The sequence below is a fragment of the Syngnathus floridae genome, chromosome 1 (genome assembly GCF_059516105.1).
Source record: "Syngnathus floridae isolate MCC-2025c chromosome 1, RoL_Sflo_1.0, whole genome shotgun sequence".
In the NCBI taxonomy this organism is placed as follows: domain Eukaryota; kingdom Metazoa; phylum Chordata; class Actinopteri; order Syngnathiformes; family Syngnathidae; genus Syngnathus; species Syngnathus floridae.
In genome coordinates, this window is record NC_142413.1 from 20,867,443 (window position 1) to 20,989,338 (window position 121,896).

Below are 121,896 nucleotides of genomic sequence, written 5' to 3' on the forward strand. Positions count from 1 at the left end.
ATCCATTTGCCGCCAATCCAATCAGTCATTCTCATTCCATCTCAATGTATCGCACTTAAATTTCGCATGATATATACCATACTTTCCGGACTATAAGTCACTTCGGAGTACAAGTCGCACCAGCCATGAAATGCATAATAAAGAAGAAGAAAACATTTACAAGTCGCATTTTTTGGAGGACTTTTATTTGACAAAATCCAACACCAAGAACAGACATGAATATGCAACAACAGGCTAAATGATACGGTATGCTAACGTTACATAAACAAACGAGGGACTGAGAACGTGCCTGATGTGACATATTAACAGTTATTGAAATAACTATTACATAAATAATGTCGGAAAACCCAGTGAGACTGTGAAGCATCCACACAAAAGGATACCACTGATGGCCAACAGAAAATGTGTGATCAAAACCAAGAAACAAGAAAATGACTGATACAATTATTTAAATTTCCAATATTTTTTTACAAGCAGATGTAGGATACAACACACTTCTTAGACAGCCTATTATAATACACATGAGCACAATTCAAGCAGAATGTATGAAATGACAAAACATTTACTACATTTTAGTTTTATTTGTTACTGTTGAACAGTTGAATGTTTCTTAAAACATTGCATGTTATTACAAGTGGGGCCTAGAATAAAGTAATTTCATCTTACTATATGAAAAATTAACCAGAAGCATCCATGTCACAACAAAGGAATAAATATAGCATTTGATGTGCAGCTAAGCCTCTTCTTGTTTGGGTTTTGACAATTTACAAGAATTGTCTTTATTTTCCTGTTTTATATTCAAAATTAACTGTGAGGTTGCTGCAGGGGAAATTCTTGATCTGTGAAACATGTGACAAGTCACAAATGTATTCTTTTGGTTCAGCTTTGTAAATATGACGGGTAAATGTGTTTACAGTACCCAAATACACAAACAAAATTCTATACATAAACCAGTAATAAAAGAACACATACAAAGGACCCTTTGCTGATCACATGAAAACGTATAGTCAAAGCTAGATGCAGAGAAGGGCCGGACTAGGCAGGAAATTGATTGACCGATCCAAGCAATTTGTTCTCCATCTTCAAAGTGTCCCACACGCCCGCATACCTGCACTTAGGGCTAAGGATCTGTGATTACATCTCTAAATGCACAGCTTGGACATGCCATTAAAGATTGCTCACAAAAAGGCTATATGATAGAAAATGTAAAAGGTTCTTAAATACATAAAAGTCTCATCTTGTCATATGCGTTTGTGAGTGAGTGCGTTAGGAACATTACCCGACATTTTTTTTCTTTTAGCATGCAACTAATAATCAGCAACTACTATTCATACTTCTAAATCCTACTAGAACAAACTTTGCTCGTTACACTTTGACGACAGGCCTTTAAATTTAACCATGAACAGAAAGTAAACAACGTCTACCTGTTAGTAGCTTAATAATTATTTGGCGGCAAATATAACCTTAGGCAAATGAGCAACGCCACAAGTCAATAGGTAAAGAATGAGATAGTGTAGTGAATGCAATCATATCGCACGCTAGGCGGTATTTTGTTTCAGAGTGGGGGTAAAAATCCTGAAACCATCATTTATGAAGTCCATCCATCACAACACCCACTCACCAATCCACCCATCCGTCCTAATTCCCACCCAATGCTGACACTCACCCACCAAGTGCTCAAGCCTAACACCCACCCAATCATTTAGGCATCCGCAACCATTAATCATGCTATCTATAAACCATCCACCCATAGCCCGAATGATTGCCTCGCAGTTACTATACCATCAACCCACCCATTTTTTCACTCATCCTTGATCTTAATGCATAGTGCATCTTAAGTGGTTTGGGGGTATATCATAACTTAGATCCTGGTCAACTGATACGTCACCTTCAACCATTCATTCTGAATGATTATCCTGCGATTGTTTATACCACCCGACTGGTTGCAGAAGGGGAAAAAAGGGCGGGCATTTTGCCGACTAAACAGTTGCCTACCCGGTCACCCACCTGCCATGCTCCTCACACAACAGACAGCAAAACCACTGCTGGCGACAAGGCAACATGGGTGATCGTGGTAGAAGCCTTACACTTGCCTCAAATATTAAGCTATGAAAATCATAGGTACACCCCTCCCCAACCTACATGTGATCCTTTTCATAATTGCAAGCATTCATCTATGTAGTGATACTCAAAGACAAAATTGTAGAAATCTGTGTACTCCCAAGCCGGCAGGAGGATTCTCCCTATCTGCTGTCACATTTGTTGAAAAAAGGTACTCTTGGTGCTTGATCAATCAGTAATATCCAATACCTTGTTCCAGCTTGTGGATATCTCATGATGTATGTCATTTCCATCAAAGTGAGATGTGAATTCACTTGGGAGGAATGTTGACGAATAAACGCTAGTTTCATCGCTATGGTCCATTGGTATCCATTGGCATACTGGTGGTACTTTCCTGGCAATGCATCCAACCATTATCCACTGTCCATTCATCTACAAATATACTTACAGGGTATCCCCAAAGTCCTCAAATACCTCTATTTGGTTTCAGATGGACATGAGGACGTCAGTATTTGACAGCTTAGGGTTTTTTTTCCCCATACGTCATTCCCTTACCTATGGCTGGCCAATTGAGGAACATTGCAATATTGCCCTCTGGCAAGACGATTTTCTGTCTCTGATTGCAGTTTAGTGCTAGTTAGAGAAATCTATGGCCATCTCACTGCTTTAACGCCTAGCAGACTTCAGGTTCTTCAAAGGCTTCACGCAAAAGATTATGATGATCAAGAATGTGAATTCAGTGATGGCACTGAACTGAAGGTTGGACTTGTCAGCCAACATTCAAACAAATGGCGAGTAAGAAATACTTTTTGTACTTGTTGCACACTTCCTCATTCATTTTAAAAGCCTCACCTGAATGTCAACTGTTTAATTTTGTTGACATATTTGCACCTGTAAAGTTAAGACCCTCAGGCATCCGACTCAGCCTTGATGAGTGGGGCTGGGCAATATGAAACGATTGGTATTCATTGTTGTCTGTTGAAAACAATGAATTATTTATGCTCCGCTCAAAGCAGCTGCACAAAGCATAAAAATGATCACCACATTCCCCCTTCATAGTGACCGTACGGAATACGATGCCAGACAATTTCACCTGCTCTTACGACGGAAATTCGTGAACAAAGTGGACTGCAGAGAGCACATGTGAAACTCCATTATGCTGTTTGCATGTACATCAACGTTACATCTGGTGAGCAGCAGGACTACTTTAATTAGTGGAAGCAATTATTTGTGAAACTAATTTGGGTACAAATTCACAGAAACATCATTAGCGAAAGCGAGTAGAGCGCTCTCTGAGCTCTCATCAGGCAGCTTGAATTCGAGGTGAGAGGCCCTGATGAACATTTGATTGCCCTCTGGTTTCTTTCTTTCCATTTAGAACAAAAAAAGAAAAACCTAAACGGCCGATTCCAAAGAAAACAGTTGATTGCATGATCGTTCACGCTAGCCAGTCCGATACAGCGAAGTGATGCAACAAAGAACACTCTTATGTTGTTCATTTAGGGGCATTGTCCATCTTTGCTACAACACTAACACAATATTACAATGTATATCTATCTGTATGTCTGTCTGTCTGTCTGATTTTTACCTATGATATTACAAAGGTTTAATGTGATTGTTTTGTTATGGAATTGCAATTCACCTTTCATCTGAAGCCCCTGGCGCGCAATTGGTAGTATACTAGTGAGCCGTGATTGGTGAATTGTGACCTAAGACCTGGCAACTGTGATGTCAGTTTTAGTTGACAAGTGGCAAAATGGCCGCCTCCTGAGATGGATTTTGCCTGTTTAATTCATATTCCACAAACTTTAATCAGAATACTGTATTTCGACGAGTTGGGCGGCAAAGAAAATTTGGGGGTTGACTTCCCCTTTAAGTATTTGTGAGCCCTCCAAGTAATACATAAACAGAAAGTTATACACACAATAATTGCCAAAGTAATTGCGTTTTTTTTTTTTAATCGCTGCGTGCAACAAATTCAAATTAAAGCTGATTCAAGAGACTGAATGCAGTGATTGCCTGCAGAGAACGTTCAAACACGTCTATGCTATTAATGGAACAACATGATTTTCTTTTATCACAGATCCAAGCATCAGGTACTCAATGTTCTTTGTCGTTCTGCAGAACTTTCTGGAATAAGATGTCATGCAATAGCTGGGATGTAAGGAGGTTCAGTATTCCCCTAAAAATAAACGCTGCCTTGCTTATTTCTCATAAAAGAGTTGCTGACATTATTTTCTCACCACAGTATAATAGTCATATAATTAAAATAATATAATACATTTTGTAGTAAATGCCAAAGCATGCTTCTCTGGAGGTCAGGAAGATTTTAATTAGTTGCAAATTAAAAACAAATGAACTCACATCACCTTTGGACATTCATCGTAAGTAGTAACATTTTCAAAACCCTGATTACGATACGATCGAACTCTCAAAGTTGAACACTCCCAAAGTTGTATAATTTAGAGTTCAACCTTGGAAAATGTGCCTCAAAAGTCAAACCAATATTCCTCCAGACAATCAATTGAGGCTTTATTGACAGTAAATTATGTCCTTTTCTTATTTATTTATTTATTTTTTAAATCCACATGTTGTTTTTCTTGATGGTTCATTCCCACAATTTAAAGTACCCCCACCAAGGACATGATGTTCTCAAATCACATGTATTTCAACGATCATCCCGGATTTTGTTATTTCAAACATGAACTGGTCACATCTGGGACATTTACCTTGCATTGTGATGCAGCTCGTGCCAGCTGTGCAGCCAACTTTCTCAGGGTTGTTGATTCCTTGAGCGGATGGAAGCGCAAATGCACCTGCTGCCCGTCACGCATCAAACATGTCACCAGGGACTCATTAGCTAAACAAATGTGTGCCATCACCTCGCTGTCAGACGACGAGAGTGCCAGCCTCACTGAACAAGAGGAATTATAAACAGACCAGCAGGTCCCTACAAACAGCCCTTTTTTACATAGATAGTATAAGGTGGTCAGATGATCCCTCTGCAGTTCTCTTCAAAAAGGTGTACCATAAGCAAGTGAAAATATTTGACTGATTAACCAAGGTTGAACTTCTTGGATGCAATTACCCAGTTGTGGCCTCAGGTGTTAGAAAGATAAACCTATACTCTACAGACAAAAAAAACAAAAAAAAAAACAGCTAGGGCACAAATTGAAAGGCACGGGGAAAAATATTGCACAGAGGAAATTAGGTTTGGGATTCTGGTCATGGTAAAATTTAGAGATCAGTGTTAGGATTAAAGATAGAATGACAATTTTGGGGGTTTGAATGAGCCCTGATGGGTTTGAGTTTGGGTTAGTGGTTAGGATTGCAGCTTTCAAGACAGGCTTTGGTGTTCAGGGGTTTGCAAAAAAAAAAAAAAAAAAAAAAAATTTCAAAAGCCTAAATACTATAAATGACAGCAGAAATTGTGTGAAATGCCATCGAAGTCCAAGATCCATTATAAGCAATCCAAAGGATGAAATAGAAAGCAAACGTTTCATTAAAAACAATTCAGTGTTTGTCGTGAGAACATTTGAACTTGTTGACGAAAGCACATTAAAGTATAACGTCAGAGCAAAATGTAGTCATAATTAATAAAGTGCACAGAGTTCCCAAACTGCACTTAGTCAAGTCACACATGGATGGAATCATCATCAGTTCTTTTCCCTGTTGCCTTTCATTGAACCGGACGAGGTGCTCCATCACTGATGATAAGAATGCAGGCTGAGGACCAAGCAGATGCTGTGGTGAGAGGTATAGATTGCTTCTGGTAAAGTTTGCAAAGACTAATCCGTGGCAGTGGAATTCGTGCGGCTGCCGCTGCGTTTGTCACACCAATGGTCATGCCATTTCGCCTGGCCAAGATGAATGGCGTCACATATATCACAGTGGAGTATCTCCCACCATTAAAACCTTAATGTGAGCTGACTTTCATTTTTAATCCTGCCAAGTCACTTGAAGTGAATGAGGCCTTTCCTTGCTGGGTTTGCAAGGCAGCTCTTCACAGAACTACCGTGTTTTCCGGACTATAAGGCGCACCGGACTATAAGGCGCACCTTCAATAAATGGCCCATTTTAAAACTTTGTCCATATATAAGGCGCACCAGACTATAAGGTGCACCATTAATGCATTAATTTTCCGAGACAGTCCTGTATAGAGGCCGACCATTCGCACCGACATTCCACGAACCATTACCATTGTGAATGAACTTGTAAATATGTAACTATATCCTTTGCAGATAGGTTGATATTACAAATGAGAATCTGCACTACCAGAAAAGTTAAAGATTAGAATAATAACAAATTAACAATTTTATGAAAGTTGAATGATTTTTTTATTAGATGTATTAAGTTTGTTTTATTGTTGTTATTGTTGTATGAATAAGAAGGATGATATTGGTGTTTGCGACTGCAGTAAACAGGCCAGGTTGCATCATGTCAGATTTTTAATCCAAATCAAATCATTCTCCATTTTATCTTTTTTATTTCAACTTCAGATGCAACAAATCACTTTATAATCACAAAATAATGATCCATAGTCTTTTTGATTCATGATTCATAGTCTTCAGCGGGCCACTTATGATTGATTTTATGACACAATGCTTCGGGCCAGTTTAAATTTGGATTTGGTCCATATATAAGGCGCACTGGACGATAAGGCGCACTGTTGGCTTTTGAGAAGGTTTGAGGTTTTTAGGTGCGCCTTATAGTCCGGAAAATACGGTACATGTAGTCTAGGTCAGGGGTCACCAACCTTTCTTAAACCGAGAGCTACTAATTAAGGCAAAGGGCTACCAGTTTGACACACTTCTGAAATAGCCAATTTGATCAATTTGGCTTTCACTATGTTATTGTTGTCATTTCCAGTTCACATGTAAGTGTAATGTTTTACAAAAATATCAAAAATACAGTCAAACCTTGGTTTTTGACCACAATCCGTTCCATAAGGCGGTTCGAGAAGCGAATCGGTCGAATTCCGAATCTATTTTTTCCATTACAAATAATGGAAAAATGTTTGATCCGTTTTAAGACAAAAAAACCCTGCCTTTTTAAGCATTTTTTTATTTGGGCATATTTGTCCGATCTGCAGCGCACCGCCGAACGCGCAAACGTAGCGCGTCGCCCACCGTGCATCTGCACCGCGCTGGTCGCATTATTGTGACAGAGCCGTCGCTAAAATTTTGAAAATATTTTTAAAGTCCTGATGTACTTTCCAAAATGTAAGTGGACCTCAGTGTGCAGGGAGCTTAATTTGGTCCGATCGCGCAACCGCAGCGCGCCGGGCGCTCACTGTTGCATTGCTTTAAGAGCGTCTTTGTGTTTTAGGATGGCTTTACTGCTCCCACTTGCTTTCTTTGGAGGCATGATTAGAGGTTAATACAATCCTCAAAGTAACGAAAATACAATAACAACGGAGTCCGTCGGCATCCGGGCCGCGTGGTCGGGTTTTTTCGGGTCCTCCCGGCTCATCTCGCGAGTTCAACCTCCGAATTTTGTTCGACAACCGAAGCAAAAGAATCTCGAATTTTTTCTTCGAATTCCGATTTGTTCGAGACCGAGGTTTGACTGTAAAATAAATAGATGCAGCTCACTGACAAGCGCCGCTATTTGAGCTAATTTTAGAACAGTCCTGCGGGCGACTCATGCGGTCCTCACGGGCGACCTGGTGCCCACGGGCACCGTGTTGGTGACCCCTGGTCTAGGTAGAACACATTTACATTTTAGAGAAAGCCAGTTTAAACCGTGCCTACATAAGGATGGGAATAGAAAATCAGGACTGGTTCTCAGTCATTGGATTCCTGGGAATGTTTTGCTTGCCGGACAATTCCACTCATCAGTTCCTCTAATTTCACGTAGTATCAATGATGAAGTCATATGCAATTAGTGTATTTTGGTTGTGAAGTTTTCCAAGATGGTGCTATCATACAAAATTCTATGATTTGTGTGGTATAATGTTAGCTCTGTTGCTAATGTAGCATTGCAATACCAGTCATTTTTTATTATCTTCCTTGAGAAACAATTGCCAATAATTACATTGAATTTTAAGAAAAATACTATACCAGGATTCTGTTTGCTATGGGGATATGAAATGATCTTTACCAGGTAATGAAATTTGTGATGATCTGGCACAGCACTATGCTGCAACATCTTTGTATTATTAAGTATTGGTTACTTTTATATCCCACCTATTAGAACGATTCCCATTACGTTTTCTGTGAATTGGACCTTTCGGCATTGAACTCCTCAGTGAGTCACACAACATTGCAAAATCTAGTGTAATATTATTGTATTACTTTATGAATAAATTTTTTTCAATCAATTATATTTGTATTTTCCGAATATTTTTTCTGATCTATTTTATTTGTTGTATTTTTCTGGTTTTGTCCAATTTTTTCAAGATCAAATATTTTATAATTTTATAAAATAATCTAATACCTATCTGATATGTATTCCCATTTGTGTAATATTTGCCATATTTTTTTATCATTAATATGATAATTTTGCTCACTGCTATCAATATGATCTCTCATTGTAGCCTCACTTACGTTTTAACAGACTGAGTAACAGCTTCTTTCCTCAAGCCATCAGACTCATGAACACACTGAGGAAAACCACTTGAACATTCCAAAGTCACCATGCCACTTGGCACTTTACTCTTGCACCTTATATACAGATTTACACTTTTTCACTTTACTTCTATGACCACTGATTGTACTTCTGCTGCTGTGTATGTATGTGTGTGTGTGTGTGTGGGGGGGGGGGGGGGTGTTATGTCTGTGTTATGTCAATACTCTTATTACACACCGTGTGTGTGTGTGTGTGCGTGTGTGTGAATGTGAGAGAGAGTATTTTATTGTAGAGTATTGCACATGTTTTATCAGCATGTTAGTGTTTGAATGACTGCAATGTGTAAGTGTGCATTGTCTGTGTTTATGTTGTGAATGAATATGTCAGAGAAAGAATTGTAAATTCAGTATGAGTAAGTTAGCTGTGTGTGTGTGTGTGTGTGTTGTGTGTGTTGTGTGTATGTGTGTGTGAGAAAGAAAGAGATTTATGTCAATGTCTTATTTAAATGTTTTTAGTTAAACTGCACATTGGAGACTGGTCAAACGCAATTTCAAACTTCTGTGGTAACCCTGTTACATAGGATTTTTGACAATAAAGTAAACTTGAACTTGAACTTGAACTTGAACTTGAACTTGAACATGACATTAGAGATACTCCTCATAAACATAATTTTATCTACACAATATTTCTCTTATTTCTTAACATGTTAGGAAAGACCAGAAAGAATGATAACATCCTCCACATATGGAGCATTTCTTCAAAAGACCATTCAAGGATTCCCTGTGAAGCATCAATGTGAGCGCACATGCATACAGTCAGGCTGATTTATGTCCCCCTTTATCTCTCCACATTTATATGCTTTACACATGTGTTGTATCAGGCTCTAGCGACTAGAGTCTAGTCCTTGGACGTAATGTGTGTGTATTAGCAGGCATGATAAAAATCTGGACTGAGTGCTTACACTGTGTACTGGCGGGATGAATGACTGCTGCTGTTTGTCGTGTGGGCGACTTCTAGAACGAGCAAAAAAAAACGCATCTGCCAATTTAGCACAAGTGCGATATGCACAGCCCCATATGGCATCATTGTTTTCCCTCCTCTGGCTCGTTCCAATATGAACGGAGGTGTGAACAGGTGTGTGCGAGGATGCGTGTTCACTCGAAATGTCAGCGGCATTGTGTGCTTTGAAAGAAAGCAGATGTGTGGATTTCTCCTGCATTTTATTCTCATGCCAACGTTGCTTGTGTAAATCTGATTTTTGTACAGGCAACCTGTACATGGGAGATCAATAAAACATAAGTACCTCGTGGACACCATTATGCCAAAGGAATTAAAAAAGTAAAAAGTCATGATATATTGAGGGGAAAAATGTTGCAATGTTAAGGCAATAAGATGGTATTTTATTCAAGAAAAAGAAGTCTTAATCTTTACAGAAAAGGCACAGGCAGAGGCTAAGTGCAAGGCTTTACAGCCTGCCGCACCTCCGACAGTGCAAGTGGGGCAGCTGCAAGTTGGTCAGCTGTGGGCCACCCTCTTTTGATGATGTGCTGCGCCATTAATTTCGGAGCATCCTACGGTGGTAGAGCAACGGGATCCCCTTGCAGCTACCCCGAGGATCCATCTCATTTCCCTTATAGTTCCTCATTACTTGTAGCCAGAAGCTTGCCTGCTGCCCCCACCTTGCTTGCCAACTTTGGACATGCCCACCTGTGTGAGTTTCCACAAAGCCCTGGCCTTTCTATTTGGTTGCCAGCCCAGAGAAATGATCCCTCCGGTTGACAGGTTTAACTTTTACGATTATCTGCCGACGGTTTTCCAAATAGATCAGGGAGGGAATTCAATATATCTCACACCTAAACACCTTTCTTTCAGAGGCATCTGAGAATTGGTGATTGAATTCTTTTATTTTAATGTTTTTGATTGGATTAATGAAATAATTTTACACATTGGTGATTGAATTCTTTTATTTTAATGTTTTTGATTGAGTTGATGAAATAATTTTCAACATTGGAAATAATAGAATTAATCTGTTCCATGGTCAAATTGCCAGCATCTTCAATTGGTTACATAACTGTATAGCAAATGTTTTGTGTAACTTTAATACTTTAATACTTATCACGTGTGTAAAAAAAAAAAAAAAAAAGCTTTGGAACTACATTTACAAAACGGTTTATGATGGGGACAGCATTGATTGATTAATTAGATGACCGTTATTTCCTGGTAGAAAAACAGAGTCCTAGAACAAACTGAGTTTGACCTCAAAAGTTACACACCTATCCCAAAATAGAGCCATGATAACTTCAACTTTATCTGAAGCCTCCAAGCTTTGGGTTTCCTCTGTGGTAATTAAGTTTAAGACGTCACATCATTGTCATTGTACTGCCGTGCCCAGCGCAAAAATGAAGCACTCACCACAAGTGAAAGAGCCACAAATGACCTGTTTTTTTTACCCTTTGGCTTGCCCTCCCCCCGTCACTCTCCCCAATTATAAAGGTTGGCCCACCGAGCAAGAACATGACTCGTCTTCAACTGTCGCTCCAGTTTAATTATGTCTTAGTCCCTTAGGCCACACACAGGACATAGTCCAATTAGTCAACAGAGGGCGATGACATCATAAGTCTTACCATCTTTTTGAAAAAAAAAAAAAAAAGTCTAAAGCTCAGCCGTCTGCGTTGAATGAAAAAACTGGTCATGTGATGGAGATTATATGGAAGATGGAAGCATTGAGGCTGATGAGGGAAAGGTGAAAGATGTGAAGTTAAACAAACATCTTAGATTTTTATTTCCTTAATGTTGCTACTTCCTCTTGCTTGCTTGCCTTTTGTGTTGCCGCTCACCACGCTACGCCCACGCTTGACAGTCTGTTATTATCATGCCAATGCATGTCATATGTTTCACAGCCTACGTGAAATGTTAATGCTTTCAACACCCAATCGTTTTCTACTCACTTGTCGTGTAGTGGATGTGTGTGCCTGTGCGGGAGTGCAGTTGTGTGGCCATTGTGTGCTCTCCGAACATTTGGCATTTAATCCAAAGAGCAGATTGTTTGACTTTTGAGGCTTTCTAATGTTTGAGTGTGTATACTAATTGGTTTGCACCACGTTTGTGTGTGAGTGTGTGTGTGTGTATATGTATATATATATATATACATATACACACATATATATAAACACACACACACACACACACACACACACACACACACACACACACACAAATTTACCTAGACTTTGCTTACGCCTACTCCTACTCCTCATCCATGTGATGCAAAAGTTTGATGTCTTCATATTGATTGAACTAGATCGACAGTCAGTTTTTTAATCGGCGTGACCCCCCTTGGAGGTATTTGCCAATGAGAATTCCTCTTTGGGGTGTTATTACAAAGGCCAACATTAATATTCATGCTATGGGGTGAAGCCTCCAGAGATACATAGACTAGCCTCTAGGATTTAATTTCATTTGCACAATGTCTCTGTGTACCAAACAACTTCTTTCTCTCTGCCCTCAGAGAAAATAAGCAACAACAAGTTTTACGGAGAATAAAACACCGTTGTCACACATTGGCATTCCTGATAGATTTTATTGTGCATGAGCCATCTTGGCAAATAGCAACCTACTCAATAATATCTCTTTTAATTAACTAAGAGCACAGCTTTCTATTGCATAACTAAGAGACTAAGAGATTCTAAATGACTAAGAATTGATTTTTATCTTTCACTAACAACTTTGTGATGACCAGATGTTCATTGTCAGCAATTCAAATAACACTGTCGGCAGCCTTTGCTCCTCACTTTGTGACTTTGATTTCTGTGCAAGTCCTACTTTCTAGAGCCATCAAGAGATGTCAATCATTGTAGCAGTGTCATTGAATTTCCAAATAGTTTTTCAAGTAGACTAATTTAAAATGAAAAACCCATTTCACAACAGTAGTAACTATGACCTTGATAATTGACTAATTGATCATTAGGAATTTCTTCAATCCTGTCTAGTCTGTTTCTAGCAGTACCTTCTCAGTCCACATAATATATATATATAATATATATCTATATATATATATATATATATATATATATATATATATAATATATATATATAATATATATCTATATATCTATATATATATATATATATATATATATATATATATAGATATATAGATATATATAGATATATATATATCTATATATATATATATAAAACTTTTTCCTCACCCCCCGTGGGTGGTCTCTTTTTCCCTTCAAGCTCGGGTCCTCTACCAGAAGCCTGGGAGCTTGAGGGTTCTACGCAGTATCTTTGCTGTTCCTAGTACTGCACTTTTCTGGACTGAGATGTCAGATGTTTTTCCTGGGATCTGTTTCAGCCACTCCTCCAGTTTGGGGGTTACTGCCCCTAGTGCTCCAATGACCACAGGTACCACTGAAGTCTTAACTCTCCAGGTCTTCTCCAGCTCTTCTCTGAGCCCTTGATATTTCTCAAGTTTCTCATGTTCCTTTTTCCTAATGTTACCATCATTTGGGATGGCTATGTCAACCACAACGGCTTTCCTCTGCTCTTTGTCCACCACCACAATGTCCGGTTGGTTCGCCATTACCATTCTGTCTGTCTGGATCTGGAAGTCCCAGAGGATCTTGGCTTGGTCATTCTCTACCACCTTTGGAGGTGCTTCCCACTTGGATCTTGGGACTTCCAGTCCATACTCTGCACAGATGTTCCTGTACACTATTCCAGCTACTTGGTTATGGCGCTTCATGTATGCTTTACCTGCCAGCATCTTACACCCTGCAGTTATGTGCTGGATTGTCTCAGGACCTTCTTTGCACAATCTACACCTGGGGTCTTGTCTGGTGTGGTAGATTTGGACCTCTATTGCTCTGGTGCTCAAGGCCTGTTCTTGTGCAGCCAGGATCAGTGCCTCTGTGCTGTCCTTCAGACCAGCTCTTTCTAGCCATTGGTAGGATTTCTGGATATCAGCTACTTCAGCTATGTTTCGGTGGTACATCCCATGTAGGGGCTTGTCCTCCCATGATGGTCCCTCCAGCACCTCATCTTCCTTTGATGCCCATTGTCTGAGACATTCACTGAGCACGTGATCCGTTGGGGCCTTATCCCTGATGTACTTATGGATCTTGGATGTTTCATCTTGGATAGTGGCTCTCACGCTCGCTAGTCCTCGGCCTCCTTCTTTACGGCTAGTGTACAGTCTCAGGGTGCTGGACTTGGGATGGAACCCTCCATGCATGGTTAGGAGCTTCCGTGTCTTGATATCTGTGGTCTGTATATCTTCCTTTGGCCACCGTATGATTCCTGCAGGGTATCTGATTACTGGTAGGGCGTAGCTGTTAATGGCTAGGGACTTGTTCTTGCCATTGAGCTGACTTCTTAGGACTTGCCTTACTCGATGGAGGTATTTGGCTGTGGCTGCTTTCCTTGTTTCCTCGTCAAGGTTGCCATTTGCCTGTGGAATTCCAAGGTATTTGTAGCTGTCCTCAATGTCTGCTATTGTTCCTTCTGGGAGTGAGATCCCCTCTGTGTGGATTACCTTTCCTCTTTTAGTCACCATGCGGCCAAATTTCTCAAGTCCGAATGACATTCCGATGTCAGAGCTGTAGATCCTGGTAGTGTGGATCAGGGAGTCAATGTCCCGCTCGTTCTTAGCGTACAGCTTTATGTCATCCATGTAGAGGAGGTGGCTGATGGTGGCCCCATTCCTGAGTTGGTATCCATAGCTCGTCTTGTTGATTATTTGGCTGAGGGGGTTCAGTCCTATACAGAACAGCATTGGGGACAGAGCGTCTCCTTGGTATATACCACATTTGATGGTCACGTGTGCAAGTGGCTTGCCATTTGCTTCAAGTGTGGTTTTCCACTGTTTCATCGAGTTGGCGATGAAGGTTCTCAGAGTCCCATTGATGTTGTACAGCCTCAAGCATTCAGTGATCCAAGTATGTGGCATTGAGTCATATGCTTTCTTGTAATCAATCCAGGCAGTGCTCAGGTTGGTACGTCTAGTTCTGCAGTCTTGGGTGACTGTTCTATCCACCAGGAGTTGATGTTTTGCTCCTCTGGTATTTTTACCAATCCCTTTCTGAGCAGTGCTCATGTATTGATCCATGTGCCTGCTGATCTTATCTGATATTATGCCCGACATCAGCTTCCATGTTGTGGAGAGGCAGGTGATTGGCCGCTAGTTGGATGGGACTGTACCCTTTGATGGATCCTTCTGGATCAGGATCGTACGCCCTTGGGTTAGCCATTCAGGGTGAGTCCCATCCCTTAGCAGCTGGTTCATTTGTGCTGCCAGGCGCTCATGGAGAGTTGTAAGTTTCTTGAGCCAGTAGCTGTGGATCATGTCAGGGCCTGGTGCTGTCCAGTTTTTCATTCCTGAGACTCTTCTCTGGATGTCTGCCACTGTGATGGTTACTGGGTTCTGTTCAGGGAGCTTGCTGTGGTCCTTTCTCAGAGCCACCAGCCACTGTGCATCCTTCTTATGTGATGCCTCCCGCTCCCATATATCCTTCCAGTACTGTTCAGTTTCCAGCCTTGGTGGGTCTGCTCTGCTATTATTCCCCTGCCACTGAGCGTACACGACTTACAAACGGAAGACCCGGGTTCGATTCCCGGCAGGGGCACAATATGAGCAATGAGCGATTACCTTACCAACAGTCAGTGTGGGTCCTTAGGCAAGACCCTTTACGATACCGCCTACCTCAGAAATAATGAGAGTACAAGAAACGAAAGACATGCCGGCTCAGACGTCGCCCGGACAAACAAGGTCTGCGTCAGGTGCTGGGGAACCAGAGCACCCTGATGAAAAATGGGCTACTGGAACAAGACACAAATGGGCGAGATGCGAGAATATATATATATATATATATATATATATATATATATATATATATATATATATATATATATATATATATATATATATATATTAAGATAAAATCCAATCCCTGTTCTCTCGTCTCTCTGCTGTCCCCTCTCAAACCTCGCTCTGTCCAAGTGCATTTGTAATACCTATCCATCACCATACAAATGACCACTGTGGGAAAATATCAAACTCCCCTGTTGCATGGGCAAACTGCTCGGGAATTAAAGGCACACTGGATATATACTCCATACTGCCAAAAGATGTTAAAAAATAAATTTAGTTGATTGTATGAAAACAACTGAAGCAAAATATCACCGACGACTTGTATGAAACTAATAGAGGCATTGTTGATCCAGTTTCGAGAAGACATGACATCAGGTACAGGAAGTTTTGCTACGACCATGCAGACCTCCTCCACGAGTCAAAACAGAAGTTCAGAACAATCAGAGCGCAATGCCTGTTAAAAATTTGATTTTTAAGTGGTTAATATTGGTTAATGATGTATCAATATTAGCAAATACTCAGGTAAGCCTAATTTTAGCACATTACACTTCATGCATGGACATGAGAAGACAAGCCCAAATCCAAATAAAAAACAAATCAAAGTCCAAATCAAAGGCCAAGACACATGGTCTTTTTTTAATGTGAAAAGGCCCTACACTTTGTTCTTGCTGCTCTTACAATGTGTGGTCTTCTTAAGATCGTGAAGGACCACACATATAAGCATAACCACTAAGAATCTCAAGTGTCCTCCTCCAAAACAGAAGCCTCCTCCAAACTAGAGGTGCCACAGGGCATGCAAGTGTTGGAAAATAGAAGAAACGCAAACAGTAGAAAAATACAAGCAAATGATTAGCTTATCAGATGACTGTAAAGCCCGTCAAGGTTCTGAAAAGGTTGCATACAGTTACAAACCATTTTTTTGAAAAGTGGTCATGCCGCAACAACTAAAGTCTTTCCAAAATTAAATCATGGCAAAAAAAAATATTTTTACCAGGAAGTTCATGCATAGGGGCATTTCACCTTTTTCAACATGTTTTTTAAACTAAAAAATCTCGACTATATAACTTGACACCGGTATTTATTTTACAACTGGAGATAACTCTATTTGGTTAGGGTGGCATGATAATTTCTCTAGAATTTTTTTTGTAGAAATCAAGGAAATAATTTTGAAAGATTTTCTTTATACAAATAGTGAAGGGGTACATGTTTTTAGTTTTAAAAACACTTATTTTAAGCAGGGCTGTGGATTAGGACTCGGGGACTCGGTCGGACTCGGTCATTTTTGCCGGACTCGGACTCGGTGCTGATTTTGAGTCCACCGAGTCCGACAATAAAAAAAATACGTTCAATTTTATTTTCATCATGCTGCTGAGAATGCGCGTAGGAATACTGTCCACAGCCCTGCTTACGATCAATGCGGCCACGTTGAGTTGCACTTAGGCTAATGTTTACATTATGTACCAATGTCAAGGACGATTATGTCACCCAGCTTATATCATTGATGTGTTTCGATAGTTGTGGGGTCGTCACTAATTATTTGTGTTTGGATAAATGTCTGAGCTATAATGGTGTAATTAATGATTAAAAAATATTATCTTACATGTCCTGTGTTTCAGAATGGTTATTTAATTGGGCGAGAGTGTGTGTTTTCAAGCGTTTTGCCTCATGCCAATGGCACTCAGGGCTAAGGGTGGGCTTCAATGACTACTTTTGTAAAGCCACGCATTTAATACCATGTCAAATAATATATTAGAGTGTAGGTTATGTTCCAATGTATCCACTTCTATCGGTTAAATTGTCAACCGTACATTTATGACTACGCCATGAGTGATCTACGTCTAGCACAACTCCGGTAGGGCAGGGAAAATGTTATCGATCCGACGTCCGATTGGAACGTCGCCTCACTTTTACGTCCGCGCTCTCAGCAAGGGATCCTATATAAGTCGAACCAGCCAGTGTGAAAGCAGTTGCGTTCGTTCTGCAAATATAATTAGCTATTTTGTCCCTCGGATAATCATGGCATCCAGAAAGAGTCATGTGTTAGCCTTGAATAAAGACTAAGCAGTCACATGAATTAACAGAAAAAATGGACAGCCGGACATGGACTCGGTGGTCAAGAGGCCGGACTCGGACTCGGTGCAAAAATCCGACCGAGTCCCCAGCCCTGATTTTAAGACATTGTTTGGGGCTTTAAGTATAGCTTTGTTTCATTATTTTATGAAATCGTTTTCTTTCTCTGTTCTACTGACATTATTTTGCTGAAATAAATATCTTCCTCATCTCATCATTTTGCTTGTCTTTTTGTTTGCTCAGTCTTTGAAGTCCAAGTCCGATTTAATGCCAACATTCAAGTCTTCAATGAAACTAATATTGGCAGGACAAGAAAAACACAACAGAGCCAAGATTCAAACTCCCAAACCTCATGTGACTTTGGCAGATGTGTGAAGGCGGTTACCACTCAGTAACGGTGAGAATATGAGTGTGACTGGTTCTCTGTCTGTATGTGTGCTCATTGATTTACTGGCAGCAAGTCCAGGGTGCAATCCGCCTTGGCCCAAAGTCAGCTGGGATAAACTCCAGCTCCCTGCAGACCTAAACAGAATAAGCAGTGTATAAATTGGATGGATGGATGGATGGATGGATGGATTTCATACATTTTCTGTGTAAATATTTTCCTGGTAGCTTAGCTCATTAATTCATGTCAATTCAGTACAGCATTTGTCAACTATCCCATCTGACTTTGATCAAAAGACAGACTACACCCCGGATCGGTCATCAGTCAATGACGGGCACATATAGCGGTAGATAAACATTCACACTCACAATCACGCATTCACCAAGTGGGTGCTAAACCTACACTGCGTGTCATTGCGAATAATCCTCATTTCAAGTTATTTCACATATAACGCAGAATAACCTGCTCCTCATTCAAAATGCACCTTATCTTATATGTTGCTCACAAATGTGACATGAAATCTATGCAAATATCAGTGTTATTGAAATTGACTCTGCAGCTGAAGCAGATAAGTTGGTGCATAATAGCAATGGTTCCGCCATGTGAGCCTGAAAGGTCCCATTCAAATGCAGCAGCTACAAATGCCGTTTCACGCTGAACAGAAGCAAGCAAATCTGAAAAGAGGCTTTCGCGAATAAACACGGGAGAGATGACATGGAGACAATAAGAAGTTATTGGCCAAACTGGGATGTACTTTAGCTGCTGCACCTGCTGCATCCCATTTTTAGTGCCTCATCCAGGATGTGATTAGGGACGACGGGGGGCTCCATCAATCATGTGAACTCCCCTGAGGCTGCCGGGCTGATTCTGCAGCCACACTGTGGTTCCTATCCCACAATCCGTCACATGAACTCAGCTCCACAAGTCTTTATGGTAGCTACTCTATCGCCTTACTATACAAACTTCCAGAATCCCACTGAGCATCAAGAGGCCATAAAATCCATTCATGGGTCAAGCTGCTGCTGACATAAAACTGCATTGGTTATATTTTAAGTGACATTTTAATTTGAATTATAACACGAGTGTGAAAATATGGTAAACCTGAGGACAACAGGTATTATGCATACTAGTGAATATCAATGGCAACAAAAATTGATGAGAACCATTAAAATGGAAATTTAAATTAATACAACATAGGGATGAGTCCGGCTGTCTTGTACAGAATGCTCAATACAACTAATTAAATATCATTTACATTACATTACAACAAGTTAGAAGTCACCCAGCTTCACAGAATGGCTCATGTTTGGTTTTAGTAGCTTTTCTCCATCTCCCGGCTTTTGTACTCTGCAGTAAAAAGCAACTGGAGATACTTTCTGTTTTGAAGTTCATGCTTCCAAATCCCTCCAGGAGAGGACCAAAGTCTTCGGCCCCCTCTCAAGAATGTGAGTGCTGACATGCTTCCATCCGTCAGAGTAAGTGGTGGCTTGAGTGGCCTCAGGAGCCACTGTGCATTGAATTAAGGTCCATCATTGGTCGTGACAGTCATTTACCTCCACAGTGCTCTAAGATCAATGGGCAAAACTTTGGTGGATTACGCTCCAGAGAGAGGGACCGTACGGGGTTGAGTGACAGAAATAGCACACAAGGGAGAAATGGATGGACATATGCTTTGTTTTGTGCTCACTGTGCCTTTTAGGGCATTTCGGCTTATGTCAAAGAAATTTGAAGCTAGGGAGACATAACAAGAACCCTGTCTGGAAGGGTGAACGTCTGGACGATTATCGGAGAAGAACTCAGTTCGTCAGGCATTGGTCAATAAAATCATCCACTGTCATTAGTTGGTTACTGAAGGGGATACCAGCAACATTCCAGAGTAGGGAAATCAGTGGAATTACTCTGAATCATTTAAATAAGTCATACTAAAATACCACATGTACGAAAAAAAAGTACATATTCTACTTTTTGTGTATCAGCAAAAAGGAGCTCGCAAGTTGAAGAGAAGCTTTGCCTGAAGGCAGGCCCTAATTATTTTGAGTTGAAGCAGAATATCTTACCACTAAAAAGCCTTATTAAAAAGCAGAACTGTAATCAGATGATGTCCCTTAGGATTATATTTCCATATCGCGGTTCTGCGTGTAAATGCGTTTTTTGGCGTGGGATTTGCGTTTTGTTTAGGAAGCAAACCTGTCAACAACAAAATAAGAATTGTCATTTTGGAACAAGCGGGACTTTTAGCAACGTTGGCATTTGTTCGACTGTTTATGATTTTTGTAATTCATTTTTGCATCTGAAAGAACACCAGTCACACCCACAGAAACAATTTGCTAAATCGTTGTGTGTGTAGCCAGTAGTATTACATAATTCTGACATGCCGAGCAGCATTTCTAGTGCATGCAGCATTTGGGTTTGCCGAGTGAGAGTAAAGTTTAAAAGAAAAGAAAATTATTATGGAAAAAGGCAGCGAAACATCAAGAACAGAGGAGAACGTACTAAGTGGTGTAGCTTCTTCAATTATATGGATGATGCACACGACATTGTGGAGCCATCACACGTCGTTAGTGAAGTCCTCCTACCAGATGATCTGAGGTGTCATGAACAAACTTTCTTGATCGCTTTTGTTCTGCTGAATCCCCACTGGAGTATATGCTGTTAGCGATGCAACTCTTACCAATGCCTCCAAAACAATTGAATTCAACCTCATTGTTCCAACCCAGCACAAGTAAATCTAGGCAGCCTGATTAACCACCTCTATTCATCAGGGTGTCACCGATTTTCAATAATTTATTACCAAAAGTAGCATAAACAATAATTACACACATCTAGAAACCACACCACTGTTTATTGAATGATGATTTGCATGAACAATATGTAGATGGTTTTCTTCCAATATATCGGTTGTCAGGAAAACAACAATTTTGGTATCGTTGGGGAAATGCAATGGTAAATAACACACCACTCTTAATTCCTAGTATTTTATCACTTCTTTTCCAAGAGTTGCTGACATGTTTGGAGGAAACATGTACTAGATGTGGTTCACTGATTTGGAGTCAGGAGGAAAAAAAACTGCTACCATTGAGACGTCTCAACATCCAGGACACTGGGTGCTGGTGCAGGGTGATGGTGGTGGTGGGTGGGGGGCAGTTCTAGAAGGAATGGGGACATTTGAGGTTGTGTAACATAAACACACAGAACTATAATAAATTAAGAAACATTGTGGACATGATGGAGATTTTTTTGGTGAATACACATTCCGTGCTAGATGAATCCGGCCCTTTGGGGCAGTTTGGCATTGAATGAAGAACATCACTTAAATATGCTTCAGCGAACAAGAGTGTCTTTTCTCCCTGTGGTAACTACTTCAGACTAGGAGCTTCATTTATTCCGGAATTACTCAAACACGGAAAAACCTCAGGGCAGCTCGCTTGTTTTCCATTTACCCCGAGAGGGTATTTCTGGGAATCCAATATTGGAGTGTTTGCCCTTGTTTGCTGTAAACACCCATGCTGTGAAAGACTCCTTGTGCCAATCTTTTCATAAACATTTACATATCTTCGAGCCCATGAAGGATTCACTGTATGTCCTAAAAAAAAAGAGGGAGGAAAGAAAGTAGAGGTTCTGTGCCGTAGCACATCACAGAGAGAAAAGTGTTGAACGTCTTTATTTTCTCAGCCTTCTTGGGTAATGGAGCATGCTCGGCTTTGCCGAGGAAGCGCTGGTGTAATATTTCAAAAAGAGCTTTCATGTGTGAGATCAGTATAGACGGCTACTTCTCTTCACACAAATGCACTTTCAACTAAGAAAAGTTCAGTTTAACGTTCCTCGACACTACGGTGTGTAAGCAAAGCGCCTCCAATGGCAGTGAGGGGCATAATACCAAACAATTATCACCCAACAAGTTAAATATTCTGTCAAAAGTTCATTATGTGGAAAAAAAAGAAATTTAAATAAAATTGAAAAATGTTATTAGTGATACTTTACACATGCAAAAAACTGCTGTAACAAGACTACAATTAAAAAGGATAATGCATTACAAGAATGAGCTCATTTTTTTCCCATAGAGGTGCAATGTTAGGCTTTATTTATTTAATATTTTAGGAATTTCTTTATATATAATACAAAACGTGTAATATGTTGAATTTTTTTGGGATAAACTATGTGATATGATGAGAGGAAAATCAGATCTCTATCAACAATTATTCATGACAAAATTACACCTAGATTTTTACAATTCATGAATTGTAATAATAGTAGTATTTTTATGGTGAGCAATAATGTATGCATACTTACAGAACTTTTTGTCTTAAAATTTGTTTTGTTTTATGAAAGACACCTAATAGTACAAGAATAAAGTATATTTTACAAGAAATCTGTAATATTATGAATAATGTTTTAATGTTTTGTTTGCTTCACAAAATGAATTGAATTTTTTGAGAACAAAAAAATAGTATATACTATATATATGAGAAAATCATTTTATTTTTACTCCAAATGTTTATAATATTTTGAGAAGAAAGTCTGCCATTCTCTAGAGAAATTCTGTAACGAGGTGAAAATCGTAAATATATCTTTTAATGAAAAAGAAATGTTCTAAATATGTTTTATAACCATATTCAACTGTCTTTTTTGCACAAAAAAGAAGGCGACTATATAGTAAAGCAACATTTCACATTACGTATTATTTATACACAAAAAAAAATTCATTTGTTGAGGATAGGTTTTTAAAACATCAAAACTGTAACACCACGAGAGTAAAACTATACAATTTTATTTCTTATTTATCAACGTTTATAATGGCGCATTCAGTGTGATTTTTGTCCCTTCAGAGCCACCATACATATATAGGCGACCCTAAAAGTTTTTGATAAGTGATTGGAATGATGCAGCTGTACTATTGCACTTTTCTCCAGCGGCCGGACAAACGGCATTAGAATTGATGGCCATATTCCTCCCGGCGTGGCGAGAAGCCATTCGATCTTTCACAAGTAAAAAAAAAAAAAGAAAAAAAAAAAGAAAAAGCATTTCGCCAGCAAATGAGAGGGCTGATCAGCAGCGGCCATAGATTCCAATTCATCATCAGTGGGCAAAGCAAGCAAGTCAGCCAGAATGCATTTGAGTGAGGAATACACGGATCCTGGCCTAACGCGAATATTTAGCCCCCCTCCAGTCAACTCGACTTGATTGATCTCTGAGTGAGTAATGAGTGAGAGAAGTGAAATGTTAATAGCTTTTTTTTTAAAAGCTTGTCAACCGTTTGACATCTGCATAGTTTGATTGTGCTGATGAAACTTGCTTGGTTAGTAGCAAGTATGGACATTTTAAACCCACTGGCCATTTATGCTAGTCTTGCTATGTTTTTTGAATTTATGGCTATATTTATTAACCATTTTAGCTGGGCGATGAAACTTTCCAAGGGTGTGGAGTTGGTTCAGCGTTTGTAATTTCCAACTTCCAACAGAATTTTTAGTTTACTCATACTGTTTACGTTAAATTTGAAATCACTGTATGTGCATGGGAAATTGGGAATACTATCTAGCCGGCCCTCAAGTGTTAAATCCAAAGTATTAAGTAGCCAATGAAGCCTTGGCCAGAAATGATGGGCATCTTTGAAACCTGAAACACTCATTTGAAACCATGACTCTTTAGGCACCACAGCTGTCTTTGTGACACAGTGGGGTACCACCCCTGACTTCATAGCGGCTTTGGGATCTAAACTGTGCTGGGACTTTCACTAACCTGAACTTTCTATTATTGTAATCAACTAGGTAACCACCTGTAAAAATGGGAACACTGCTTGGAAGCCAAACTGTCCTTTTAAAACCTCTTTCGAAACTGACTTCAAAATGATTTAAAACTCAAGGTCACACATTTGATTGTTGGGTGATTTTTCTTGATGTCCGTTCCCCATTCTGTGTCTGATTGTTACCAAACACTACGGTGGAAAAATATGGGGAAATGCAAACATCCAAATAATATACAACAGAAAAACAACATAGCAATATGCCATTTTCATGAGATAAAATATTTAATATTATATAGTTGTATTCTTCTGTTAGATTATTGCTGACAATGTTAAAAAGGTTTACTTTTTGAGTGACCAATTGCTCATTTTTCTTACTTTTACATACATTTACAATGTAAACTGCATACAACGTATTGCTACTTTATTAAACTTCATTATACAAGTCCACAAGTTCCTTTCAAACCATCCAATAGTTTACTTGTTACCTAGTAGCATGAATTCTAGTCGCACATTTTGTGCAGAGGGATCAGCAACGTTTTATTATGATGATGTGACTCTCATGATACTGTTTGCACATGCTCAGATTTCCTAATACCTAAAATAAAAATAAAAAAACATCGGCCACCCCCTCTGCCTTTGATGCACCCATTAGTGCTATTAGCTTGAAAAACATCGCTCACACTTTCTGCAATTACAGTAGGCCAGCCCAAAGGTCGTTTTGCTGCCATGCTGCGTCATACTGGAATCAATTAACGGCACCGGTGTATGCGTATGTGTAATTTTTTGTCTTCGAGTAACGCTTGGTTTCATCCTAAGCCTCAGGCAGCAAACATTTTAGCCAATTAGTCGAAACAGTTTTAGCAGTCTCAATCAATCAAAAAATACTGAGAATACTGTGTACTCTATTACGTTATTACTGAGGTAGTTAAAAAAACTCCTCTGGTGGATGAGATCCGGCCAGAGTTTTTAAAGGCTCTGGATGTTGTGGGGCTGTCATGGCTGACATGCCTCTACAGCATTGCGTGGATATCGGGGACGGTGCCTCTGGATTGGCAGACTGAGATGGCGGTTCCCCTCTTTAAGAAGGGGGAGCGGAGAGTGTGTTCCAACTATAGGGGAATCACACTCCTCAGCCTCCCTAGTAAGGTCTATTCAGGGGTGCTGGAGAGGAGGGTCCGTCGGGAGGTCAAACCTCGGATTCAGGAGGAGCAGTGTGGCTTTCGTCCTGGCCGTGGAACAGTGGACCAGCTCTACACCCTCGGCAGGATCCTCGAGTGGGCATGGGAGTTCGCTCAACCAGTCCACATGTGTTTTGTGGACTTGGAGAAGGCGTTCGACCGTATCTATCGGGAAGATCTGTGGAGGGTGCTTCGGGAGTATGGGGTGCCGAGCCAACTGATAAGGGCAGTTCGGTCCCTGTATCACCGATGCCAGAGTTTGGTCCACATTTCCGGCAGTAAGTCGGATTCGTTCCCAGTGAGGGTTGGACTCTGCCGAGGCTGCCCTTTGTCACCGATTCTGTTCATAACTTTTATGGACAGAATTTCTAGGTGCAGCCGAGGCGTTGAGGGTGTCCGGTTTGGGGACCTCAGCATTGCGTCTCTGCTTTTTGCAGACGACGTGGTGCTGTTGGCTTCTTCAAGCCGTGATCTCCAGCTCTCACTGGAGCGGTTCGAGCCGAGCGTGAAGTGGTCGGGATGAGGAACAGCACCTCCAAATCCGAGGCCATCGTCCTCGGTCGGAAAAGGGTGGACTGCCCTCTCCGGATCGGGGATGAGATCCTGCCCCAAGTGGAGGAGTTCAAGTATCTTGGGGTCTTGTTCACGAGCGAGATCGACAAGCGGATCGGTGCAGCGTCGGCAGTAATGCGGACTCTGTAGCGGTCCGTCGTGGTGAAGAGAGAGCTGAGCCAAAAGGCAAAGCTCTCAATTTACCGGTCGATCTACGCTCCTACCCTCACCTATGGTCATGAGCTAAGGGTCGTGACCGAAAGAACAAGATCCCGGATACAAGCAGCCAAAATGAGTTTCGTCCGCAGGTATCCGGGCTCTCCCTTGGAGATAAGGTGAGTACCTCGTTCATCCGGGAGGGACTCGGTGTAGAGCCGCTGCTCTTCCACGTTGAGAGGAGCCAGATGAGATGGCTCAGGCATCTCATCAGGATGCCTCCTGGACGCCTCCCTGGGGAGGTGTTCCAGGCATGTCCCACCGGTAGGAGACCTCGTGGACGACCCAGGACGCGCTGGAGAGACTATGTCTCTCGGCTGGCCTGGGAATGCCTTGGGATCCCCCGGGGTGAGCTGGATGAAGTGGCTGGGGAGAGGGAAGTCTGGGAGTCCCTCCTAAAGCAGCTGCCCCGGTGACCCGACCCCTGATACGCAGAAGAGGATGGATGGATGGATGGATGGATGTTATTAGAATTAAGTCATTGATTTATGGGAGAAAAAAATTAAACCGTATGGGTATTTATTTGAACTGGGTATTTTTAAATAATACAAAAAGACAAATAATTATAGAATAAATAAATAATACAGAAAACAAATAAAAATGAAAAAAGATATTTTGGCTCCGGCTCTTGTATTGGCTCTCGCTAGATGATGTACTTTGTTAATGGAGCTACCAAAAGGATGCAGAAAAGGAAGTAAGAGAACCTTACACAGAGGCAAAACAAAGAGTCTTCTCAGTGATGCATATTATTTTGGCGAATCGCATCGATATTCCCATTGTAATTCATTTGGATACCCCCATATGGTGTGTGACGTAGTTGACGATTCTTATTCCCTACTTGTGATCAACAAGCGGGTCCAGATGTCCGATTAACTCGCATTCTCATTAAGCGAGTTGCAGGACACATTGGGTAAACACGGTCGAGGCCGTAGCCTGTTAATGGCCACCGGTTCTCTCCGTGTTGCCACACCGCCATTAATTATCCGCTCGTCTAGCGGGTACGATTAGATGGGACAATGCGACACAGCACAGCACAGCGCAGCGCAACAAGTGGCAGGCCAGCACAGCCCATCTGCAGACCATTGAATTTGTGAGGCATTAATCACCAATACTACAAGAGTAAGCCCCTCCTGTTGATCAGCATGAGTCATATGCTCCAATTTTAGTGCACCAGTTACTCACAGAAGCAAATACCCAGCAAATGTATTTATTTGAGAAACCTACTATTAATTTGGATGATATGCAAAAACGGTATGTTCTATCACTTTGCTGTACATTTAGAAAAAAAAGTGCAACTGTACGTCTAGTGATCGCTTATTATATTATCAGTCTTGTCGCACCTTAGCCAGAGGCCAGAGCCATTTTCTGAGCCATCTTTCTGCTACGGATACCCAAAGGAGACAAATCACCTGCTCACAAATTTGCTGGATGAATGAATTTGTAACAAATGCAATGCACTTATTTCGTCACTTGAGGGAATACTAACAATCGCTAGTGATGAGATTTTGCTTGCACCTCTGCCGAAGAAATTAGAGGCTTAGCTGCGGCACCGTATTGCACGTGCTTCAAAATGCACGTGCTTCGAACTTTGTTGTATTCCATTAGTTCACCACTAGATTGTATTTGAAAAATCGAACATTTCAACACACTGTGCCTCTACAACAAAATATAATGACAGACACAAGGCAACACATTACTGAGTTGACTCAGTTTGACTGGCTTTTACCACAGTAACCTTTTGACACTTGAAGACTTGAGACCCTCTTATGACTTGCAAAGATGTAAATTACTACCAATGTTGATACTCACAGTCAGTACAATGTACCGGAATAAACAAGGAAGGATTATTTATATCAAACATAACTCATTTAAGCAGCCCTATGTACGTAGTAGATGTCCACTCTTCCACTTTTCCACTCTTCAATGCAACATTAGACTTTACAGATTAATCCATTGGGACCGTAAAAAGGAAATGAGGAGCTTTTATTCACTGACTGCTATTGTTTACGCTACACCTTCGTAGAATATAACAATAAAAACAAAACACTCTCAAATGCTCTAATATAGTACATGCGTGATTTAAAAAGTAAAATTAGTATTACACGGGTTTATTTAAAAAGCACAACAATTGGAATAGCCACTGCCAGTGAAAAATATGCTGACAACCATATAATCAAGTCAGGATCAAGAATACATGCCTTTGGGTATTGCTTTATATTGACTGTCCATATTTTCAAATATCTACATAGCCATATAGGTGCTATTCGTTAACTTGTCTATGACCCTGCTCACTCAGTGTTAGCATTAAACCAAAACTATAGCATAGGGTCAACTAAGCTAGTTTGTGTCTTCACATGTATGCCATTCATATGCAGACCCGACAATGAGGGGGTGACCATTTTTGCAAACAAGTCATAAAGATGCCCGCATTATTGTGTCCAAGTTGAATATTATGTTATTGGGTCTTAAAGAAGGACAGAAAAATACTTTTAAGATCAACAGGTATGAACTGGCTATTATGGAAAAGACACAGTGTTTAAAGCAGAAAATAGGTCTCACGCTCTCTCCTTTCAAAACGCACAAGGCGTTTAGGCTTTCATAAATCAACCCAGCAACAGTGGACATCTTGGCCTGGCCTTCAGGAAGCAAATTTCTCATTCAAGTTGTTGAGCAAATGTGGCACATCCGCAACACGCACAGCAGTTATACACATTGTGCTGATTTATGGCCATGATGTAGTGGACACAGCCAAATAAAATATGTAGCAATGGACATGGGGCATTTATCTCAGAGCTGTCAAAAAGCAATCTGGACCTCAAGGACAGGCAGAAATTATAAAAAAAGGGCAGTAGGGGAACAAAGAAATGCTTTGGTAGATTCCACCATTGTTCTCGCTGCCAAACATCGGTCTGGTCCCGTACGGAGGACATACTTTAAAATGCAAATGAGCTAATCACAGTAAAGACTTGTGAGACTTAAGGAACGGCATTCGCAGGACACTTGTAGGCAAACAACTATTTACAGTCCCAAACACACTTATGGACATTTTAGAGTCTTCAATCTGGAGTACCAGCAAAAAAGTTCCTCCAACTGAGACTGTCCTGTGCCAGTCTGTCCTCTTCCTTCCAGCTACAGCCCAACTTCTGGACACGAATCATTTTGCTGCCTCATGAAAATGACATCTATCGTGAGCAAACAAAAAAAGCACAAGATAAGTTCTTCCCCCACTTTCTGTTAAGAGTTCAACCTTGGTGGAGTTCACTTCTTGTTTGCCATCACTTTGGTTGCAACAGGCTGTAGTTTGACTTTGGCACGAGACTGTGTCAGGCTGCAACATGTCCAATCCATCTGTAGTCCATTACTCCATTCAGCCTATTGCTTCATTTAAACACTTGCTAATTTTTGTGGGGGGAAAAAAATACTGGAGGCTTGTCATTCTGGGATGGGAGCCACGGGCATCCATGTCGTTATGGCAGCGCCGCAGTCCAGAGTGCAGACTAACACGCTGCTGGCACATTTCAGCCAAGCATATGGACTCTCGACGGGAACTCAGTAAAACAGACTGCTGCGATTGCCCCCTGTGCACATGCAAAACAATTAATCCTTATTTTTCCACGTGGTGCTGAATGTTACTTGGATGCCCATCAGCAGCACAGTGAGGTAATGCAAAGATGGGAACACTGAAGCTAAACTCATCGCTTTGGCTTGTTTGGTTGTTGTTCCTGTTAACCCCTGTGAGGGAGAACATTACCAAATATATAATACCATGTACCATATAAAAATGATTTGAGAATCAAACATGTTTACATTAAATTTACTGACCACTTTCCAGCAGTTTTTTTTGAGTAAACTATGCATTTTCAAAAATGATCATCCGTCCACATTAGATTTAATTCATTGTTGCCCATCTGTCTGACATACACGGTTCCAATTGGACATGATGTCCACCTGTTTTTTTCACCCTCTTTTTTTCTTGTTATTCCTTCAAAAGATTATCAAGTTCTGCGGCCATCCTTTGCATGCTTTGGATGGGGTCTAACTTCCCAACCACTAGGATAGTTGGTTCCATGGGGGATCATAAAGACAAAAATTTGCCTCAAAGTGAACAACATCAATCAATGTCTGCAGTACAGCTTTAAGTTAAAAAAAAAATCTTTGAGTATCAGAAACATTTCTTCTTGTCATTCTTTACTATGTACCATATTTTCCGGACTATAAATCGCTCCGGAGTACAAGTCGCACCAGCAATAAACAAACTGAGAACATGCCTGGTATGTTAACATAACATATTAAGAGTTATTCAGATAACTATAGCATAAATAACATGCTAACAAGTTTACCAAACCATCCGTGTCACTCCAAATCACTAAATCCAATGAAATCTTCATCCTCGGTATCACTCCGCCAACAACAGAAGGTCGAAGATGCGGGCACTTCGTCTTCTACGTGGCTTAGTTCAGACTCATCGTCAGTTGCAGTTCCAATTATTACACAGGCCAAGAGCCCCCTCTTGAGAATTGAACCTTGTGAAAAAGATCAATTCTGTTGAAAATAAATCCAATAAAAGTAATTTAGAACACAGAATGCCTGTTTCATGGGCCATCAATTAAAGTGCGTCAACGTTTCTTTTGATTATTCTAATCTATTCACGTCACTTGCCACAAATTAATATGCCCTTGCACACACAGCATCGAACTAAACCGTTTGGTTAGTGCCAAGGGCTGACTTGTGCCAAGGCTACTATCTAGGTCAAAATTAACCAAATTAAGCTGGTGTGGGGAGGTGTACACAAATTGCCCCTGTTCTCAAGAACAAAGAGAGAAACTCAATTGACCTTTGTATAAAAAAAAAAAAAAAAAAAAAGTGGCAGGATGTATAGTACATACCCAGAGCATTTATGTGGACCAAAGTTGTGTAAATGACAAAAGATTTCAATCAATGCGAGAACATGCACAGGCAGAAAAATGTACAGCTTCTAGTCATCGATGCTGCAACATTGCATTACCCCAAGCTTGAGGGGGCCCAGAGAAATGGTTGATTTTGGCCCATAGCAATAAAGCAACAATGACACTCTTTTGGACACATGTCAACAATACAATGCAATAAAATACAATACAACTTTATTTACATGGTGCATTTCACTGCAGCTGTAACAATGTGCATTACATATAACATAAAATAATGATACAACTACACAGACAGTGAAATCAGTAAGTTGACACACAAATTAATATACAGAAAGTCAGTCTTATGTTAGGTCAAAAGCCAAAGAATAAAAATATGATCATTAAAAATGGAGCAAAGGGAAGTCATTCCAAGGTGATGGATCCACAATTCTAGTAATTTGCTATTTTATATTGGTCGCGCCTTGCCTTACAGGAGGCTGACATGTTTTGTTGCCATCTTTCTGCTACGGTTACCTGAAGGAGACAAACTTAGCCAACACAATCTTGCAACGCACAATGACTACAGCGTGTGTAATTACAATGCACCGACAAGGTCACTTGAGGGAAAACTAGAAGTGATTTGTGATGACATTTTACTTGCACCCTTGGTGAAGCAACTGGCTTGCGAAAGTGCCTAGTAAGGTGCCTTCTGTTAATTCACCCCTAGATGGCAAATGCATTTTACACACTGTACCTTTAATAAAGAAAAATACCACACATCCTGAAGAATAACGACTTAAACGGTTTAATAAAGTTTGAATGTTACACACAAACAAAAAATGTACTATTCCTATGTCATTTGTTTTATCAGAATGTAAAAATGTTGGTGGAAAGAGGTGACCTTTTAGCATTGCCAACACTGGCATGCGACAATTAGCCACAATCAGCAGCCACTTGTAATGCTGTGTTGACAGTACTGCTGAGGTGCCAAGCAAAGGGAGAGTACACAACAGTTGGCATCACTTGACACTTGCGAAAATGGGGCATTCAGAGAGGCTGCTGCTGACAGGGAGATAATCCTCCGTTGGACCAGTGGGAGAGAGTCAAGAGCCGTGAGGTCAGTTGGAGGGCTGTTGAAAACAACAGTAGCTAGGCTAACTATGGCACCAGACAGTTATCAGGGTGACGTTGCCATGTTTTTTTTTCTTTTAAACACACACACATATGGTGAAATAAAAGAACAATGTAGATCGACAACACACTGGAGATAAACAAGCAGTGGTAAACGGTCATGCAGCAGAAGAACACATTTTTGGAGGGAGGAAGAAAACCTTTTTTAGCGAGAAGGAAGCCTACTGCTTTATTCGTGTGGTGAATGACGTGTGACTATGATGTGTTTTATTTATAATTGGTTTTATTTATTTTTTCAATGTAACAAGCGGAAATGATCTCTGTTATAGCTTTAAGCACTATAGTGGGAGTGCTTTGACGTCTTTCTCATCCACCATCTAGCAGTGCGTGTGAATGTGTCTCACAAAGCCTGCATTTAAATGCTATGCTTTTAAACACTATTGTGGATTCCAGCAAGCTCTGAAAACCCATAAGATGGAGCGTGTGATCTGTGGGAGACCCGCAGCTAAGCAATTCAAAGACCGAGGGAGTTGGGCTGACAAAGGCGGAGGTCTCCTCATACAGCAGACGGGACGGAATCAATGGAGGGTGCCACCGACAGCAAACCCCCAACGGGAAGGCGTTGGTTGGCAAGAGGAGCCTCGAGCGCAAGATGAGGAGAAGGAGGGATGGGAATGTTGATGAGATTTCTACACAGAGTTGGGACTCGCATGAGTGTGCCAGGTGAATAAATGAGGCCTGACTTAAACCGTGGCAGCTGATAGCTTCCTATAGATGATGGAACTACAGAGCTGCAGTTGCGTCTTATACGACGTATATAATGTGTGACAGGAAGTTTTTTTTTCATGATTTTTTTTAAAGCAATCGTTTTTTATTCGCTTTAGAGTATACATTGGTACCTTGTCTTACAACCACACCAGATTGACTATTTTGTGTATTGTTTTATTTCTTGTGAACTGCATTTCCCTTGTGCAATTATTAGAAATAACTAGTATATATCGTAGTGTTAATTACTTTCATACAAAAAACGCAACACTAACTGACCAAATGGCTTCGGCTTTCACAGTGGCAAGCCTTGGGTCCAACGCATAAATAATGAGGAAAAAAACAAACATGGTCACGGGTTGTTTCCAGCAACAGCAGCAGCAGCCTACAAATGCTTTTAATAGCTGACCACTTTAATCACCATTATCGTGGCAGCTTCTGAGCAATAACGGCACAACATGTCCAAATGGTTAAAGGTGGCTTTCTTCAAAACTCCATCTTCCATAATGATAAAAATAATAGCATTATAATGTCATTTTTTGCCTTCCTGGACCTGATTTTTGAATGCAACATGTCGGAATATTCAAAGACTTGACATCAACTGATTTCAAACAACAGCTGCTATCCTGCTCTCATTCCACACTGCAAAAACATAGCACTTGAGTGAGTAATAATGACACAATATGATTACCCACCAGAAGAACCAGAAAAGCAGATTTTTTTTAAAACAAGCCTTCCAATAACCTCTCCCTCCTAACAGAAGCATCCATGTAGTCATTTGGGGGGCATGATGAAAACAAACTCGTAAGGCTCCAATTTTGAAATTTTGAATATCAGCCAAAAAGTGCAAATTTGAATACCATATTTTCCGCACTATGAGGCGCACCGGATTATAAGGCGCACCTTCAATGAATTGCCCATTTTAAAACTTTGTCCATATATAAGATATATACATTTGGCCCGCGGGCCGGACTTTGGACACACCTGCTGTAGTGGCTCAATATTGGTCAAGGTATAAGGCGCACCTGATTATAAGACGCACTGCTGGCTTTTGAGAAAATTTGAGGTTTTTAGGTCCGCCTTATAGTGCGGAAAATACGGTACATTCTACATATTCCTGAGCTCACATCTTTAAAAAAAATCCTCTCGAGGATGTTTATCTAACAAATGAGTCATTTTACTGTAATGGATACAAACTTTAATCAACATTTAGCACGGTTTACCATTTTGACAGCTTTAATACGGACATCTTTGTGATAAAAACACTCGTGTTGCACTTCATCTCTACTGCAACCTCCTCATTTGGTACTGACAGCAGTGCTATAAAACGAGTTTACGCCGTGTTACAGACTTTCAATGTCAAAAAGATTCAAGAATTTTTAAAAAAGAAAAGAAAAAAGATAACTCGACCCATCCAATTCTGGTATTTCTTATTTTTACTGAACTTCACCATAAGCAATAATAAAACTGATCGGTAAGATGCAATATCTTGGCAGATAAAGAACAAGCTCTGACAGTAGGAAACAGATTACATGGCAAAGCAAAGATGTATTAGGAGAGCTTAATGGAATAGAGATGAGTAGATGAGGGGGGGGGGACTTATATAAATTAACCTTCAGTGGATTCCCGGAGGCCTGTGGGAATGACAGCAGGAGGAATTGTCCCTGTGTCGCCAATGTAATGAATACTAATGACGTGTTGGTGGCCCTCAGTGCACTTTGTTCTTCTTTACCTGTGTGTGTAAACATCATGTGGTGTGGAAAGACAGGACCAGAGCAGGAGACGATGGGGAATAAAAGGAACTTTCGTGTAAACTACTTGGTAATAGTGGCAACGGAAGACTGGATGCCATCAAATCCAGCAGATGTCACTGTGCTGTCATTGTTAGTTATTTTTTATAATTAGTTGTGTCATGTTGTTTTAGGAATTATTTGCTCAGTTTGCGACTATGTTAGGCCCGCTGCCCCAAGTTGCTAAAGGAATTTTTTTTTTTTTTGAGACGACAAGCATTGGTGGGCCACGAATTCTGCTTCGTAACAAGTGTCGCTTAAACATGCAAAGCAAATCTCATGTTTTATAAGGAAAGGGTCTGTCGACTTTCATCGTCCTTTCCCTGTTGTGTGGGCAGCCATGTAGCCAAGTAAAGAGCATAGCCGTTTAAAAAAATGTGATTGTGTGCTAAGAATTCTGCACACCAGGGTCGCAAGAAAAAAAATTTCAGCATTTTGGTTGGTCGACAGCTGCAGTCACAAGACATTTTTTCCTTACAAGGAATTGCTTCCTGCGTTTGTTATAGTAATAATATCCAGCATGTTGTTGTAGTAGAAAACACAATTGTGTATTCAGGGCGTTGTGCCAAGACTTTCTTCATCTTCAGTTTTGTAACAAATACACATCAGTATCAGTGTCATGCCAGTAGTTTCATTTATTCACATTCAACAAAATTGCAATGGTGTTTCAGTCCAACCAATGTTATCAAACAGGCCAAGAAAACAAGGGCAACAACAGCATCTGCACTGCGAGTGGTTTCACTTCTCTGAGCCCATTTTCACAGAAAGCTATCGGTGTGATAAGTCGTCTCAAGCAGCACAGAAGATTTGCTGCTGTTTTTATGTTTGCACACAAAAGTGCATGTGGCCCAGTGCGATAGGAGCACAACAAAGCAACTGTAGGTGCGTGATGTGCCGTGTGTGTGGGGGAGAGGGGTGGGTTCTTTTCTAGCCTTACCACATGCCCACAACATTGCATTGACAACCGGCACAGACGAGAACCTCAATTTTTCTCCATTCAAATCTCTGTGGAAACAGACCAAGTGAACAACAGCATCTGGGCCGTCTGTCAACACATACCTGTCAACATGGGTTACTGTGTCGCCATGGAAACCTGACTCTTATTCTGCCCATTTTGTAAGCTTCAAGCGCACACTGTGCAACACAACAAACTACGGCCATAAATCCCTTGCTGCAAAAGTGAGAATTTTATGGCTTACAATCTACGCTCAAGAAAAGTAGGAAAATCGGAATGTGAAATTGCTTGAAGTCTTGGAACCTGTGGTAGGTAATTCCCAATCACAGTGCTACGGCATAGTCGTGTGCCAGCAAAAATCATAAGGTGTACAAAATTAATTTGTTACAAGAAATACAATGCTCAAAATATCACAGTTTATCACTTAGTTTGCAAGTTAAAATTAGAAGTTTACGGCTCCTCAAAACACATTAAATAGCATATCTGAAAGTCACAGATTTTTCTTGATAATCAAATCACGGAGATGGCCCTCAACGTAAAGTATGTAATAAATGGCAAGCTCGGTGCTTCTGTACTTATGCCACACCAGCTAGCCACACTAGCAACGTGCATCGGCTAATCATTGCCACCATGAAGGTGAATAAGCAACACTTCTGCATGAATGGCTTGCGTTACTACTATGCTCATGGAGCAAACTAAATTCTGAGTCAACGTACCACTCAGTCAAAGCTGAGCAAAAAAAAATAAATATCTCACCACTGACGAATGACTCAACACTCCAATCATTGAGAATCTCCAGTGCCATGTCCCAAGCCAAGATAAATGGGAGGCTTTATGTACGTCAAGAACGGGATCCGATTTAAACCTGAGCCATAAATAAGAGTGACATGTTTTGTTGTGGTGAAGCCTTAAAAGATAGTATTTCTGAAACAACCCATTTAATGATGTCCTAAGACTTTTGCTCAGTTCTGCAGCTAAATATAAAAGCGGTGTTGAGGAAGCCCTGTGGCGCTTCAGCTGCTGATGGTCTTCTGTCATTAAACATCATTAAGTCACTCAGTTGCCAGCTTAAAAGTGGAGCCAAGCGTCTGCCTCGGCCACTGTGTCCATTCCATTGCTTAACCACTGGTGACTTCAGGGTACTTTGACTGCGTTCTTCGAATACTGGCTAATGTCAGTAGTGACAACAGACTAATTTCTCAAGTTATCATTACAGGCTTAGTCAGACAAACCTGAGTGCTGGCCACCATTGTGTGGAAAGTGATCAGTCAGCAGACAGACAGCGCCTCTGACCGTGTGATTGAGAGCCCTTTATCACTAATATCTTTTGCCACAAGCCTGACTGTCGTCAGCTATGTTGGATGTCTTTGTTCAGCGTCCAGGAAGCAAATCATTCGTGTGATGACAGTGACGTCACACATGCCACGTTTCAACCTTATGACATAAGTCTCAAAGATAAAGTACAGTGAAAATAAACATTCTGGGAATTACTTTAAAATAGATGAATGGTTGTTTGACTGTCTGTGTCTTTCAGTTCAGTCCAGACTAGAGTAGTCCACCTTTTCTAAATTCAAACAAATTTTATTTGTAGATCCTCTTTCATACATAAAAATGCAACACCGAGTACTTCACCAATAAACAAAAATATTGTAATAATAATGAAATAAAACTAAACACAGCAGTACACATCAGTGTAACCTTCCCTTGTGTCTCCAGTTTTCTCGCCTCCAGGCGGTAGTCACTGATGTAGTGTGAGCTACTGTTTATCAAACACATACAAATTCCTTCATAAAAAAAACAAGACAATAGGTGAGTAAAATATGGTCCAGACTAACATTTTAATTATTCACTGAGTCCATATTTTGCCTGGAGCTAATGTCAGTGAGTCAATGATTCCTCATCAAACAAATATGTTATGAGAACAACGCTGATGGAAGAAATGAAAGTTGGTCTCTGAGTAATGAAATCCTATTTTTAAGATTTACAAATGTTTGAGAAGTATAACGGTCAAATACAACCTTGTACTGTCTCGTGGTGTCATGTTATCTATAAAGAGATACTAGAAAACGAATGGTGGGATCAAATCTGTGTTGACATCTCTTCATAACATCTCTGAAACACATCATTTTTGATGAATGATCTTCTCATGTTTGTAGCAATAGAATTTGATTTAACTGCAGTGTGTATTTATGAGACTGAATTGAGTCGGCAAGGAGACTGGTTTATGTCATACGTTCAAAAACCAAAGTCTGAACGCATCCATTCTTTTGTGCAGATGTTTTGGCATATACGCATAATAACAGAATGCAAACAGTTCTACAGGGAAATTATGTTTGGAAAATAAATGTGTTATCTTTGATGTCTTCCAGTGAACCCTTAATGCGCTTCCAAGGGATGAATGCATCATTTACATAATCATGCAAAAGCAAAATTGACTCAAATGGACTGCAAATGTGTGCCGCAAGCCTGCTGTTTACATGACTTTAACAAGAACCAATGAGCAAGTGTACATGTTTACACACATCATTTAGCGGAAAACAAAATGGTCTAGATGAGAACACACTAATGCTGTGGCCGGGAACCCATGTGGCACGAGAACACGTCAATCGGTGCAATCACACGAGAGAGAAAAAGATAACAAGGATTTTGGTGTTTACTTCGCAGCATATAAACAACTGAGGAGAGTGCCAAGTATAACGCTTCAATGTCCGATAAAATGAGCATATTATTCTGGTAAAATATCTTTAAAGATAGATTCTTAGATTGATACTTAATGTTCCTACTACTAAAAACAAAAATGCATCTTAACTGGCATGTATTGCGTTTTGTGTTATTCGGGCTACAGTGCTTCTGTTATGTGTGTAGATATGGAGAGAGACGACTTGGACGATTTTGCCACCGGTCCAAGAGCTAGTTAACGGGATAGTGAGCTAGCAAGCTAGCTCGCGGCCTCCCTCACAAGTGAGTCGGCTAACGATGTGGTCATGAATTGGACCAGTGGTTTCCAACTTATTTTGTCTAGTGTACATCTTTTTGTCATACCAAAAGTCATTGATTCTCCAAAACAAAAACGTAACATGAGGGATTATCATGTAAAATCATTTGATTTCATCTCCTTAATATTAGCATTTATTTCTCAGTCATCATCTTTTTAACTCACATTAACCCGAAAACATGTTGCCTTCAAAATAAAGATCTAATATAAAATGTCAAAATTAAAAATAACACGCCCTTCTTATATATAACATAAATCAAAATTTTCTGGTATTACTATAGACCTAATATGTTGCTACTTTTGTTATGTGAATTTTGATAACATTGCTTTTATAATTTATTGCTTTAAATTATGAGGACTGGTGTAAGCTATACCTGGTCATATTTGCTGTTATGTTTAATGTGATGATTATGTGCCCAATAAAGGATAATAAAAAATACAGTATGTACTGAGGGCCACAAATAATTGGGCCCCCATAAATTTCATATGTTCCCCTTAAGAACAACTTTTGATGTAAGGCGGAACGTTAAGCCTTCATGCTGCCCACTTTTTTTTTACATGGTGAAAATAAGTCCGAAATTGGTCCCTTGGAACGATAAACTTTCATTTTGAATCATATATACTTTTTCATTTTTCTTGCAGAAGAGCTGTCAATTTACAAGGCTGTGTGTAAAAGCTTCCCTTCACTTATCTCGCTGCCTTTCCGAGAATTTTCTTCCTTCTTGTTGCCGGTGTCAGCAGGTTCACGTTTAGGTTTTATGCAGAGGAAAAAATCCAGGATAGTGGTTGGCATGTCTTCCTCATGGTACAGAGGTTTCAATCTCAGGTCCGTCCTTGCATGTTCTTTCTGTGCATTTCAGTTTTTTTGTCACATTCCAAAATGTGCATGTTATGCACATAACCTTTTCCCCAAATGCCATCAAAAACAAAATATCTTGCTCTCCAATATCCACTGTAAGGATAAACATTGAAATACGTCAGCATATATATATTGCTAGAGTATATTTAATATAATGTGAAGTAACCATATAATGCAGTTTAAATATCCCCCTTCAATCTCATAAAAAAAACCTAAATGATTCGATTAAAATGTATTACATGGAAAACGTTGAATTGTTCCAAAACGCATGCATGAATGAATGAATGAATGAATGAATGAATGAATGAATTCAATTGCATAATTAATCAATGTACTTAACAAATGAACTGTATGGGATAAAAAAATAAAAAAGTTTGAGCAACTTATTTATTCAGTGATTCTTTCATTCACCACTGCAGGGAGCATGAGTGATATTACACAACACTTTGAAAACTATGGCTTTAAATTATCCATTGATGTAAACGTGTTTGTAAATGGTTGTTTGTCCAGACACACCCTGCGATTTACCAGCAACCGGTCTAGGATGTACCCTTCAAGCTGAGATAGGCTCCAGCTCACCCATGATCATAATGAGGACAAGCACGAATGGAAATGGATGGATGGGAAAAATGCACAGTAACGAGTGCCTCCACGTAAGATCTTGTGCTTGTGGGTGGGGTAAGTAAAACATAGTTTCCAAGGGTTGTTCCCGATTGAATTTTTGGTCGCACCAAGTTTGGATCACGTGTCATTTCATATCCCGCAGCTCTTTGGGGCGTCTTCCTTGTGTACAAAAACCTCTGGCTTCCATCCCAAAAACTTTGATTTCTGTTCCCGCCGAGAATGTTGACGGCGATCAGCTGCTCGACTGACAGCAGCGAGCTCAATGGAACGACAGAAGGTGACGCCTTTGTCGAGCGTCGAAAAAGATAATTCCCCGAGATGGATGTTGACAGCTGCAAGCGTCCCAGGAAAGGAAAAAAACTTAAAAAGTTACGTAGGCGAGTTTGATGACATTGCAGACAGTTTTTTTCGGGGGTCTGATGTTAACTCTCATTAGTATTCACACGTTCTTTCTGCGAGTGTTTTGAAGCATGATGTTGTCGAAAAAGTAAAGTGACACAGTGAAAAAAAATGCAAGAGGAGGCGAAGGTAAACATGGTGGGGATGACAGCATACGCATAATTGCTTGAAAACAGCTAAACCGAATGTTTCTTTTCTTGTTTTTAATTGCTCTTTGGTTTGTTAATTCTCAAATTATTGTCATATTTATTCCCTATATGTGCAATTAAGTTCCACAGCTGCCATTGTGTTTATTCATATCAGGTGGTGCGCTGCAATTTGGGTAATCACTTGGCGTGAAATTACTCACGTTTCCTCCTCCTGAGAGGCAACGCTTATCTGAAAAGTAATTTGTTAGTTGGATGAATGTATCTTCTCATCTTCATATTACAGTAACATTTCCATAGACCCTTCGCAAACTGGCTTTGACGCCTCTATGGTATGGGCCATGGGTAATTTACATGCAAACCTTTTGGATAAGTTGTGGATAGGAATAAAAGTCCTAAAAAGACATCTTTTTACCATAATTGTTGTTTCATCAGTGTCATCTTATCAATATCCCAATTTGGGACGGATAAAATTGCCACACCGCCATCTTATTGGAAATTACTGTCATTTTTTTCATCCCATTTCTATAGTTAAACGGGACTTATAAGAAGTACATATTTTAAAACAACTGGACAAATATATCATGCAAAACCATAATAGCAGTTTTATTATCTACCATAGTATAAATGAAAAAGAAAAATCTTTGTCCTCTATACCTCCTGTCTTTGTACTAAAATTGTCAGTCTAGCCTAGTAGCCATTTGAAGCAAAAAAAACTGCATCGCAGCCATTTTTACTAGACGATGGATTCAATCTCCTCCCGACTCAGATGGATTTATCAAAAATAGATCATGCTTCAAACACGAGAACAGCTGACAGAAGACATGACAAATTGGTGAAATACAATGCCCAGAAAAGCTCCATTTGTCCTTGTCTAATGGTCGATGAGGGAAGAGGCTCATCTAAATGAAATCACCTATTGAAAATTCCTTGTAAACACATTATGGGCCAGGTCTGGTGTCAAATAAGGAGACGAGACTTGGCTGCAATATGGAGGATGTGCATTGCGCACGCATCCATAAATGCATGAAGTCAATCAGGCATCAAAATGATGTCTGCTCGCTGCTTTCTTTGCATTCTGATGATCTTTAGTTAGAGAATAGATAGCGTATAACTCAAGACAAAACACAAATAAACATGACTAATGATATAAAATGAAACAGGAAATGATCCAAATAGACTTAGCAAAATAATGATCGTAGAGGTAAGACCTTGTTAATGGGTTTGTGACGTTTGCTAGCTGAAGCTGTAGGCAATGGCGCTGTGATGTCATTTTCAGCAAGTAGCAGTACGAGGCAAAATCTCCAACTCCTGAGATGGCTACAAAGGGGTGGATTTTTCTTCTTAATTCATATTTAACAAACACAGTATTAATCAGAGTACAATTTTAAGACTATTGGGGAACATAGAACAAAGCCCTTTTTTGACTTCCTCTTTTAATGCCAGGTCATTATAAACCTTTTCTGTTTTGTTATTTTTAATTTAAACTTGATTAAATTTTTTGCCCAAGTTTCAGCTTTTTCATTACTTTTCTCTGCGGGGGATTCATTCCCCAGCACACTAACGGTGTTATGAAAAACAATGCAGCGGGAGCACAATTAGTTAATTAGCTGCCCTCTGCAGGTTTCCTGCAGCGCATTAGCTGTGACCTAACACTGAGCGTTTAGCGTCTCCATGTGCGCCTCTGCCAACATTTTAAAATGCAGAGCAATTAGCGTCAGGCCAACAGATGAGAAGGAGAAACAACACGTCTGGACTCCAGGAGCCATCTTCTGTTTACGGCTCATAATGCAATTACCTCGAAAAGTAATTAGAAAGTACACGGGCCGTGATTAAATCTCGGCTCATTACGGGCTTATTTTTACCTGGCACACAAGGCTTCGGGGTATCGTACCTTAATCGGTAGACATGAGACAAATCAACTGCAGGGTATGATTGAATCCTTGGATGTTTGCTATGAAATATTCCTCATGTCACGTTTTACCCTGGGCGACCTTCAAACACAGTATTAGGCTAATCCCAAAATTACTGTTTCTAAACTGGAAGATTACATTTTTTGTGATCGGACAGATTTACCGTACATATACAATGTAAACGTCAGTGTAATGAAGTCATGATATATTGTCTTGTTTTTGGAGTTGTTCAGAGTTTTGAGTCTCATGTACAAATTTCACTGCCAACATGCGAAAACAACATATACTGTTTCTTCACAGGAATTAAAGTTCCTAGTCACGAAAAATAGTGAGAGAGTTTAGAAAAGTAAACTTTGGTAAACTAGCTCCACTTTGCCATATTGTTAGAGCACGAGGTACATGTCAGCGGGCACACTCTTTGAGTTATGAAGCCTTAAAAGCATTAAACATTTGCCAGCTGTATCATTAAATCCACAAGGCATTAAAAAAATAGAAGCTTCTATTCCTTGATGTGAACAACCGTAAATGCTTTGCTTGTGAACGCAATAACCCTAAAGTTGTAAATGCATGCTATTTTTTTTTTTTTTTTTTTGTCTCGTGATAATAAGTGAAACTGGAAACATTTGCATTTTGATTTACGGTTTACTAGTTCTTGGTATTAGCTGTGATTGAGTCACAGCATTTAACTGCTTGTCTAATCACTGTCCAGGTGTTTCACAAGAGAGGTACGCCATCAAAATTTTGAAGAAAAACTTTCATTTCTAACTTGCAGAAGACTGCCCTATAGTATAGTGACCTTTCAAGACTCGAAAGTGTACATTAAAGGCTCCACAAAGAAAAAGGCTTGGTGAGGTCCAGTTACATTTAAGCCTGTCCGAGTGTGTAAAAGATGAACATTTCTTGAGACGGCAATTGGAATGTGTCGCGGCAAGAAAGGGCACCGTCTCTCACCCACTATTTTTCTCCAGTGTCCATAAAAAGCAACTAATTCACGGTTTAGGAAATGCTGACATTCACTGTAACAAGGGCTTTTCTTTTCAATGGGGAAAAACCCTTTAAGGTACAAATTCAAGGGCGGAAGACTATAACAGTTCATTCCAGTCTGCCAGATGAGTTTTTAGTCGTTTCCTACGGAGGCGTGGGGTTGCCAATGTGGAGTAAATATATTTTGACTGGCAAATATGTTCAAACGAACTTGCCAGTAGATTCAAATTTATTTAGATATGTAGTATTTAAATATATTCCAACGTACTGGCAAATATGTTCAAACATTCCAGCGTTCAAATATACTCACACATAAATTGAAACGTACTCACACATATGTTTGAACAAACTTGGAGCTCAATGCTACAAACATAGCATCTTTCCCATAATGCAACTGGCTATTTACTTCTGCATGCACCTGCATAATGGGGAACAACTGCAGGATGAAATTCATGCACTCCAGTTACATATAAATTATAATATTACAAATAAACATTTTCACTTTTTGAACATAATTTTGAACATAATGGTATAATATAGGCCAAATGCTTGCAACAAAATATGTTTTTTTTTATTCACGCGTGCACATGTCAATACCTTGTGGCATTATAGGAACAATGGAAGAAATAAAACTCTTAAGTTGGAGGACCAGTGTATAGTAGAATTGACTGAATTGACCATCTGTTTACTGATACCTGTTTGTGGTTGTGTAACACCACTGTATAAGACAAATACCACTTCTGCTCCAGTTGCAACAGAGCATAATCCAATGGAGCATCATTCTCATGGTGGAGTAATGATTACACATAATTAGTGAACGTGTGCACGCCTGTCCTTGTTACTTGCTATGTTGCAAGAGTCGCCTCTCAAAGATAAATAGGTGCATTTAATGTGTGACTCCAGTGAACGTCTGCGGTTGCTTCCTCTCCCAGGACGAATGATTGGATACCGGCTCATTAGCAAGCATGTGGACTTGAGTCTCGTTAAGGAGCCCAAATGGATAGATTTATCTAATTACATTTGACATGTCATTAAGTACACATAATGCAGGAGTAAGCATGTGCGCTTCGACAGATGCAAGCAGTCATTGAGCCATAATCTCAAGATTTAAATCTTGCCTATAAAACCGGAAATAATGTACGTACCCTCCATTGTGGGGGTTACATTCCAGACCATCTCTCAATAAGTGAAATCTCAGATATAGAAATACTTTATTTACAGTACAAAAATATTGGCATGTTTTCCTCGCATTGATAGCTCTTAATTACTTCCAACACATTTTTAGCACAATGTTAAAAACATAGTATATGAAGATGGCGAGAGCAATGTGTAATATAAATATTGTGCAAGAGTTGTGTGTTTACAGGAAACAAATCCCAGTTTTCCAAACCAAATGATCATGTCATAATATATATCAATATTACTGCCCAAAGAGATACATTACAAAAGGAACCACCACTTTCTGTAGGATTAAAAAGCAGGATTACAGCAAATGATATTCAATAGTTTTCAACAAAAATTCACAATTTTGTCCTTCTTGCAATTTTACACCATCTCAGACTAAATAAGTGTCCAGCAATCTAGTAGTCAAAAATAACATTACAGAAACGCGCAAAAAAGTACAAAATAAAACGCACTTGGAGGACTTGACGGAGTCAGATTTACTCCACCTTGTTTTCTTCATCCAACAACCAGCTTGCTACTTGCTCATGCGTATCAGCTGCTATGGAAATATTAGTATTCAACATGCAAATTGAATTCATGCATGTGCCAGTTTCTTTGCGTTACACATCAAAGCTCATACTGGCATATGCATAATAAACTCTGAATGCATTTGTCTTGGGCTTTCTTCTCTAAAGAAAGTGGTCTTTAAATGCAGCACTCCCAAGCATCATCAAGCCTCTATTTACCATCCAGCTTTGAGCGTTTAGGCGTGAGCCGATCCGATGTGTGAATTGCATTGAAATCAGTTGAAGGCTGCGGAATGAGGAAAGAGGCACAGGGGATGCAGGTGATTTATGCCGTCATTAATATTTACATGTTGTATGCGTATTGTATATCTGCCATGCACTGCTTCATTATTTAACAGCCACGGTCTTTAGTGCGTCCAACTCCAAAGTCATTGATGCTTCAGTGATGCAGCGAGCAAGCCTGTCCTCATGCATATACCTTAAGAATGGATGTACCGTAATTTCCGGACTATAAGTCACGTTTTTTTTCATAGTTTGGGTGGGGGGGCGACTTATACTCAGGAGCGACTTATATGTTTTTTTTCACAAATTTTTACTTGATCATTAAGACATCACTTACAAGTATAGTTGACCACTTCCCATGTTATCTTTAGTATAGTTGATCACTTCACATGCTTTTATATCTTTATCTTGAACATATTCAAAACATAAAAAATAGAGAAAACATCAAATAAAGCAATTAACACTTTAAAGCACCATATCCAAGTCCACTGTCTGCTGTATGTACACTTGCTCCATTTTTGCTCCTCTTATATTTATTATTATTATTTATTATTATTTGTTTATTTATCATTTATTCAACACTCTTATTTATTCATTGTTTGTGCCTTCTTGGGTTTTTTTTTGTGTTGCTTGTATGCATATGTGTACTATCTCACCGAGGGATAGTGGAAACGTAATTTCAATCTCTTTGTGTGTCTTAGTATATAAAAAAAAAAAAAATCGACGATAAAGCAGACTTTGACTTTGATAAAACAACCAAAAAAAATTACATTTTCAGACGAAACTGGATGAGGGCGCTCTAAATTTCACTGTTGGCCGTGACTCATCAACTGGGTGGGCTTAAGAAAAATGGCACCAAAAAGAAACTCATATTTTGCAGGTTACAAACTTCAAGTTGTAAAATATGCAGCTGAAAACAGTAATCGAGCAGCGGAAAGAAAGTTTGGAGAACCGTGATGTACCAATGGATTACTATTTCAAGTGATGTCAGTAGCGCGGCGCGGCGGTTGTTTACATACAAACGTGCCCACATAAGGACTACCGGCATCATTAGCGGTGATCATTTCTAAGTGACACGGAGGACAAAGAGTTTGAAGGAATTAAGGATTTGGAGTGACATAGAAGGTTTGAAAAACTATTATGGCTTTTACGCACGCTCGGTCCTACTCTACTGAGTCGGGGGCCGGCGCTCGGCCGAGTGGCTGTCCGCAAACGGTGCGCGGGGCTCGGACATGGCCATTACGCACGCCCGGTCTATCTGGAAGTCCACGCCGCCACACGCTTGGAAGTTTGTTTTGTTTAATAAAGAGCCGTTTACCAAACCCACGTCTATCCTTGTACTTTGTTAACGCTACAATATAGTTATATACTAGATCTGTGGAATAAAGACGAGGCTGACGTCAGGGCGCACGCGCGGCGATGTTGACAAAGGACGAGGAATTTGATCGATGGATTTAATGGAATTAAAGTGCACGGATGGTTTGATAATATTATTGGCTTGTATTGTAGTTATTTGAAATATAGTTTATCTATCGTTATATGAGCCTGTGGAATATTTTAAAGTGCAAGCGCCCTCAGCAGTGCGCACCCATTGTTGACAAAGAACGATCGATGGATTTAATGAATTGGAGTGACACCGATGGTTTTATAAACATGTTATTCATGTAATAGTTGTCCTTAATCACTCTATATGTTACGTCAGGCCCGTTCTCAGCTCTTTGTTTGAGTTTGTCACGTTAGCATACCTATCGTTTAGCCTGTTGTTGCTATTTAATGAATTGGAGTGACACCGATGGTTTTATAAACATGTTATTCATGTAATAGTTGTCCTTAATCACTCTATATGTTACGTCAGGCCCGTTCTCAGCTCTTTGTGTTTGTCACGTTAGCATACCTATCGTTTAGCCTGTTGTTGCTATTTAATGAATTGGAGTGACACCGATGGTTTTATAAACATGTTATTCATGTAATAGTTGTCCTTAATCACTCTATGTTACGTCAGGCCCGTTCTCAGCTCTTTGTTTGAGTTCGTCACGTTAGCATACCTATCGTTTAGCCTGGTGTTGTTATCGTTTAGCCTGTTGTTGCTCGTTCATGACTGTTTTTGGTGTGGGATTTTGTCGAATAAATTGCCCCCAAAATGCGACTTATACTCCGGAGCGACTTATATATGTTTTTTTTTTCACTTTTTGGGGCATTTTATGGCTGGTGCGACTCATACTCCGGAGCGACTTATAGTCCGGAAAATACGGTATTTCCTCAAATAAAGGCCTCTAATTCTAATAGATGTCGTTTCTCAATTAACTGCTAGTTGTGTCTTTCGCTTGGGAATTTGCATTTACACAAGTGATTTTAATTTCTCCCGTTTCACTGTAACATACAAGAAACTTAAATTATTAATCGGAAAAACATGTTTGTACAAATGCCTTTTCCCAAAGTCAATCAAAATGCCGTGTGTGTAGGTGTATGTCCATGTTGGTGTTCTAGAGCCATTCAATTTATTTGCTCTACACTATCAATCTACATTGATTGTTGATGTTTCACTGCATTTCTCTATAATGTTTTTTTTCTCGTGTTTAATTGTAATACACAAGTGTAATATTTTTGTTCCTTTCAAAATATACACAGCCTCCGTTCGGGGCCATACATGTGAACTAAAAACATTTGAGGTTCCCATATGAAAACGAGAGGCCACCTTCTTATCAGAGAACTCTGCAGCCATGTCTGATTTAAGCTTCACCCCAGCTAGCATGAAAGATTCAAACGATATTTGGATCAGATCAGGATTCTCTTTGATCCAGGTCAGTATGGAGCTACGAGACCAGAGCTTTTTTTTTTTCTCTCCTGCAAGGCTGAGATGGAAGCAGACATTCTCTTCTCTAACCTGTTTTCTTTTCTTCACAATATTGCCAACTGTTCAACTTAAACTTGCTCCCTGCGCCTGTGAATGAAAATTCCAAAGAAAGAAAACCTCCCCCATGTTCACAGTTAGGCTGCACTTTTTGTGCCATACTTGCACTGGGCATGAAAGAAAATCATCTTACATTTACACCTATGGACAATTTAGAGCCTATAGTGAACCGAGCATGCACATTTTTGGAAGGTAGGAAAGAAAACTTGTACATGTACTGAGAGAACATGCAAACTTCAGAACTTTGAAGCACATGTGCTAACCACTATTTTACAGTGCTCCCCGACTCACAAATCATTCACCACAAGATGACAAGGAATAGAGTTTACAATATTCCTTCTGTGCTGCCATGAGAAATCTCTCCCCTTACTCGCCAAAACATCACGATTAAGTTGGAAATGTCCATCCATCTATTTCCTGCACCACGTATTCTGTAAGTGTCAGGAGAAGCCGACTCTGTGTAAAAGATGGACGATGCTATGGATTGGTTGTCAATTAGTCATAAAAAGCAAAGTCAAGGAATTGTATCACAACGCCATGAGTTAAAAATCAAAAAAGTACAATTGAAATCAAACCCGTTCACCAATTCATTCATTTTCTATTGCCCTTGTCCTCATTTGAGTTCTCAAATGAGTCAGAGTACATCCCAGTTGACTTTTGGCTAGAGACAAAATGTCTGCCAAACCAAATGTTGTGGGTTCCATACTGAGCCCCTGGGACTGTGCCCAAGTGTCATTGAGCAAGTTACTGAACATCTAGTTGTTAGGGTGGCACTGAGAAAGCACTTGAAGTGCCCTAAAGTGCTCTACAAGTCAAATATAATCATCATAATTTCTGGACTATAAACCACACCAGCTAAAATTAGGGGAAAATCCTGTTTTGTTCATTATCATATTATCCATCTTACAAAAACAAATCCTCTAACAATATGATATATCAATGAAAAATCCGTAGATAAGCCACACCGGACTATAAACTGCAGGGTTAAAAGCTTGTGCAAAACGTAGCATCTTATAGTCCAGAAATTACAGTACTTGAAGCTTATAGAATAATAGTGTCAGAAAAGGATGTAACATTCGGGGAAAAAATAGACATGTTTTACAGGAACGTTTTGCGGTAAAATGATGTTGAGTTATATGGCTCACCTTGAGCAAAACCAGCTACTGCTTTGTTCATTCTGAAGTTGGACAAAAAAAAAAGGACAAAGCAATGTTTTGCAAAAGGGATCTTACACACTTAAACACTGCCACAGCATTCATTTTGGGTTTTATGAGAAACCGTTTCCCCTTTCTTCTAAGGTGGAGCTGGCTTGTTCTCATTTGGGTCGCAGGCGAGCCTATCTCAGCTGACTTTGGGCACATATAAAAAACATTCACAACAACGGTGTACTTGGGAGGATATAGTGAAAGCCATCTTTCGACCTAAAAAAGATATCAAGAAAGATATTAAAAGTCAATTTAGCATTTCCAACATCTTTGCTATTGCAAGCGATTGCACATTTCACCTTCGTAAACAGCAGCGGTATCTGTTTTTTGCAATCTTAAGACAATCCTCATTAACTATTGTCGCGATACCTGCTGTTGCAGCAATTCATAGGCGGCACTGGTTAGCACGTCCGCCTCACAGTTAGGAGGGTGCGGGTTCGATTCCACCTCCGGCCCTCCCTGTGTGGAGTTTGCATGTTCTCCCCGGGCCCGTGTGGGTTTTCTCCGGGCACTCCGGTTTCCTCCCACATTCCAAAAACATGCTTGGTAGGCCGATTGAAGACTCCAAATTGTCCGTGAGTGCGAATGGTTGTCTGTCTCTGTGTGCCCTGCGATTGGCTGGCAACTGGTTCAGGGTGTCCCCCGCCTACTGCCCGATGACGGCTGGGATAGGCTGCAGCACGCCCGCGACCCCCGTGGGGACTAAGCGGTTCAGAAAATGGATGAATGGATGATGAAATCATAACAAAATGTAAGTAAAACACATCGTGGCTCAGATGTTGTTTATTAATTGTATTAATTGAATTACTTAAATAAATGAGTGGTTTTTTTTTTATAATGTACATTTTTGACACTCAACTGAGTTTCCACTGTGGAGTGTTGACACAGTCTGGAAAATCACATAAAATTAAAAAGCAGGTGCAAACACGGACTTAAATAGAAGGCTTTTTATGTTTTCTGTTAGCTCAGGCTTGAAAGTGAAAATCTTTTCGACCATCTATTACTCCTATTTGACCTTCTGCTGTCAAACATCACTCCACTCGTCATTTTGCGAAACATTCTCCTCTGAATTGCCTAGATGTTTTCCCAAACCATCTTCAGGCACATTTAATGACTTGCAGCTTCAGCCTCCCCCTGGCTGGCACATGAGGGCTTTTAACAAGATCCTGGCTTTTCGCGCTTTCTTCATTCTGCCATGCCTGCACCCCTTTTCTTTGCTTCCCCCTGTAATTTTGCATGTATTCAAAGAGAAAAGTGCACTGATGCCTGAGATGGAAAATAGTTAAATAAAGTCTCCTTTGCCTTTTTATTTAATAGAAAGTCTTCACACTGGCAGCCCCTGTTAGGATTCTTTTCATAGAGTTCCTCCTCCAACTATGAACTGACTTAATGAACAGGTATGTTCTTTTCGGTTCAAATTGTGCTCTGTCCATTTCTTTGCTCATTCAGTTCACTTGAGCTTGGTTATTAACTGAAATGAGTTGGGCAACTAATACTATTTGAAGATTCCGGATTTGTTTGTACCTTCTAATAATTGTTATCAAGATCAGCGGTTCATAATCATGCGGCCACACAGACAAAACAAAAAGATTTTGGTGTTGTATATTGTTTTTGTGTGTGTGTGTGTGTGTGTGTGTGTGTGTTTGTGTGTATGTGTGTGCGTGCGTGCGTATCTGTTTCTCTCTCAAGCTGCTGCACCGCCCCTGAAGTAACCTTTGAAAATCTTTAATCCCTCACGTGTGACCATTGGCTTTTGAGGAAAGTTTAATGATATTTATTATTTAATTTTATTGTCTAACAGAAGTGTTAGTCATTGACTTGTTGTTGGTTTAAAAACGAGACTTTTGTTGTGGCACATTAAGGAGGGCCTGATGTCCGCCGGGCTTGAATGTCAATTCATATCTAACAACAAATTGAAAACCAACAAAATCACCTCGGGCTCCCTGCAATTTAATTACAGACGGCATTGAGAGTTATCGATCAGTCACAGCGATGAAAGGAGATTATAAATACTCATCATCAGTTAGCATACTCAGAAGGCTCGCTAAATCTGTCCTGATTGATTCCAAAGATGGACCAACACAGATGAGCTTTAGATTGTTTGGGGAACTGTGATTTTTTTGGTATTAAATTGATTTTCTGGATGTTCCTCAAGGGAAAATGTGGGTCATATAGAGTAGAAAACGTACATTCTATACCTTTCAATATCAACCATTGGCATGCCACCGGAAAGCCTTTTGGCCCTGACCTTGGCAAAGATTATTCAAAGGTTTTGTGTTTTAATATTATTCACAACCTTCTTGGAAGTATCCCAGAAAGACTTAATAAATATGACATTTATCTGTAAAGGTTATGAGGAAAAAGGCTATCAGAAAATATTGGTTCTGGAGATACTGCCCCACTGTGGGCATTCTTATCAGCATTGTGATGTTCTGGCGCAAATTACTTACTCCAAATGCCTCCAAAGAGGCAGGAACAGCATGTTCATTTACCCAATGAGACTATTTATAAATATTTCATGTATCTTGTGTAGTATATTCTTTTACATGAGGTATGTTTTCTTTTCCGTGAACATCATCCTTAGACCTTTGTTTTGTTTTTTTCCTTGTCAGTATTTAGTATTTGTCTTTTGTTTTGCCTGATTGTTTTCTATTACACCTTTTCACATTTCTATATTTTAAACCGTAATAATGTTAAAGATTGGGGGAAAAAAATCTGGACAGCAAGAGCAGCTTTCGAATACCTACATCCCTCATCATGATTTCAGAAAGACAGTTTCCCTGCAATTGACTGGCAATCAGCCCGCGGTGCACCTTACCTTTCACCCAAAGTCATCTCAGTTAAGCTCCAGGTACCCATTTCACCTTTAGGAGGCCAAATACTCTGGAAAATGGATGGATAGATACAGCCAAGATCTTGTTTCCTTTTTATGGTGCGCCCATAATGTCTGTGACCCCACCCCATTGTCTGGTCCTGCCATTATTTTATTTTCCACCTTCAAACTTCGACCTCGCCACCTTGTGCTGCACGTGTCACAACACTGTCTCCTTGCCACGGCGCAGTTGGCTTTAAGAGAGATGAGCGAGATCAACGGGGATTTCTATCTGCCCTTGAGCTTGATCGATCTCTCGCCCTAGTACATTTTATTGTTGTTGAGCAGCCCGCCGCCATCCGCCCGTAGCCTGTAAATCGGACTTGTGCCAATTTATTTGCATTTTCTCAAGTACAACTCAAATCTCTCATAGCCTCAAAGCCTCCAGTCATTGACATTGTCTGAGCGTTACGATCAGGTAATGGTTATCCATAAAGCCATTATCTTAAGCCTCACGGACACATTCCAACGCAGATGTTTGAAATTATATGTGGATGGATTTCAAAGACTCTTGCGTTCATTTGATCTATCTGTCCTTGCCATACTTTATGCACTGAGCTGGCCAAATAAGTTCGTAGTCCAGAAAAAGTCACTTTGTTAGCAGCCTTTCAATATTGCCATGCAACAGTGAAATTGAAAGTGAATATTCACTTACTAAGCAAATGGCAGTCACAGGACAATATCGACAAACAGCAATTTCCGCTCACATTAACATCTATGGTCACTTATTAGTGAAACTAAAATGTGTGTTGAGGGCGGAAGGACACAGAATCAGTTCAGAAGATCAGCGCACGATTCAAATTTGTAACTCTGACACATGCGCTAACCAGCTTAACCTGTTGTGCACCAACGTGCCATTTATAGACTTAGACTTAGACTTAGACTTAGACTCAACTTTATTAATCCCTTGGGATTGCTCCTTCAGGGAAATTCTGTGTCCAGTAGCAGTAAATACAAAATATACAAAAAAAACTATATACGAGATAAAAATATACAGAAACATGCAGAAATATACACAGTGCAAAAATTAGCAAATGAAATGTAAAAGAGGCAAAAACATAAATTAGGTAAGAAGATTGAGGGAGGTAAAAACACTACACAGTAGTTGCCATGTATTTATCTGCAAATATTTAGTGAGTATTGTATCTAAAAGATGACAAACGTATTTCTGACCACTTTCTTGATGGGGAAAGGACCTCTAAGAATAATTAGGCTACAGCTTTGGGCTGAATTTTGTCCCTTATTCCATCACTCAGTCTTTCTTCTACTGTCAGTGTTGCTGTCAGTCACGGCTGCAGTGAACCATGATGCAGCAACAGACGGAGCAACTATTAAGGCAATAGCAGTGACTTTAATTCTTGTAGTTTATTGGCTGAATCAGCCGACCGCAGCTGACATACATACCTCATGACCGTGCTTCTTGTGTATCTGTGTCGCGACAATGAATGATGGAAATGATAGACTGGGATAGATTCACCGCTACCCTCTGATGGACCGGACGGGGGTTACAGCCCGTTGTTATCTTCATCTTTGTCTTCAGCGTGGAAAAAGGTAGTGCGTCAGGCCTCTCCATCAAGTCTGGTGACACTATGTGACGGTGTGTGACACTCCCGTCTCCACCCATATACTTCCAACGTCACCACATTCACCACTGTCAGCTTCCTTAAGTGCCACTCACGTTTTTTGTCCAACCTTGTGCAGCTGCTATAAATTGCGCAATCTTTCCTGTAACTATAACTAGATCTACAGATATACCCACCCATCCTTACCATTCCATCAGAATTGTTGCACCCCTGTGCCCCTGTACAGAATGATGGAAAAAAATAAAAACCACAAAGACTTATTTTATGTAGTTTATGGAGAAGAACAAACAATACAAATCACAAAATGTTTTGTTTTTTAATGGACAGTGATGCTACTAGCAATTACAATGTCAAACAAGAAACAACTGCGGTGAATGGCATTATAGAATTAACCATCGCCAAATATACAAAAAAATATATATATATTTTTTTTCTAACATACCCGCCTAAAAAAAACATGGCAAACTTCCTCAAAGAAGCCTTGAACAATAGCTTACTCTGTCATTACTGGCATAAAATGAGCGGGATAATGATTTAATGGTCTCCATGGAAGAGACGCAATCTCTTTAATTGGTTAATGGACCATACTTTAGCCAGTAGTTTGGAAGAGAGGGGGAGAGGGTGATCCATTTAGTTTCCTCCCTACATGTTGCCAAATTGATTCAAGTGACTCTGAAAGAAATCTTTTGTCATCTTTGTCGTGGTTTGCATCACCATGGCCCCCAAATTTCATCACTAGCCTACTCGTGGAGACACACCGTAAGTTAAGAAAAAAGACCTGGTAGCAAGATGCTGTTGATTTGGAGCTATAGTTTGCAGTGAACTGTAAAAAGTAAAATACATTATATATAATGGTGGTTAGATTATATTCAATAATCTCTAATCAAGGCAAATATTCTTGTTCTTTGTCCTCTTTTCATTTATTTTCTGAGGTTTTTGTTCCCCAGTTTTAGTAGTGTTGAAAAACAAATGTCTGATCAAAGTTTGAGATTGGGCGACGCCATTTTCATTCCCCCAAAAATATTTGTCGTCATGAAAGGCACTCTAAATGCAGAGAGATAATTCGATGAGATTCTGCGACCTGTGGCAATCCGATATCGCCACAATCTGGGACCGATAGAGTGATGTTTATCGGAGACTACAGGCCTCTTTGGGAAGTCAATTCTTCTGACCCTTTATCCCATCTTTCCTGAATCTTTGCGAAAAATGTCACGAGATGAAAAGTTTCTTTCAATTAGAGGATAAATTGATTGCCACTCCCTTTTTGTCTAAACAAGGTATCGCACGATAGCAAGTATTACTAGTTAAAGTGGTGAAATAACTATTTTCCAAAGATTGACTATAAACAAGTGCCTTTTCCCACTTCATCAGTAATCTTTGTCACTGGCCTGTTGCTTTAAATGTTATCAAGAATTATATGTATAACGTGCTCACGAAGGTTGATCAAGTATTTCTTCTCACAAAAGGCTGAAATTATTGAGGTACCATTGCTGAGCATTTTTATAATTCCAACAACTTTCCTCCAATTACTTCTGTGTCATCTCACTTGACTAGGAAAATTAAGAAAAGTGTCAGATTCAGAAGAGGCCCTGTCTCCAGAACGATGTTGGAGAAATGTGACTGGCCTGTGGACAATTTGGATCTCGACCAAACTTTGCAATTCCCAGTTTGGCTAGGCTAACATCTGACGGCAGCTCTTGTGCGACTGGGTTCATTGTGATGACATAATTTCTTGACCCCCCCCTCCATGTTCAATTAATGGCTGAAAATTTCTATACCAACTCTGGCTCCACACACAACATTCCACACAACAAAAATGATTGCTATAAACCACAGATATTGGTGCTTTAGTCGACTAAGTCTATAATGATGACTTCAATTATATAGTCTATCAAAAAGAGTTCATATACTAGCAAGAGCAGAATAATCTGCTTGGCATCGACAGTGAACATTTGGCACATTTTACACATACTTGGTTGAGCTGCTCATCCCTCAAATAGATTTTAAATGGGGCATCATTTAAGAGGCACATAAACAGGCTTTCCAGTGATATAAAATATACTGCCAAAGGTGTGTAAAAAACAGAGATGGTCACAAGAGCCCGGCACATCCTCCTCACACACTGCTGTGGGACGGCGTCCCACTCATTATCGTTATGGTCCACTAGCATAAATTCCTTCCATATAGGTGGTATAGTAACACATCACATATATTTACGATTATCTACAAAAATGTAGATGCCACCCCACAACAGAATTGCATGTTTGTACAAAACCAAAACATAATAAGTTTGTCCAACCAAATCCATCAGTCAATCAGTTTATATTTTCTGCTTGTTAAATGGTGTTGGGTCATTCCACACTCTTGCAACATATTCTCTAAGTTGCACTCCGAAGGGCCGTGACCTCCAAAGTCAAAATAAGTCGCCCGGGGGCCTCGAACGACACTTTCTTTGAGACGTCAGTCAGCATCATCGCCTCCGTTTTGACAGTAAAAGATGGGAAATACTCAGCCCGTTTTACTCCTATTTATCTCTGTGGATGGATAAAATGGTTTTATTTGATGTCTCTGCCTCCTTTTGATGCCTACCAATTGATGGGGTTCTCCCCAAATTATAAATTATGAGACGTTTTACTAGATTTATGTTGAATTGCAATACATGAATAAGAAGAAACCCGCCCTTAAAGACCACCAAGTGCTGACTGTACACTTGAATTTAGTGTTGTTGGCACCCTGTCATGGCACCCTTTCATTGCAGATAATAATACTGATGGTAATCTGTGTTTGACACAAATGTGGTCATATATACCGTAATTGCCGGACTATAAGCCGCGACTTTTTTCCAAAATTTTGGACCCTGCGGCTTATAGTCAGGTGCGGCTTATATAAGATTTTTTTCGTGATTTTTGTGATGACTTGATCACTTTTACTCTTAACACTATTATATACAGTAAAAGCTACAAAACAAACTGACAAATAACTCGTTTTCAAATCAGACGAGTAAAAACTGGTCAAATATTTCTAAAAAAAGCTATTATTAAAAGTGAAGACAATTTGCAATTCTAGTAATGACACACGAATTTGATGCACAATTTGTCTTCGCGGGCCACATAGAATGATGTGGTGGGCCGTATCTGGCCCCCGGGCCTTGAGTTTGACACCTGTGCTCTAAACCCTTTCTCTTACTCTGCCATATCACTCAGAGATTACACAAAGCAGTGGCGCTGTTTGGACAATCTGCATTGTAATTGTACTAAGTTCATCTTGTTTTTCCTTTTTTTAATCACTTCACTGGTTTCTTTTAAATCAAACAAGTTATTTGATAATAACTTGTTTGATATAAAAGAAACCAGTGAAGTAATCTGCATTGTATTAAAACCCAATCAATCAGCATTTAAATTCAATTCTTCTGACATTTTGCTCACCAAAAACAGGTTGTAATGAATGTGAACTTTTAATGCATTTTATTCAGAAGGTTACTTTGAACCTTAAACGGCGGCGCGGCGTACTTATGGATTTTTACGGCCTCCGGCCTCCAGGAGGCGCTCTAGCAAGAAGCAAGAACGAGACAGGCGAAGAAGAGATAATGCGCCGAAGAAGACGTGCTAGTTTTTGTTTACATTTCGCGCATCACGCGATCAAGACGGACATTACTGAAAGGAAGCCTTTATACACAAACCGTCATCATGGGGGACAAAATAAATGCATATGATGCAGCTTTTAAGCCAAAGGCAGTCGATGTAGATGACATTATCTTGTGTCTACTCTGGAGCGTACTTATGGATTTTTACGGCCTCCGCTCTCCAGGGGGCGCTCTAGCAGGAAGCAAGAGCGAGACAGACGAAGAAGAGATAATGCGCCGAAGAAGACGTGATCGTCTCGCGCATCACGCACACACCCACGTTAACACAAAGACAGGAAGCTTTTATACATAAACCGTCATTATGGGGGATAAAATAAATGAATATGATGCCGCTTTTAAGTTCAACTTATTTATTCAAAGCTAACATTGTGAGCTAACTAAACTTGGTACAGCGCTGTTTACCTTTGTGTTTTTGATGTAGTGTTTCACACATCCCCGGTCAAACTGCAAGTGCATGGCTCTTGCGTGAAACTACTCCTGGCAATGTCACCAAAGTGCTTGGTTGGGTGTTGCCAGTGGCCGGACTCCAGTCATCACTTGCAAGTGGCTCTGAATCTTTGGCTAATCTTGTTGATTATGTCATTGAAATTTAAAGATTATTATCGAGAGACGTGCAGGCACTCCAGTGGTCCAACTACTGTATTTATATACAAACAGCAGAGTCCATTTTCCATATGTCCTCTGTAATACTTAAATCCTCAAAACTTTCAGAGGCTATCTCTCTCCCTCCCTCTCTTTCTAAATGATTGTGCTGGCAATCGCATAAAAATCCCTTTACAGCCTCACACTCAAGTGGTAGACTTGAATTCTATCTTTTTTCTTCTTCTTCTTCGCAGTGGCATTGCAGCATACAGATTCAAGAGCATGAACCTGTGATATTGGGTCTCCGTCTGACGCAAAGTGTTCTCGACCGAAGGTCAAGGTTTCATAAAACGAACAATCGCTGGCTCTAGGCAATTTTAATTGAATATGTTTTCGACTTGGCCTAATATGAGAAGTTGAGAAAATGTTCAAAGCACATTTTGGATCAGGGAAAGTTAACAACCCCAGCGAATGTCATTTAAATTTAGGTTGGGAGTTATTTTTCAAGGGAGAAGATCTCCTATGTGGATAGCACTTTCAATAGGATGTAGTACTTATGGGTGGAGGAGTCTTCAATCACAGTCTGTGTTTGATTTCTGTGTTGATTTGGAATCTGCGGTTTTCAACAATTCGTCGAAAAACAGGTTTTCGGCTGTTCACTGGCCCTCCCATCAATGGCATTTTTTTAAATTTCATTGGGGAAAGATGATCATCTTTAAGGTGATAGTTAATTCTTATCCACAAATTCAACTCGTATTTCAAGGCTCTGTGGTAATTGTGAATCTGAAGGTTTTATTGCGGGGTGGGGCTTTATAAACACGTCTGAGGTTTTATCTTATTTAGAATTGGTGGCCAACTGAAATGCACTCACAATCTATATAAGGTCCACGGGCCTTAGGTTGCCCACCACTGCTTTAGTTCACTGACTGCGTGAGAAAGTCGAGCTTCTGAATCTTACTGTGATGGTCTGATTTGGAAGACAAGAGCAACAAAAAAGCTAAATTGTCCTAAATGCAGTGTACTTTCCATTTGATTGTTTTACTTTGATGGATGCACTCTGGGTTGTCGGCCTAAGCCTCCATGTGAACATGACGTTTAAGAGTCAGCAAATGCATCGTACACCGGCAATTCATCATCATTGTTGAAGCTCAAAACAAAATGTACTCTCAGAGTGAGACATCAATAAGCTTCCATGAAGCAATTGCCTCCTCTTAGAAATACACAGAAAAACGAATGGAACGATGGGTGTGGAAGGTGGTCTCCATTGCAGACAATTTGTCAAGCTGTTTTGGTACGAGGTCTTATACTAAATATTAAGACAAAATGAAGAACCTGTGTTTGATTTTCTATTTCATGCAACTGGCCCTTAAAATCTGCTCAAAAATCTGAATAGATGTTTTTTAACAGTAAAAGTATACAGTAAAGACATTTGAGAACCCGCATTTGAAATGGTGACTAGAATTCTGATCTTTTCACAATGTTCCCTCTCTTGTGGTTGGTTCACTTGAGCAGTGCAGGTTTGGGATTGGAAACTATCAAGCCTTGGGTTTATGACTGAAGACCATACATCAGTAATCAATGAGTCTTAGCACCCGTCATTTGGTACACTCGAGGAAGCGTCATTCCTGCTTTGTGTGCGCCATACACACTTTGATTCAGTCTTCTCAGGGCAACGTCACGCTGCTCATTTAACGACCGCTGGAGCTGTAATCGGCCGAGTTGAAAACTCAACGCTTTGAAGATGGCGCTGACTCTTCAAAAGACCACTACAGAGACGAATTAGATAAAGCTGTCTGAGGGGCCGCGCACCTGCAGCTCTCAACATGGAGCCTCTTCATTCATTTGTCAAGTCCTGGAAATGGAGGAGGAGGCACAAGACGTTCCCTCTATTTTACTAGCATTAACGGTCCACAAAGAAGCCTCACAGATGCATGGAACAATGAGTCGGCATTTTCTAACGGCACTCCGTTGTGAGAATACACAGTGAATATAGAAAGTCTACACAGCCCTGTTCCAATACCAGGTTAAGTTGAGACCACAATAAATAATTTCAAAACTTATCCTACCAGTAATGTGATCAATTCCCTCAATTGGAAATAATTAAATTATTTTCGAGAGGGGAGTTGAAAACTGAGATAATGTTGTTGCACAAGTGTTTACCGCTATTCCCTCTGGAGAATGTTTTTTGAAAGTCAAACAATTTAAAAGTCAACCATTAATCAAGGTGATGAAGTTCTCTCAGCCAGCCACGTTATCTTCATTGCAGGAGAGCAACAGCAAGGCCAGAGGCAGTGGCAAACATCATAACTGTGGAAAAATCCACAAAAATAATCAAACAAGTTGCCGACAGTCCCACTACACAGATGTTTACAGGCTCTTCACTGTCTTCTCACAAGTTCACCCCTCAGTTACTCCATTTGTAAGCTGTTTCGTATTCATAACGCAAGGCCGACGTAGGCGGTGTCTCCAGACTCCCCTTTTTTTCTTTGTGCTTCTTCTTCTTCTCTTGCTGCAAGATGCATTATTAGAGGAAACTTACCAGGATGCAGCAGCACTTGCTCATCAAAACACCCAGCCGAGAATGAGCACATCACAATCACTTGTTCCCCCGGTGAAACACACTGCCTCCGGTGTGTGTGTGTGTGTGTATGCGTGCATGTCTGTGTGTCTTATCCGAGCCAGCGGGTGAAAATAAACACCAAGCCACATCAATTTTCACTGAGAAAACCTCTGTTGTCTATTCGTATATGTTTGGATTCAGGCGGAAAGCGTGTAGCACCGACTTAGTCATCCCTGCCTTTGGACTTGGTGTCAATGTCAGAACCACATTGGGAGATTTCTCGACAATTGCCTCTCAAAAGGACCACAGGTATAATTTACCTTTTCACACACTGGTCAATCACAGTGCATCGCAGAACATATGTGATTACGCCCAGCTCTATCTATCCATCCATCCATCCATCCATCCATCCATCCATCCATCCATCCATCCATCCATCCATCCATCCATCCATCCATCCATCCATCCATCCATCCATCCATCCATCCATCCATCCATCCATCCATCCATCCATCCATCCATCCACCCACCCATCCATCAGTTTCCTACAGCGCTTTTCTCATGGGCGACCTCGAGCGTATCCCAGCTGAGAGGCTGCACAATGGACAAGTAACCATCCAAAGACAAAGAATCAATCACAATCATAATCCAACACACATTATTGTTATAAGCCATACTCCAGGGTAACTTGGTTAACATGACTAACAACAACACATGACAGTAACAATGAACTTAGAATATTATTTCTTATTCAGCTCTACTCTGGATCTTAAGGTTAAATTTTGAACACTGGTCAAGCTCAAACTGTCATCTGAGATGGCTTTTTTGTCATTAAATATATTTTAACGCTGATTTAAAAACATATCTTTACTTTTTCTTTTAGCACATGCATATATGTAGGTACTTTTATGTTTTGTGTGCTAGCACAATACAGATTTTACGGGTTGTAATTTATAGTTATGATGTTTTACGAAAAAAATTCCACCACTTGCTGAACCTAAACCTCAAGTTACTATTTACAAAATCATGTTCTCCTTCCCACTGTCCAGAGAGTGATATTTATTACCAAAGTGTGACTCCTATTTCCTGAGTCATATAAAGTCCTTGAAAGCCCTCTTGAGGATTATTATATAACTAGTGAGTCATCTCAACACTTTAGCTGTATTTGATAAGAATGTTAAATATTCCATATTTGCCTTTTTGACCACTTTATTAGTCATATCGTCGTAATGAAAAGTGTCAGTCGTGTCACTTTCTACTTGATCTGTTTTGCAGCCTCCTTGGCTGATGCAGACAGCGGTGCTCTATATATGTGAGTCTGGCTCTTGTTGTTGCTGTAAACCGTTAAAATGTTTTGTAGTTTTGATAAAAAAAAACTTTACTTACCTGCTGCCCTCTATCCAGCAAGTTCATTTGGCTGACATCTTTTGGAATCAAGTCTGCACAAGCAGTGAAATGGTGCAGCCAATTGTAGGAAATGGGAATGGGATGCATTACAACCAACTGTGACAGATAAAGCATTTTATGTGTGTTTGTGGTTAGATTCAAACAGTGACGACCCGAAGGAAATTGAAATTTAGCTCACGGTAAGTCGGCCCCTGATGGATGCACCCTCTAAATTACCTTACAAGAAAAGGGGTGAGGGTACCTTTGTAGTAAATCCTGATGGCTTCAGTACACCATGTCTATTTTATATTGACCAATGAGTTGTGTGTTAGTCCCGTAGAAAAAAGGGGAAAAGTAAAAAAAAATAAAAGAATGTAAAAATTTCCAGTATGCCCGATAAATTCAGCCACTTGAGCCCTAACAATGTAATTCGGACTGGTGTAAAATAACAGTGGGTGTTGTTACTTCAAAAATGATGTGAAACTTTACACGCTAAATGATATTCAATGTTTTATATCAACATTTAGTACGTCTCTACACAAGAATTATGTTTAAACCATACTATACATGGGAGTCATCTAAAGGTTGAAGGCAAGTGATTTTTGCTCTCTTCCATTTCTTGAACCCAAAAGCAAACCCAAATAAATGGATACATGCTATTAGTGTAGCTAAAAACCTTGCAGAATCCATTCTAAGTCAGTAATAGAAACTAACTGAATTTGGAGTTCTAAAAATTTTACACTGAAAATGTTTGCTGCTATGCACAATAGGAATTTAACACATGAAAAAGTGTTGCTTGTATAAAAAGCAAACCGATTGTCCATTTGTTACGTTGTCATATTTAAGCTTAACAGCCTTGCTATGGGTCCTAAGAAATAAGTTTCAAAAAATTGCTTCTTAAAATTCGAAAGTTATTCCTCAAATGAAGCCTTTTATTGGCAAAACTGCTCCTAAAAGAAAGTAAGTTATGTTGAGCCTCACTCAAGGCTGTTTAAGGTAGTACAACTCTCGATTATCACACAAGAGAACGCACTGCACTCTCTCTTTATGTTCCACGTCTCCTCTCGGCTAAAGCGAAGCATATGTTATATATAAGAAGATAAAATATACAGATCTAATTATTTCAGCCCCTGTGGTTTCACCGTAAACAACAGCCATCAAAGCCGTTGGGCCATGAAATATTAACAAACGTGTGTTTATGTGCTTCAGGGATGCGCACTTGATTGACAGGCCGCATCCAATCGTCACTGACCTGCTTTTCCACTTTGCACACTCATTAGAGGACTTTGAAAAGCTGGCCCTTGACTGGTGAAAGCGCAAGCAGTCGACAAAGTCAGCAGCTATGATTGATTGCACTGTGTTTGACTGTGTTGTGCTGATGTGGGCGTTGACTTGACTCATTTTGCTGATGTGCGCACGCACGCGTACACGCACACACACAAGCACATAGAACGCTGAAAATGCAGCGGCGTCACTCGCAGTCAACTTTTGCAATCAATGCATTTTATTGTGCAGCCAGCCATGTGCCTTCTGATCGAGGGCGCGCTTGTTTGTGGGGAATGTTGGACTTTTCTCTCCATACAAAAAGATGTTTTTTTTGTGGAGGGGCATCATCAAAACTTACTTTCTACTCAAATATTTTAGTATATTCAGCGTCATGTGATTTACTCTATTGCTCCTAAGACTTGTATATTTATTATATTGTACAATTATGTACAATTATTATATTGCTAATTCACTAAACATGTATGCGTCTTCAATTCCATATTTTATATTCATATTCAATTTGAATATCTTGAGTAGTAAATTCAGAGTGCGCCTACAGAAAGCAGCGTTTGGAGGTTCATTTTATAAGGTACACCTTTGGGCATGATCGATAAGTTAGGAAAAAAAGGATTGGTACACAGTTACAATGTTTGTACATTATTTTTGTCATATGTAATGCTCTCTGGCATTCTGTCAATATATTATTTTTTAATGTGCCTGTATTATTTTAAAGTGTGTTTCAAGGGTTTTTAAATGTGCCACGAATTTCATTTATTGCTGGGGTTGTACCTATGTCTGTATTACACTTCCTGAAAGTGGTCAAGGCATGCACATCAGACCACGGATGGCTACAGGATGTTTTTCTATCCTGGGGCTACAGGCTTGGTTTGACTGATAAACAATTTCTATTTGGATTAACTTAGCCCCGGTGTAGCGCCATTCCTGCAACTCAAGAAGCAGCAAAATGTCCATTGAATTGAAGGAAGAAATATGTTGTTTACATTCTGTTTCATTGTGTTGTGAATGTGTGCTATAACCAAAAGGAAATGTTTGAAATGCAGGAATTGAGAGTCACAAACGCAGTCATGAAACAAATTCAACTTTTTTAATTTTCTCAAGGCACCACTTTACATTTATATGGTATCAAAGTCATAATTGCCATCTTGGGGAGCCCAATGACTTTGACATTCCTGTATTTTATGAACATTAGATTCCTTCCAACACAGGTGGCAAATTGTTTTCACAGTGGGAACTTTTGAAAAACTTTCGGGCGTCAAACTGCATATCTCCTTCCCTAATCATACCCAGACGTTTAACCCCCTCCGGCTGTGCTTTTAGGGCAAGCTTTACTATTGAATGTTTAGTCATTGTGAATCAAAGAGCCCATAGCGCAGCTCTGCCGCTCTATCAGCTGAAAGGTTTACAAGCCACAGGGGCTTAAAATGGCTGCATTTCCCCTAGGCATCAAGCACGCCCCTCTCCCCCACCACCCGAGGGAGCGTTTAGCTGAGGCAAAGGCCAATCAGGAAAGTTCAGGAGATCCATAACGACACAGTTCCAAAATCAATTTTCCCAGCTCAGGACTCTAACGGAATCAACTTCCCACAAGCAAATTTGCTTTGACACACAATCAAAGGCATCCATTAAAAAAACAACACATGATTAATAGACACATAATTAAAGAGGCAGCTCAATAAAATGCTCATTCTGAGAAACAATGAAGACTGAGGCTTTTTTTTTTCTTTACAATAATGAATTCAACTTCGCTGGCTGCTGGCTATAATGGAACAAAAAGAATGTCAGTGGGCGCAGGGCAATTGCCTGCAGGGCGGTCACTGTACTGTGAAGCAAAGGTAGCACAAAAGTCCAAAGGAGAAGGGCTGGTAACTTCCACAATACAATGCAGGCATTATTTAAGTGCCGCAGGGCCAACGCTGACTTGAAATTAAACTGAGTGAATCATTCAGTCAGTGAGCATTCAGAGCTGCAAAGGTTTCTGTAGGTTCATTAGAAAGCTGGACTTGAACCTTGCCTTCATGTAAACAGGAGACTACTGTTTACACTCACAACAGTGTGTGTTTGTGTGTGTGCGTGTGTGTGTGTGTGTGTGTGTGTGTGTGTGCGCGTGTGTGTTTTCCTGTGCATCAACATGTGGCCTGTAAACACAAGACCTCTGCATTCATTTGATATCTCTGCAAACTTTCCTGTTGTGTGCGTGTGTGACCAGATACACTAAATGGTGTTTAGGGACCACTGGTCTAAAAAGCACACAACCATCTTTCAAATATGACTTTTACCCTTTTGCCGACAATGACCGCAATCTGTAAAAATGTGATTTTGCATGTGCAATCTAGGAACTTGGTAAAAAAAAAAAAATTCGTAATAAATCACTCTTCCACGAATCAATCTGTTTGAGTGAACATTTAGCGGCTGCTATTTGTGATCTTGGTATTAATCAGGCCCTTGTTATGTAAGAAATAATGGAAATAAAAATAACCCTTTTGACGAGACATACAAAAAATTATGTTTTAATTGGCACTTTCATGTAGAAACAAGAATGTTCAACTTGTTTTTCATTGCAGAGCTGCAATGCATGCTTGTTATTGTGGTTGTACAGTTCTTAAAGCCATCTCACAAAGTTCTGTGGAGTTCAGCACACTAGTTGGGATTTTAGAAAAACTTGGCAAAGTCCGAGGCCCTTTCTTTGAAAACAATTGCCGTGATTCTAATTGTCTTAATGATGTTTTGCTTGATCGTTGTCTGAATTACAAAGCCAGTATGACCTCATGGAAGAACACAGTGCCACAAGTTAAATGCGCCTTTTGGGAGGTCCAAACACAATCAAATGAGATGACTGTCAGACTTTGACCTACTTACAACACGCCCTTGAATCTACAGCGATAAAGTCAGGTAACTCCCTTAAAGTTCACAAAGCCAATGTGGCGTTATAAGTAAATCCATGAGCGGAAACAAGCATGATGAAATGGAAAGCAAAAATCTGACACATCAAATGGATTCTGATAAATTACTTTTCGAGGTCGGTTCGCCAGCGTAATGTTGGAAAACGTTTAGTCTCAGATGCCTGGGCTGGTTGTGCCTCTCATTCTCAACGTCACTACATGTTTCTGATGTAACTTATGCAAGTTGCTCTGCTTTATTTGCCCAATTTTGGACTACATAATCTAGATCGAGGTTAGTTGGGCTGTGAAGGAAATGTTGCATGCTTGAATAATATCAATATCTTCATTATGCAAAGACGTGAATGAGGAATCTTTGAACTTGATGAAATGAAGAAAACAAATTATTCACTGCATCAGCATGTTGGGAAAGTTCATAAAGATGAGGGAGAAGGAAAAGTGGGGAACAATGTTGCTTCTTTGTACTTTACAACATTAAAGCAGGGATTATATTGTCACACTTATGGGCAGTGCTTCATCACCAAGCCGCTGAATTGTCCTTGACAATTAGTGTGCCTCAGTGGATCAACACAGAGCGGAACTGTACGCCATTTTGAGACGCATCTTGTTTTGTTGGAGGGAAAGGGACGGTCAGAGGGAGGCTGGAAACGAAAGGAATAAGACCAGGAGGCAGGCTGAGATTTTATTTAGCCTGGAGACATCCCTTTGAGGTTAAAACCCTCCTATTCAACAAAGTCCCAGGGAAGAGGCAACAACAAACACAAAATACAGTTAGATATCAAACACAGAATCAGAAGATAAGAAAGAAAACATAGAAGGCTGCAACAAAGTTAATAAATGAAGCCAGCGTACGAACAAGCAGGTGCTACTTGCTTGACCTTTGGATTGATCAGAGCGAATAAGCTTTTGAGGGACAATATGATGAGCGTGTATGTTGAGCTAACAAGCAAACAATAAAACATTTGAACTTTTTAGGTACTGTGATAAAGATGCCGGCTTTCTTTCTCTTCATAATCTTTCTCTTTCTTTGTCCTCATTATGGATCTTTGCAAGCAACCTTGCTACCCCAAAGGTGCATGTTTAATTGTGCATAAAAAGCCTCTTTTTTTTTTTTACGATCGTTGCTGTACCTAAAAAAATCATAATTACTTTTAGTGCTTAATAATCTTTTCCAGCCATCCATTAATTTCCTTTTGTGTTCAGCAGAGAACACCCTAAACTGTTTACGTACAATCACAGGCACACATTCACATTCACACATATGAACAATTAAGAATAACCCAATCTAACCTAATCATAAATTATGTGGTAAATGCTTTTTTTAAACTTTGATTAACATTCCCTTTGATGCTAACGTGATGACTCCACAATGTTATATTATTCACTGTTTCTATCCTGGGCACCTTTCTGCTGTCTTGACAGCTCCTCCTTGCCTTCTCACCAATTATATTTCATCTTTGTGGCAGAAAAATAGCTTTAGTTCACACGTTCACTGGCTCAGAGTACAACTTGTACCTCTTTTTACACACCACCAACTGACCGTCTGATTGCGAGCACATTAGTCACAGTTAAAATATCACACGTCAAATTCACCGTAATGACTGCAGAACTGCGGTCACTCCGGCTTCTGTAGGAGTTCTGGGCCCAAATGATGATGATTCTGATGATGATGACGTATGATTGATTTAATCTTTGGGGCGGCTGCTTGAGTTTCATTCCTGCTTCCCAATGTGAAGTTGCATGTTCGCCCACAAACCGACAGCATGACTAAGTCTGAGCTGGCATCTACCAGGTTTTGCTCCAAAGAAACAAAAGAGAGTGGGATGCTTGCTGAGCCAATATATCCGTGTAAAATAGTTGTTAGGAAACTGTTTCTGGGCCTGGACCCAAATGGGACAATTCAGGCTCGGTCGGCCTCATCCAAATGAGGGATCTCACAAGATAATGCAGATGGCTCTTATTCAACTGCATAATTGATGTGATTACATTTGTCTATATCATCAAACAGTTTTAGTCATTTTCCTTTGTATTTGACAGTAATCCCGCAGATTAGTGCTGCTGTGCAGAGCAATGTGGAAACAGCATCTTGAGTACTAGCTGCATATATTAAGGATATTAATTTATTAAATGTACAGTCAAGCCTGAAGGGGTATGAATAATTTTGGTCTTGACTGTATTCAGTTCCTCTCAAGGCGCAGTGTGCATTTTAACTAATGGGTATGTACATATACTGTTCCTTATTTATTACTTTGAATCCCAACATGTTGCAGTAATCTTATGTTTTTTCTCTTTGAGAGTATATTACAACTCAAATCCCTCCTCGATGTTTTTTGTTCTTACACAGGATGAAAAAGTAATTTTTTAATTTTTTTTTCTTGTTCACTTATAAAACTTTTATGTGGTTTAAGGATTAGGAGGTGCATTTTTCTGAGAAATGCCTTCATCCAGTTAACCAATAACCTACAATACAAACATATCGATGTAATGCCGAAGGTTGCCGAGGTTAATCGAAAGCCTTCTAGTGTGTTTGGAATTAATGCAAAAGCTTTGGTCTTCTACAGCAGGATAAAAAATAATCTCTGGCGTGTTCCTCTGCTCCTTTCGTGACCACTTTGTTCTTCAGCGTCTTGCAGAATGATGAGGGCGAATTTTGGGTGGGTGCAGAGTTTTCCTACCACACTGTCAGGATTGCATAGGTCAGGAAATGCAAGAGGCCAAGCTGCTGGGCCTGAAGGGAGGTGTCGCACAAACAACATGTAAATCAAAAAGATGTAACTCATAAGGGTGGCGCAAGCTCATCTGTAAAGACTCACACTGCTGGCAAAAAAACAAATTGCAGAGGTGCCCTTTATTTGAATTATTTGATGTACCCCTGAGTTACAATTTGTGCTGTCTGAGTACCCCAGCTAGAGAACCACAAGTATGCCAATGAAGGTGCATTCACAAGGTGATTGTTCAAGCACAATAGCATTTTTTTTTCTCCAAACATTGGATGTGTTTGAAATTTTTATGTTAGGCAATGTGCTCAGAGCTACCGTACAGCTGCTTACGTTCACATGGGGTGAATGTGGGAGGACAGATGAGTAACAATGATTCCTCCCCCTCTATTGACCTCACTTCATCTTTTCGCTAAGTCGATGAGCAGCATCAGCGATGTTCTCGTCGCTACTCTCAGTGCTGTCATGTTGTGTTGTTTTGTGTATTTTAAGCCTACTCTGTGTACCCCTGTGCGTCAGCACCCCCACACACTAATTATTAAGCGTAAATTCATTTGGTTCTCTTCATAAGAATATGACTGGAAAAAAAAAAATGTTGACTGACAACTGGTTCCACACATTCTGTTAACAATAGATTAGAATACGCGCTGTGCTCACTGTAGTGGCCGCCTTAGAGTACATGTAGATGTTGGTCGGTGCGTGCACATCATTTTGAAGCGCCGTTCAAGATGAATGGTGGGGGCGGGGAGGTCCACTGAGGTTCACACAGCCGTATTTCCTAATTCCCAAGTCACAACACTATAAGAAACACTTCTGACAAGTATTCTTATCACTTAAGAGCATGTGGAGTTATTACCCATTCTAACCCATCAATCCATCCATCCATCTTCCCCTTATCCGGGGTCGGGTTGCGGGGGCAGCAGCTTTAGGAGGGACTCCCAGACTTCCCTCTCCCCAGCCACTTCATCCAGCTCATCCCGGGGGATCCCAAGGCGTTCCCAGGCCAGCTGAGAGACATAGTCTCTCCAGCGCGTCCTGGGTCGTCCCCGGGGTCTCCTACCGGTGGGACATGCCCGGAACACCTCCCCAAGGAGGCGTCCAGGAGGCATCCTGATAAGATGCCCGAGCCACCTCATCTGGCTCCTCTCAACGTGGAGGAGTAGCGACTCTACTCCGAGTCTCTCCCGGATGACCGAGCTTCTCACCCTATCTCTAAGGGAGAGCCCGGACATCCTGCGGAGAAAACTCATTTCGGCCGCTTGTATCCGGGATCTCGTTCTTTCGGTCATGACCCATAGCTCGTGACCATAGGTGAGGGTAGGAGCGTAAATCGACCGGTAAATTGAGAGCTTTGCCTTTTGGCTCAGCTCTCTCTTCACCACAACGGACCGGTACAGGGTCCGCATTACTGCCGACGCTGCATCGATCCGCCTGTCGATCTCGCGCTCCATCCTCCCCTCACTCGTGAACAAGACTCCAAGATACTTGAACTCCTCCACTTGGGGCAGGATCTCATCCCCGATCCGGAGAGGGCAGTCCACCCTTTTCCGATCGAGGACCATGGACTCGGATTTAGAGGTGCTGACCCTCATCCCGACCGCTTCACACTTGGCTGCGAACCGTTCCAGCGAGAGCTGGAGATCACGGCCTGAAAAAGCCAACAGCACCACGTCATCTGCAAAAAGCAGAGACGCGATGCTGAGGTCCCCAAACCGGACCCCCTCAACGCCTCGGCTGCGCCTAGAAATTCTGTCCATAAAAATTATGAACAGAATCGGTGACAAAGAGCATCCTTGGCGGAGTCCAACCCTCAATGGGAACGAATCCGACTTACTGCCGGAAATGCGGACCAGACTCTGGCATCGGTGATACAGGGACCGACCCGCCCTTATCAGTTGGCTCAGCACCCCGTACTCCCGAAGCACCCTCCACAGAACCTCCCGAGGGACACGGTCGAACGCCTTCTCCAAGTCCACAAAACACATGTGGACTGGTTGGGCGAACTCCCATGCACCCTCAAAGATCCTGCCGAGGGTGTAGAGCTGGTCCACTGTTCCACGGCCAGGATAAAGCCACACTGCTCCTCCTGAATCCGAGGTTCGACCTCCCAACGGACCCTCCTCTCCAGCACCCCTGAATAGACCTTACCGGGGAGGCTGAGGAGTGTGATTCCCCTGTTATTGGAACACACCCTCCGGTCCCCTTTCTGCCAATCCAGAGGCACTGTCCCCGATGTCCATGCAATGTTGTAGAGGCGTGTCAGCCATGACAGCCCCACAACATCCAGAGCCTTTAAGAACTCCGGGCGGATCTCATCCACCCCCCGGGGCCTTGCCACCGAGGAGATTTTTAACTACCTCAGTGACTTCGACCCCAGAGATTGGAGAATCCGCCTCAGAGTCTCCAGGCCCTGCTTCCTCAATGGAAGGCGTGTAGGTGGAATTGAGAAGGTCTTCGAGGTAGTCTCCCCACCGACTCACGACGTCCCGAGTCGAGGTCAGCAGCACGCCATCCCCACTGTAAATAGTGTTGACGTTGCACTGCTTCCCCCTCCTGAGACGCCGGATGGTGGACCAGAATTTTCTCGAAGCCGTCCGGAAGTCATTCTCCATGGCCTCACCAAACTCCTCCCACGCCCGGGTTTTTGCCTCAGCAACCGCCAAAGCCGCGTTCCGCTTGGCCATCCGGTACTTGTCAGCTGCCTCTGGAGTCCCGCAGGCCAAAACGGCCCGATAGGACTCCTTCTTCAGCTTGACGGCATCCCTCACCGCCGGTGTCCACCAGCGGGTTCTGGGATTGCCGCCACGACAGGCACCAATGACCTTACGGCCACAGTTTCGGTCGGCCGCCTCAACAATGGAGGCGCGGAACATGGTCCACTCAGACTCAATGTCCCCCGCCTCCCCCGGGACGTGGGAAAAGCTCTGCCGGAGGAGGGAGTTGAAGATCTTCCTGTCAGGAGATTCTGCCAGACGTTCCCAGCAGACCCTCACAGAGCGTTTGGGTCTGCCAGGTCGGATCGGCATCTTCCCCCACCATTGGAGCCAACCCACCACCAGGTGGTGATCAGTTGACAGCTCCGCCCCTCTCTTCACCCGAGTGTCCAAGACATGCGGCCGCAAATCTGATGACATGACTACAAAGTCGATCATCGAACTGCGGCCTAGGGTGTCCTGGTGCCAAGTGCACACATGGACACCCTTATGTTTGAACATGGTGTTCATTATTGAGAATCCGTGTCGAGCACAGAAGTCCAATAATAGAACACCGCTCGGGTTCAGATCGGGGGGGGGCGTTCCTCCCAATCACGCCCTTCCAGGTCTCACTGTCATTGCCCACGTGAGCATTGAAGTCACCCAGTAGAACGATGGAGTCCCCAGAAGGAGCGCTCTCCAGCACTTCCTTCAGGGACCCCAAGAAGGGTGGGTACTCTGAGCTGCCGTTTGGTGCATCGACACAAACAACAGTCAGGACCCGTCCCCCTACCCGAAGGCGGAGGGAGGTTACCCTCTCGTTCACCGGGGTGAACCCCAATGTGCAGGCGCCCAGCCGGGGGGCAATAAGTATACCCACACCTGCTCGACGCCTCTCACCGTGGGCAACTCCAGAGTGGAAGAGAGTCCAGCCCCTCTCGAGAGGGCTTGTACCGGAACCCAAACTCTGTGTGGAGGCTAGTCCGACTTTATCTAGTCGGAATTTTTCTGCCTCGCACACCAGCTCGGGCTCCTTTCCAGCCAGAGAGGTGACATCCCATGTCCCAAGAGCCAGCTTCTGCAGCCGGGGATCAGACCGCCAAGGTCCCTGCCTTTGGCCGCCGCCCAGCTCACACTGCACTCAACCCCTTTGGCCCCTCCCACAGGTGGTGAGCCCATGGGAAGGGGGACCCACGTTTCCTTTCCGGGCTGTGCCCGGCCGGACCCCATGGGCGAAGGCCCGGCTACCAGACGCTCGCCTTCGAGCCCCGCCTCCAGGCCTGGCTCCAGAGGGGGGCCCCGGTGACCCGCGTCCGGGCGAGGGAAAACGATGTCCATTTCTTTTACTCATCCTAAGGGGCTTCTGTGAGCCGTGCTTTGTCTGGCCCCTCACCTAGGACCCGTTTGCCATGGGTGACCCTACCAGGGGCATGAAGCCCCCGACAACATGGCTCCTAGGATCATAGGGGCACGCAAACCCCTCCACCACGATAAGGTGATGACTCACGGAGGGGCCCATTCTAACCACAGAGTTAAAAATGATGTGAAATACCAGAATAAGTGCTTAGGTTTTTACAAAACCCATTCTACAGAAAAGTGGTTGTAACTGTCACAGCAGAGAGCAACAACCAATTATGATCAGAAAATTAACAGAAAGACAATCGTAACCAGCCATGCTAAGCTATCTAGAGAAACATCAGAATAAGTTGTACAATACTCATTTGACAGAATCGTGTTTGTAACAGCATCACAGCAGAGAGGAGCCATGTGAGTTTTGTTCTGTCCACCTGAGAAGTGGCTACAATAATTACCGTATTTTCCGGACTATAAGGCGCACCGGACTATCAGGCGCACTTTCAATGAATGGCCCATTTTAAAACTTTGTCCTTATATAAGGCGCACCGGACTATAAGGCGCACCATTAATCATGTCAGCATCATGTCAGATTTTTAATCCAAATCAAATCTTTCTCAATTTTATCTTTTTTATTTCAACTTGACACGCAACAAATTACTTTATAATCACAAAATAATGATCCATAGTCTTTTTGATTCATGATTCATAGTCTTCAGCAGGCCACTTATGATTGATTTCATGACACAATGCTTCGGGCCAGTTTAAATTTAGGAATTTGGTCCATATATAAGGCGCATCGGCTTTTGAGAAAATTTTAGGTTTTTAGTGCGCCTTATAGTCCAGAAAATACGGTATGGCAATGCAATTTGCCCTTTCCATTTGCAAAAAAAAAAAAATTAAAAAGAGATTTTATTTTAAGGCCCTAATGGAGCATCAAAATCAGATCACATTCTACTTGGGAGGTTTCACTGTAGGCACTACAGGTCAGAGCTACAAACTGATTGCTTCTGAACGATACCTGCCACTTCCAAAAGCTGACATTCACTAAGTCACTTTCTCCTTTATGTTCCTTTGTTGTTTACGGTTAAGGAAATGGGATGATGCTAATGTATTTCACACTGTAGTGACTCAGCAGCCGCTATGAGAGTGGACCAAAAAGCATTTCTGTTGTGGGTTGCAAAAGCGACAGAATAAACAAGGACGTGTTGGCGCATCTTTTCAGCTGAAATAAGAAGTAAATTATGGATAGTAAACTGTAGCAGACTCCGGCCGAAGAATGCTGCAAAGTACACTATTCCACCATCGGATCTAATTATGCTGCAGCTAATGAGGGCAAAGATTATGAAACAGCTCTGTTCCAAGAGGCTTGCTGGTGTGTGTGTGTGCGTGTGTGTTTCTCCGCAATGTGGGCCTCATGAGAACAATAAACTGATCTTTGAGAGGTGTGACATTGACAAGTCATTACGAACTCTCCTTCAAACAAATCCAACTCCTCCTCAGTTTGACTTTAAGACAATTAGATGAATATTTCATAGTAGGCCGGGATCTTTTATCCCTTTTAAGTGAGATTCAGACTGTACTTTGCCTTGGAAATGACAAGACAGCAAATGGGCTAAGTGCTGCAAAGTATTCTCAATTGGAAGCATTAAGCCTTAGCCACCTTTGATTTACAGCTTGGCTCTCGGTCTAAGTTCAACTTTGATTTGATCTGAATAGCAGAATATGGCTTTCTCTCTCTGGTGTTTGCACAAGTCAACACTTTTTATGTGAAACGTATCCAAATCTTCTTAGTTCTTATATGATTAGGAAACAAATTCCAGAGAATTATAATCCTTTTTTAAAGCCAGAATACAAGTAACAATGTTATGAGAACATGGATGCACTATCACAAAAAAGCAAATGATACTTCTATGGAAATAAAGTCAAAATGTGATCATATGAATAAACAACAACAAAAGTAAATTAAATGATAATAAATGAATGAATCATAAAAATAGTGTCAAAACTTTACAAGGCCAACGTCAGAATTTCTTGAGAATAAAGTAATAATGTTATAGGAGAAGTTTTAAATACAATGCAAGTAATATTCATTTAAAAAAAAAAACTAATGAAAAGAAAATGTGCTAGTCTGTGAGTCGAAAGGTTATGCGATCAATTAAAGTAAAAAGGCTCATGGCAATTAAGTAACTTGAAAATTTTGAGCTTTTCTTAAGAATATTGCAATAACATCCCAAGACAAATGATTTGTTTTTATAAAAAGATGGGTTGTTTTCAGCAACTGTCCAAATTTGAACCCAAATTGGGTTGTTTTTCACCCAGCCTCTAGGGGGCATTTCTGGAGATTGCTCACTGTATTAACTAACGTGATCATCCTGTGGGGCGGAGGCGAGGGAGGCTAGAAACGGAGAAGCGAGGGGACGGTCAGGTGGCAGCTGTGTCTGCTCTCGACGATCATCTGGCAGAGCAGCTGGTGCTTCTCCAATTTAGCGAGCCCTCCCTTCCTTGGTCTCGCCGCCTCGCCAGCCCAAATTAGCCGACATCTTTATTAATGTCTCATTAGAGCTGAGTCAGCCACTTTCGCCCTGAGCAACATTTAACACAAATACAAATTTGTTTTCGTCTAGGCATCCATCTATCAGTCTCCTTGCTGACTAACTATATTCATTTTCTGTCAATTCAATGCTTCATTGCCTCTAATTTTGTGCATTTATCTGGGAAAATGAGCCACAGTAAACTGAATTATCTCTAATAAATGATGTCATTCATTATACAGTAGGACTTCAACTTACAAGTGACTTGACGTACAATCTTGAGTTGTACTTTAGAAAGCCTGTATGATAGAAATGAAATTCACAACAAACAGCATTTTGCAAGAACAATACTTTCTGATAAGAGGCCAATCACTTGCTTCATGTTGTTTATCGACACTGCCGTTTCGAGTTTACTTTAAAATGAATTGAGAATGCTATGCTATGTATTTTATCACATTAAAAAGACAGCAATCGTAATGCTAATACATAATATATAGTGTAAACAATGAGACAGCAAATGGAGTTAGCATCAAAATCATGGTAAATTAATCTAAACAACACATGCAGATATAGTATAGACCAAATAAGCAAATATTCTTTGTATGAGTACACGTTAGGTTAAGCTGTGTTTCAAATCTATATGTATTCTGTGTGCATGTAGTTTAATGTCCCCATGGGGACCATGACGAGCACCAGAGTGAGCAACAACATGCTAAATAAAAAAGCAGAAAGAAAGGATATCCGGTGCTAAACCAAAAAAAAAAAAAAAACCCCTGAGTAAAGTTACTTAGAAAATAGGGGAAAACCCCCCCACTAAAGAAATAATACAAATAAAATCAATACTGATAAACATTTTATTATTTTTAGCAATATTTTCACAGCTATACTTATTACATTTATTACATTTATGATCCATACTTAGAAAATAGGGAACCCCCCACACTAAATTAAGAAATAATACAAATAAAATCAATACTAATAGACGTTATTATTGTTAGTAATATTTTCACAGCGATACTTATTACATTTATTACATTTATGATCCATCTTCAGATAGGCAGACGGGTGTGTCATTATCAGCCATCAGTAAATTGATTGGATGAAAGAATATTTTTTTGGAACGCTCGTATTTTTTGAACATCGATACCTAAAGGCATAGGTTAGGACGTCAATCCGAGATGATAGCTAAATTCCAACTCAGCATCCGTGCTCCAAGGCTAACCTACATGAGCAGTCCATGAGTCTGGACCGTATAGCTTGGTGAGTGATGCTCAATCACACGTTCACCTTTTCCAACCTTTGAATCCGCCCACTGGCAATATGCTGGACACGGGCGAGGATCACCACGCATGGCAACATGAATTTATACATGCATTCATAAAACATGCAGAGACACGCAGTCAAATGTTATGTGAAGCTTTAACACCTGATCTCTTTAAGACTACCTGTAAATCCCTGGTGAATTCACTGTCTGCTCGCCATCACTAGGGGAAGAAAGCTGAAAAGCTCTCAGGTTTTGCTGTTTCCTGGATTCCATATCTTATCATAATGGCATTTTGCAAGGAAAACACACGTGCAGAATTGTTGCTGAAGTGGAGGAATGACAGATAATGAGATTATACCTAAATTGATCCCCAATTTAGGCAATAGTTAATCATCCACCTTTAATCAAATTGGGTTTCTCATATGTTGTATTATGACTTTTTCTCTTTTTACACGGACTGATGATGGATGGACAGACGAGTGACAGAAGCACTTTTAAACCTAATAGTCTCTTGCTGTTGACTAGGTGTGCCTAATCCAGTACACCATAGACCTGCCTGTGTACTGTAAAAAAAAAAAAAAAAAGATCACCTCAAAATATTCAATATAGCGAGGAGCGAAAGGCGGACGGTAATGCAGCTGCGCTACAATGTACTCCAAATTCGACCTCATTGGAGGGTACTTCAAGCTAGCACTGTATTTCAGAAAGAACAGGCAGTAGCTCATATGCAGTCATCACCTGACCCCTCCCCCAAAAAATGGCCTCATATGTCATTGTGTGTGATTGAATACAGCACTGAAGACGGTTGCGGGTGTCAGTGCTGTGTTATTATTTGAAAATAGAGTGGCGGTTTCTCGGATCACCGAGAGTCACAAGCCCTCTCTGCGATGATGGGATGTCTTGTTGGCCACCCTACCTCCGTCAAATGTGATTACTTCCATCTATCACTTTTAGTGTCTTCCTTTTGTGTGTGCCCTTGCAACCTTACAAGTGTGCTCTCATTATCTCGGACACACAGACGCTCTCATTTTTCGCTCGGTCCGGGATTTATTCGTCAAGGATCCTGCGTCTGAGACCAGTTCAACACTCTTCATGCATTTTCTTATCTAAAAAAAGAGAAATGTAAATCTGCGTATGACTCTATTGTCCACTAATTTCTATTGTACACATTGACATCATGAAATAAATAAAGCAAGCAGGTCTGATTTCTCAGAAAAAGATTAATCTAAAATTTAAATAATTATTTAGGGTGATTTGAATCGTAATCTACCCTGATTATAATATTATTCTTTCCAAATTTTCCTAATAACATAAAGCCTGCAGTTTGGGAAAAGTTGCCTGGCTCAAACATACCAAGAATGCGTTGTAATATAACTCAGATGGATTCTCGGCGCAATCACTTGCTACTGCTCTACGGGGTGACATTCCTTAAAGCATGATAACGGATATCTGTCCAGTAAATGATCTAGCTTCAGCTGTGAAATATGTCAATGAAATGGCAGGAGAAAGTTCAACTACCATTAGTTAAAGATGATTAACTTTGCAACGTACCGCATTTTCCACACTATAAAGCGCACTGGATTATAAGGTGCACCTTCAATGATTGGCCCATTTTAAAACTTTGTCCATATATAAGGCGCACCGGATTATAAGGCGCATAGAATAAATAACTCAACGTTGTTCAAACGTTAATGCAATCACAATATAGTAACACTCCAAATAGAAAAACGTTGTCCATATATAAAGTGCACCGGATTATAAAGCGCATAGAATAAATAACTCAACTTTGCTCAAACGTTAATGCAATCACAATATAGTAACACTCGAAATAGTTTAAACAATAACGCTATATCAATAACTCAACGTTGCTCAAACGTTAATATCACACAACACACAAAATAAACACATAAAGCTTACTTTAATATGTTAGTCCTCATCCACGAATCCATATTGGTCCATATATAAGGCGCACCGGATTATAAAGCGCACTGTTGGTTTTTGAGAAAATTGGAGGTTTTTAGGTGCGCCTTATGGTTTGGAAAATACGGTAACTGTACAGACATGCTTGTTACAATTAATTTAGTAAAACAGTGCTTCTGTATTTTTTTTTGTTATTTAGTGTAATGTATATTTTTTACAATTATTATTATTTTTGTTACAAATAATTTAATAACAAACAGAGCTTCATTATTCTAAACTCTATATATAATTTCATGAATTTGGGTAACATCATCTCTACCCGTGCAGCTGTTGATTGGGAATTTAATTATCACTTTTCTCCCTTTTAGAAAAAGGTGTCTCATTAACAGCAGGGGATTCTCATCTAGGTCCTCCTGCAATCACTATTAACTACAATGTCTGTCTTCTTGAGCATTCATTACAAACACTGATGTAAACTTATTGCTCCCTCTTGGACAACAAGGGCGTTTTTGATGGGCTCTGCTCATGGAAATAGATGTCTTCGTTCCGGGTGATAATGGCATTGACTGGCTGCTTTGGATTGTTATTAGAGGCATTATTGGATGGAGGCCGCAAGGTAGCAGAGAATGAGAGGGAGGGCAATGTTTGTTTGGGAGGAATTTGCCATCACACACGAGGGCAGCATCACCAATAAGGCCCTTTTGTTTTGCTCACAACCACACGCCAGCAAAATGCTAAAATGTTTTGGGATGAACACAAAGGCTCTCAGCAAGTATTGTAGAGTTAACCGTTTGGACAGTATATTGGACGTCATGGGAAACAAAAGATGAAGTTGATCTGGGGGAACAAAATGTACAGTCAATGTTTAGATGGAGTGTAGAGTTGGACTTGAGCTAACAAGTTTCATGTTTTTCAGTGATCAAGATCGTATTCAGAGTTAATCTTATCAAATCAATTTTCCCGACTTTAAATTTATTTGCTCCTGAAAATAACATGAATGATTGTGCAAAATCATTCTACAAGTTTCACTTTCATTTGCCATTATAAAATTCAAGTGAATGTAAATACAAATGATGTAAAAGCACTTTTCGGTATCCACTTTTTAATACCAAGTGATAATGTAAATGATAAGGATGAGAGCTGCATGTGCAAGTGATGACATGCACATTAATGGCGTGAAACAGCCAACGGAGATTAACAGATAAGAGTGAGTATCATTCGTGTGTGGGTGTAAAGAAGTTATTCTAGATTGAAGGCACTTCATGATCTTGGGTCTTAGCAAAGTTTCTCTCAGACTTATATGCTAGAACGACAGAAAAGCACCATTTAAGCTTTTAAAAAAAAACAAAAAAAACGGCTTTCAGGCTGCTGTTGCTATAGTGATTCCTTTGGTAACTCCTGACCAGAGAAAGCTGTTTCTTCTTCTTAGAATATGTGATCAGTGGAATAGCTAACCTGATAAGACATTTTTTGGTAACTTTAATTTATCAATATGGGTAGTTTTTAAACCATTGTTCAAAATCTTAACCCAACATGCTGGGCCAAATAGTATGAATGGATGGATGGACGGATGGGAATGGACAGACGGATGGATGGGATGTTGGGTGGATGATGGACGGATGGACAGATGGATAGATGATAGATAGATGGATAGACAGACGGACAGATGGAGGGATGAATGGATGGACGACTGAATGGATGGAGATTTTATTCATTCATCCACAGAAACGTTACACCCTAAATTGGTCACTGTTTGATCCCAAGGCTTACAGGCAGGTCAGTGATGGTGACCAGTCCATCATGTAGTCTACATTTTGCCCACGGGCATCTGGGATTGGCTCCCCCCACAACTGTGAACATTTTTTTAAAACGAAGAAGATGAAGTCCAATAAAAAAAATATAGAGAAGTGCATGAGATGAATGGATCAAGCCAAGATTGACGTTAGCCACAAAGAGAGTTTGGCCTGACATATTGAAGAGATGACTGCAGTGTTTACCGAGGTCACCCCATCTATTCAGACATTCTTAGGCATTACAAAACAAGACCTGTCTTAAACACATACACATGCACTTGGACGCAAGCACACCACGTTTCGTTGCCGCCCTCGTTCCTTGAATGCAAATTAGACTTTCAGGGAATATTAAAGATTACTTGAGGGATTAGGGGATGCTCTCTTCTCGCTGACATGTCAGCGTGTCAGCCTATCACGACACACATGACCTACAACTATTGTTCAGTGCTTTTGGTTGGGACTAACTCATCCTATTCTCCCTATTTATGAAACGGTATGACCCAGTGCTCATCTCCCAACCCAAATAATTGTGGGTCCAATAATTTGCCTTGGTGATGCAAAATATGCTGTTGGTGGGCACATTTCTTAAGAAGAAAAAAATATAGTGGTGGAAGAAGAAGACAATTTCAGCACTCCAATGGGCATCTTGAAATGTGTTTATTCCCCTTTAAGAGTTCCTGTCTAGCCACTATTTAGCCTTAGGTCTCTGAGTTTGCGACCACGACTATTTTAATAACATTTACATGATGTGAATGGACACTGTTGCAGGATGAACCAAGTAATTCCAATGAAATCATACGATCAATGGAATAAGAATTATTTTAACCCTTTCAGTGCATCCCAAAAGTATTTGCAAAGCTACATTTTTCACATTTTGTCATGTAACTAAGTGTACACCCTTATACCAAAATAAATGAAAAAAAGATCCTCCAAATTCTACATTAGTGATTTTTTTTTTTTTTTAATTTGAACGTCATGCTCCACATACCATTTGCTTGATTAGATGGGTGAGTCTGGACTTCATTTTGAATTTTGTCAAGCCCACATTGTAATGAACAGACACGCCTACATTCCATTTCATGGTCCGGTCCATTTCTGGTTCTTTGGTTATTACCACACACCCAAACATCAACCAATGCCAAAAACAATGGTGGTATGTTCGGGAATTGGCCTTTAGCTCCCTCAGTGTAGCTGACAGCTAGCCATTTATATCACAGATGAGTACATGCCCCGTTTTACATCTTTAAAGTACTGTAGTTAATCCCTGAACTACATCTGTCAACCATAGTAGTGACAAACACGCAGGCGGTTTAAAAATAACCAAAACCATCAACTATGCAAGAATAAATCAAAATGAAAAACATCAAGTATTTTTTTTAACCGTATGTTTTTTTTTTTCTTGTCTCTGTGGGATATTTGTTTGAAATTTTCGACTTATTTTTTCTCTCTCTCTTGTGTATTTCCACCCACACTTGTTGTAGCCTTTGAGAAAATACCTGCAGGATTACAAACATGCAATACACAGGTCATGCAAACAAATCCATTTGGACATTTCATTGCCAGTGTAAGTTTCACTAGCCATTTATCCTTTGTGTCCATTTTGCAATTTCCACAGAAAACACATTAGTCATTATAGTGGAAATGTAACACACATAATAATGGGTGTGACTTGGCAAAGTTCCATCTTTTATTTTGCTCACTTTGTTCCAACTAACTTTTTTTTTTTTACCGTGAGGCAGCTCCTGTTTGTTAAACAATGGGAGGGAGAGCAAACATCATGTCAGTCAGAAGAACTTCCAATAAAGGCCACCGACCAATAAATTCAACAATTGAATTACAATTGTTAACAAACTGTCCTCCTCATCATATCGTTCACATTCTGACATCATGAGACTAAGATGACAACTCACTTTTAGGGAATCAGCAGGGGAGTGCCCACTGCCCACTGGGCTAGCGTGTCATGGTGTCATCGGTAGGTTGAAACAGATCCCGTGAGACCAGAAGAGCCACAGAAAGGCAAGAATGTACTTGGATAAAGGTTACGCAAAAAGTCCTGAAACCGTGAACATTTAGAAGCTCAATATTCCTGTTTATGAGTAGTATAAGAAGCAAAAAAAATAAGACAGATTTATGAGCCAACCAAGTCGGCCCCACGCCCCCCTAAAAAAAACATCCACTGCTATAAGAAGAATCCCGACTGAGACAAAAGTGAAATAAAAGCACAGAAAGGTTGACTAACATGGAGAGAGACACAAGGAAGATAAAGTCATGAGGAGGGCAAACGTCGATTAAGATGGAGTAAGTTATCAGTGACACAATGTTGCTCGACTAAGCGCCACAGGGATGCATATCTGCGATATCGCGCCCCTTCATCTGGATTTCAACGAAGACATTTGTTTCCAGCCAGGTTGACGGTGGGAAGCTGAGGCAGGTGATAATGACTTGTTCTGGGGAGGTGGACCGCGGGAAGATGGATAGCATTGGGGAAGTGGAATGGGAGGTGTTACACCATGCAGTAATGGAAGAAGATCCTCTGGAAAATCTTGACCTTGTGAAGCCTGATACGTTTGTGTCTGCATTTGAAGTTCAACTGTTACTAATGAGGCAAAACGGCACTATTTGAGAACTGTGTTTTGCGGTTATAGGAGAGACCCAGAGAGTTCATCAGTGTATAATGAAACAAAAGTGCCTGACAGACAGTTGCACTGCTGCATCCTGATGGTTTGAACAGCAGTTTTGCCTTTTGAGACAGATTTTTCCAGACTGTTTTGTTTGAAGTCAAAATGTTACCACTTTTTGCAAGTTTGACCTGGGAAGTTTCAATCTTCACACACTGGCTGTGATGTTATTTTTCCTCCCCTCTTTTCTATTTATTTCCCCCTCTCTCAACACCACCTCGGTGATAAAAATTGGAAGTGTGAGGTGTGAGCATGTCAGGAGGATTGTCTTCAGGATGAAGATCATTTGCAGGTGGCAGCAACAGCAAGACAGCGAGAGGCTTTAAAGCTGCCCTTTTCAAACTAGCGTGGAGGTATTTCACTGCAGCAGGAGGGAGAGAAACGCCATCAAAATAATTGCATTTCAAGGTTGAAATTTAGTGCAGCAATTCATTTGATCAGTTGGAAAGGCTTTCTCGCATAACATTTTGGCACATTTGGTGCTTTTCCACTGTAAGTGAAGCCTCTAGGCCTTAATGGAGGCAGCAACGGCATAAAGATCCACCCCATTGTGACATTGTAGGGGCAACATTATGGCCAGGAATTTTCAAAGCAATAATGGAAACAACCACAATAAAGGGTTCCTCATTTAAACTACACAAGGAAAAAAAACACCAAGTGACGGAATAATCTTGGAAATTAAAACATGTACAACAGTACCTTCAATTAAGAAATTTCAAATTTCATGAAAACAAAGAGTTGATTGCAATATTTGGCAGGTGCTTGCCAAAAAGACTGGGGAAAACAAAATGATGAACACACAGCCGGGGACAAAAGAACATGACAGGACCATTGGCCAAATAAAAGTTGAGAAACTGCTGTATGTTGATTATTATGTCTACGTAACACTGACAGCTGTCCAACTAAGTGTCAAAATATTGGATTATTATCTCAGTATGGCCCCCCCGACAGCAAAATGACACAACAATAAAATTCACAAATAAAGCAATAACCTCTCTGACAGTCTCAATCAAAACTGAATTATCTTTAACTTACAACCCTCCTGGCCACTGTGAATCTCACGCACCCTTGCAGTTTGTGCAACATGAGGATGACTTGAAATAAAACGTTTTATCTCCATCCGGCAGATTCGTTCTGCAGATACCTTAAATCTCTCTGAGAAAATCGCGGCTGTATGTTCACACTTCACAAAGCTCATTTAAAACAGCAGGCACTGCAATAAAACCCCTTTGCATTATTTAGAGTGTGTGCGTGTGTGTTTGTGTGTGTCTGTGTGTCTGTGTGTGTGTGTGCGTGCGTGCGTGCGTGCGTGCGTGCGTGCGTGCGTGCGTGCGTGTGTGTGTGTGAGAGAGAGAAATAGATGGAGACAGAGAGAGAGAGAGCGAGGGGGAGAGAGAGAGAGAGAGAGAGAGAGAGAGAGAGAGAGAGAGAGAGAGAGAGAGAGAGAGAGAGAGAGAGAGAGAGAGCGAGAGAGAGTGAGAGAGAAGGAGAAATTGAATCTAGTTGAGCTCTATATATTGTAGGATTTTTCTGTTCACACATTTACAGCCATATATAGACGATAGACTGTATACACCAAATACGCCAGGGGTGTCAAATTTATTTTTGTCGTAGGCCGCATTGTAGTCAGTTTCCTGCAGAGGGCCATTATGACTGTCATCGACTTATATAGACTATAGGCTACACAACAAACTGATGAATGAACAAGCTTTGAAATCAGAGACTAGTAAAAATTGTTCAAGTATTTCAAAAAGATGAATAGTAATAAAAACTGCTAGCAATATCTCTATTTTTTAAAAGTGAAGACAATTTGTAATTTTAGTCTTGACACGATGTTGAGGCACAATTTGCCTTTGCGGGCCGCATAAAATGATGTGGTGGGCCGTATCTGCCCCACCAGGCCTTGGGTTTGACACCTATGGTATATACAGTGAAAACTCGGGTGACGAATTCAAAAGTCACAGATACAACAGGATGTTATTGTATGGTTATGAGCTTTATGTCACTTTGGCCACATAGTCCATGTTTTTGGGATGTGGTAGGAAACCGGAGGACCCTGAGAAAACCCACGTAGGCACGGGGAGAACATGCAAACTCCACACATGGAAGGCCGGAGGCAAAATCGAACCCACACCCTCCGAACTGTTAGGGGGAAGTGCTAACCGGTGTCCCACCATGCCGCCCCTGAACAGAAATACCCAGAAAAAAATAAACGTGTTGCATTCAAACATGTCTGACTAGTACAATTTATCCAAAAAGGTGTTGTAATCAATTAAATGTAATGCACTAGTACCCACCTCTGTTCAAAACATCTTTGTGTTTGTTTCCCTCGCATTTGGGATTTGCTATATTTATCCTGATACAAAACAATATTTTCAAACAAACTTTTCCCCCAAGCTTTCTTCTACAGCATGAATAACTTTCATCAACTTTTACAGAAATACTACAAAAAAAAAAACAACGTCCCGTGTCTCCTTCCTTGTTTGCAAACGCATCATAACTCATTAGCACAGTTTCGAAACAATCAGGACCGAAACAAGAATAATTGGCAAATAAGATGTTTTAATTTTCAAGCTGGAGAAAGACGAGCAGTAAATCAATGGGCTAACTTTCTCGTCTTTCACCTGTACAAGCACTAACGTCTACACTTGCTGTGGTAAAAGGGTGCTCTGGGAGAATATAAAGGACATGATCAGCATGTCATGTGAGCTGAAAGGATGGGGGATGAGTTGATCGCTTTAACCTTGACTGATGGAACAAAGTGTGTGCGTTCACACGTCTTCAATCACACCGCAAATCTTGGACTAATATATACATCCACCTATCCAAGATCAGTGTTGGGCAGGCCATTTTTCGGTTTCAAATAAGGATTACAGTCAAGATAATAATCTACAGAGTACATTATCAAATAGTCAAAAGCATACAGTATGTTTTAAGAGAATATTTTTAAACAATATGTTTTTCTTTATTGTTCTTTTTTTTCAGTGCTGTGCGCATCAACATTTTATGATGCTGACAGTTTCAGTCTGGAAGGAATTATTTGAAATTCACTGTTCTTGCTCATGTTATGTGTAAGTCTTATGGGCTAGTGGGTAGTAGTGACTTGGGAAAGGGCAGAATGATGGAAAATATATTTCACCCTCTTTCCTCCCACCGTGAGTCAATTTGAAGTCTTTGTGACGTCAGGACTGTCCTTTCATTGCCGCGCCTTTGGCTCATCTTTCCTTAAAAGCACTAATGGCTATCCCCAGGTATTTGTTTGGCCTCTACCACACAAAAGAAAAAAAACAGGAAGGGAACCGCCTATACACCCCGGAGACAACGTCTGATGACCTCAATGAATGTTGATGCAAGGATACCATGGGACACCACCCCTCCTCCTCGCACTTAGTTTGTTGAGCAGCCAGACAAGGTCAAACGCAAACCCCTAACCGCAGAACCCTAACCGCTAACCCTTAACCCTAGTTTGTAACCCTCACTTTAATTTGAAACCCTACTTCGAAACCCTAACCCTAGATTGAAACCGTAACCCGAGTTTTAAACCTTATTATGAATCCCAAACCTTAGTTTAAAACCCTACTTCGAAACCCTACCCCCAGTTTGAAAAGATGACTTTACTTTGAAGCCCTACTAGGACCCTTATCCAATAAACCTAACGCACTGGTTTCAAGTATACCACAGTCAATGCGGTGTTGATGGCTCTGCACAGGGCTCTATGAGGTGGTCTGTCTAATTTTAGAACTGGGCCACTGTGAGATGATGCAACTTTGTCTAGTTTTTGACTCAAATGGGGGGCAACTCGCTGGACAAGTGGTTAGCCACAATACAATTGTGAGGTTACGTTTTGAACCTCAGCTCACTCATTTTTGGCTTCACACGCCACAAACAGGTTTTAAATTGCCCATCCGTGTGAAGGTTTGAATGTATTCAATACATCAATCTTGGAGAGACAGGCTTTTCATACGACTGCAAATCCTGTGTACAGTAATGGCTCCGTAATTAAATTGGAATATTAATGTACGCAACACTACTGACAATGATTGATGACTACTGGCATGCTTTTAGACTGTGTTTAAATGCCACTGCGAAGGGACTTTGGGGAAGGGTGATGTGATAGGTGTGTGTATGTGTGCTTGTGAAAGTCGCTTTGACTGTGGATAAACAAACACTACCACCTTAGGGGGTCCAGACCCAAAATACCTTGATTCAATATCCGTTGCCATGATAGATCATCACTCATGCACATAGCATGGAATGGATTCCAGAATCTTAATGCATGTGGTCGATGTGCGTGCCTTTATGGGATTTAGGGCATTATTTTCAACTCTTCTATCCTTTCATACCTCTGCATTCCCTCCTGTCACCTCAAGGAATGTTTGGATGTTGTTCGGACCAATAGCATAAAGTACAACAATTTTGGAATTGTAACGATTAACGATGTTCAGCAGAAAGGTGTGAAATTAGGGAGATGTGCAATTTTTCTACAAATCAAGCCAAATGAGCCAGTAGCAGTATGTTAACAAAGTTAACAAATGCCCAAAAGCTTTCATTCCCATAAATCCAAGTGTCGTGAGAATGCTGCTTAATCCAAACCAAAATAAGAAAAATCCATCAAATTTGTCATTCCACTAAAGCAGAACACGTCCAAACAAAAATGCCACAAAAAGGAATGGGTATATTGTTTACTGAAATGATGATAAATGAATCACAATTTACTCACAGATTTAATTTGTGTAAAATTTGGGACTGTTAAGTTAAACACAAAGCTTATATATTGTATGAATGGCAGCATGTGGCTATAACTGTCACCTTTTGCCATATAGTGGAGGAGCATTTTCTTCTTCTACTTATCACTCTTGGCAAAGATAGACATTGGGGACATCACTGCTTTATAGAAAGTGAAGATGTATAAATATTGGGCTGTAAGAGAAATAAACACAAGGTGTTGGTACCTTAGCATTAAAAAAGTAAAATGATAAAAAGTTTTGAAAGCTACAAAAACTTTTGGTATTGCTTTATTTTTGTGGTCTAACTCATTTGGCTGAACTGGTTGCAGGTGGACAGCAGGGGGCACTATAGTGATCCAGGAATTCTGAGCTTACTGAGCGTCATTTGAGAATGCATCGCAGGAGAGCAGAGTGAGTTCAATATTCATTGACAATAGGTGGGATCCAATGTGATTTGGGAGGAAGAAGTCTGCTTTGAAAAGGTTTGGTCTATTGAGAAAAGTGGTGAAGTTGTCCACATAGGGGATGCTTTTGCTCATACAGTATCTTTTAAGCCAGATGTGGAGTTGTCTGACACGGCTAAAGTTGAGGTCACTAAAGAAAGGGGGGACAAAGGGACCTGAAACAATGGCACGCTTCTTTGAGTCTTGGATGGTGGATATGAGTGAGATGTAGTCTTTTTTCAGTTTCTCTGACTGCAGCAGTTTATGGTCCCACGTTCCTACATGAACAACCACAGCAGCGACAGACGGGCATTGAGCCAGTAGATGAAGCATGATGTCATCGACTTCTCTAATGAGTGCACATGGGTGGCAGGAAGTGCTGCATCTGGGAATATCCACATGCCGGACCATGGAGGTCCCAACGATAAGCACACATACCCCGTCCCTTGCACAAAGGCTGTTCTAATGTAAAAAGATGAACTTACATGACATGGCTGATAAGACAAATTGTACTTTCATTTTAAATTATACTCTCCGGTACCTGCTGGAGAATATCGGTGAGCTCTTCTTGATAATAAGCGTGGTTTTCAACAATGTCGTCCCAAGGTAGGAAGGGCCTTTGTTGATGATCAACAAAGGTTTTCCAGCAGTATTCAAAGTCTATGGAGAATAGAGATTAGAAGGATTGCATGGAATTTTCAAAAGAAGTAGTCAGTTGGGTTGTAGAAAAAGTAAAATTTCAAATTACGTTCATTATTCATGACTTTGAGATGCACTCCGGCATCATTCAGCAGCTTCAGGCCCTCTCGATTTCTCCTCTCGTCAATGCGGTAGAGGCGCGACACAAAAATACGGAGATTCACATTTGGATTGTTGGACAGGAATTTGACTAATGCCATGGAGCAGTTTGCACAGGGTGACCAGGACAAGTAACAAGTGACCGTGTAGCTGAGTCCACAATCCAAGGTTTTCAGGTTCTCCAGAAATCGCATCTTCATAAGACATAAAACAGTGAGTAGACTCTATTCAAGATTTGAAAAGTTTACTCCGAGGAGGCTTTTTAGCATCTTTCTCCAAACTCACCTCTGCGTGCACACCACGGTCACTACAAAAATATCCAGATTTAGGAGAATCAATACACTCGACACTTAATGCTTTAAAACACAGGTAGGCTGCCCGGCGCGGTCCCCTGAGCACATTTTGGTATTGTAAGAGAAACAGATCCCGTTCCAAAACCTCACTGTGCCAAAGGGAAAATGAGACAATATTAATTTACTGGCCACAATATTGGGAAATTATTTTTTAATGTAATGCAGCCTTTATCAAATTTGGCAAGCAACACGCACACATCTGGACTTACCCTAGTTTTACCATCCTAGCGAAGAATATAAGCTTTCCAATTCTTCAGAAGACCGGCACCCATTGACCCTTGCTCTGTCAAGAACATTCTTTTATAATCTGAAACCTTATCCGACTTGTTTGCCTTGTCCAGTTGAACCAATCAAGTGCAAGAGTGTATGAATCATCTTCCTCTTGTTCTTACTTTCGTTTCTCTTTGCCCATGTGCATATTTGTGCCGGTATTTTCTCTTCAAGAAACGATACTATCTAGGGGTAAAGGGGGACGATGTGTGTTACTTGTGGATTGTCACAGCAAAAACAGCTTTTGTTAGCCTTTTGTTTTCTTTTGTTCAGACAAAAAATATAGGTCTTACCCTAAAACTTTGTTGACAGTTTCTTTTTCCCTGCTTACATTTCTTACTTGCTTGGCAGTGTATAGCTGTTGCAACAACCTTAGCTATTAGAAAATAAAGCTCTCCAGGTAGAACCACATTGATGCTGTTACATACGTTCCTTCTCTGTTAAAAAATTTGATACTCAACTTTAACCTTTCTCTTTACGATACAATTGAACCGCTTTTGACTGCAAGGATTTATGGAAATAACTTGTTGCATATTGATACACTGTGTAAAATTATTGCTAATAATTATTGTAGAAAACATAAACATGGTGTCCTCACGTAGAACCTTTATATTTATATTTACATTAAATGTTCTCCTTTCTCCTGCGACCCCCGTGGGGACAAAGCGGTACAGAAAATGGATGGATGGATGGATAGATGTTCTTCTTTCTGGGGGGCATAACATAAAATGGTTCAGAAGCACTGCCTCAGTATGAAGCATTAAAAATGGATAGCAATGTGAAACACAATTAAACTTGAAATTTATTTAATTCTTTATCATCAAATCTTGGAACTCATAATCTTAGAGTACAGATTTGAATAAAGAAAAGGTGTACCTAACACGTGACACAAAATCAAAGATTTAAAACAAACAAAAAAGCCACAATGGCAAAAGGTCAACAAGGAGTGACTGAACTGGAATAGAAACTAAAACTCAGCTAACTGGTGTGAATGGAGCCACAGCTGAAGGAGCGGTATGCCTTCGATAGAAATGAAACTGAATCCAAGACACACAAGATAGAGATTATGACGTAAGTACTGACTTGTGATTGGATGAAAAGTGAGCAAGCCTGGTTACGAAAAGCTTTTCAGGCTCAAGAAGTTTCATACATTATCATTTCCCATCATTTCGGCTAGTGTAAATATCTCAAGTGTGAACTTGTGAGAATGGCATGCAGATGGCAAGGTACGTGCTATGTCACATTACACATGCAGCGAGAGAACGCCAAGGCTGACTGTGAAATTCAGGCCTGCCTCGGTTTTGCACTCTTTTGTGAAAGTCGTGCGGTGAAACATGTCCTCCCTCTGGTGACGGCAAAAAAAAAAAAAATAGAAGCGACAGATAAGATGCAGACGTGCAGAAATAACTTTGCAGATGCGCACGAGTGAATACTGTGAGGTTACAGAGAGCAGCATGTGATGAATGGCAGTGTGTGGCGGACAGCCCTGGGCAGCAGCTTGTTAATGTCACACCTCCATCCTAAAATGTGATTAGCATTCCTGTACGCCAATTGATTGAACTCACTCCACTCTTGGTAGCATTTATGAATATTCATGAGAGATATGAATTGGCATGATGGGAACTCAAAGGGAAAACCTGGCACGGTAAGCAAAGGTTGATTTAGAGAGTGTTTGTGTTTGAAATACGTAGCTGTTGTTATTCGGTAGATTACCACATGAGATCCAAAACACAACAGTACGGTCAACCCCCACAAACATATATGCGATTCAACATTAACAAACTCAGTAGTCCTCGATATATGAATGGGAGTATCTATGTGTCAAAAATGAATCGACAGGTGAATAGGAAAGTAGCCGGTGAACAATTTATACATCGCTGGCATTGAGTCAAAATCCTTACTTCTGTACTGGCCACTCATCTGGATGTTACTTTCGTTTGTTGAAAATGGATTGTATAAATGTATATATGTACCGTAATTTCCGGACTATAAGCCGCGACTTTTTTCCAAAATTTTTAACCCTGCGGCTTATAGTCAGGTGCGGCTTATATAAGATTTTTTTTGTGATTTTTGTGATGACTTGATTACTTTTATACACTCATAAAAAGGCTGTGGACCACTGTTGTGCGGTATCTTGAAGAAAAAAACAACAACAAAAATACTATTTTGAAACACTACTATGGCTGCTGCTTGTTCTGGCTGTGTTGCTTGTGACTATTATGAGCTTTAGGAGGAATGCACGCTAGATGACCTGCGTCAAAGGGCTCTAAACCGTTTCTCTTACTCTGCAATGTGACTCAGAGATAACACAAAGCAGTGCACACTTCCGTGTTGCTGCGGTACTACTGCTGCTTCACAGGCAATGTTTAGAAAGACATGTTAAAGTATGTTATTAAAACTCTAAAAAGGCTTTCTGTGTACTGTCTTTCTTTGTAAAATACTCGTGTGCACGTGCGGCTTATAGTCCGGTGCGGCTTATGTAAGAAAAAAACTAAAATATCTCCGAATTTTAGCTGGTGCGTCTTATAGTCCGGTGCGGCTTATAGTCCGGAAATTACGGTATGTGTATTGAAAAAAAAATATATATAAACCTAAGGCATAGATGTCAAAGGCTAGATACGCCCTGTCACCTCATTTTAATGAAAATACAAATTGTGCATCAACTTCATGTGTCAATAATAAAATTACAAATTGTCTTTACGATTATAAAATAGTGATATTGCTAGCAATTCATCTTTTAAAGTATGTGAACATTTATTACTAGTCTCTGGTTTGAAAACTACTTATTCATCAGTTTGTTGTTTAGCCTATGAGGCGTTCGTACATTTATTTGGGTTGACAGTCATTATGGCCCACCGAAGAAAACTATGACTACGATGCAGACCCCTGTCCTAAGGTAACTAAGTGATATATGTGCAGCGAAAATGTGTGTGGGGTGGGGAGGCGGTCAAATACATACAGTGTATTACTACACCAAATCCTAAATCCCAAGAAAAGACAAAACACCAGCTGTATTAATTCCAAATAAACTGTGTTGTGATTTCATTAGAAACAAATGTAATATAGGAGATAAACAAGCTACACAGAACAGGAAGTAACCAGACTCTAATCTATGTTCCCTGGAAAAAGTCACGTCCTTTAGACGCTGAGGAAATAAAATCCACACTCTTGGTCTTAAATCTCACATTGACATTGTGTTGCACTATGTATTCGATCATACGTGATGTCTGAATGGGAGAGTAAAAACTGGTACTTTCCTGCCTGACTGCCTGTTGTTGATGACGTCATTAAGCAGAGGAATAATTGCAGTGTCCTAATTGTCATTGGGCACCAAGTTAAGTTAATACATCTGTTCATTAATAATAATAAAAATGTTTCAGTTATCTCTTCATCTTCAGCAGATCATCCTACATGCAGTAAATGTATTTATCTACTACTACTACTACGCTCTCTCTCTCTCTGTCTCTGTCTCTCTCTGTCTGTCTCTCTCTCTCTCTTTCTCTCTATCTCTCTCTCTCTAGGCTGGGTTGATTTTTTGCACTGCATGTGAAAATTCCAATTACTACAAAAAATAAAAAGACGGAAGCATATTCCCCCAAGGGCAAGAAACAAAAGAAAACCTATCTTCAGGCAGCGACATGCACTAACCTGTTCTTAAACAAAGCGCTCATACAATTACTGGTACAACATGTTGGACCACGTTCATCATCATCTTTATCAATGGCAAATACATTCATGTTCTTAATTCCTGGTGAGCATGAATCACCAGCACGCTTTCGATGTAATTTGATCATCTGCTTATTTTTTCATATGAAATGAGTAAAAAATTAAATGATGTGAGATTACAGTGATCGTATCTTGTCAATGTGAAGACGCTATAAAAAACTGAAACTAAACTATCCATGTATAGTTTTCGTCAGACCTGTTAAGAAGTTTGTTGCATTGTATAATAAGATGAAACGAGTCATCAGAGGCACCATATCAAATTGATGTCTCGTATCACCAAATGGAGTGTTATCGTGTGATATATGGCCCGAGTCGTAATTTGACGCACGACTGGACTCGTGGATGTCAAATATGTCCAGGTTAATGTGGCAGAGAAGAGCTGCATCATTTGGGCGTTGAAATTTGTCATGGCCTCAGCGGGATATCATAAAGAAAATGCATGGGGACAGATGAGGATCAATAGAAGAAGGCCGAGTAACAAGTGACGAATTTGTCACAACAGAAAAGCAGCTGGGGAACTATTTGAGAAAAGTTGGTGAATAGGAGCAAACCTTGGGTCGTAGCTTTGAAAAAGATGAGGTAACAGCAGAAGAACTATCAAGGAAACAGCTGAGAAAATATGAAAAACACAGACCCCACAAAAGAAAAGCTAAGAAATTGATCAGGAACAGCTTGGGAAAATAAAACCCAAATAGAAAAGCTAAAAAAAAAAATAGAAAAATTGATCGTCCCTAAGAACCGAAAGATGATATACATTAAGACAAGCAAGAGAACGGTAGGTAAATAAATGAGAAATGGCAATGGCAGAAGGAACAGACAAGAACTGTTGAACAGGTGGGGAAAAGCTGAAAATGGCATCAGGAACAGCTGAGACATAAGACTCAAAAAAGCGAAATGAAACGACCAGAGGAAAAGCGCGTAAACAACATGCAACAGAAAGACTGAGAAACTGGAAACTGTGATTCACAAAGATGTTTGGTGGTCTACTGTAATGGATATGAAATAATGCTCACTTTATTTTGTTTGTCCAAGAACCACAAAGTACATGAAATGCGGACCATTAGCTTGTGTGCCTTTATTATATGTTGCCTGAGTACACTTTGAGGAGGTAATTGAGGGCTGAGATTTGAATGGGCTTCAAGTTCAGTCAGCCATATAATTGGATAGAAACGATACTGAAGCGCAACTGTCATGAGGCGCCGGACGATTCAATCAACGCATACAGCTCGACTCCATTGTGCAGTTCTACAGATGCCAATAGTGGGCTTCACAGAAGAGAAATGTTGCAAGGATGTCTGAGAAATCGATGAAGAATGGTAATGACAGACAATTTAAATGACTTCCACTTTAAAGCAACTTGAATGAGGCCATCGAGAGTCTTTAAAACAAACTTAGAGAAGAGTCTCATCGACAGCAAGCGCATGAAATCATTTGTGACATAGTAACAGACAATACAACCGAACAAATTTTGTATTTAAAAGGTACGTCAGAATTTTTCAAGGAACTTTGACACCACTGCAAACAACAATTATAAATTGAATGCATTAGATTAGATTTTGAGGTATAACAAATATTGTGTCTAGTGTAACAGATGGAGATAAGGAACAGCTGAGGTACGAAGACGGATAAGGCCCATTGTGGAATTTGTTTCTCTGTTGAATCAATTTAACACAATATGATAGAATATCTGGGTGTCAGCCATTTAACAACAAAAAAAGGTGATGATAGAATTTAAAATAATTCAGAAAATAGCTCCCCTCTCTTTCCTTCAGGACACCCATTTAGCCCTTTTATATTTATTTCTCATTGCTTTTGTGTATAAATCCCCGGTGGGGACAAGCGGTATGGAAAATGGCTGGATGGATGTATTCAGATATATTAATATTTTTAGGTCTCCGTGATATATTTATTTATTCGATTCAAAATATTGCCTACGGGGCGAATTGTTTGGATTTTGCACGATTACGTTTTAGTCAGACATTCTGAAACGGAGTAATTCTGAAAACTGAGGTTGCACCGTAATAGTTTGGAAGAAGTGGACCTTCTTGCCAGCGGCACCAGTTGGCTTCATGTGTGCGATGATGGTGGAGTGTGTCTTATTGGATTAGTGGAAGGCTCATCTCCCATTGACATTTCTTTTCATTTTTCTAATTGAGTGTATCTCCGAGACATTAAAACAAGATGACAGACAGGGTGAAGAAAGGGCTTGCAGAGTCAGTGTGGGCATGGGAAAAAAACACAACCAAACCCGGAGACCTCATTCACTTGTGCTTCATGTTAGTATTTTTTTATATTTGCCATCAAGCATTTAAACAGCTTCATCATCAGCGTTGTTAGCACTTTTTGCCTTGTTTTGACATATTAGAGTTGCTCTCATGGGCAATTTTGATGTTGTTTGCAAAGTCTCACAATCGAAACTCGTTTATGAGTGAATGTATATTTGTACATTTGCGAGTCAATTAAAACGGCCTCACACTTGTGCATGTAGATTGTTCAGCCTCGCTTGTTTTTAATTGTGAGGTTGCTTGCTGACGAAGCAGTTTGGCCCTACGATGCCCCTCAGGATGTAATTGCATACTGCCGTACAAAAGATGCTTCCGTAGTTTATAATTGCGCACTCGTGTCAAGATATTTACACTGTCATCTTGTCGTTAGTTTTGTTTATAGAGATAAACACTCCATTTGGCAGTATGGTGCTAGTGGTTAGCATGTTTGTTTACAGCCTCAGCACAAATTTGGCACATTCTAACTGTGCACATAGGTGGACTTTTCGGAAACGCCACAGTTAGAAATACTAGGTGCTTCTGCCGTTAAGTGAGTGACCATAGTTGACTTCATTCCCGGCAAATCGAAGCAGCGCCTCTCATTAAACAGTTGAGGAGTACGTTCCTCATGGCGGAATCCATGTAATTTTCCAAACACGGACTTGCCCAGGTACAAACCTGAAGAACGCATGTTCCTGTCTATGAAAATGCGTAAATGCGTTCAAAGCAAAAAGGGTGGGTCTCAATGGTTCTTTTGCTTTTCACACCTAGGACCATAAAAAAATGTCCAACATGTAAAAATACAGTAGGATAATAGGGCTTAATGTCAATTAAAAAAATGGGTGGAGGTGTGAATATTATTAGACGTTCTCAATAGTCTACTTAAAACATCGCATTGTCATTGCCGCCATATTCCTGGCATCTTTTGTGTCGGCCTTACTTCCTTTGAGCTCCCAACTTTGCATAATGACATTGGAGTGAGCAAGCGGGGACAAATAAAGTAACAAATCCACTTGTCCTGATTGGATTACATAACACAACGTGGCGGCATGGTGGGAAACATGGCCAGCGTCATACACAGGAGCCTCCCCTCGTGTATGGTAAAATGCATTATTTATGGATGTAAACAAGGCTGCCGCTGTTTTGCCCTGTTAATTAGAGTTGTTGGCACAAAGAATGAAAGCATCAAGCCGGCCAGTGTCCTCCGCGGGATTTGCCAAAGTAGAAAGAGGTCTGTCTGCAGCTGTGTGATTGGCTCACGGGTGGTTAGGTCTTCAATGGTGCTTGTCCTCTGATCATCGGCGCCGCCCTGCGTCAAAATTGGTCTCCTTAACATCTTGTTTATTGCGAAGAAAGTTGGGTCTCCATTTGTGGCTTAACAAAAGTACTTTCTGCAGCTAAAAAAAGTAATACACAGTTTTGTTTTTTTTTGCATTGAATTGCAAAAAGCTTTTTCATTAGGTTTCAAGAAGCTGTTACTCTGCTTTTTGCATGTAATGTGTCGGGAAAAGAAACTTGAATGACAACATCAACTACCCCCTGAAAGGGTTCTCTGTAGAGAACATGAGTGTGACAAATACTTTAGAAACACATGGCTCCCTTCATATTAAGCAAATTCTATGGAACAGCAGATTTAAAACACATCCACCAAATGCTCCCATGGGCCACTTTGCCAGAAGTGAGTAGAAGTGCTCCCTGGTAACAGCAAATATAGCTTTTGCGTAATAATATGTTCTCTATTGCGATGATGACGATAGCGAGCGTGAGTATAATCGGAAAAATGGTGACTTTGTAATGGAATCATATTAGAAGTTTCTCCTTTTCTGTAGTGCTCTAATTAGTCTTTGACAAAGCAGCAGGTCAAGCGACAAATGAGGCCATTGCTTTTGAAAGTTGACATTGCGACGCACACCCAATTGAATTGAGGTGTGCAGATGTAAGAACAATGTATTAGTTTAGCGAGCAGCATATTCCATTATTCATTTCTATGAAGTATTTATTAACCACAGTTGTTTTATTCATATATTAATTGTGAGCGTGCTGGATGTTGTAAATGGTCAGGAAATGGAATCCCTCAGGTGGAACACACACTGGAGGTTTCATCATGACTATCATAACCGCAAAGGCATTTTTTCAAATTACATTTATAACTGTTTGACAAGTGTGAAAGCAAGTTAAGCATTGAACTGCATCATAAAATAAAGTAATTCTCCTCATCCTTTGAAAAAAATCAGACTGACATAAATGATTTTTTATTTATTGGTATTGCAGGAATTATACGTCTATATTTCACATAATAGTGGTTGTCAAACCTTTTACACCACTATGGTGATAAAAAACTGCCCGTTTAATTGTAGGAAAATGATAAAAGAAAACATTTGAATGATTACATTGAATAATACCACAAACAAATAACTATTGACCCTATATAAAGGTTTTAAAATACATAAACCATTTCAAAGATGCTGCGTATGTACAAATGAACTCTATTTATGCAATGATTATTTCAAAGAAGTGTATAAAAAAGGTAGAAATGTCAATGAATAAAAAACTTTAAGAACAATTTCCTCCCCCTGAACGCAACCGGTGGTTTATGATCTCCCGAACAGAATGCGCCACTCGGTTATTCAGAGTGCACCAGTGTGTGCGCTGTAAGTCATGGGTGTCAAACTCAAGGCCTGGGGGCCAGATACGACCCGCCACGTCACGTTTATGTGGCCCGCAAAGACAAATTGCGCATGGACTTCATGTGTCAATTCTAAAATTACCAATTGTCTTCATTTTGAACAAATAGAATAATTGCGAGCAATTTTTATTAGTCATCCTTTTAAAATATTTGAACAGTTTTTACGAGTCTCTGATTTCAAAAGTAGTTATTTATCAGTTTGTTGTGTAGCCTTTAGTGTATATAATACAAGGCGATGACAGTCATAATGGCCCTCCGAAGGAAATTGACTAAGATGCGGCATAATGGCCCTCCGAAGGAAACTATGACTACAATGCGGCCCGCGACAAAAATGAGTTTGACACCCCTGCTGTAAGTGCTGAGAATTTTAAAAGCGCTTTGAGCATTATGGTATAAATAAAAGCTCAGTGCACTTCATTTGCCATTTACAACATTTACAATTCCGTGCAACAGCAAGGTTGGGAAAGATGAACCACAACATAGCAAGGGAACACTGTATACTCTAAAATGTATTGAATCCACCCTATAAAAGACATATGAAATGCCACTATTGTACACTATTTATTTTTGCTATTCTGTTAATAGATTGAAAACTGAGTATTATTATTGTGAAACCAGAATTGATTTTTTTTTTTTTTTTTTTTGTCTCTACACTACAGTGGCTAGTTATGTGTTCAGTATGCATGAGACGCACTTTCCACATGTGGGTAGGATGACAGATTGTCAAAAAAACAAAACAAGAGGAGACACTAGAAATGTGGCGGAATTCCAGAGCCGTAACGAGAGCGTCATTATTATTCTCTGCCTCACTTCAAGAGGACATATTCTATATCGAGAGTTCCAGGATTAATGAGGTGGGGGTGGGTTGGCACATTTAACTGGACAAATTATCATGGTGACACCCTTGAATCCTCCACATGATTTGACTAAATTCCACGGAGAAAGATTAGCTGACAACACACACGCAGAAAGACACCACCATTTTAATATCAGAACTCAAATAAAGTAAAACCCTTTGAAGACACCTCAGACATGTAATCGCAATAAGTCCCACATCTTTACTTTAGAACACCAATGTTAAAATTAGTAACACCTTTACTAACCTCATCATCATCATCATCATCACCATTTCTGTCACTATCATGCATCATTTCTCTTCTAATCAACATCTTTATCCCTGTTTTCCAAACAAAAAAAAGAGATCTGTGCACCTAATGATTGCAGATATAGATTAACATTAGCTACACGTTACTCATTGGTTGTATGCACACTTGCTCCATTTTTGCTCCTCTTGTTTATTATGTTTTTTTGTTCATTTATTATTTATTCGTCACTCTTATTTATTCATTATTTGTGCCTTCTTGTTTTTACTTTTTGTGTTGTTAACGTACGTATGTTTACGTGTGTATGTATATTGTGTACTATGTCTTGTCACCGTGGGATAGTGGGAACGTAATTTCGATCTCTTTGTGTGTCCTGACATGAGAAGAAATTGACAATAAAGCAGACTTTGACTTTTGACTTTGAGCATGGCAGAGTAAGTTATCAAACCTGTAACAGAATGACATTTGTGTCTGTAATGGGGAAGAGAATGTGGCCAGTCTAAACGTTGTTTCCCTTGAAAACAACTTTTAACACAAAGATTATAAATAAAATAAATACAATTATAAAAGATTATATTTCACCCATAAAATATCTTAATATCACTAACACCAGGTAAATAAGAGATGACAGACCCAGCATGCGCATAACACACCCCATGCAACAGCATAATTACGAGGGGTAACCTTTCGGAGACATCAGATAGGACGTTTGTCGGTATCTGCGCGCCCTGCCCCGCACCCCACCCTGGCTTATGCATGCATGGCTAAGAATCTTGTCTGATTGTGCTACATATGCACATATTAAGTTTGCTGCTGTGTGCCTTTGATAACAGTGACCCTCTGACGGCCGTGGTGTGTTTGTGGACTGACGGAAATCCCCAGCATGTAGTTCAATCGGAGAATCTGGACTGTTCATTTTCATCAACATGAAATACACAGTCAAGTCGTGACATCTTGACTGTGATCACCATTCAGCGTCTTTGTTCTTATTGCAATATTTATAGAGCTACTCCTGAACAGTTAAGATTTTAATCACTTTCAATAGTTTATTACTTACACTGTCTAAAACCTTTTATTAAAAAAAAGAAATACAATTTGAAAAGTATATATTTATTTTTATTCAATTATTCCACTCTCAGGGTGGCACAGTGATGCACTAGTTGGCACTTCCACCTCACAGTTCAGAGCGTGCGGGTTGGATTCCACCTCCCTGTGTGGAGTTTGCATGTTCTCCCCGTGCCTGCATGGGTTTTCTCCAGGTCTTCTGTTTTCCTCCCACATCCAAAAAACATGCTTGGTCGGTCAATTGAACAGTCCAAAGTGCCCGAAGGTGTGAGAGCGAGTGAGGTTGGTTGTTAGTTGTATGCCCTGCGTTTGGCTGGCATCCGATTCAGGGTGTCCCCCGCCTACTGCCCGATGACGGCTCGGATAGGCTCCAGCACACCTGTGACCCCCGTGGGGACAAGCGGTACAGACAATGGATGGATGGATGCCTTGTTCATTGCTATCCTTGGCATCTCCTGAATTCACTTCACTTTAACTTACATCATCACAGGTAATTGGCAGACAAAGTGAGTTTTACATATAGGACTTTATTCATATAGCACTTTCACAACATCTTTTGTTGTAATATAACTAGTTTTAATATAGAAGCTGGTGTAACATTTAACAGATTTTTGTTTGTGGTGTGCCTCGAGATTATTTCCAATGAAAAGGTGTGCCATGGATGAAAAAGGTTGGGAAACACTTCTCTCGAGCACAGATGTGAAAATTGGAGATTGATGGCTTTTTATTTCACCGATTTGACGTTTGAGGAAACAAATCGGAATTTTGCAGTTAAATCTAAGACGGCTTAGCCTTCACTTTAGTAACTGCTCATGCAAAACTGGGACGTTTTGGAAGGCTTGTCTGTTCTGCAAAGGTCATCAGAGCTCGCATACATCCAGCTACTTGGCTTGTACTGCCTCCTACTGGAGTAGTTTCACACGACACTCCCAGGCGATGTGTTTTTTGCTCAGTCAAATTAAACCAAACGGACAATTAACTCCATTGCAGCACTGAGCCACTTCATATAACAGCATACTTCATCACATTACTCGCATCCTTAAAATGAAACATTCTGAAACAAAGTCAGCAGCAACTGGATTCTGAGTTTCATTTAAATGATGAACTGATTTATAATACCAAAACGTCAGTACAATTTCTATTGCAAAAGTGAGGCTCAAATAGAAATGTGTCATACAAAACAATGTTAAAAGCACAGACAAATACATGCAATACAAAATACAAATAACAAAACAGAAAAAGAACTTCGTTGTAATGTATTTCTGAATAATTATAACATTACTTTTTTGTGTGTGGATGCTTGTGCTCATTAGCAACTAATTAACTTGCAGAAAATGGTTGGTGAAGTACTTAATTAACAATGATAATGATAATTACACTGATTGTTAACAAGCAAATGCAGATATGTCCAGTGTCCATTTCCTTCGTTATAGTTATCTGCTTTTACATGTGCTGTGAGTCCATGATGTCCAGATACTTGGTGTCAATGATTCTTGGAAGTAAGCTGGTCCTGAAGCAAAACACACAAAAAAATATTACTAATGTCATATTGAAATATGGGTCTAAGAAAATGAAGTGTGCTCCTTTCTTCATTTCCAAACACACAATGCAAGTCTATTAACGTAAACAGATAGAGGTCTGTACGTACATTTATTAAGATGATAATGCATTTGTCCATAAAATATAGAAACATATTCATGTTAGTCTGTCCATTTACACACACAAATGTTTGTCAATTTAAATTACAGTCATGATTCAAATATCTGTCTGTCACTTTATATGCGAACGTAACGATGAAAGCAGTGCATTCATGTAAACAGAAAATGCAAACGCACTGTATGTCTTCCCATTGTCGTACGCTGTCATTTGCAGACAATAAAACGTCCTTCGGTCCACTTACATAAACAAAACACCTAACTAAAAAAGTTCATTTACATAAAGGGGGGATGTCGATCTGACTCTGAGAGATCTCAAAGGTTTCAATGTCATGACAGGCAGGGACTCTTAAAACGGACAGAGACAACAACTCTGTTCAACAGAAGGGCTATTTGCTGTGGTAAATTTTGAGCAGATGTTGCATTTTAATTCCACATTATTTCAATGACGACATGCCAGAATGGTATTGTGTGTTAGTTCAGTCACAACAAAAAAAGAAATGAAAGTCTGTCTCTTTTCACCTGACGGGGACGAGCAAGATCATCAGTAGGGGGAAGACCATCTTCATGTAGGGCAGAGGATACATGCCAAAGGCACACAGGATGATGAGCTGGATGATCTGCAGCCCGGTGAAATAGTGCACCTTCCTCTGGGGCACTCGGCGGATGTAGTGGGTCGGGGGATAGGACGTCTACGTCAACAAATGTGAAATGGTTACAAGCTGCTTTTCTTCTCCCTGTTTCACGCTGTAATGTAATTGAACATTTTAAAGGGAGAGTAAAGCGAGCCCAACATTGGCACTTATTTGATAGAACTGTATTAAAAATGTATGGCAGTGGTACAATTCCCCAGTGAAAAAAAACTCAGAAGTGACTGTGTGAGTGATCTTTGAGCGGGTCTTCTGCAGAACGCGAACAAGGAGAAGAAAAGAAACCTAGTGACTAAAAATGGAAATGTGCAAACACAAAAGTGTCAGCCGGGTCCCAGCTCAGCCAGGATGCTCGACCCGTTGGTGACTGGTGAAAGGAAATAGACAAATGTGACAGGGGACTACAGCTGCAGATGGGTTGCTCATTTCTTGCTCGTAAATCAGCCACGGAGAGGCTAATTCATTTAATATGTTGAAGTGGTCATAAGTCAAGATGTCCATGTAAATTTGACAGCCGTTTTTGCACATTTTAAGCGATAGTCTTTACAATGATTTCCAATGGGGAAATTGTGATCTCTTCCTTCCGTGACGTCATCAACCAAGACATGGAGGGGATGGGTGCATGGCCCTATTCCTCATTAAAAGTGGACATTTTTACTGGCATTCGGTGGTTCATTATTTTTCCAGAATAATTGGATCAAATAAAAAATGCTAACTTTTTTCTTGATAAAAAGAAGTTTAGTGAAAATTGAACCATCCTCTGTTTACCCTCCCTTTAAAAAAGCCAGTGAACAACAACCATAGAGGAGAACAAAGGTTCTCCTGTATTAACTTCTTGGCAATTTCATTCAAGGGGAGCAAGATAAGGGTCCACTTGCATCGAGGCCGAGAGGGGGCCACAGAATGTCCATCATCATACCTATCAACATTACATGAAAAGGACAAACGCTTTCCAAACAGGCTGATTTATGCACACCTGTTCCTTCAGCAGCAGAGCCATGCGGTCCACCATCTGGTTCCCGTCGAGCGATGTAGCGGCAATGTAGAGGAAGAGCCCGTAGAGGACAGGCTTGGGAATCCACTGGAGGGGAATGGGAAGCATGAAAGCGGACAGGCCGATCAGGATGTTGGCGGCCAGCGAGGTCAGACGCGTCTCCTTTACACTGACGATACTGTAAATAGGTAAAGCATTCGTGAGGTCCTTGACGTGCTGCTTTGCAACATTCCAAGACAAAAAAGATAATCACTGCAGTGTGTTCCAAAAACATGTTTTGTTTGACCTCATTCAAGGTTTTCAGCACCATTATATGTATCGGTGTTCTTAAGTAAATACACAGTATAATCCAAAGTTTTTTTTGTCCAAGAGGAAAGGAGTCTGATTAGGGGTATTGTTTTTATGATACAAGTGCTTGTTATGTGTTGTGTCTTTGGGCTTTTGGGTTAACGCACGTGGTGTAAACATGGCCGTTCTCCACGTGCTGTTCCATTTTGGCCAGCTGACGGGCATGCAGTGAGGAATGCGGGAAGGCGGCGTGCATCCATGGCAACCCCAGACAGGACATGAGGATGTTGATGAGGCCTGTCAGCACTAAGTCCCAGTGGAATGTTGTGCCTTTTTCTAGCCTGCAACCAGCAAATTCATACATTTCAATTTTTTTTTTTTTAATCTTTACACGTTTTCAGTAAATACTTGAAAAGCTACTGTAACATGAAGTTTCATATTTCTTTATCATACGCATTGGAGCTTGTTCACTGATGCAGTGTTGGCTACTTACCTATTTGATTACTATTAGCAACTTCCAATGAAAGGCAATTGCGCTGAACATTGTTAATGCCCCAAAACAGTGATTTATCAATGTCTTAAAATTTCAATTTCAATCGAAGCTAATGTACTACCAAGACTTGCCTCAGTATGTATGTGTGTGTGAGTGTGTGTGTGCATATACACACACGTATGTATGTATGTATGTATGTATGTATGTATGTATGTATGTATGTAGGTGATTCTAGCAGTGAACATTGGGTTCTTGCAGAGAAGCACGAAATAAATCCATCTCTTACTTGTGTTCTGGTACATGTGTGAGTGAAATGACTATGTTCTGGTCGATGAAGATGAGCAAGGCAAGGAGGAAGCCGAGGCCCACGGCGCTCAGAGTATTCAGGCCCGAAAGCTTGTCGAAGGGCGGGTAATTGAAAACTGGCCCATTGTGGACGCTGAACACAGGGACTGCCGAAAGGGGGCAAACTCTTAGGACGTGCCACATGGTTAAAAAAAAAAAAAAAAAAAAGGAAACGGGCCCTCACTCTGTATGTCCAGGAAGAGGTAGGAGCCGATGAAAGAGAAAACCAGCACAGAGATGGGCAGGGCGCAGTCAGACACAACTTCTCTCACTTTGCCATTCATATATGGGCTGAAAAGAATGAAAAAAGAAGCAGTGCATAATTTGGCTGTGAAATGGAATCGTATCAGAACAGGCTGCTACAACTGATCAGAAAAGTAAATGTTTTTATAATTAGTGACGCAGTATGTGTCTTATAATCCATTATCAAGAAATTATACACTCACAAAAAATTGGCTTATTTTGGCCTTTGGGTGAAATTTCAGGTTGAACCCAAAATTCACTATAACCTTAGTCCAAATACTTTGTGTACTGTATTGCACATATGCTACAATCTTTCCTCTTCTTTGCAGGAAACAACCTTACCGTTGGTCTGCCACAGTCTTTACTCCATCCATTTTTAATAATGCTTTTAGTAACATAGTTTTACGTCATGGTTAGTTGGAGCATGCCTAACCCAGGAGGCGGCACACAGAAAAGCTGAGGTTGGAACATGGGAGTACTTGCGTCCCAGACACCTCGCCGTGCCGGCGTGTTTTATACAGTAATATAAAAAATATTTGCCACAACAAGCCTGGAGAGAAAAACGATTTTTTTTCCCACATTTCACAGCGCCATGTCAAGTGGCCGAAACAAATGGGTCACAGTGGCTGCCAGACAAATAGAGTGCAGTGGAAAGTGAAATATTCCCCGCTCTTACAATGACAGATGGAATATATAAGAGTACTGTGAAACCTACTCGGGCTATTCATTCGCCCCACTTCATTTCATCTGGACAAAATGATCCACTTTATGTCTATATTTATTCAGTTGTATTTAAACGAGATTCAGTCCTCAACCAGCGATGCAAATCAATACTCTCCTAGGACTGTGAAAGGGAGATATTCAGTTTTGAAAGGAAGTCAAGTGTTTGACACGTGAAACGCTATTTTTGTTCTTCTTATTGTTGTCATTATAATTATTATTATTTTCCCAACAGTCTGTAAATAGACTCATTGTTTTGTAGCATTTAGTTACACTGCTTCCACTAGATGTGTTTTCTTTGTCCAATCGGACAATGGCCTCTATATGTTGACCTAAGGAGGACACAGTTACAGGCAATATGTAGTTTTTCTGATGATATATCAGAAGATTCTTGTAACCTGTCAAACCGACTGAGTTTGAATATCTGACTTGAGACAAGGCTTTTACTGATTTACTGTGCAGTATGCAGGACCGCTGCTCCCTATACGCATAGCAGCAGCATCCGTGGGGGGCCAGCATCTCATCGGCGGGGCCCCAGACATCAAGTATGGCCGAGGAGTGTCATGATTGTTAGTGGAGATATCGTAGGGTTTCTCAGGAAAACAACTACAACAGAAATCGCTGGAGAAAACGCAAATGTGTGTGTATGCTTTAGCTAGGAAGATAGGCACTATAATGACTAGCAGAGTCTTTTTGGAAATGCTCATCTGAATATGTTATACTTATGACATTAAGAAAAAAGAAAAAGGTCATCTGGGTGACCATTTATGTGGAGTATTCCGGACGGGTTGCAGTCAGTGGCCTACCTCCTCTTGACGAGGTAGAGGGCGTAACCCAGCCACAAGGTGCCCAGCATGAGCAGCAGGCACAGGATGGGGATCTCTCTGGAGCAAATCACCAGAGACTTGGGGAGGAAGACGGAGGCGTGCCCCTCAATGTGATCCGTCATCGGGGACCCGTCGACATTTTGATGGCCCAGCGTCTGGTTGTTCATCTTCTCCAGAACCTCCGTAATTTGGTGAAGCACTACTGTGCTATTTGAAGTTGCCAGTGTGGGCTCATGGAAGAAATGTTTGAAAACTATAAAGAAAAGAGACATCTTTGATTAACTATTCATTGGAAAAGATTTTTCATTGTAATAATTTTATTTACTCGTTTTTTTTTTACGTTTTTAGGGGCGACACAAATAATTAGAAAAATGATTTTATATGCGTATATGTTCTTATTATGCATTTGTGTTTTGTATAATTATAATTATTTAAATAAAATAAACTATGTTGAAAGTGATCACTTAATTTCACTACAAAAAAATATTTTTTCTAATTAATGTAAAATATTCAACTTAAAAATAAACAAAGAAATCAACTACCAAGTGTTTAAGAAGGAGCAATTTTTCATTTTAATATATTTCCGTACTTTATTTTTAATTGAAAATATAGGTAAATGTCATACAACAGTTGTCTGTTGGCTTCACATGTGATTTTTTTTTCTTTAGGTTGGCTGCGATTGGCTGACGACCAATTCCGGGTGTCCCCCCGCCTGCTGCCGTGTGACTGCTGTGATAGGCTCCAGCACGCCGGTGACCCCCATGGGGAAAATGGTATGGATAATGGATGGATGGATTTTCTGTTATTTTTTGCAGCCATTTATTTCTAATCCTCTTCCGCAGATGTAGCTTCATGTGAAGTATTCCATAAATTCTGTATTAAGTCTTCAACAGACTTATTCCATATCGTAAGTTGTCATATGTCTGGTTAAAAGCCACACTTTCAAAATAAAAGCATGGTGCGTAATAGTCCAGTTTCGCTACACTTTCTTAGACTTGATGGCTTATTTGACTGTCACACTCAACAAACGAGCACAAAATAATTGGAGTATGACTGCTAAATAAGCCCTAATAAGTGTGGTAAACTGAGAAACTGTAATCATACTGGGCTGCTTTTCTCAGACCAGACTTTTGCCAATTAAAACACTTCAATGCACTCACTTTTGACCGTGCCTTTCAATGCATCCACAACAAATGCGATGGAGATGAACAACGCAATGACTTCCTCTGTGGAGCTGGGAGAAGGGGAGCCGTAACATAGCAGGATTAGTTCTAAGTGTGCAGACATAACAATACAACCCAGCAGAATGAAACATCATGTTGTACAAAAGAAGTCATAACAGCCGCTTTTGAAAATCAAAGTCCTTGCCCTGAGGTCACAATGTGTTTTTTAGCGCAAAGTGTTATGTACATTCAAACAGGAGTTTAAAAATCTTATGGATAACAGACAGGCCAACTAACTTTGTGGAAATGTACTCAACCCCACAGAGTGTTTTGCAGTGCACTTACCGTTTGAAGAGCTTCATTAGCAGGCTGACATTAAATAAACCTCCTAGAATGAGGAATAAACTGTTCCACAGGCCGATGCAAGCGTAGAAAGCGTCAAAGTCCAGATTGTAGTCATCACAGATGCCCCGGATCACTATGATCAAACCCAACTGCGTTAAAAAAGGATTGCCTATATTGGTTTAATAGTCAGAGGTGGGAAACTCGAATCGTGTGGCCTTACTCAAGCCACACTTCGGTCACCACTTATGAGACTTTGTAAAATGTATGAAAGACTCAACTTCATTTTAACTTCAGATTCATCATACTCGTCATATCAAATTACGGTAGCTTATCGTAGCTGTGTTTTTCAGGGCAATATTATCTTAGCAGCAGATGTCATATGAGTACGCACCACTAATGAAGATGGCCAATGGGGCAGTGGTCAGCGGAATGACAAGTGGCGCACCAGCAAACAAGGAGTAGATCACCCCTCCAATGCTCTGGCCGACGATGGTCTTCTGAACATCTGTGAAAGGTATTCAACTCGGTGGATGGTTTACATGCAGGAATACTTAACCTTGTTCACCATGGAGCCCAACCTTTGCTGTGGCCCCGGGCCCACCAATTGTGACAATGGTCTATCGAGGTCACATGTTTTCATGAGCATTCGTTGACTTAAATCCGCTAACGAGGGAACTAAATTAAACTTTGTCAAACAATTTCTTGAAGTTAAAATTTCGAAGACAAATTATCTGCAAAAATAAAAAGATCAAATCCATTAAGCAAGAGGCATGTAGGCTTACTTTACTTGCTGGATCTGGCCCCCAGGGCTTGACTTTGACACCTCTGGTCTATAGCGTTATATAGTGTTGCCAACTATGATGTGTTTATGAAGTCAGTACCTATTTCCCCTCTTGTACTTTCGTCGTTGAGAGAACCAAAGGCGATGGCTGGCAGCAGAATAGCGATGTAAAGGAAAATAGCAGTAGTGGTGTACTTCAGCAGAGAGCGGTCCTTCCCAATGATACCTTCATTCAAGATGGAAAAAAAAAAGTAATTTACACAGATCATTCAAATAAAAACACCTTTACAGAAGGGAATTTAAAGCACAACACTTATGAGAGCCGAAAGGTTACTCACCATCTGTGAAGTCAGAAGGGTAGAGCGGGAGACGGCGGCGAAGGTCATCGTAAATACCTTTACCAGGTCGGAAGAAATCTTTACACTACAATGAAAAAAAAACAACCACTCAGTCCAGTCTGAGCACCTTCGGTTTCCCATTTCGTTTTTTTTTTTTTTTTTTTTTTTTGTCAGTGCTGTATATTTCCTTTGTGCTATTTCTATCCCTTACCTTAAGTTCTTTGCCTCGTCGTGGATCAGAGTTATCCACTTGATCTACAGCCACCTTCTCTGTGAAGGCAGAGAGTTGTTGACGCTGGCGGACCAGCTCTTGTTTGAACTCCTCCAGAGTCATTGCCTCCAGAAGCCTCTGTCTGAAGGAAATATCCGAGAACATGGTGGCAAAGGTTCGGCCCGCTTCAACGGCCGACTTCGTACTTTTCTGTGAAAAATAGAGCAGGGTATGTTCCAAGGACGTTAGTTAGCTGTGAAATAAATTACGTATACTACTTCATTAGGTGCGTCATTTATAAATAATGATGATTTAATAAATAACGATGATCTTGTCTCATTTTACCTACAAATATACGTAGTGTGATCACTGAGCCCGCGTAATTGAACACAAAGCAATTAGTAAGTTGTATGACTGGTAATAAGTGGATACACAGGTTAATTGTGTCTTTTGCCATTCAATGGAAGAACATTTAATTGTTCTAGCCGTCAGCATATGTACATCGGTGGCATAGATCAATAACCAAATGTGTACTTACTGTTCTGGCTGGGACCAGGATGAGAATGACGTAGCGTGCCTCGCAGCAGTCCACTCCCCAGTTCTGCGGCCTCTCCAGTCGTGCGATGCAAATGTAGCGTCTCTGCAGGCTACTCACACTGCATCTAAACAAAACAGAGAGAGTGAACTCACTCACTTTAATGCCCGCTATTTGAAATATTAGCAAATCAGGCGTATCAAGTTTGTTACTAAGTGGATAATTTTTCAACTGAAGCACTGTTGTGTTTTGATTATAAATACTGGAAAGAAAGCAATGCAGTGACCTCTGTGGAAAATGATGGGGCGAGAGTTATTACAAAAGGAATGTCACAGACTTAGGGACATGAACTCACAGAATACAAAGCCATGACTGCTGGTAATGAATCCCCGTGGATGTCGCGGTCACCCCTTGAATGGTTTCTGACAGCAGATGAACTGTTGGCATACAAACAAAACAAGTCGAAATGATCCAATTCCAAATCCCTTATTTCATTTCATGATTCACTTTCCTACCTCCCGGCTCCTTCCCTCCTGCATCTGTGAATAGCGACTCCATGATCTGGTTCACGTCACAGCCGGTGTGTCCATCCTCCGCTAGGCTGTTCAACATCCGTCTCAGGACCTCATCCAGAGTGGACGCTCTCTCGTCCAGGAGGACGCTTGCCTGGGCCAGGAAGGTGTCCACGTCTCTGTGGGCGCGCACCTCCTCGCTAAAGTCCATCGGCTTCACATACTACGAGGCAGAGTTGCGGGGGGGGTCATGATTAGACTGAGACTTTAGTCACCAATTTTAGCACTTGCTTGGCCTTACTAAAGACTTGACTTTGACATAGATTTCTGTCAAGACATAATTGCCTGTTTCATATTTGAAAATCAGCATTTTCAAAATAGAGTTCCATTTGTTTTGTTTAAAAAAAAAAAAAAAAAAACTAACCCTATACCGGGCAATCCACCAATCAGTCTCCTATGATGCGGAGGGCAGAGGCCACTTAATTGAAGCAAGAATCATGGTTGTAATACCAAGATTGATTACATTTCTTTTAAAGGATGACATTCTTGAAAAATTCGGGGGTAAAGGAATAGCAACGTGCATGGTTTGTAATGCAAAGAAGGACAATAACTATGGCATGCCGAGCGGAGGATGCCAGAAAAAAAACACCAAGCATACATGAAAGCGTGGCACATAATCCTGGGAAAGTGTGTTTGATTGAAGGGATGCAACATATTGTTTGGATTTTAATTATATGTTTCATGACACACTTCATGTTTACAATTGGTTCGTTTGCATGTGCTATTCAGAGCTTAATATAAGCTTTGTTCAAAATGATTTGAGGAAAAAAAGGGTGTTTTTTACCTTTCTTGTTGTGTTTAAAAGGCCAAACCCTGGACCTTCTTTGTCTGTGAATATAAACATTATTTACAACACAAAAATAAATACGGATTGGATCAGTTTTCATCAAGTTGCCTGTTGAGTGACTGTGAATAAGCAAACATAGGTCAGTGGTTTTCGAGATTTGAATGAATGTCAGATTCAGATTTTTTATCTCATATATGAGATTAAAATGTGATTAATTAGATTAATTCATAATAATTCCTGTAATTAATTAGACACAAACACTGGTAGTGTTCTTTGTCATACCTGAGACGCTGAGTTGGCTGTTATTGTCATAGGGAGGGTCCTTGTGCCGGATCGTTGCCTTTTTCTCATAATCCTCTTGTTCCTCATCGCGCATCTCTGCAGATGCACCAATTGTGTACTTTTAAGCCAGTATAGCATAAAAATAATTGATTTATGCAAAACAAGTCATATTGATTTCATTCGTTGGCACTCTGTGAGGTAAATTAATCCTTTATTGAACTGAAGGTGTTGTACTAGCCACATTAAGGGTGTCTATAATTAGCCAGTATCAGGCCACAAGTAGAGAGAGAGAGACAACAAAATAAATATTTCATAAAAAAACGTTTTTATACAATACCTATAGCAAATTGCACTTCCTTGTGAACTCCTTCATTTTACCGAAGATAAATACACTATGGAAGCTGATTAAAAGTAACACGGGTCTCTGAGTGAGGGAATTAAGCAAAAAGCCTTCATGAGTGATGATTGCTCCACTTAGAAATTATCCGCCTCATTATGTGAGTCCATTAATTAAGACTCAACAATCCTGCAAGGGGACAGCATGCATTTGAAATAAGTATGGCAAGCCATTTAAGTATTTATTTTATTTCCTTTAAAAGTACATTTACGAGGACACTCTTTATCCTCACTAGTATGTAGACCAACTTCTTATATGTAGTATGCCAAATTTGTCTTACTAGTATGCATACTAGCCGCTACATCGACCTTAAACTTGATTTTATGGCTGTGGAATAAAACCACAGGAGAGGTTTGGCCCACAAGTAGAAAGAACGTCTTTGCACTACTAGTCCTACATGTACTATAGAGTGAAAAGTGCTCCATGATAATAGAACATGGAGCTGCCCTACTACCGTATTTTCCGGACTATAAATCACTCCGGAGTATAAGTCGCACCAGCCATAAAATGCCCCAAAAAGTGAAAAAAAAAACATATATAAGTCGCTCTGGAGTATAAGTCGCATTTTGGGGGCAATTTATTCGACAAAATCCCACACCAAAAACAGTCATGAACGAGCAACAACAGGCTAAACGATAGCAACAACAGGCTAAACGATAGGTATGCTAACGTGACAAACACAAACAAAGAGCTGAGAACGGGCCTGACGTAACATATAGAGTGATTAAGGACAACTATTACATGAATAACATGTTTATAAAACCATCAGTGTCACTCCAATTCATTAAAGAGCAACAACAGGCTAAACGATAGGTATGCTAACGTGACAAACTCAAACAAAGAGCTGAGAACGGGCCTGACGTAACATATAGAGTGATTAAGGACAACTATTACATGAATAACATGTTTATAAAGCCATCGGTGTCACTCCAATTCATTAAATAGCAACAACAGGCTAATCAATAGGTATGCTAACGTGACAAACTCAAACAAAGAGCTGAGAACGGGCCTGACGTAACATATAGCGTGATTAAGGACAATTATTACATGAATAACATGTTTATAAAACCATCGGTGTCACTCCAATTCATTAAATCCATCGATCGTTCTTTGTCAACAATGGGTGCGCACGGCTGAGGGCGCTTGCACTTCAAAATATTCCACAGGCTCATATAACGATAGATAAACTATATTTCAAATAACTATAATACAAGCCAATAATATTATCAAAACATCCGTGCACTTTAATTCCATTAAATCCATCGATCAAATTTCTCGTCCTTTGTCAACATCGCCGCGCGTGCGCCCTGACGTCAGCCTCGTCTTTATTCCACAGATCTACTATATAACTATATTGTAGCGTTAACAAAGTACAAGGATAGACGTGGGTTTGGTAAACGGCTCTTTATTAAACAAAACAAACTTCCAAGCGTGTGGCGGCGTGGACTTCCAGACAGACCGGGCGTGCGTAATGGCCATGTCCGAGCCCCGCACACCATTCGCGGACAGCCACTCGGCCGAGCGCCGGCCCCCGACTCAGTAGAGTAGGACCGGGCGTGCGTAAAAGCCATAATAGTTTTTCAAACTTTCTATGTCACTCCAAATCCTTAATTCCTTCAAACTCTTTGTCCTCCGTGTCACTTAGAAATGATCACCGCTAATGATGCCGGAAGTCCTTATGTGGGCACGTTTGTATGTAAACAACCGCCGCGCCGCACTACTGACGTCACTTGAAATAGTAACCCATTGGTACATCACGGTTCTCCAAACTTTCTTTCTGCTGCTCGATTACTGTTTTCAGCTGCATATTTTACAACTTGAAGTTTGTAACCTGCAAAATATGAGTTTCTTTTTGGTGCCATTTTTCTTAAGCCCACCCAGTTGATGAGTCACGGCCAACGGTGAAATTTAGAGCGCCCTCATCCAGTTTCGTCTGAAAATATAATTTTTTTTGGTTGTTTTATCAAAGTCAAAGTCTGCTTTATCGTCGATTTTTTTTTTATATACTAAGACACACAAAGAGATTGAAATTACGTTTCCACTATCCCTCGGTGAGATAGTACACATATGCATACAAGCAACACAAAAAAAAACCCAAGAAGGCACAAACAATGAATAAATAAGAGTATTGAATAAATGATAAATAAACAAATAATAATAAATAATAATAATAAATATAAGAGGAGCAAAAATGGAGCAAGTGTACATACAGCAGACAGTGGACTTGGATATGGTGCTTTAAAGTGTTAATTGCTTTATTTGATGTTTTCTCTATTTTTTATGTTTTGAATATGTTCAAGATAAAGATATAAAAGCATGTGAAGTGATCAACTATACTAAAAATAACATGGGAAGTGGTCAACTATACTTGTAAGTGATGTCTTAATGATCAAGTAAAAATTTGTGGAAAAAAAAACATATATAAGTCGCTCCTGAGTATAAGTCGCCCCCCCACCCAAACTATGAAAAAAAACGCTGCCAAAGTTGTCCACTAACAAAAAGTTATTTTTTTTAATTCATATTCATTTATTCCATTTGAAGGTCCATATAACCACTATTACTTCATCACCAGTAAGACATTTCCCCCTATAGTTTGTCATTTTTGTGCGCAAAAGAACAACTTAAGCACACAATTAGCAAAAACTGTGCAGATGTTGGCTCACTCCAAGAACAGCGAAGTGCTAGCTGTTAATAGAATTTTAAATGTCACTAAGGGTCATTATGTTTGTGGGATGGAATGCTTGTCCATGTGAACATTTGTTAAGCTGAGCCTGAAAGGAAAGTGATAGCACTGTGTTCAAAGAAATCAGAACAAATACCCATCTCCTGGAATACATATCCGTTCTTGGAGCTCCCAGATGGCGGCGTCTCTGTGGAACACAAAACAAAGTCATGTCTGTTTTTATCCAAATATGCACCATTATTCATTGAGCATTTATTCAGACAAAACAAACTCTTCAACATACATTTTCGCACCCAAATGTAGTTTGAAATTTAACATTATTCCAAATAGCTCGCTTTTAATTGAGGCTATCAAATTGCGTAAGTAATAATGTAATCATCGCAGTACTTTATTCATCCATATGAAGTGCAAAAACATTAGAAAATGCTTTACACAATAAATATAACTCAACTCGGTTTTTCAAGCATTTAATTAAACCAACCACAGCTGAAACGAAGCACAAACAATGTAACGCTAGTAAGATGAAGTTCCGCAAGGTATGTGTTTGTTTTGCTGTATAGTCCACACCAGTTTTCTGGAATTGTATCAAGTGAAATTGTTATTTGTGAGCTCATCTTCCATGGCGACACGCTAATCAATTTTGACACCTCATATACTATTTATTTAATTGTCTTTAGAGAGTGTATTCGGTTTGCATTCATTTGTCCATTTTCTCTACCATCATTTTACAGGGTCTTGCTGTTCGTGCTTAGTGTTTAGGGGGGCGCTGTTGTCGACGTAAAGACACCTGCTCAAATTTGTAGGCAAGTCGAAATGCGCCACAGTCGGTCACTAACCGGCCATATACTAACACAGTAATGGAATCATATTTATAGTGACTATTAGTTTGAAAATTCCACATATAGTTGTGGTTCTAGGTAATGAATGCAAAACAACCGAATGAAAAACAATAAATAGGCTTGTAACTGAGCGTGCTTTCTCGGACCGTGTACTGCGGGACCTCTGTGTGAACTGGGGGAAAACTGCCTTTAAAATATAATCTATTGCTAAAAACATAGTTGGGTGGAACTATAGGGGGCACAGTTCTAATATGTTTGGGGGGTGGGGGGGTTATTTAACTATAGGCATGATTTATCTGAGAAAGGTTCTGGACGTAAAATGGCCTGAGGGTCGGTCCTTATTGGCCTATGTTGACGCATGTTTTTTTCAACACTGTCACCGTTGTTAAACTAACACGTCTCTGACACACTAGCACAATGTGTTGGTTTTTTGTTTTTCAAAAGGTGAAGGCCAGCAATAGCAGCAGGTGAGAAATGGAAAACACGTTGCACTCTCTCTTACAATGAAAACCAGAGAGCAGCTGTGCCCTGTGTTTTTCTAAGCAGTCGTCATGTTTCTGTAAAAATGAGCTGTTTGGCTCAGAAGCCTCTTGAACTCAACTTGGTCTCATAGCAGATTAGCACAGAACGTTCCCAAGCCTCCTTTCCCCTTGCGGGTGATGGCCTGAAAATCTGAAGTAGCTGAGGATAAGTACCACAGAAATTCACTCAGAGGTGTATTTGTGAATCAAAATCCACAAATAGGCGTGTGTTCACTTCAACTCCGATTGTTTTGAAGTTTTCGTCTGAAATGCCGAGACACTTTGTTTGTTTGGGTTTTCTGATTGAAAAACACGCGCACCCACTTATGCCTTTTCAGCATCTGGCCTTCCTTGCAAATAAATACTTCTATTAGAGGCACTATTAGAGGCAATGTGGCAACTGTACATGTGATAACCTTGCACAGTGGGAGCATGTAAGCACAATCAGTGTTTTTAATCGGGCAAATGTTGAGACACCAAAATAAATTTCTAGATCAGTGGTTCTTAACCTGGGTTCGATCGAACCCTAGGGGTTCGGTGAGTCGGCTTCAGGCAGAGCTGGTATGTCATCCCCCCCCCCCGCGGATAGCCGAACACACCTGAATGACGTGTAAATTCGCGATAACGCATATCTGAACTGGTCTTGCAAAGGCAACAGCAGAAGTCACACTGATTTGCTGGTATGTCATCCCCCCCCACCCACTAAAGAGGGGTTCGATGAATGCGCATATGAAACTGATGGGGTTCGGTACCTCCGAAAAGTTTAAGAACCACTGTTCTAGATACACTGAGCGTCATCTCAACTGCCAATAGGAAACAGACACAGAAATAATTCTTGGCGTGTCTCTGAAAGCAAGTTCTACAGGTTTGGCTTTTGTGATGAAGGTCCTGTCACTCTTGAAGCTTGCTATGTGAACCGCGTTTGCACTTGAAGTCCCAATGTACATGCTCGAATGGCAAATAAAGCAAATAACAGGAAGGAAAGCCTCACAGCTCAGTCCACTTCAACACCTCAAAGTCTTGCGACTGAAAACCACCTGATGTTTGCTCATCCGCTACAGCGGACGTAGTCAGTGGACCAACAATAATTTCAGCCATAAATGCTATCAGAATACATTAGTAGATGTGAATCTTTTGACATTATAAAATAACAATCACTTACATGATACAGTAAAAGCTGGGATACATCATGTCAGTTGAAAACAAAAGATTTGCCAGAGTTCAAACACGAGACATTTTTCTTCTTTCTAATCTTTTTAATCTGTGACCTGTGCTTGAGATTTAATCGGTTTGTGGGGAGTAAAAGACGCCAGTACCAGAAAATCTAGTTTGCTAAGCAAATGTAATGTATGTACTGCCTCACTTATGCCAAACCCTTTTATTGCTTGGTTGCAAATATTGACGTTATTTGTACTGCAGACATGCTGCACATAATAAGAGTGAACAAACATTTTGTCATAAATCATCACTCCAAAAGCATAGCAGAGTTCTCCACTCCACGTGATATAAAGTGGCTCAGGTTGCACCATGGGAAACTTTCCAAGCACACACGTGCACATATGCACATATGCAACCCCACGCCTCCAGACCCACACACAGATATTAAAAAAAACTTACCGGCCGGCACAAAATGGAGGACTTTTTTGTCCTCCATGTTCTCCAGGGGTCCAAGTGAGATGCTTACAAGAGGTCACCCCATCATTTTTATGTCTGCTCTATACATCCCATCTTTCTCTCTCTCTCTCTCTCTCTCTCTCTCTCTCGCGCGCGCGCGCGCCCGCTCTCACTCTTTCTCTCTATATGTCACTCTGTCTCTCTCGCTCTCTTTCTCTGTCACCCACGTGGAAGTCGTCCAACCTCCTCCAGCAGCGCATGGTTTTGAAAGAGGAAGTGGTTAGGTGACGTGTTGGGGTGGAGGCCGGTTTATGTTCCTCCAGGGTCCCTCTGCCTATGAGAGGGCTTATGTTATAGCACGACTTCTAATATTCAGGCAGTAAAATTAGGAACACTTGCACAACATCTGAGCTTTATAAATAGAATAAAGACTGGTTTCAACTGATGCGGGCATGGAGGTATCACAATTTTTGCATTGTTATGTATCATACTGTGTGTTCACAGACCTGTCCAATAGAAAAATATTTCTGCCATTTCTGCTGTCTGTAGCTTGCCAAGCACCTACATGTTGATCTAAGGAGAGAAGTGGTCACGTTTATAGAAAAAGTTGCTTTGCCGCCATCGTGTGGCAACTACAATTTGGCCCGGCAATTGGTCGGTGTCAATTATTTGCTCGGTTCCTAACCCTTGAAAAGTTGCCTTTGCTGCACTGCCCTTGTTGCTGGAATCATTACGCAGGATATCCATTTATTTCCAATAGCACTAAGCTGCAGACTTTGGGCAAGAAGTGAGCTGGTCTTCAAGCCGGTCACAGTCTTCATTGCATCGCGTGCATCTGCCAGCATGACCAGTTTTTACTGTAAGTGCAGTGAGGAATACTAATATGACCTTCAAAGTATGTGAATCAAATTACAATCTATTTTAATTGGATTGAGGCAACTATAAATACATTTGTGCCATCTTGAGACAGAAGCATTATTAGTTCACTAATGCAGCATAAAAGGCTCTAGATGGCACCAAAGCTCATGAAAGGCTGAGCAGGAGCCATGTTACATGTACCGAATGGAATTCATATGTGGGTGGTAATATTTTGAATTACTGTGCAGTATTTAAATATTTTGCAAGGATCATTTCAATCAGAAGTCTTTATTCGTTTTCATCTGTGATTTATTTTCGGATGTTTTCTTCCATATCTGTATATCTAGAAGAAATTATATATATATATATATATATATATATATATATATATATATATATATATATATATATATATATATATATATATATATATATATATATATATATATATATATATATATATATATATATATACACTTCGATCCTATGATCCTATACTGAGAATTGTTGCGTCATTTTGGTTTGTTTTATCTAATTCTGCCCATTCTGCCCCCTTATTCATCAGTCACTCGCACACACAGACTTAAATCAGTACCTCTTGGACACAGATTTGCAGCAGATGAAGGGAAATGACAACAGAGCCCGCCGTGAACATTTTAATCGATTGAGATTAAATCCATTTCATTGCTTAGGGTTCTTCTCGTGCCAATATTCTAACAGTGGGTGTGGATGGAGGGGGTGACAAACTTTGAAATCTTTGGTCCCACACACCATTTATCCCCTGCTGCCCTAGTTATTCACTAAACACAACCCATCTGATGTTTTGATGAGAGTGGTTGACAGAAACCAAAATTGTCCCTTATGGAAATTTAATTCAAACTGTTTTAAGGCCATGACCACTGCCCCAAAACTGGGACATTTCCACAAAGAAGGATTAGGGAACCACTGAAAAAGATTACACGACCAAGTACGTATGTCTGCTAATTGTTTAATTAATAACTTAACACCCTAAAAAAATTATTATTTTCAACAGAACCAGAAAAAACAAGTATTTTAAACATCATACCTGCCCGGATACAATTCTATACTTCACACCCGATGCTGACACTGATGTTATTGATGTTATTATTATATGATTGCTGCTCACATTGTGACCATATCCTGGTTCAGTGAATTATTCTGTAAACAAAAAAAAAAGATGCATGTCGAGTCTCGTATTTTGCAATTTAGCAGGCTCTTAGTGGGAAAGTAACTGCAGGTGAGTGTTCTACATTAGAAAACAAATGCTTGCATTTTCATGCGTCTGCCGCAAATGGTAATCCCCGCAGTTTCACCCCATCAACTCCCCTCGATGAATAACGGCCCTCATCTCCTTGTAGCAATTCAACTTTGAGGCCTTTTCCCTCCCTTTTCTGCATACTTGCTTGGACTTTCAACATCACCCGTGCTGGTCAAACAGTGACCACTAAGCAATCAGCAACAAAATGCTGCATTAATAAACTTCTATCTTAATAAACTAATCTTCTATGCAAGGGCAACCTTTGTGGATTTTATGGTACAGTAACACATTAATCTAACTCCAAAGAACAATGGGAGGGGCAGAAGAAGAGGGAGAAAAACAATACATGCAGGAAGGATGTTTTGGTTTTCAGAATTGAGGACAGTAGGAAAAAAATGTAATCAGGAAAACAAACGTAATTTCATTTGACTAGGTAAGAATAGCACAATTCTCTAACCAAACAACATTCCCACTAATTCTGCCGGAAAACAACAATAAATCCACAAAGACACGTGTGGGTGACGGTGGCAGCAGTGGACCAGCAGGCACACTCGTTTTTTAATTAGGCTCTGGATCACATTTAAGTGCTACTGAATGAGCGTGTGGATAATATTCTACCTCGTGAGACAATAAATGTACAACGGGGTGTGCGTCTATTTTTCTTTTTGTCCGTCAAACATTAAAATATGTGCAGACACACAAGGCAGCATTACACATAACCGCTTACTGAATCATTGATGGCAACCAGAATGAAGAGTTATTTCGGAAATAAAACGCTTACAGATTGCCCTCTTTAGTCAGTAAATTGTTTACGCATCCACCCAGTGGCAAGACTGCAGTTGTTGTGGAGTCATGGGGTGCATCCCCTTTCGTCCCTATGCTCGTTGTCAGTAGAATATTCAGTTTGTGGAAGTGGTTTGGAATTTATGAGTGAGAAAGCACTGCTAGCTTGTTTCAAGTTCATATATATTCTAGGAGGAGGAGTGGAAGAAAAGATTCAGTTGCTTTGTTTTTCCTGTGTTGTTGTTAATGTTTTATCTCATGTGTTCTATAAAGTGCTTTGTTAGAGCTGCAACGGTTGTGAAAGCGCTATCTATATAAGTAATATAAGTGGAGTTGAGAGAAGAGGTAGCATGGTTTTACTTATAGTCGTGTAAAACAATAGGTTTTGGCAAAACTAATAAAAATAAAATGATCATCAAATAAAATAGCAAGCTTTCTAGAATGGTAAGTGTCCCTAGTTCAAAAGGCTACTTATGATGCACAGTGTTTATCGCAATTGATGCAAGCAAAATATAGATTGGCTTTTTCTGTGTTCCAATTACATTCATTAATTAAATTAAAACATTATTTTCATTCTTACCTTGAACAAAACGATTGAGCGTGACTGTTGGCGTGGCATCAGTTATCTTTTTCATTTTCGTCATGCGACACTCCTCCTAAGTTGCCCAAAAGCTGTGATAAGTTAAACTTTGGGCCACAGGGAGAGAGAAAAGTAAGGCAACGTTGATGTGGTGTAAGGCAGCCTCCGATTGCGAGGGCCACAGGTAGATGGGAGTCGGTCACCGCCAATGAGTAACACCTTAATGTCCTCTCTTCCAATCAGCTTGAGGCAAGAGTTATTAAGGAAGCATTCGGAAGAAGCATGGAGATGGGGGAGGAAGGTGTGAGGGCACCACAGCCAATGCTTGATGGCTCCCCTTTGGTATTCACTTGATGGCTATGCTAAACCATGAATGCATTTGATGCGCTTACGTTTGTCTGAAGCATTCCAGGAAGGCGAACTTGCATTGAAATTAAAATCTTGCAGTAGTAATGTCATGTTACAAAAGACTATTTCTTGCTAAAAATACCACGGGAGTTTGAACGGGCAGGCAAGTTTGTGGTATGTAGCAATAAATTTTTGAGATTTTTTTTAAATTTAATATGTACTTGATTTTTATAACAACACAGCAATATTCAACAAGACAATCTCTATAAACACTGCTTTATTGGTTTATTATATCAGGACTACCCTGAGCTGTACCATCATTTTCCAAGTATTGTCTGGTATTGATATTGTATGAGCCAAAGTAGATTATACTGTCTGAGATC

At 40.3% G+C, this 121,896-nt stretch overlaps 2 protein-coding genes and 2 long non-coding RNA genes across 7 annotated transcripts; 2 read left to right on the top strand and 2 right to left on the bottom strand.

Annotated features, from left to right (window-relative positions):
- The first annotated feature begins 22,808 nt into the window (after positions 1-22,808).
- On the top strand, positions 22,809-40,603 carry LOC148404543 (uncharacterized). The gene is made up of 3 exons (XR_015859108.1): positions 22,809-23,152; positions 39,541-39,708; positions 39,797-40,603. It is a non-coding gene; the product is annotated as an uncharacterized LOC148404543 (long non-coding RNA).
- A 4,347-nt stretch (positions 40,604-44,950) lies between these two features.
- LOC148404544 (uncharacterized) lies at positions 44,951-85,017 on the top strand. The gene is made up of 3 exons (XR_015861274.1): positions 44,951-45,107; positions 60,627-60,734; positions 84,990-85,017. It is a non-coding gene; the product is annotated as an uncharacterized LOC148404544 (long non-coding RNA).
- A 2,597-nt stretch (positions 85,018-87,614) lies between these two features.
- LOC148404545 (single-stranded DNA cytosine deaminase-like) lies at positions 87,615-89,626 on the bottom strand. 3 transcript variants are annotated; one of them, XM_088394267.1, is made up of 5 exons: positions 89,478-89,626; positions 89,201-89,357; positions 88,866-89,109; positions 88,659-88,777; positions 87,615-88,579 (listed from the first exon to the last, which is right to left on the bottom strand). In XM_088394267.1, exons 1-5 carry the CDS (start codon positions 89,489-89,491, stop codon positions 88,046-88,048), a joined length of 1,068 nt encoding a protein of 355 aa, XP_088250393.1. In that variant the 5' UTR covers positions 89,492-89,626; the 3' UTR covers positions 87,615-88,045. The 3 variants fall into 3 exon arrangements, with proteins under 3 accessions (XP_088250393.1, XP_088250401.1, XP_088250410.1); XM_088394275.1 differs by having other exon boundaries at positions 88,223-88,395; XM_088394284.1 differs by having other exon boundaries at positions 88,326-88,502.
- An 11,263-nt stretch (positions 89,627-100,889) lies between these two features.
- LOC148404546 (solute carrier family 4 member 11-like) lies at positions 100,890-121,302 on the bottom strand. 2 transcript variants are annotated; one of them, XM_088385345.1, is made up of 20 exons: positions 121,166-121,302; positions 114,828-114,878; positions 111,612-111,707; positions 111,327-111,370; positions 110,486-110,705; positions 110,326-110,407; positions 109,974-110,097; positions 109,436-109,645; positions 109,225-109,309; positions 108,987-109,112; positions 108,497-108,610; positions 108,106-108,238; positions 107,758-107,831; positions 106,577-106,850; positions 104,992-105,098; positions 104,749-104,914; positions 104,137-104,310; positions 103,664-103,859; positions 102,560-102,729; positions 100,890-101,892 (listed from the first exon to the last, which is right to left on the bottom strand). In XM_088385345.1, the coding sequence occupies exons 1-20, from the start codon at positions 121,227-121,229 to the stop codon at positions 101,826-101,828; spliced, it is 2,577 nt and encodes an 858-aa protein (XP_088241471.1). In that variant the 5' UTR covers positions 121,230-121,302; the 3' UTR covers positions 100,890-101,825. The 2 variants fall into 2 exon arrangements, with proteins under 2 accessions (XP_088241471.1, XP_088241480.1); XM_088385354.1 differs by lacking the exon at positions 121,166-121,302 and adding an exon at positions 117,669-117,922.
- Between the last annotated feature and the right edge of the window lie 594 nt (positions 121,303-121,896).

Excerpts from the sequence above, each read along its gene's own strand:
- LOC148404545 (XM_088394267.1), bottom strand. Across the intron at positions 89,110-89,200 it reads ACCGTGGTGTGCACGCAGAG|ATGCGATTTCTGGAGAACCT; the intron begins GTGAGTTTGGAG and ends TGTCTTATGAAG. Across the intron at positions 88,580-88,658 it reads TCACCGATATTCTCCAGCAG|AACAGCCTTTGTGCAAGGGA; the intron begins GTACCGGAGAGT and ends TTTTTACATTAG.
- LOC148404546 (XM_088385345.1), bottom strand. The coding sequence starts at position 121,229 with ATGACGAAAATGAAAAAGATAACTGATGCCACGCCAACAGTCACGCTC. Across the intron at positions 111,371-111,611 it reads CAGCCAACTCAGCGTCTCAG|ACAAAGAAGGTCCAGGGTTT; the intron begins GTATGACAAAGA and ends TTATATTCACAG. Across the intron at positions 110,098-110,325 it reads CAGTCATGGCTTTGTATTCT|ATGCAGTGTGAGTAGCCTGC; the intron begins GTGAGTTCATGT and ends TGTTTTGTTTAG.